Consider the following 142,096-nt stretch of genomic DNA (forward strand, 5'->3'; position numbering starts at 1 on the left):
AGATAGGACTGAACTGTCAACCTCCCAGTTATAATCCAACCAAGAAGAAAATGATGATGTTGACATAACATAGTGTTATCGGTGACATAAGGATGAGATGTATGGAGTATGATTTGAGTGTAGTCCTGTATTGTTCCCTGTCAGAGCAGAGCTATAGGAGCCTATTGGAGAATGCGCACCTTTGTCCTTCAGTAGTCTGGTGGAGTGGGTGAGCAGCATCCATAATGGAGATCTCTGATATACAGTATATATATGATGAATGAGTTTGTGCTGTCTAATTAGAACAAGCTTAGTGCAAGCAGTTAAAGATGGCATCCATAGACACCCTCAGAACAGCCACAAAAATTCTTGTTTATTGCCGTGCAGACTGCATAATTTTTGTTACACAAGACTCTCATCTGAAGTGGATTCTTGTGGCTGTACTGCAAGACTGAGCAGTGACAAGAAATCACACTCATGCACCCTCTTTCGTCACACTGGTTCAACGATATGGCAAAACCAATGTGCCAATGCAACCTGATGTAACGCACAGAAAAAAAATGCATTATTAAAGGAAAATGGTGCCTCTCCTGCTCAATCAACATAACAAAATCAAAGATGAAATTCAGTAAAACAATTAATATCAGTGTGTTGTTTGTGACAGAAGGAAAATGACTAAAATGTTAGATTTGATGATGTTCGCAAAACCATTAACACACCAGTAGCAGTGGCAGACGTGTTAATATGTTGCTATGATGACCTTATTATACTTTGCCACAACAGTAGTATTTAGAACCACAGTCTCCTACCAAGCACTATAATTATGGACTTTTACTGACAGGTGCAAATATTAAACAACCATCTCTCTATTAAAGTATGAAGAAAGATTATCCACAAACGGTACAAAAGGGTTTTACGTTAGAGCGGCCATTTTATGCTATTTTTTGATCTATGCTATAACATTGTTTCCTAATCACAAACATACCTGGAGTTTCAAACAGAAAAAAACTCCACCTTGTGATGTCATGTGGTGACAGGTAAGTGCTTTACTGTGTTTGTAAACTCCATACACCTACACTGGAATAATTTGAATGATTTCAGTCCTGGAATTGCCTATTTCTACTGAACATAAGGTAAAAGGAGCTGTTAACGTGAATACTACCACTTCATGTCATTATAAGGTAGAAGAGAGCATTTTGAGCATTGGAGGTGTAGGTGTATTAATGTTATTCAAAACATACGTGAATCAAACAAAACACACCCCTGGATATGTTTTTGATGAGGTATCAACATTATAGCAAGTCTTAAATCTCACAAGAATCAATTATGTGTAATATAGGACCTTTATATTTGTGAGTTAAATTATAAAGGCCTTATGAGACCTAATGAAATGAATGTCCAAAGTTGGATGTCCAAAGGGGACAGACAAATCTGAGCAGTACGTTTGAGCTTATTGCACAATAGTGTTGATCTAGGCGTTGGTGAGTGATTCATCTGGCTTATAGGGCAACACTGTCAACAGAGGCCAGCCCAGTGTCCCACAGGGAGAGTCTCCAGACCAGAGCACAGCCGCACTGCTATTATCTGAGCGTGTAGAAAGTTAGGCAAACAGAACATTACACTAAGCAGCGTGGACAATGATGATAAATCTGAATGAGACAGCCTGCAAGAGGCTTATGGTTGGCCAATCAGTCTGATACAGGCAATTCTTAGATGTCACTTTATTTACTCATGAGAGTTGGCTGTATTTAATGTTCATTACAAGTAGTTCTGAAAAAACACTTACAAGCATTATCTGGGTTAGTATTTCTTCTTTTGGGACATTGAATCATATATTTTTCAGTAAAACTCTGTTAATGTAATATTTCAGGGGATATTTCTGCATTTGACCCACACCTCAAATGCATATTTTAATAATGATGACAATACAATGTAACCAATCAAACTGCTGACAAACGTACCAGCAGCATCATTAATTAAAAGCTCTCACGTTCTATGACACAGCAGCCCCTCTACTATAACATAGCTATAAAATATGCTACACATCCTCGTGCAAAGTTGGTCTTGGATTGAAATAAACATGGTGAGACTCAAAGTCAGCAGTCAGGCCCTGTCAGGTGGAAGCAGAGCAGAACCGTGCTAATAACATCTGACATGTGACACAGTCTATTGTTAGTGCAGTTGTCATCTACAGCTCTGGATCACATCAAAATGAAGAGCCTTGTTCCTGAAGATGTTTGCCTCTGTGCATGTGCACGGTGCATGTGCAGATCTTGTGCCAAACTGAGCCGTCAGCCAAGTCAAGCACTTTATTGCGCATCAGCTCCTGTTGTAAACTGCTCAAGTGAGTTAACCTGGATTGTAACAAACAGCCTTAAGAGGGTTTTTACAGCTGTGTTATGACATCTTAGTGCTTCACTGTCTGCAGGTGGCACTTAACCTTACATTCAACTCCTGCTATGGCAACTGAATCTGTCTTTCTCACCTCTTTCTGCATATAAAGCATGAGTCACCCTACCGCTGGTATCCCAGTTCAACATTAGAGAAAGGTATCCATTGCAGTGTGTCATCAGTTCTTGTGCTTTTGTTGTTGCTTTTCTTTTGTCCAGCATGCACAGAGAGAGCAGTAATTCTTGTAATAATGTCTCAGTTGGAAATCACAGCAGCAGTTGACAGTATTTAAACAGATTATGGGCTTTTCCTTCATGGGTGTAGGTTGATTTAATTGCTATGCACTCTATCATCACCTCTTGTGACAAGAGCGAGGCTGTCATTTGGGAGCTTACATTGTTCGGCTGACTAAAAATAGACTTGTTAAAGTAAGCTTTGCATTTAGTGAGGCAACATAGCAATACTTTCACTTCATAAAATAAAAGTTGATCCAAACTTCTGCTGTTACTTCAGAGTGGAATCATTTGTGGCATATTAGTGAACTCCTTTCTCTTTCTGTCACTCTCCCATGGCACTTGGATGGGTTTATGTAATCTTAGTACATGGCCCTGAGCTCTTGCACCTCCCTCTCTCGGGCCCCGGGGGCAGTAGATGTCAGATGCTGCTGTCATGTCTCATTTACACCTATTGCCTTACAGCTGGAATGGATAAAAGCTGTTTGTGATACTAATGTTTCTCTGTTGAGTTTCACTGGGGGTTATCAAACAAAGACATTCTATTACTTGGCCTTTGTGTGCATCACTGTAATAACAAAACTATTTTCGTCAAACATTAGTTTCATTTTGAAACCGCTCATAACAGCTTTTCCCAGTTGTATTTGAATGTTGGGTCAAATGCACAGGACAAATTTCCCTTCACCTTAATTCCCTGGTATAATAATTATTATTTATTTGTTTTCTTTTTTACATTTGGCTGTGTCTATTGCACTGAAAAACTTGGAAAATCATCCTTGAGCTTGCATTTCCACAAATCTTACTCTTATTTGGCTCTTATCTAATCTTCTAATCTTCCACAGTATCTTTGGCTCTAATCTTCCACAGTATGGTATAAAAGGTGCCTGTCTCCATGCATAATGTTCAGAAGTATGGTTTTAACTTTCTATTTTGTAGGAGTGACATGCCACCTCTATACTATATCTTTCCATGCAAGTTGGAACTGAGGCTGAATAGTCTACACTTGAAAGATGAGGGCAAATGACGTGATAATCCACAAAAGTTTTCAATCATTCAATGAAAATCAAGTCTTTTATTTCCTTAGACTGAGTCTTGAAGGGACTATATTACATTATGTTCTAATCTGTTTGTTTTGTTTCATTCACACATGTTTAACATACAAACCCTGCATATTTATACTGAGTTCTTCTCTCTTGCTAGAATCATTGGATTATTTCATCACTGGAGTTGCAAATTTTGACTCTAAAGGTAAAAGGAGCTGTTAACTTGAAAACTAACACTACATGACATCACAAGGTGGAATAGAGCATTTAGAATTTTGGGGATGCAGACATTCTAATAATCCAGGATTACCCAACCATGTATGAATGAAACAAAACACAATTCAACTATGTTTTGAATAAGTAACAACAATATATAGAACTGTCTTAAAGCTCACAAGAATCCATTTTGTGTAATATAGGATCTTTACATTTTTAAGTCTTTTTTTTTTTTTTTTTGAAGGAACAATGAACTTCGTAATCATGTTTCTATCAAATAGGCCCGTGGTCAAACACTGCAGGATCCCAGAGCTTTTATATTCTCTCCTGCCTTGTGAGCTGCGGGTCAGACATGGGACGGCTACAGATGGAAACTTTTGCTTGTTAGTGGCGCCATCTTGTGTTAGAAACATGTTATTGATCACAGACTACACTTCGGCATTTCTTTTCCAGCGTGCAAGATAGTTTATAGATCGTTTTTTCGGCATGGCTGCAAAGAAGTAAGTCTAATCACGTAATTTCTAATATTCGTTTTAGTATGTGTATTTTTTTATTTATTTTCTTTTTCTACTTGCTGCTTTTTACGCTTGCAGCAGGTTGTCCACCATGTGTTTGTTAGCAGGAATATGACGACTTAATGTCCTCATATATTTGATGTGCTGTAGTTTTAAAATTGAAATATGGCATTTTGGACGAGCAGTAATGGACGTTGGATTTGGGTTTTTATTCTCTAGAGCCAAACCACAGACTATGAGCCAAGCTAACAGGTTGCCGTCCATCTTTGTTAAAAGGCACGTTGCCACCTGTTGGTCGAGGAAAGTAATTTCACCCTTCTCCAAATGTCTAATTGTGATATTAACAAACAGTGAGGGGTGTTTGCCACCGGAAAGCTTAATGAATTATTAATGATAATGTCCTGATAACTGTGCTCCGATCTCACATAGAAAAACTGGGACATCTGAAAGCGGTAGATGTCTCCAGTCAGCCTCAAGACAAGAGCCAAGGAGTCGGACAGATCTACAGACAAGCCTGTGAGTCTGTCATAAAATACTCCCACTGTTTCTCTCAGGCCTCGCTCTGTCCTGGCACACTGGCTCTTGTACACATACTTCTCCTGGGGATGACTTGCTCAATTGTTTAGTGCATTTTGTACATCTGTGCAAGTGGGGATGAGGCAGTAAGGTCATTCAGCCAGTTGCAAATGGCTTTCTATTCTTTTTATAGGCATCCTGTGACAAGTGCTGCAGTTATTCCCCCCAGAAGAGCAAGCCAGGAAGATGTGAGAGCAGAATGTGGAAGGTATAGCACACTTGAGGTAAATGATCAGATATGGTTTATTAGCAGTGAGTGCTACTTACAGATGTGGCTCTTAAAGTTGCAGTCAGAATGCACAGCATCAAAGACTGAGCTTGTTAATGTGAAATTTGTTGGATATCATCCCAGGCTAATTTTAGAATAGATCATAAATATTTAAATGAGATGTTAACAAACCGTCCAAAATGAAAATCCAAAATGTGTAATTTTCTGTGTCAGTGCATTATATTCCAACGTTAGTGATGTGACTATGCGTTTGCTGATTTACGAGCATAGTTTGAGTTGTTTGAGGTAGAACAAAAGATAATACGATTAATAAAAACAAATCCTGTTCGCATCCTGTTTATTACCATGAGGATTATAAATTCACTTCCATCCATGCTGTAGACTTGGCTCTGGATCTCACTGAAGACAAGGTTGGTGTGCCTTTCCCTCCTGGTTCCTGCTCCATCCATCTGTGCTCCTTACTCACTGACTTTGTCTCTCCTCTGACTGCGTCCCAGCCATATTGTGGTTTGAAGTGTTTCTGCTTCTAATGAGCCAATTGTTCTTGTACGTTGCTCCCCCGGGGGAGTGCTGTGTAGCTAACAACATTCTGCTCACAAACAGTTTAAAACATATTCACCACACCGGGGAGGCACTGAGGCCAACAAGACAATAATACCTCGGAGCATGTACAAAATGAAAAATGTGTTAATGGCAGGCACATACCAAGGTGACATGGCATTATTTTCCCGTCAATTAGACCTTGCTTATTCAAAAGTAATCAGTGTCTCCCTGCAGAGTAAATGTGCTCCATCTCCCAGCCCTGACGCTGATTGTGTTAGTGATATATGTTTGCTATTTCAACGTGGGCATCCTGTTTGAGATATACAACGGCAATAAAAGTACGATTAGAAAGGAGCTTTGGTCTTTTTTCAGGTGCATGTTTTAATATCTCCACCACATGCTTGTCTCCATGGAGATGACATTACTTAAATGTTCCAGAGTATATACATTCATTTTATATATACTCTCTCCCCAGATCTGACCTGTAATTTAGTATTGTGGCATTGCATGTTTGTTTAGATGCTGTAGAGGCTGTATTAGAGGCTGTATTTAGTGCCATACTATGGAACATTAAAGCACGTTCCACATACAGCAATGGACAAATTGTTCACGCTAAGCCTGAATCATTCTTAATAAACTGTTTGCTCATTAAGTTTTTGTTCATGCTTTATTAAGGCTAAGTAAGGTGTAGATATTATAAAGTGGTATTTTTTTTCCTTGTGCAGAAGATAACAGTGTCTAGTTTCTGTGAGTTGGCTGAGAATATGGAGGTGTTAGGCACTTTGTATGCATAAGTGTGCCCATGTCCGTGCACAAGGGCTATTGATACAGCTGGCATTCACAGGCTTGATTAATTGCCATGGCATTTGGCTGTTCCCGGTAAATGCCACATCCCATGCTGTGTGCCTGGTTAATGGATGTCTGCCCATAAAACCCCAGCGTCGCCCTTCTTACTCCCTCAATCCTTCTCTCTTCTAATCTCCTATCTCTTCATAACATTGACTGTGCTTTGTCAGCAGGAAAGAACAGACATATGGCTGGAGTTGCGTTCAGCTCAGGTGTCCATGCACATGACAGTTTCTCCCAACCTGGTCTTCGCACACAAAGGGAGGGAGACAGTTTTTCTGACAGCTGCAGAGCAGAGGTAACTTGAGGTTAGGACCTTTCTGTCTTCTTTCATGTGTGTCTGTGTGTTGAGCGCCGCCTCGAGAGTGCCTATCCCCCAAGACCCAATTTTGCTTGTCTTTATATCTGCAGAAAGGAGGAAAAAGATTCAGAGATTCTGCTTTCATCCTCAAGTGAATTAGTTTGCTCTGTCTTAATGAGGTTTGGCCTGTCAGTGGAAACAGTTCTGAGTGCATGTTAAACAGACAGAAATTGGAAGCGAGTATTAGCTCCTTTAAAAAAAATAACTCTCCAATGGTGTCATGTAATTACCCGCAATATTTTTTTTTTTCATGTAACTTTAGAATCTTAAAAGCAGACTGCACAGTGCAGAAATCATCACGTTTTGTTCATCTTCTTTGAAAAAAACAAATTCTTGAAATATAATTAGCTGCATAAAACACCTCTCTTGTTTGGCTGGTGCATTCATGCTAATGGAACCGGGATCGTACAAGTGTGATTTGACAGAGCCTCATTTTGTATGGGGTGATGCCAAGATTACCCAGCCGTATCCAAGCAGAGGCAAACAGGAAGTGATGAGCCTGGTAATTTATTGTGTTGGTATTTCTGCTGTTTGACTTCAGACAGCTCATTAAGGGCCAAGGTGTCACGCATTTGGACAGACACATGGCCTCTGCGCGGTCAGCATCAGCTCTTTTCTGCTTTTCGCTACTCTGGACTCAATCCTGACTTTTTTAATATGAGGTGCCAAATATGATTACACAATTCATCATTTTGGCCGTCACAGGGAAGGTGGAGATCATATTTCATCGTCCCACTTGCCTTTAGTCTGCTTACAGGGCTGTTTTAGAAGAGCTGAGCAGCCACCGGCCGGTTGGAGGAGAGCTAATGTGGCTGGCAGTGTTGTGACAGTCTGTTATGCAGGTGTCATTCTCTTGTTCTTGGCTTTGTGCATTCTTGGCACAGACTGGACCGTATGGTGGACTGAAACTTAATTAAGTTTTGCATTTGTTGAGTTATAATCAAATGTAAGGATGGGACACTGCTGCTTGTATATTCCATCACAATAGTATTAATATTTATGATGCTCATCGGTCTTTGGATATTTTCTAGTCACACTGTCCCAGTTTGTCTCTTTACTCAGGGTTTGTGGGCTTATCAGATCTGTCTTTCTTTGATTTTGTCCAATCCTGGCTAAACAGGAGAAAACACTAAAAATGCCCACTTTGGTGGTGTGATGACCTCTATGATCACAAAAATAGTAAAATAGAATACACATCATGCACATCTTATTGTGGTTAAGACAGTGAAATAATTAGAGGCATGGAAACACATTCTATCAACAAGTAACAAATTATGTTTTGCATCCAACATGGGAAGATTAACTGGATTGGTTATACACTAAGGATATGAAGAAAATTTCTTCATATCTCTTAAAAAAAATTTCTTCATATCCTCAGTGTATCACCAATCCAGTTAATCTTCAGCTCAGTAAAACATTTGAATCTATACTGGAACAATAAAAGATAGTTACCCTCTCTGCAGACATCTGCTCCGTGTGAGTCTGAGGGTCTTTTCTGAATTTGTAAAAAGCGCAAGCTGTAACACTGGCTGACCTTTGGTTTTCAGTAAGTTTTCATACCATTTCACACAATTCAAAGTAAGTTCACTCACAGCATGGAGAAGCACAGAGTGCCCCCTGCAGCACTGACCTTTGACTGTGATGTCAGCTTCTACACCGACTCCTCAGGGGCTCGGCCCACACCCCACAGCCGCTGATTTCCTGCCAGTGTCTCTTTGTTTGCACACACAAACTGCTTTACTGAAAGAAGCAGAGTCCACTCTACTACAAACAAGTCATTAATTATTAAGACCTGAACATGACAGCATGCTAATCTACATCACTTTAAAGCCTCTTGATTTATAATTCAGGCGACGCTCTCCCCTCTAAATGCAGGAATCGGAAATCTGCTCTTGAGAGTACTTGAAACTTTACTCCACTGCGGTACATCTCTGAATAGCGGGTTGGCATACTGCCTCCTATGATAATAATGGTAATATAAAAGTAAGCAGAACAATTGTGCTAATTGTATTGTAATGTAATGTATTCAAAGTATCCCTCTGTGAAACTGGGCGATTAAAAGTGATTACAAATGTATTTTGGCTTAGAACTCTGGGGTGCCTTGTTAGACAAACCCACAAGTGCTTCTTGCTTAGTATGTGTGGCAGACATTTCTCTGAGTGCTGTATATTAGGAATGCAAATAGCATGGCGTCAAAGGGGCTGAGTTAATTAGCTGGAGATGTAATGCAGCCCATAGAGGCTTCATGGACCGCACCAGGGACTGCTCTTTGATCTGTGGATCCCACGGTCGACTCCCAAACTTCTGCACACTCACAGATGGTGTACCTCTTGCATTTTCGTGCATCAGACAATCTTTTCAAAAGGCCTTTCATAAGCCTATAATTTATGTACAAACTTTTGGTAGATTGGAGAAGTGCATATATTTTGACTATTTATAAATATGAAAAACATTAGACTAGTGCTTTAAAAACAGGGAAGCATGTGGAGGTAAACAAAGTATAAAGGCCTGCTCCCTGAATCTAACTTTTCTTAAAACCTGCAAATCTGATATGTTTCTCCAGTGCTGATGTGGTTGAAGATGTATCCCTGTCAGACCTAAGTGCACCTCCCCCTGCTGGCTGATGATCAAACAACATGAGCTCTTTAGTGATACTGGCAGGGTGTCCCACTTCTAATTACTGCACACTAATACAGCATGTTCTAACATTGACAACACACTGTTCTGGCAGTCTATGTTGTGTTTGCTACCAACAAAACACTGAACATGTGCTATAAATAATATGTCACTACTATTAATATAACCACCATTATTGCCGGTGCAGAAATTTTCATCTTGCAGTTTTTGTTCACACTGCACAAGGGTCCCTATTTGAGACTTTGCTGACATCTACCTTATCTCTGGACAGAAAAAGTAGTCTATTTTAAGCGCAACGAATGATTATAGAACTGCAAAGTTTCGTCAGCCAGTCATTAGCCATGTCTCTAAAATATACTGACATTGTAACTGGTACAATGTAATGTGACCAGAAATGTGGCATTATACATTTTTGCAGTACTTTTTATACTTTTTAGTTTTTATCTCTCTAGAAGGTCATTATGAGATAGCAATGTAATATCAAAAGTTTTGTAAGAAGAATAATTGAGCCGCTAGTTGAAATTTTCACATTAAATTCTTTTCAGCGCACAAGAAACCAAATTAGTTTTTTCTCTACGTCTTTTATAATTCATTGCACACCAGAAAAGACATGTGCCACTCATAAATGAATGAGCACTAGGCTGTCTCTATTTATAAAAGATTTTTTATTTTTTTTAAGTAGACAAGGCTTATTTTTTAGCTTCACTCTGTCATTAAAGATTCTGCAAAATCTTTTTTAGCTTTCTTTTATAAAATTGTTCCCTCATCAAAACATGCCTCAAGAGGTTTTAGATGTCATCCATGCATGTTTGAGTCATTTTGCAATCTCTCCTGGGCCCCATTTGAAACATCCTTATGGTTAGCAGTGATTCTGTGAGTGCCCACAAGCCTACGTCACCCATGCTCCCACACGGAAATTTTCCATAAATATACAAAAGTAGGATATAAGACCCGAGACAAATCTGTACTCAACAACTTGATAAACCTGATGCGATGTGCAGTAGTTTCATTAGTGAAATGCATACTGGTTGTGTTGTGATAGCACTCTGAAGGGGGAGTAACCTAAGTGTGGAGGAAACCAAAAACGAAACTTATACCAAATATTTCAACTAATATAGCATTTTTAAAACAATAAAATTTAACTTGGTGACATATTTATTAAACTTGGTATACATAAGAATTGATGAAACATATAGTCTTCACTAGCAGTAAACCTGAACATCCAAAAAGAAAGACACCGTGCTCCCAGAAAATGTAGTGGTACAGAATTGGCTTCGAAGTGTGATTGTCTTGAATTGATATTTATAATGGTCTATGTATCATAGCGCTTTGAGGGATGTGTGCATCTGAAAACTGCTGCTGAGAGGTGAAACAGTCCCTCGCTGTTCTATCTCTTCTATTTTCAGGAAAAGTATTCTGTAGTGATGGACTTTTATCCTTGGCCTGTCAATCTTTTGTCCTCAAGTCCTCACTTTGCCAGCGCCTAGCCCTTTCTTTTCCTCCTCCTTTCTCTCACTCGCCTCTTCACTTTTTCTGTTTCTCCTCATAATGTAGCCTTGGTGATGTTGAGCTGTCTAATGCCTACTCACATTCAGCTGGGAATCTCAGAAGGCCGAGGGCAGAGAGTAGGCTGAGGAGAAGTCAGCCTTGAACTGACTGGTCCAAACCTGCAGAATAATAGGGAGAATGCTGTGTTAGATCGAGCTGGGGAGCAGGGGAAGACAGTGAGGGGGTCTAGCTCATTTGCACCGAGTCCTCCCCTCCTCATGCAGCCAGCTGACAGGGGATATTTTTATCAGCCTGGCACACACAGCGCTGAAAAGGAACAAATTCATTTGTAACTGCGCATTCCCAGCCAAGGACAAGATCTCAGCAGGATAGAACATTACTGTCTTTGTGCTTGATCAGAAAAGAAATCACTCTTTTTTATTTATGTGCCTGTCTGGGCTCCCTGATGCAAAGGTGGTGCTCACGGCCCTGCCCATTTTGTGTCCAATGAAGCGGAAAAAAGAAAACAAGATTCCCCAAGGTCTGGGCTTCTGCAGCTTGGCTGTTTGTCTCTGCAGCCTTGTAGTCATTTGTTTGCATCTTGGCATGCCTCTTTGTCCTTGTATTGCCACATATTTAGTTGCACCAGTGTGGGAATAGCTCTCCCTGTAGATCCCCAGCTCAGGAAACTTTTGATGAAGGGTACTCGTGTTGATCTGCACTGTGGCCAATTAGACGTCAGGGCGATGAGACAGCTTAAAAGTACATGAGAGTGAGCAAGTCAGAAAGAGAGAGGGAGAGAGAGGGAGAGAGAGGGATGGAGCATGAATAAAGCATGTGTTAAAGTGGTGTCACTGGGCTGCTGTGTTGGCATGTCGACAGCACACAGGAAAACAGGGCCATCTCTGGGGCATTGTCTGTAATCCGAAGTGTTACAGCAGCTAGTGGCTTCTTTAAGTAAGCAGTCCCTCTGTCTCTCAGATCATCTGATATGCGAACTGTAGGAGAAAAAACTAGCTGCATACTTTGTCTTAAAATGATTATGAAGAGCATCAGTACAGGCTAATCTATCTTTACAAAGGACTCGTGGTTCCACTGATTGACAATGCTTCTTTTCCACTAAGCTTAAAGCTGAATGCTCCTGACATTAACACAGGGCTATAATTTACTTTACCGTCAATAGTCATGCACATTCACCATAATGCATCTGCAAGGGACAAGCATGACCAGAAGAAATGTGCTTTGATTTTCCGAAAACACCATGATGACACAAATACCGTATAAGGCCCACAGACAGATGATCTATTACAGGCACTGTAATTGAAATCCCTGTGAGGGGGCAAACAATTAATCTCTTTTTCTACACCTCTTATAATTCCATGAAGAAATGGCGTGAAATGCAGATAAAAGATAAGAGCATTATTGATTAGATGGGGTGGGAGGAGAGCCAGAGAGGTGCAGAGGTTCTCCATCACTAATCTCTCAGCCTATGACTGCATCTAAATAACCTGCAGAGTGGGATAAACAGGCACATCCATCACAGGGCAGCAGCCAAGGACAATGATGGATAGCTCCGCCCCGCACCGCCCTGTTCCGAACCTCTCCCTCCTGGTCAGGAATGGGAAGTGACACCAGCACTCTGGAAGAGAGCCTGGCACGCAGTCAGCAGCACCATGTCTCCTTTAGTCCTGTCTGATAGATGCATTTAGGCCAGACTTTGGCTCTGACTCAAACCACATCAGTTAGGACTTGCAACACACCTTGTACACCATGGCCTAATGCAGTTATGGAGGTGTGCAAGAACAGGTGGTGTAAACAAACCTGCTATGCACCTGCCTTTTAGGCAACATGTAAAATCAGGTAACTATACTGTACTATAATGTGTTTCAACTTTACACTGGCTACATTCATATGATCAGTAAAATCAGATAACTGGAGAATTATTGAAATGTGTTTACACCACATTGGAAATTATTTGAGAAGCTGTCCAGTAACTTTGGTAAGTTATAGTCTTGCATAGTTAAAAGCATCAGAATAATGTGAAATGCACCTTATTGTCACATGTGATTTAACATGTAGTAGTAAAACCCAAACCCATGATCATTTGTTGTCAGTCAGATGTCAGTTGTCAGTTGTCAGTGCATTCATAAAAGCTCACATTTTTTAAGACATAGGAAATTTAAACATGACTAAATATCTTACTGTTCACATCATTGAAAGGGCTATATTTTAATCTTATGCCACCAGATGCTGTTAAAAGTAAACCTAAATGTAGTTCATACTTTAATCTTAGTCTACAGTGAATCCAATTCCTTTTCTTCTTGCCATCCTCTTGTGGTGTTGCAGTATTGTTATCAAAAAAGAATTAAATGGTTTCTCTGATTCACAGCCAGAATGCATCTTTGTGACTTTAAAGATTCGTCCTCTATATTGGCCCCCTTGTCTCTTTGAATTTGAAGGATAATCCGTCTCAGTATATCTTGTTTGTTTTGTCAAAGAGGAAATTGGTTTTGGGGATAGCGGAGTGTGCATGCGCATGTGGGCGAACTCATTCATATGCCTTTTGTGTAGAAATTGATTTGCGGGAGCGTTTCTTTTCTATCCACTTGCCCATGCCGAGCGAGCCAAATCCCAAGTATTGCCGCACCCTGTGAGAGCAAGCAGAGCGCACGCCAGCCATGCCGAGAGGTGCCAGCCTGGTACATCTGGTATGTGCCAACTCTTACCAATCCTCCACAGTCCCATAGCTTTAAGGTAGACCAATGGTTTTCTCCTTTTGCCCCCTCCCCTTTTCTGCCTTTATAAAACTCTGAATATGGGCTCCAACAGATGGTCTGAGCTGCCACACACCCCAGATTCATGAATGAACAAGTGCTAAGAAAAGGTTTGCGGACAAGTAACTATTAGACATTCAAAAAAAGTAAGTAGTCTTAAAAACTACACTTGGAAAACCACAGCGGGAAATGACAAATAAAAAACATTTTAGATAAGAGATAAATGAGAAAGAATGCAAAGAGGGTAAAATTGAATTGTAGATGGAGTGAGCTTTCTCCTCCCCCAGTCCGTCCCTCTTTTATTTATCTCATGCGAAACCACGCCTCCCCCCTTTCACTTGTCACTGCATCTATAACTGTGAGCTGTCTGCACTAGGAGCGTGGGGGGCCAGACCAGCTCCTCACTCTGCCTGCACAGGGAGAGCGCACAGCAGAACGGACCGGAGCAGAGCAAATGGTACCGGACTGACCCAGAACAGGTGTGTACACGTCTTTGTATGTGTGCTGGCTCACTCCGGACTCACTGACTCAGGACAGGATGTGTTCTTCTCTCGTGCCACAGCTTGTTTCGGCCACAGGACTTGCTTTCAGAGCGCTGTATGGAGAATGCTCAGTGCTGGAGCGGAGCTTTGCCCTAGTTTACACTTGAATGCTCCGATCCGTTCTGTTCGCCTCTGAGATTTATGCATGGAGTCGCTAACAGCTCTGCTCATCAGCATAAGAGATAGAGGAGAGTCATTTCCTTCAGCGGATGCACCGGTCTCTTTTTGTATCTGGCTTTAAATAGAAGACTGGACAGGGGCTGCTGTTGAAACTGCTGTGTAGTTTTTGCTGTCTGCACTTAAATTAAATGTCAGTCCATTGGGGTTTCTTTGTACATTCACTTATCTTATTGAAAAAGAGTGCAGTCGTGTCTGGTCTATGTGAAAAATGAGCTATGAGCTAAACCAGTCCCATTTCCACAGTTTGAGTTTGTTAAATCCTGTTTGTGATTAGTGTCTGTCCCTGTCCATACAGCATTAAACTATGGAACAGTTTTTGTCTAGCTTCAGCTTTGATTTTAATCCTGACTGATGCTGAGCATTGTGTGGAGTTTCAACCATTTTTGAGACCACTTTTAAAAAGAGAATCTTTCTTTTATAAACTGTTTAACACTGGCAAAAGTGTGTAACTGAACATCGAGCAGTTATCATTTCAACAGTTGTTGTCACCCAACTCCTCCAGAAGTTTTAGGTGAGCTACACTGTTACCTCTATGGAGGGCCCTGGTGAATGTACTCACTATCACTGTTTTGTCAATATCTTCATGGGTCAGAAGACAGTGTCATCATCAAATGGTGGCAGTTAAGAGCAGTGCAGCGGGGGGTTTACTGACCTAAAGACTGAAATATTTATTACAGAGGCAGCTCAACACCAAACGCTGTTTGTAGTGATATGGATTGGATGAACAGATGCACGGATGGAGGGATGAACGACAGAAGTAGAGAAGCTTTAGAGATCTGTTCTTTAAGCATTCATTATTTATCAGTACGCTCTCTGCCATAGAAGCTCTAACCCCACATCAACTGGCCTCTTTTCTCACTGATGTGCCAGTAAAGAAGAGACTCTCCTGCTCACCTGTCAGCCACTCCCAAGACCCAAACCCTGCAGCCACATGGTACACCCACACCAACTACTTTATATTACATTGGTTATAATTTACCCTGCAACAGAACAATTTTACAGTCCACTTGCACTGCAGACTGCATAAATACATTACAGGTAATGAAAGACCATTTCTATTTTCCCTGATTCCTTTTCTTTTATTGGCTGTTCTATTCCTATTGCCACAGACAAATTAGTGCCACACACCACATCTCACACAGTCAGAGGCAGTGATGACCTTGGGACCTGTTGATGTTGTTCGCAGCATCCGTGTGGAGAATACATAAGAGGCCGTGTGGGGCGTCAGGGAAACGGGCGCTGCATGGTCTTTGTGACAATGGTTGGAAAATGTGCAGGAGGGCAGGCGGCGCACTTGAAGGGAGGCACCAGCATGAATATGTATTGTATGCTAATGTTTTGATGAAAGCAGAGGACATGTTTCCTCATCGTGCTCTCAGGAGGAAGTGCTATCGACAAAGCCATTGTCTACACAGCCACATCCCTGGCCGTGGGGACAGTGGTGACAGGTGGCAGATATTGCTGACAGAAGCCAAGGTGACTCTGCTTCATGCTCTCTGTGGACCTCGGGCTGCTACTTTTACCACCGTCTTGACCTTTTGTGGTCGGAGACAGGGAGGTGTGGCCCTAGTGTACACTCAATTATCAGTTTATTGCAGCTGTCTGACTGTCTGGGTTACAGCTCTCACAATGAAATGCCCAGCAGATGTTATAATAATTCTAGCAGGTAATTTAATATGATGCCAGTTGAAATTGGATGATGATTTGATGGCTCAGCTTATCTGAGCTGTAGGATAGAACAATAGAGCAAAAATGAAAATAGAACATTTTAATGACATCTAAAAATAGTGTTATAACATTTTGTGAGTTTGAGAACATCTCATCCATTAAAATCTACCCTCGAGAAGTCTCTTGCTATAAAATGGAGTACACTTTTACAGAGCATGTTGTCATTAATCAGTACTAGTTCATAGTTCACAACGCTTGGATTGATGTAAATGTAATTTCAGATAAGAGACATGAACGAAAAATTATTCTTATGGCTGAAGTAATTTTGCTGAAATGGTCTGTGATAAACAGCAGCAGTAGCCACATATTTTCAGCTTCTTGAGTGTGAGTGCGTGTTAAAAGGCCATCAGTGTTTAAACATGGAGGCGGCTCTTAGACCGTCAGTGTGCTGCAGGGCTGATATGAGGAGTAGCACTGCTGAGAGCATGAGTGTGGGTGTTGTATCTGAAAGTACCATATCCAGCCGCGTGCCCATGTGATTTTTCAGCTCCGGACAGCCTCTGCACTGCTGTGTGAGTGCAATCAGATTTCAATCTTGCTTCTATATGGCCAAGCTGCTGCGGTAGAGGTGCCCCACGGGGAAATGTAATTATACCCTGCTGGCCACAGTCTACGGGCTTCACTGGCCATATCTGTCTGTGGAGAGGCTGCGGCTAGAGTGCCCTTCCCACTCGCACTCACCAAAGCCCCGCTATGAAATGCTGTATTAAGTCCATGCGGCAGTCTCCCGCTAATCAGCTTTTAGATCCAGCACAATTGGTGGCCTTTCGCTACAGTTTTGTTACACTTTCTGAATTATTTATGACAGAATTAAAGGCACTGTACCTGATTTATGCTATCTTAAAAGCATGAAAAACAGAACTAGTTCATTTTAAACAGTTTGCAGTGGTCCAAAATTATTTATCACTTCCCTTATACATTCTGAGCATCTCAATTAATCACTGCTATGAGTTTTTAAGTTCTTCTGACAACTCTCAGAGACCAAAGCTAACAACAACTAGTATGCTAACATGCACATCCTGCTTATTGGACAATGAAACGCTTTCTAATTAAATTCAGACAACATGCAGCTGGCTTATTTTGAATCTGCACTGGGACTCGAAATGTTTGCTCAGATACATGGAAAAAAAATTGGGTACTTTAACTGCAGTGACCAAAAACAGTGAGCTGGACATTTTGGACCAGAGCCAAAATTTGACTGGTACCATAAATTTGATCTTTCCTTTATATATTCTTCTCACTACATGTGTTTTCATCACTACCTGTTGTTTATTTCTAAATACTTCTCTACCTCTCTCCTTCACAACATTCATCTTACAACATTCATGCTCATGCTCATGTGGTGTCCATTAGGGTGAGCAAAACAAACAAACACCAGCTTGCTTGCTTGAATTTAGGCAAACAATCGATGCAAGCACTCAGATAACAGCACAGTGAGTAGCCCATTGATGTTACAGTTAAATGAATACAGGATGACGTGCTGACTGAGATGACCTGGCATGACAGGAAACAGCATACCAGCTCAAGTGTATGAATTATAACTTCCATTTAGTCGTAAATAGTAAAGCTATTGAATTCGTACCAGGTTACATGACTGTGTTGAATAACTACTAAAGGTTTGACTACAGGGGTTTGAAATAAATAGGCATAAGTGAATATAATGAAAATGGAAAAATTCTTTATTTTCAATGCATTTAGTATTAAATATCTGAATTATGTAATTTTGGATATGTATTGTATTCTATTTGATGTCTTCGAAGGGCGTGATTTGTTTTGTTTTGTTGTTTGTTTCAATTTTGTTTCATTATTGACTACGTAATTTAGAATTTCCCTCAGGATCAATAAAGTATTTCTCACTATATAATTGGTACATGCAGGAACTAGTAGAATACAATAAAAAATATAGGGAATTTGCTATATGGTGATTTAGTATTATGAATAAAAATGGGTCTGGTTAGAGTAGACTGGAGCATTATGTAATTCTGTCAAAATTCTGAGTGAAAGGTCTCTGCTGAAATCCCATGCCACTCAACTTGGTTCTGCTTATTCACACCATTATTCTTGTTCCATTTTAATTTTCCCGATCAGACACACTTGGACTCAAACTTAATCTTCCATTTTGTTTTGTTCGTCTTTCTCTCTCTCTTTCTCTGCATATGTGTTTAACTTGGTCACAACTTCAGCCCCTCTCTCCCCTTAAACCCACCCCTCCCGCATGCCTCTCCCTCGGGCTGTAGTTGCCATTGTGTTGCCTAATAAGGTTTATGGAATTACAGATCTCTGAAATTGGATTTTCTCACTCCGCCAATGCACTGGGATTATGGCTTTAAGGCTGGCTGCATCAGGGCACCATTGACCTGTGACTGAACTGCATTTTTGTGCTTGGACCTGAAGGTGGTCAGATGAAGAGATTGCTGAGGGGAAGCGCGGATGGAGAGGCGGGCAGCTCAACCATGTAACTGTCTCATCACCTGGCAACCCGCTGTCTTCCTGAGTCTGCATTTCAATCGGTCTCATTCCAACCACTCACAGTCATCTCACTGACTGGTTTAACTTTATTTGATCTGATTCTAATTGAGCCCGTCTTTGATCTCGCCACCTGACATGGCTGACACACAATCTTACCGTCCAAAGTAGCTCAGTTGGCTCTAATCCTTAAAACCTGGCCTCCAGCTAACTGTGAATTGATTCGCAGTGATGTTGAGGGATTGAAGTGTCTTTCATTCTATCTAACATGTGCAACATCTAGGCAAAGTGTTATTTCTCCAACATCAGCCATCAAGATAATTACTACTGTCAGCACTAGTTTTCAAACTCATTTTCAGAAAGACTTTATACTAGATATCAATTTTGATGCCACAATGATAATTAAAATGCCTTGTCTTTATAATAAAATAGCATTTTCAACACAAAATAATTGCCTTAAATATTACCTTACACTAGTTCTGCTATAGAAAAAAAAAATATATATATATATATATATGTGTGTGTGTGTGTGTGTGCGTGCGTGTGAATATATATGTGTCTATGTCTAATTCATTTATGTGAATTAGACATAGACTTAGACAAACTTTATTGATCCACAAGGGAAATTATTTGGACACAGTAGCTCATCACAATAAATATAATAACAAAGAGTAAAAAATATAAACGGTCAGTAGAAGTTCAGTAGCAAAAATAGCAAGAGCCTGGTGTCAATTAATGCATAATTATATAAATGGATATGTATAAGTAACAATAAAATATAGAAATATAGTAATACAAATGTATCTCAGCTATATACCATATAAGAGGCTGTAAGGAAAGATAAAATAGTTATTGTCTTGACATACAGGATTATCTATTGCATAAGAGTGAGTTGTTGTACATTGCAGTATGGTATCAATGTAAGAGTATGGTATGAATACATTTCAGTTTCGATACCAAATCTAGTTTCAGCACTAGTAGTAGCATTTTTGACAGCCATAGTCAGCCCTCCAAATGCATATGTGAAAGATTAACTTGTTGGGCTATGCCTTGATTCCAGCCATCAAGAGAGACTACACTTTGAAAAGTATGCAATAAGGCAGGATTCATTTGGATAGCTCAGTCCGTAGTGGTACGTTAGTGAACTCTTAATTGGGGCACAGACTGGGCTGGGGGTGAAGGATCAATAGGGGGAGTTCCAGCTCACTGAAATCAATCAGCCTCCTGCAGCAGCACAGTGCACAGGGCTCTGCTGGTTCACCCTCTCGGTCAAACGTGATCAGGGTGAGTATAGGGTCTGAACACCTCATTGCAGTCACATGGCCCGAACTCACTTCACTGCCTTTATTTATGAACACGGACATCTCATCTGGACTCCTCTTGCACGCTTGAAAACACAGCAATTTCTGTGTGGCTCCACTAGGAAACAGTGATTATGGTAACTAATAAAACATGATTCATTAACAGAGACAGTGTATTGGCTCGGTTGGTTAAATGAGCCTTTTCACCTCCTCTGCCTCGCCCTTGTTGCCATTTTGCCTGGGTAATAGCCATTTTTGCGGCCTGTCAGGTTTTGATGTATCCTCCTCGTATCCACATCAAGGACAGGGCCAGGTGTGTTGTTTTCCCTCAGTTGTCACGCTCATCACAGCGACTTGTCATCCCAAAGCCAGTTTCCATCTCAACCCCTTCTCTTTTACTATGTTATATTAAATCTGTCACTCTTTTATTTTAGCTAGATAAAGCCAAAATAAATCACTTTTGCCATCTGCAGCCTGCGGCTTCTGCTGAACTGCTATATGGATGTCACTGTGACCAAACAAAGTCCTGTCTAAATAAATGATATTACAGGCATTTTGTGTTGTCGCGGCACAGCTGAGCGGCTTCCTACGCTTGTCTCTGTCCTTCATCTGTCGACACAGTTGTTTTAAACTGTTTAGAAGTCTGCCTTCCAGTGGGATACTCTGTTAGCGCTCGCAGACTGACCGGCCGATGGGCAGATGGACAGGCGCAGATGCAGGTCCAGCTCTCACCTCTCCTTGATGCCTGGGAGTGGTTGGAAGGGCTCGCTATAAGGCTCACAGCAGCTGGGGTTAGGGGCGTGCATCAGATGGCAGATTTATAGGGAGTCTGCTGCATATTCTTAGCTTATCAGAGACCAGTGGAAAAAGGCTGTGTAGAAATTATAGCCTTTTGAATGAACTAAATCATTAAATGGCAAACATGGAAGTAACAGTAACCATGGCGATTATTATTTTTATTACCACTGAGGTCATGTAGCAAACTTCCATACTGATTTTTGTAATATTTGCTTGTGTGTGAGCCCTATTGTTACTGTGTCCTTTGTGTTTGTGGGAAGAAAAAAAATACTGGTATTGAATGGAAGTGAGATTTAACAGAAATTAAATGAGTAATTTAAATCTATCAGCAACTCCAAAAACCTAGTTCTATTAGCAACAGATCAAAGAATATGCTGCTAGGTCTTAGCTTAGCTAAAGATAGATGATTTTTTGCTTGTACTAATGTTGTTCTCTCATCAACATTATGCATGAAGAAGTTTTAGATGTCATCCATGTTTCAATAATTTAGCAATCTCTTAAATGCTCTCGTTCAAATGCTCCTTACTGTTAGCCGCAAGATTCTGTCTGATATTCACATACAAACCTACAAAATCCATGCTCTCACACAACTTGTGTTAAGAGTTAAGAGGTTATAGAAGTAAAATACCTTTATAGGGTATGATAGGTAAAATACCTCTTTAATATCGAGTCATTTTAGCAAATATTTTTATTTTAGTAGCCAATATTTTGAAACTCCACATGGAAACAAATTCTTGGACTAAGTAATAAGTCTGGATACAACATGTCAAACTGAGCTGAAAGAATATGTTTGAAATAGAATAATATAATTTGAATAATCATACTGAAGACTGCTTTTGACTAAACATAACAAAATATATTCCCTCGCCTTCTCTAAATAGGGCAGAAAATTACATTGCAAACAAAAACACATTACCACTGTCTCTAAAATATCCTGAAGGCTGGAAGGTAATTGTTCAAAATTAGAGCACTTTGTACTCGTTTTTCAAGCTGATGTCAGAATGCCCTGGATTTATTGCATCCCTCTTTTTACCCAATTAGTCAAATACATTTACAGTTTGAGCTGACAGTCTGTGCTCTTATCTGTGGTTTTATGCAGCACTGTAGAAGGACAATTGTTTTTTTATTTTTTCTGACAGACCTGAAGATTTGGCCAAACTCACACTGAATATTAAAAGGTGCTAGAAGCCCGTCATGTTCTGTTTGTGTTGTGTTAGATGATATTACAAGTGTTCCAAGCACATGCCCATTATGGACTCTGATTGCAGAATCTGGCAGTGGGAGGTTGCTTTCTGTAGGAGAGAATGCAACACACAGCTTGTATACTGACCAAGGTAAGACTATTCACTTCAGATGCTAGTCACATATCTTGCAGTATATTAAAGCTTAAATGTTCACCCATGTAGTTTTTTGTTTCATTTTGTTTGTTTATAGAGTAATTTATGGGCTGTAGTTGTATGTCTAATCACAATGCCAGGCAGTGTGTATGGTGAATCTATTTTAGCCCAAGCTGGGTATCATTACCATGTTCTTTGCAGAAATAAGCAGGCTGTGATTATTGTTCCCGTTACCATGGATTCGACACAGCTCAGAGGAAACAAACAGCACAGTGGGCTACTATTAACGTCAACTCTTTATTTACCGTAAGAGATGAGTTTGTCACCTTCCGAGGCGATGCAGAAAATCAAAACACCTCACTTCAGCTGCCAGTTCATAATTAATATTCAGTCTAAAAGAGAGTTTTTTTATTGTCTTCACTGAGCTGGAATTTGTGATCAAAGCCTGGCGTTGGTGTTGCTCCTGTTTGGTGGCCACTGCAGATGCCCCATCAGCAGTCAGAGCTATGTATGCTAATTAAGAATAAAGAGAGGAGAGTGAAATGAATGCAGTGTGGGGCTGGGGGTGATGTGAGTCTGAGGCGAAGACTGTAGAAGCATGTTACAAAGACAGTGTTATTAAATGAGGAACCTTACACAGCTCCCAGTTTCCTTAAACAAACCGCTACTGTAAACAAGGAGTTTGACAGTTTCAAAACTGTGACTTATTTTAACAGAAACCTTTTGAAGAGTTGGCCGCACACATTGTTTGTCAGTTGGGTTTGGCTGTGATTGCCAGGATGCTGCAAAGATCAGAGCCATTTGTGTGAACAGTTGGGTAGCAGCAGATAAACAGCACTACAGCACATGTGGGCTTGTAATATGCACAGCTGTGTGCTGCTCATGTGTTATCACCTACAAACACACCATTATGTACAACTGTAATCAGCTCCCTCTTTTGATTAACAAGCATTCTGTCACTCACAGTGCCTGATATAATGGGACTAGTTTATGATGAGTGTAAAAAAACTGCTTAGTACAGACCTTTTTCTGACAGATGGTGTGAGCAAGTCGAACTTTGATTTTCCATCTTGTCTGTGTGACATAAGCAGGGGCAGGCAGGTGAGTGATGTGCCTTTGGTAAGCGATTCTGTTTGAGGCCTCATCTCCACTTCAAAACGCAGTGAGGACAGTGCTCACCTCTCTCTTTCCTCTTCTCTCCACGCTGCCTTCAGGGCCGTTGGGTGCACACAATAACACCACACTGGTTTTAGAGCATCTCTTTTAAGGTACAGTTCATCATTTCAGTCCTTTACTCTCTCGCCACTGTCCCTTCTGTGCAGCACACACTCGACAGGAACTCACACTTGTCATATTCTTCTCATTTTCTTTCTGCCAGTTGTGTGAGGTTCTTTTGATGTCTTTGACTAAGCCACAAAGGGGTATATTTTCCTTCAACAGTGTGGTGGATGAGCCTGTTGTTGGCAGTATTTTCCACTGGACCCTCCCTGGGCTATGTGATGCACATTCTGCGCTTGTGGGAGCATTTTCCTGACCCTTATTTTCCACATCAGCAAGATGGAAACTGCCAGATTGCCTTGCTGCCCGACTTGCTCTCAGCCCACTGATTAAAAGTCAAATATTAAAGTACTCTGTTGTGAGCTTGGGCTAATTGATTCTTTCCAGCGGGTGCACACAGAATGGGCTGACAGCAGGCAATACTCGGCTTTGTCAACATCGGGCAGGCTGCCTCTTGCCCAGGACAGCACCCCAAAAAGCCCCTGGTGGCTGTGCCAACCATACACAGCAGCATCTATGTCGTAATGATAACACTTCATTCTCACTGTGTGTCATCAGTCATAGCCAGACTCGGATGTCTGCTCTAATATTTGCAAAAACCCACAAAATGTGGTCTATTTCTTATTGAAGAAAAAATATGTCCTCTTGCATAACCACTCAGAAAACCAAAGCTATCCAGGGCGATGGTGCTGAAAAGAGACTTCAGATGAATACCACAAATGGCCCTCGTCTGCAATGACCGGCTCTCCTGCCGTTAACATAATTGCTGTAATAGCTTTTAATCACAGGCACATTTAACTAGAAGCTTACCCAACACGGGATGACAGTGAGGACATCATCATGACCACACAATGGGAAAATGAGGACAGCTGCCGGAGATCCATGTCAAAACACCTCATTGTTTGCTGACAGTCAACCGAAAAGAAGAAAAATAACACCGATTTCTTCGTGCCTAGAGACACATAGCGGATGCTCGTTTTCTAATACGCCCTTGAATCGGTTTAGCTCTTATTTATTTATAACGCTTTTTCAGTTGACACACATAAAAGGCTTTGATATTTATTAATGTGCCGACATTCATCCATTTCTCTTTTCTCATGAATCTGATTGACCTTTTCACACAGACCATTCCCATGTAAAAGGTTACTGAATCCCTCATCCTTAAAAAGCCATGCCTCCGCCCTGTCCCATCACAAGTTTTACAGCCCATCTGCATTGACAGGAAGGTGAGGTCAGAGAGCTGTCCACTGTCCCACTAATTGCTCTACAGTGAAATAGTTACGAGTCAGTGCTTTGACACAGCACTAATGACAACATAAGGGTGATGAACTTGAGCTGGCTAATTCATGCTTTATTCAAAACAAGGGCAGAAAGCAGGTGTGAGCACTGTGTGAGCAGCGTGTTGGCGGGTGTGTTCGTGTGACATTTCGGAACAAGCAAATCTGGATAACAAGATCATTTAAGCCTCGGGAGGAAAATTTAAGTACAGAACTAAAAGCAACAGCAGATGCAATATAGAAAAACCAACACCAAATATTGTAGCCTGAAGGTTTAAACATTCTCAAGGAAATAATGAGATTTTACTTGCGCTTCCATTGTACTGAATAACACACATCTGTATACATTATAATTGCCAGATACTTAAAGCTGATACTGTGATACTGCTGGTGAAATATGCTGTAGGCTCCTTATATATATATGTGTGTGTGTGTGTGTGTGTGTATATATGTGTGTGTCTGTCTGTCTGTGTGTGTGTGTGTGTGTGTGTGTGTGTGCGTGTGTGTGTATATATATATATATATATATATATATATATCAGTGCAATGTGTTTATATTTAGTCATATTTATTACTGCAGTTTTGCTCTATCAAAGTTTCGTTGTGTTTTGTACAATGACAGTCAAATCCAATCTGATCTAATATTTTGACCCATATATCGAGGTATCTTGAATCATGAGAAAATATTATCACATACCTATATTGTGCCAGTACACTCAAAAGACTCTAAAACATTTTTAAGCATGCATACACAGGTTTTACTTTAGGTTTGGCTCCCAGTCCCACTTTTCTAATTTGCTGTAAATAACAGGTGGATTGTTGGTGGATGAAGGTCCATAATCTCTTGTGCTGCTGTATTTGGTCGTCATATTTCCACATATTACTGTGACCAATGGGCTCCAGCCTCCTGACAGCCAGGAGACTAAAGGCCAGTGAAAGTAATCACAATGTCCTCACCCCTGAGCACTGAGCGGAGGTTTCAATTTGGGCTCCATCTTGTTACTCGGTTGCTGTAAATCCCGGGAGGTGTGGCGTAGATCGGGGGTCTGGGGCTGGGGCTGAGGGAGGAGGAGGTCAGGAGCAACAACAAGCCAAAAGGAGTGAAGTGGACAGCTGGCCGCCTCACTGACAGGAGCCTAATGGAGGTCTAATAGGACAGAGGAGAGTCCCAGGGATGACTGCACTGACCTTGACAGGGTCATAGTTTATATGGAGTGCTTAGATGAAGATGCTACACGTGTCTATGCAGACAATCATTCTCTGTCGTTATACTAGTGTTACTTTTTAAACATTCTTGCTCTACTAAAAGAAAACAATAAAAAAAATTAAATGTAAAAATGAAAATGCTAAATTTTGTATATATTCAGTTGTAGTATTTTTTCAACTCAAATCCCAGATGATAAAATACTTTTTGTATGAAGACAAATTATAGTATTCATTTAATTTCATCAACATTTTTTGTGAAATTAGTATTTGATATTATGAAAGCACCTCAGCTTTGACTGCAGCATAGAGTAGATGTTTATGTTAGCAATAAATACAGATTAGGCACAATAAATTATTTAAGAGTAGCTTCAATAACAGCTTGATTACAATATTTATATTGTTTGACAAACAGTAGTATTTTGCAAATTTGGACTAGATGTTATGTAGAATTCATTAGGGTTTGCAAAATCAGTCAAACAACATGAAGTAAGATTATAATTATAGAGCAACTTGTGGCTATTGTGGTGTTAAACTCGATGGAGAATATTATTTATTTGGTCAAACTGTGAATGTTTGCCATGTTTTTTGAGCTAGTTAGTATTTTTGGAAAAATTTACTTCATAGTGATGCACAAAAAATTAAATACTGAGAAGTTTGACAGAATATATAATCTATTGGGAAACAAATGTGAAATTTGTGTAGGTTCATCATATCTATTGTTGGCCTGTGGGTGGATGAGTCATGAGGTTTCTGAGTAGGTGTGGGCTAAAGAATTGGTTTCCTCACTGTTGTGTGTTACTCTAATAACATTTGATGCCCTTATTTCAGTAAATAAAACTCCTATCTTGTGCATGTTAAGACACATTGCTTTTCAGTTCACAGAATACCATCTGTGTACAACCAGTGTGACATTTGCAGAAATTGTGAGTTCCTTTCATAACTTATTGACGTTACACAAATAGAAGAGACACAGAGACCGAACCCCCTGTTCAGCAGCAGGTTATATCTGTAAGAGAGCTGTGTGAAATATAGCATGTGTGTTTATCTACTGTAGATGCAAGGCTATTGTCTCTGTGCTCAGAATTGATAGATCAGGAGGTCAGGCCTGCAGGGACGGCCAATAAGCATCATGCACTGTAAAGAGAGAGCCGCGACCGCCTGATCAATCTGAGCTCTCATTAAAAGGCTGCCAAGCCCTTTGCAACCCGATACAATATCAATATTGTAGCAGCACACAGGGAGATCCAGAGCTGTTAGGCAAGCCGCTGCCAGCTTAACTGTCATTACTGAGCGGGCAACATGCCAGAGACCCCCTTCACTCGCCACTTAGGCTCCCCCCATGGTACCAAACACAGGTCAGGATGGACAGATGGGCTTTCTGGGCAGCTGTCCTGTAGACGCACTGGAGTGAGGGAGATAGGCAGCAGGCGGGACCCGAGGAGATGTGCTGACAGTGTGGAGGATGTGGGTCTGTTTGTGGTTTCACTAAAGACCTGTTTGTTTGCAGCGTGTGGCTCCAGCATCTTCTGTTCTCCATTCTACCCAACCTGGTTGAATAATTGTACCGAAAAACCACATGATTAGACCATTTCATAATTTTTTTTGCATTTGTCATCCAGTGTTTGCTGTACCTCTTTCTTAGATCAGTGTTTAGTCTATCCGTAAATTCAGATAGGATGGGATTTGATTACCTGTGGGCTGGGTCAGGGGCTACAAGTGTAAATTGCCATAGTATGAGATTTTTTGTTGCAGGTATACCATCATGCATATACAAAACGTAATCTGAATGATGCTGTTGCAACAGTGCCCTCTGTGGAAGCCATAGCCTCATCACTTTCATTTAAAAAATGTGACTTTCAGTGGTCTACATCCAAAGAATGTGCCCTTTTGATATGCAGCCTGATATTCCTGCTGAGAATCCAAAAGTTACCAAAGCCCCTGTGTCGTCATTTTTGATTTGTGAGACAGGTTGAATAAAAGGCCCCATGTTCAGAGCTCTGAGCAGGATGATGGGGCAGAGATCAGTGTGTGCCTCCCCTAACCCCCAGTAATCTGCCAACAAAAGGACCTGAAGAAAGCCATCAAGCCAATGTGGGGGGTTAGGACAGCCATTTGAAGCATTTGAAGAGGAGAAAAGTGGTCATCGTCTCTTCAATCCTCAAGGGTATCCTTAACACCAGATGAGAAGGCCACACACCCCCTCCACACCATTCGAGCGTCTCTCTGCACACCCTTTAAATAGTCAAAGGCTGTTGTTTATTTGTTGGGCTCAGAATCTTTGCTGTAGTGAGTGATCACAGCGAACAGTAACTTACAGGGCTCTATTGATTTATCTGTACACTGTGTAATTTATAAAGCTGCCGTGGCAGTTGTTTACTGAAAGTTGAAACCAATATTGTCTGTAATCATCATTAAGCCAGGGCTATTAGGGGCAGTCCCTTCTGCAAGGGCTAATTTGAAGGGAGAGAAAAGGCATGTAATTAAAACGCAACCAATCACAGCTTAAGGGCTATATGTAATAATTAACTTAAACAGATTCTGAAATAACCTTAAAGTATTGCTTTGAGAGCAGTAGCTTTAGCACTATAACAATACCCGGAAAACTGAGGGGAACACAGAGGATATATATATGTAGACAAGATAAACTGAGTTTTATACAGAAAGTATGGAAAATGGAGACACTGGAGAAGACCAATCTACCATGCCCTCTCTTTTAGGCACAGATTATTTAGGGTCAATATGTTGCTTTTGACTTCACCTGCTGGTCGGGTTAGTAGAAATTATCTTGTATATATCTTCTAATTGGGACTGTTACAAAGTTTACTAAAATAATGTCCGACTTATATGCTCCAATGTCAGAACCCACATGATGGTACCCAGGTCTCGGAGAGGTAGTTAGGTCAAGCAGACAATGGGCCCCGGCTGATTCGTCTGTAATCCATTTAACTTTGGATGGGAGACACTGTAGGGGGGCTTTGCCTCTGGTCAATAAGTGCCAATAAGAAACAGCCATCACTCAGCAGGCTGCCCTGTCCACCAGCTCGCTCACTTGTTTTAGCTGTCAACCCCTGTCCCAAAGGAGCTGGCGTTTGGGTCACTCTTTGTGACGCTCTGCTAATGGCTTTCCCATACATGGCTCAATAGAACAGGAAAGGCACAGACACCCATGGACTGCCAAGCAGCCACATTTTCCTCTGACATCTGAATAAACCCATCTGAAGTGAGAACAGCCACGTATTTACAAAACACCATTGACAGCAGCTCATTCTCTGGGTCCTAAAGCCCCAGAGTTAGGACAGAGGGGGTCGGACCCGAGGGGGCGACAATGGGCTCTCTGTTTTGTTGTCTCTCACACCTCCATGTTCTCTGTGGCTTCTCTTGGAGCATACAGCAGAGATGCAGAGGAGGGGTAAATGCTGTGACCCTTTGGTGGACCCTGCCAGGAGCTCTCTAAAACCTGCAGACCACCACGCTTGCCACACATACCTCATTGTTGCTCCTGGAAACAGCAAGCAGAGAGTGGAAGTGTGAATAAAAGTGAAATGTGTTTCCAGACTGCAGCAGTAAATTCAGTCATCAATCAGCCTTGTTGCAGTTTTTAAACCACTTATTTGTGCTGTGGCTCCCATCCAAAGTCATTATGAGGAGCATCCTCACTGATAGTTTGTAAAACCTGAACCAGACAAAACAGCAGACAGTTGCTGTGCGATATCCCCGAGCTCTGCTGAAGCTAAACAATTGAAGAACAGCACAGTGCTGTTCAATCCTACACAATCAGAGATAATTAGCTAACTATTAGGGACTCTTGTTTGGGCTTTCTGTGCCTGGGGTGGAGTGTTGGAAGTGATAAACTGTCTGTCTGCTGTACACATTTCTAGTCAAAATCAAGACCCTGGGAGTGTGTCAGCGTGCTTTGTTCCTCCAGTGTGAACATGCCTTTTGTTTTGTTTATAATCATCCCACCAATCCTCCAGCCTCCCCATCTCTCATGTTGACACCAGCTATAGCATAATGGCTGCTCAGGGTGATAGAGTAGCAGGCACACAGATGACGCTGGTAAAGCTAGCTTCAATTTCCTATATTGCTTTGTGATTCTGGATGCATTCTACCATTGGCAAATAGTTTAAATTTTATTAGGAAGCTGTTTGGATAGTTTTAGAGATGACCATGTCATGTCTCTTTTCTCTAAAGCAAAATAATAAAATCACCTACTTGCTTGCTTTTCATAATAGTTCAAATATACATCATTATTTGTTAATAGACATTTATTTGTTCATTAAATTCAGTGATGGTTGAAAGTTAAAGTCTGAACCTGCCACTTGAGTGCCCTTTCAGTCCAGGTCCAACCAATACAATTACTAGCACAGTATTTGCATTAAATCAAAGACAAAACCTTTTGTTATCATTTTTACTATCGAAAACATAACTAGCTTGTTGTTTCTAAATGTCTCTATTGTCACCCTTTTATTTAATATCAGCCACTATCTTACCCATATCGTCCTTTTTTATTTCCTGATTTTAAAAAAAAATAATGTATTCAACACACAGGCTCTAAAATAGCTTGGTATCAGTGCAGTGCTTTTCACCATTGATGGCTTTCACAAATAGATCCTTGCTTTCTACAAATGCTATATATTGTTGGCATATGAATTTTGTATTGCTAACATCTTGTCCCCTCTGCCTAAAATGTGTTGAATGAGTTGCGATTAGCCTCTGTGTTTCTAGCCTGAAAACATCAGCGTCTCACCCCTTCTCTCGGGGCAGCAGACTCACTGCAGGATTAATGATGTGATAAGTACTAAAATGACTCTCTTTCATATTTCAGTGTCTCGGCAGCACATTCCACAAGGTAAAGGTTACTAAAGAATATTGTGCAAACAGTGCAAAGGTGCCATTATAGCGGACACACCATTGTTAACTGAAACAACAATGCTACATCTCCTAAGCCTCTTGATCGTGGGAGGAATCTCATTTTCTCATTTTTTAAAGTCCAACCGCTAGCCCTTTGTGTGTGTGTATTCAAACAGAAAATCGCTGTGAACGTTCTGACTGTCATCTGGAGATCTCTGCAGTGCGTCGGGCTTATCACAACCTGAGGGAAATCTAAATTAAATCTTTCTTGTGAATGGGATCAGCTTCAGCATTATCTCATGTCATTCCCAACTATTAAAGTTAGTTATTAGCAAGTAAAAGCACATTTGTCATCTGAATGTATGGGCAGATGCCATCTGAAACCACAAGACTGTTTAAAAGCCACTGAACTTTCAAGGTTATATCCTGGTTTTGTAGCAGCCATTTATAGCTCATGAAATTATTACAATTATAGTGTTATTAAGCTTCATTAGTGATTCCACTTTTTTTTTTTTTATTACTACGTACAATTTGGTGTATTAGAGCATTAGGCAAAACTTATAAATCTAATGAATTCACACTAGTAACAGTACATAAGGTATATATGTGCCATTTCAATCTGAAAATCACAAGGATACATTTCCTTAGGTAGTCAGTCATTGTCCTGTTACAAAAAGATTCTGGTTCTGAAGAAGAGATTTTAAACACTGGGTGATAGATGGAAACACTACAGCTCCTTATTAACATGTAAAAAGCATTCCATACAGTATTGAACCGCAGTGACCGAAGCGTGCGTACACACAACCACTCAAAACTGTAGTATGCACTCACTGCTGTTGGGCAAAGTTAGTCTGACATAAATGCATGCCGTTGCACAATTAGCATTTGAATAGCGACTTTTGTTAGTAAATTCAAGGGTCCTTGGAGGTTGTGCACAGCCTGTTCTATGTGAGGCAGGCTAGTGTGAACAAAGTCACACATTAGCACGGACCTGCCAGCCTCAATTATGAGCGACCAGATTGACTTGGTAGTGTTGCAGTGAGCCACAGAGCCATTGGTAGAATATTTATGCAATCCCCAACACTTTCTCTGTATAAGGCAGAAAGGAAATGTGTGCTGAGGAAATAACAAGAGGAGATAGCTGTTTGAGTATTCTGTTTTATTCTTTTTTGCTTTATATGGGTGCCTTGGTCTGAGCCTGGCTTGTGTTTGGGAAAAATCCATCTGCATTGGGGGCTTTGTACTCTGCAGATCCTGCCTGGAGGTTCTCACATCCAACTGTCTGCATTCGTGATGGAGGAGCTTGTGGGCTGTCGCTTCCATATTTCATATGCATTAGCAGACATCGCTGATTAAATTGCAAGTGTACGCCATGACTCGGCCTTCTTCAATATGTAATAAATGTCTGTTTTTGACTTGCTTTTCCCATATTCTGCGCATGTACTTCTCAGGGGGCTGCAGATTGGATGAATCAGACTGTGGTAAAGCCCGTGGTGTTTTATTTATAGGGGAAAAGTACATTAGCGAAGTAGCAAAGTCTCTGGAAGATTTATCAAGCACTCTTCTCACTCCTATCTCCTAAGTGTTGAAGGACACTTGTATGTTGCTGACCAGTGTAACATATCTTTCATCTCTTCGGATCATACAGTGACATCGCCCGGTCTGTTGTCACACCATTTATAATTCAGCCTTATCAATAAAACATGACAGGCATTAAGTTTTTATCAGGTGATGCATGGCTGCTGTCTCTTAGAACCTCTTTACAAGCCAGTGACAGAGGGGCAGCAAAACTTCTCTCCACAGCCTGACTTCCAGATATCATTCAGGATTAGGATCACCTCAGATGATCCTGGCTGTTCAAACATGCTTCTGAACCCAATTCCGTATGATCTCATATACTTTCGGCCCTGTCCCTGGCGCTTCCTTACCAGCCCCAAGCCTTTAATGAGTTTTGCTGAGAGTTATATTTACTCATGTTGTCTTGTGCTTCTGTCTAAATGGCAAAAAATCCACTTTCGTTCTATCTTATTTGGCTGAATCAGCATTGTCGTTGGCGGTTCACTTAGTGGAAAAAGCTGAGATGGAGAAAACTAGCCCTCTACACTGAAACTACACAACTTGCATAAGAACAGAGAGGGAGGGTATTCCTAAAGTTGAGAAAAGTTTTAATGGTGATTATGATTTAAATGGTTACAAGCATTAAGATTTTAAAGAAGGCTGAAATTGATTTAACTAATGCAAGAATCACATATGTGTTTGTTGTGGTCTAATACGAGGTTAGTAGGCTTTTATAATAAGACTCCATCTTGTCACTTAGAGGAAGTTATACAGCATAAATTGTAGTTATATAAGATAAATAACAGCATTTTTAGTGATTTAAATTGTGATTTATTTAGTTAAGTTATTTATTTATCAGTGCATGTTAATCATTTTGTTTTAATATGAACTTTTATTTCTTTGATTATGATGAACTTTCTGTATACAAATAGTTTGATTGCCCTCATCCATTAGTAGAGCCTTTTATAACGTTTCTGTTGCATCAAATCACATTAAGACAAACCTCATTTGCAAACTAGACTGCAGCACCAAAGACTTTTACATAAATCACCACTAAACAGCTAAATAAATTGAACTATCACCACTAAGTATAAGGTGAATGCATCTTTGTGGTGGTAAAGGTGTTTGCCGTCACAATAACATCTAATCATGTATATGTTTGTGCAAAAGAGAGGGCGCTGTCAGCTTTTACATGTATAACTTAAAAGAACACTGCTGACATGCACGACTGTTTAGACGTGAGGGGGTGTTGACATTATAAACAAACTACTGCTTACTTGATGCTATGAGAAGATGCGAGATGAGATGCTGAGAATGAGGTCTACCAGTCATTGTCATCTGATAAAAGCACACAAGACTTATGATTGTCAAAAAAGAGAAAAATTCTATGCTATACAAAAACTAGATACTCATTTGAATAGACATCCATGCTGAACGAAACAAAACAGAAAATAAAGTCGACGCCTTCCTAGATCTAGAATAGTCTTCATATCTGTACTAAGAGGACCACATGATAATATAAACTGATGTTATTTTGTGTTGACTATTACATTCTATTGTATAAAAACAAGTATATTTTATAATTGTGATATCAAAATAGGGATCTAGCATTTCTTTAGTGTAATAATCAAGTTAAAATTGTGGCAGGAGTAGACTGTGTTGCTTTAAAGACTTGAATTGTACCCAGTAATTCCATCTAGCAAAATGGACTCGAATAATACTCAGCACTCTAAGTTTTCAGCATGGAGAATAGTCTGACTGAAACCCCTCTTTTTCTAACTGCCTCATCTCGGTGTTTTTTCTCTATATTGAAAGTCTAATTGCTTGTGTGTGTTTGGACGCTGCGGTTTCCTGTGCCTTTTAGCTCTGCCTTTTTATGTAGCATCTGCCACCCAGAGAGATAAACAATACAGGGGGATGAAAGCAGAAGGGAAGTGTGAAGAAAGAAATGTATGTGTCAGTTAGAGCAGATAAAAGCCCCAAAATCCAATTAGTCCTCAATATCTGTGGAGAGAAGGCGGCCCCACGGGAGTAATGTCAGAAAATATCTACGGCCGTGGCATGTCAATAAGCCTTTATTTACATACAAAGCTATTGATAGATGTGTGCGGAAGATTGAGCTCAAGGTTTTCTTGTAAATCTGATCTATAAATAACTACTGCATTATTTGTTGCGGACAGGCTTTGACCACATCAGCATTCTGAGCAAATAAACAAGTATCAAATACAAAACCGCAAGCCTACATTTAAAGGTGCTGGACCTTATTTTACTGTCTTAAAATGTGAAAACCAGAACTAGTTCATTTTAAATGGTTTGTAGTAGGCCTATTCCAAATGTATTCCTCACTTACCGAGCATTCTGATTATTCACCACAACTAGCATGCTAATATACACTTCCTGATTATCTGACTATAGAATGCTTTCTAATTAGATACAGACAGCTCACAGAAGACTTAAGAGGGGCTTATACAATATATCTGTACAAGGGCAAAAAGACATATTTTTTAGATATATGGGAAAATATTGGATACAACCTTTAATTGCGTATTCACAGAACATTCTGAAAGGCAATGCACGCAGCGGGTTAAGTAAATGTCTCGCTTCTAGCACTTTTGTCCTTTGCAGCTTGTGTCTGGTTTTAATCCCCCGGCAGGAACGAAAGCGAGACAGAGAAAAAGGAGCTAGGACAATTCGAAACAACCGCAGCATCGAGGGTCAGGGATCATGTGCTCCTCCGGGGGAAGATAGTCACAAGCCCACAGAGCATGAGAGCAGAGCTAACACAGCTGCTATAGTGTTCACCATCACTGCAGTTTGTGTATGTTTACAGAGGCAGAGGCAGATGGACATGCGTAGGTGTGTATGCAATAGGCAAAGACCTTAATGAGAGCATGTTTAAGTAAAGTTTATTTAGATCACTAACACTTCTTAGTTTTTTTTTCAGCCAACAGCATTCACATGTTTTTACAGTTGGTTCTTCTCAAGCCTTTTCTGGCAGCTCTTCTTTATATTAAATATTCATCTTTAGTTTCAAGTGCCTTTTGAATTTGAATATATTTTCATGCTTAATGGTAAACAGTACAGTCGGAACTTAGACATTGCAAAATATTATCATAAATATGTTCTTCTTGCTTATAAATATGCATGTATGAGTTTTGATGCTTTATTTTCTGTCCAGATAGTGCTGATACATAATAAATTATATAGAAACCTTTTTATTTTGATTATGAAATGGTGATCATTCTTGGCAAATTGCAATGAATGATTTCATAATTGGAATTCAAAGTCTGAAGAGTTTTGGGGTTTATTTATTTTAAAACACATCTGTTATGAAAAATCGATGTTTCAGAGCTTTTAATGGTGTTATAGTTGTTTCCACTCACCATTTACTCACCTAAAGTTGCATTTGGAGTGATTTGTGCATGTTTGAGGAAGCTTTCACTCAGTTCATTTTCACTTATTTTTAAGACAGTATTTTGCCACCACTAGCATACACCCACTACTCTGTACTACTATGTTCTTCAGTTTTACTTTCTCAATCTGTGATCTGCGGAGCATTCGGCAGCATCACGTAGTCATTTTGATACAAAAGAAAATCCACTGCCCGCTACCGTGATCTGAAGCTATCCATCTGAGGTGCTGACAGCGTCACAGCTCTTTGTTGTGATGACATTTATAGCGATGTCAGCGTTTATTAGAGACCACCGTTTTCTAACAGTCACAGAAGACTTGTTTGTTTTATTAAGTCTTAGATGAAGTTTTTGATGAATATTGCAATTTAAAATGTCCAAACAGCATGATCCACAGGTGTCACAGTTTATAACTATATAGCAGACACAAGCCGCATGAAATTCTTTAATGTATTTGGTTTGGTTAACAATAACTACAAATCCTATTATAAATTCACAGATTGTAATATCTATTCAATTAGTTGAATATGTAAAAACTTTGAGCTAATTAGTTCCATATGAAACAGAATTACCCGCTTAATTAAACCATACACATAAACAAATGGCTTGTTTATATTTGATGTGAGCACATTTGAGGTTTACTACAAATTCTGTGCAGCTGGTATCATTGTTTGTATCCATCACAAACTAAATGCCTTATATAATTAGGCCGAAATCCACTCTCCTAAAATGCTTCTGTCACTGCATCTGAAAAGGGACTGTAGTATAAATGAATGTAGAGGTAGTTTATTTTAAACAACATTCCAAGCATTCTAATTAGTGCTGTCATGTGATTAAAAAAATTGAGAGATTATTAATTATTAATTAATCTAATTCATCTCTTTTTAATCTCACCAAAAAATTGCTAAGAAAAGCCTTCAATTTGAGGTATTTTCATTTAAATTCATTATTACATTATTGTGGCAGATCAAAAGACTGATATAGAACAAAAAAAAGTGACTTTATAAAGTCATTTATTGTATAACAAACTTTAACAGATGCAGTCACTTACATTCCACAGTATCATCATTATTATTACTATTACTAATCTGCAGTGTTGGGAAGGTTACTTTTAAAATGTATTCCCCTACAGATTACAGATTACATATCCCAAAATGTAGTTTGTAACTTAATCCATTTAATTACTTAAAGTGAGTAACGTAATTTGAATACTTTGGATGACTTGATATTGTTATGCTTTTTAAAACTACATGAATGTAGCAACCGCATCCTGCAAATGTTGTTCTTGTTTGTTCTCTTCAAATTGTCTGTTGAGCCCAAGTCTCCATGAATAAGAAACTGTTTGCTGTAAAGTAGCAAAGACGAGGAAATCTGAACATAATAACTTTTGTCGACTTAAAGACAATAAAAAGTCCAGTCTTTCCTTAACCATATTAAAAAATATTATTGATAGAGAAATGCTTTATATATGAGATCACTGGTTTTAGTCCTGGTGTTAGTTCTGGTTTAGTCCTGCTTTAGTCCTGGTTTAGACCTGGTTTAGACCTGGTTTTAGTTCTGGTTTAGTCCTGGTTTAGACCTGGTTTTAGTTCTGGTTTTAGTTCTGGTTTAGACCTGGTTTAGACCTGGTTTTAGTTCTGGTTTTAGTTCTGGTTTAGTCCTGGTTTAGTCCTGGCTTAGTCCTGGGTTAGTCCTGGTTTTAGTTCTGGTTTTAGTTCTGGTTTAGTCCTGGTTTAGTCCTGGCTTAGTCCTGGGTTAGTCCTGGTTTTAGTTCTGGTTTCAGTTCTGGTTTTAGTTCTGGTTTAGTCCTGGTTTAGTCCTGGTTTAGACCTGGTTTTAGTTCTGGTTTTAGTTCTGGTTTAGTCCTGGTTTAGACCTGGTTTAGTCCTGGTTTAGTCCTGGACTGGGTTAGTTCCGGTTTTAGTCTTGGTGTTAGTTCTGGTTTAGAGGCGCACAGGAGGAAGCGCGGTTTACGCAGCGTACGCGAGAAAACGTATGCGGCGCACGGGAGGACAGCGATGTCCGCGCAGTAACTACGGAAGGAAACGTGGTCCACGCGTTCTCAGGTTAATGACAATGATGAAGGTGTGTGTTTGTGTTTGTGTGTGTTTGTGTGTGTTTGTGTTTGTGTGTGTGTGTGTGTGTGTGTTTGTGTGTGTGTTTGTGTGTGTTTGTGTTTGTGTGTGTTTGTGTGTGTTTGTGTTTGTGTGTGTTTGTGTGTGTGTGTGTGTGTGTGTGTGTGTTTGTGTGTGTTTGTGTGTGTGTGTGTGTGTGTGTGTGTGTGTATAGGACAGTAGTGCAGACATCATGAGCCTATGCAGGTTGTTTTCACCAGTGACATTTAAGTTGTAGGCGCCATTATATTAGTTATTTTCTTTTATATTTCACGTCGGGAGAATAATTTCCAAGACACGAATGTGTTTTTACCTGTGCACTGCTGACTCTGTTCTACTGGCTCTTCGACCTCGTCCATTGTGCGACTGATGCCGCCAACGTTAACATGACGTTTACATCTCTCTTACTGCGCACGTTTTGTGTGGGTTTCTGGCAATGAGTGGAATTACCGAAATAAAAAAATTTATAAATGTGTTTTTTGTGTGTGTGTTGTTGTCCCAACAACACATAAAAACAGATTTTATAATAAAGCAACTCGCATACAGAAACAGTAAAGTTAGAGATTAAAAATGAGATTAACGAAAACATAACGCACTAAATATGACTGTAATTAATTAATCGCAATTAACATGATAATTCGACACCCCTAATCCTAATTATTCACCATGATGATCTTATAAGCACTTTTCACAAGTCCCAGAGACCAGTGGTGGTAAAGCTAACATGTTAATGCATTTCAGATTTTTTGAACAATAGAACTATTTATAATTAGATACAGACAGTACACAGTGGACTTATTTTGACATTAAGACCTGTGTACAATAATAATCTGTACTGGGGCAATACACATTTTGCTTAAAGGTGCACTGTCCGCAACCTGCTTGGAGATGTTATTGTTTTGTCTGGAATGTCCTGGTATGGCATTAAACATATCCAGCTTGCATTTGCTCAATAATATTGACCTAAAAACTTGCATTCTTACTGTGAGCGGGCCTGTGTTGTAAACAAAATTTTAAATCTAATGCCATACTGTGGAACATTCCAGACAATGTCTTAATGGAGAGAACCAGGTGATGGACCTCCACTAGAGAAGACACACAGTGCACCTTTAAATATAAAAAATTGGGTCCAGGGCCTTTAATAATTACTCATATACACCGAGTCACGTTTCCCTTTTTCCTGGTGTGGATTTGTATTGCACGGTAATTGTCTAAATGAGAAATGTCAGCAGAGGGGATAGTCTCGTGAACCGCGAGGCCACACTGTCAGCTTCCTAATAAAGACATCATCCCCCTCCTCTGCTCTGGCTATCTCTGCGGGCACACTTCTGCTCCTGCTTGTAAACTGTTGATGATTCTGCTCGCCGGGGTGTGTTAGCTCTTTGATTATGTGTCATGATTAAAATAACCCAGAATACTAGTTTTCCTAAGCCATTGGCCTGTGTTGAAGAATGTATTCTGTTGCTTTTATGGTAGATTTATTAATTTGATGTTTACAAATATGGCACAAAACATGTTTCATCATTGTAGTGAGAAAGGAGAAGACACCTAGGTTATTAGTTTCAGCTTTCATTTCTGTTGCTGTTTGCTTTTTGATTTCAGTACAAAGTTTGAGTTTCCACCACTTGTTTACAGCCAAGGTCTTAATTATGTTGGAGTGTTTCTAGGGAAGCAATGCTGTATATAACCAGTGTAGTGAGAGGTCGTAATGAGGAAATGGCTAAAAATTGCATGTATAGATGAAAAAAGCAATTTGTTGAGGTGTTGAGCTTGTTAGTTCATTAGTTTGTTAGGCTCACATAGAAGTCAGTCTTGTTATTCACATCTCCATCTTGCACTCTATTAAGCAGTGACATGGTTGGTTCGTGCTGCCTGAACTTACAGGTAGTTGCAGACCTGGTTTTCTTGTCTTTTGGCATGAGGGAGCTGTCCGATGACCCTGATTTTTTTTATTCTCCACTTTGTCCTTCACCTCGACCCCCACCTCTCCAGCCCATCTCTCTCTAAGCCTCTCAGGGGGGTGAGGCTTGAGCTGGCCCCCGGCCCAGGCCCATTAGCCCCAACCTGGCAGCATGTGCTCATCACCAGAGATCATTACACAGAGCCAATGACACCACTCTAATGCATCATTAATGATTGATTAACGAGCTGAGCTCAGCCCAAACGGGTGCATTTGTATGGAAGAGCAACCTGTAATGGGAGTGCAAGACATCTGGTATTTTTTGCAAAGCTGTTTTATGTGTGTTTGCTGTGAAAGCGTGGACTTACTTATTCTCTTCTTCTGTGGCTTCTCTCTCAGGTTAAGTGTGAGCTGCTGAGCTTGGAGCAGAGGAGGTGACTGCTGGACAGACATGGCAGTGCGGGGGCTTTTGGCCCCTCTCCTCCTCATTGGGAGCCTTGTTTTGGTGGGAGTTGTGCCTGCAGCTGAAGGCTCTGGATACCTGTCAGGATATCGCCTCAGGTCGCGGTTACAGAGAGACCGCCATTTCCGCAATATCCGACCCAATATCATCCTCATCCTCACAGATGACCAGGATATAGAACTAGGTAAGGCCTTGGACTGTCTAAATTATTTTAACCATTCTTTATGTCAATAATGCTGGATAAAGTGGATCATTGTTTGTATTGGTAAAATATAGAATTAAAAAACTATTTTTTGCAGGTTTTTATATAAAAAAACAACAATAATCCCACTACCTTTTCAGATAATCTGGGCATTTCAACCATTTCATTTTAACATTTGCAAGGGAAAATTGGCCTAATGCTACCTCCTGGCACTAGAACAACTGGCCCTCTCCAAGTCATGTGCGAACCTGCCAGCTCCTCCATTGCTGGCATAAAATGAGGGCAGTCTCTGGCTCCTATTGTGTGGGTGCCAAACCTTGGCCATCTCCCTACCCGCTTAAGTCCTTTAGCGGTGTGTTGGACTGAAGTGGCCCTATAATGGCTTCTGTGACAACCTTTGTCCTGCTGTGATTGCCAGAGAGAAGACTCCTTTTGAAAAGCAAGATTTTATGGTCAAGCATCTGTTTTCCCAAACAATCACCATTGGTGTGAAAAAGTTTTCTATACAGAGGAGTCCATAGTTACATTAACATGTGCTCAAGAGCTGTTGTACTTTCAACTTTGAGCAATATATTCATAAATGTTATTGTAGGCGTATGCTTGCCTGCATTTGAAATGTTTTGGTTAATTCTCTATCCTTGTGCCTTAGGCATTCAAACCTTTTCTCTATTTTGTTAGGCTCAATGCAGGCCATGAACAAGACACGCCACGTTATGGAGAAGGGTGGCACCCACTTCACAAATGCCTTTTCCACCACCCCCATGTGCTGCCCGTCCCGCTCCTCCATCCTCACGGGGAAGTACGTGCACAACCACCACACATACACCAACAATGAGAACTGCTCATCTCCATCCTGGCAGGCCCACCATGAGCCACATACATTTGCTGTGCACCTCAACAACTCTGGCTACAGGACAGGTGAGAGAAAACACTGACTAACTCGGGCTATGTTAGAACTTGCAAATCCTAACATATTTCCTTCTTTTAATCCATAGCTTTTTTTGGGAAGTATCTCAATGAATATAATGGCTCATATATACCCCCGGGATGGAAGGAATGGGTAGCACTGGTGAAAAACTCACGCTTCTACAACTACACCCTCTGCCGCAATGGAGTGAGAGAGAAACACAGCAGTGACTATGCAAGGGTGTGTGCAGAAAAAAAGTTTACAAAATTTACTAGATCTGTATGGGCAAGTTCTTATAATGTTCTGTAATTAAATAGTCATTACATTAACATTAAAATAGAATGAATATGAATATAATTGACTGCAATGGCTTCTATTTACTACTCAGCTGATGAAGTTTTGATATTCTGCCATATTGGTACAATTTTATGATTGCAACAATGTCATAGAAGTTAGTAGTTAACAAAGTTAGCAATGCTTTTATTGTAAGTATTATATTGTAATTATGGTGTTGTATGTCCTACAGTTCCTCCTCATGTCATAACTTGGGTGAATGTGAAATGCTGTTTTATGAATATATAGATTTATAAAAGCAAATTTGAAACTTAAATGATATTATCTACCTCTCTAGTATAAGTCTTGTAAAATCTATGGTGGTTAGCTGATTGTTATTTTGACAGTGCTAATAAAGTGATACTCCACTGTGATGATTTGACACCTGCTCCTTGATACCCTTCTCCAGACTGAGATCTTGATTGACAGGTCTGTGTTGTGTACAGGACTACCTGACAGACGTCATTACCAATGACAGCATCAACTACTTCCGCATGTCCAAGAGGATGTACCCTCACCGTCCCGTCATGATGGTACTGAGCCACGTGGCCCCACATGGACCAGAAGACTCAGCCCCACAGTACAGCACTGCCTTCCCCAATGCATCGCAACACATGTAAGTACATCACATACCACCTACCAACACATGTAATTGCAGTGTACATATGCTATAATATTACGGTAATACATAATTTATAGTTAAACTGTTCGTTATAAGGGGTAAATATGAGGTTTACATTACAGTATGTTATACATATGTCTAGGTACTAGGGATGGGCATTCGATGAAATTTTCTTAATCGATCGTCGGAAGAAATAACGATCGATTATCGATTAATCATTAACGTTTTTATATTAAAATGATCATCATTATTATTACTATCTGCACTACTAATCTACATAAATAAATTCAACTTTACGACATATAAACCGTAACCACTCTAGAGCCACATCAATCCGTTTGACATTATGATGTGTTTAATTCAGTTTTGTTCAACTCTCACAGAAAAGAAACTTAAAACTGCATCGCTAATATGCATAAACTCAGCGAAGATAAAACTACAGCTCTTGTGCGCTGTCCATTTCTGTCAGATTAAAAGACATGATTCAGTGGAATAGTTTAGTGTGACCATATTTGTTTGTCAAAACCAGGACACCGTACGGGGGGTGGGACGTGGGGACTCGTCATCAACATTGCGCGACTCTCACCTGGTAAAGCTTTTTCCCACTGGACACCGAAACATATGTGCTGCTTTGTACACTGTGCACATGGACTCACACTTGTCCCGAACGCAACGGAAAGCGTGGAATTTCTTGTACAACTCATCGTTAAATACGCATTTGTGCTTCGGTACGCTGCAGACTGACCGAATGTTCTTGTCTCGCTCCTTCTGAGTGCAGAGAGCTACATGTACGGACCCCTGTTTGGTCACGCTACGCACAACAACCTACATTCGGTTTGTCAATTAAAATTAACGTAATCGATGAAATTCTTAATGATCAATTATCGATTAATCGATTAATCATGCCCATCCCTACTAGGTACACACAAGTATAACATCATAGTCTAGGTTTATAAACACTAGGTAAACTACTATGTATACTACCACTGCACACATGCATGTCTTTGCTTTGACCCAGAATGACACAAATTCCATAATCTGAGCTCGATCTTATCTCTGGTGCCTGCAGTGAGCCTCTGGCAGCTGAGTCCTTCCTCTCTCAGCCAATATTTCCCTCTAGTTTATTTGGCTCTTGTGTTGTCACATTAGTGTAACTGGGATAATGACCTGCTAATTTGTACTATTTTGTCAAAGATGATCAAACAGCGGCATGACTGATGTATATTTAATTCATAGGCAGTGATTTATGGCTGTGTGCATTCACACACTGTTCCACTCTTTGTCCAACTCTCCATGCTCCTGATTGGCTGTCAACTGCTGCTGCCTAATGGCAGACCTGCTATTGGCCTCCAGAGACAGATCCCAGGCCAGTAATGAGACTGCAATTTTGCCATGTTCTTCCAGCTTCCCACTCCCTCCTTCTGCTTCATATAATCCCTCAGCATCATTAACCTGTGCCACACAAGCTTTATACTCTGAATATTCTGAACACCCTGCTTCAACGTCTTTGTACAAACTTTTAATTGCTCTTTCTCCATAAATTTGCTCTCCCCTGGGTAGTGTTTTGTGGGAGCTCCTTGGCTGGCTATTTCGCTGCTCTTATCAACTGTATGTGAGAGAGGCTGTAAAACTTGGTCTGGACTGGTGATAAACTTCTGTCGCTGCTTGGCACCTTGAGGACATATCTCCACACGACATTAGAGTTGCCAGAATGGGTTCGGCTTTGAGCCATTAGCAATCCTTAAAAGTCAAATCGATAGACTTTAAACGTTAAATACATTCCCTCTCCACATCCCATTAGATATTGTGTCCTGTTTATTCTTAAATAATTAAACTTCCATATAGCTGGAAGTTAAATATTGATCAGTGTTCTCACTGTGGACAGACCCATTGATTGCAATGTTTTGCATTTCCCACATTTTCTGTAAGACCTGTTTAGTCTTGCAGAAGAGTGTAGAAAGAGGTGGGACAAGATTAAAAATAGTTTACACAAGCAAAGAACAATGGAATTAAATCTAAGTTGAACATTATTCATTTCTGTAACTGGAAACTGAGAGAACATTTGTGATATTTATTTAAGTATGAATGATAATTTTGACCAAGCACTCTTTTTAAATCTTAGAAATTTAATGATTGCTATTATCTATACTTAGATTATTGGGTAAATGCTGTATTTTAACTTTTTAGAACACCCAGCTACAACTACGCACCAAACCCAGACAAGCACTGGATCTTGCGGTACACGGGGCCCATGAAGCCGGTGCACATGCAGTTCACTAACATGCTGCAGCGCAGGAGGATGCAGACATTGCTGTCGGTGGATGACAGTGTAGAGAAGGTAGGCCGACCGCCGACAAATAGAGCACTCTCAAGTCCTGTGAGATCTGTGCCTGTTCTGACTGGGACTGTCTAATGTATTCAGTGACACACTTGGTAAATTGTTCAATCCTTTTTCGTTAGGCTGTCACTGGAGAGATGAGACTTGAGCAAACATAAAATAACCTTATATACTCTTGCAATGCTAATGTGTCCCTTCTTCCCATAGGTGTATAACATGCTTGTGGAGACTGGAGAACTGGACAATACTTACATTATATACACCTCAGATCATGGCTATCATATTGGCCAGTTTGGACTAGTTAAGGGCAAATCTATGCCTTATGAGTTTGATATCCGAGTACCTTTCTATGTACGAGGCCCAAATGTGGAGCAAGGTGCTATGTAAGTTAATAAAATGCAACATTTTACGTTTTTATTTTTTCAAATTGACTTTTTAATCCTCTTTTACTGCAGTAACCCTCACATAGTGCTGAACATTGACCTAGCCCCAACTCTGCTCGACATGGCCGGTGTTGATATTCCTTCAGAAATGGACGGAAAATCAATTCTTAAGTTGCTAGACACAGACAAGCCTGTCAATAGGTAAAGCAAACATTGAATTTTTTGCAAATCCTTTTAAATGTCCTTCCAATAAAAGCCTACATTAGCAAGCACTGTTGTCGTTTTGTATCGTTTCACTATTTCCAGGTTCCAGGTAAACAAGAAGCCTAAAACCTGGCGAGATTCTTTCCTTGTGGAGAGAGGGTACATTTATTGATTGACCTTCAGAAAGACACATTCACATTCAAGGCACTGTCTTGTGGTCAGTGCCTCAAATGTCTTGACACCAAAATTGAGCAAATGTTCTTGTAATCCCAGGAAGCCTCCACACAAACGAGCTGATGGAAAGGAGATGGCGCAGGAGGAGAACTTTTTGCCCAAATATCAGCGAGTAAAGGACTTGTGCCAGAAGGCAGAGTACCAGACGCCTTGCCAGCAACCGGGACAGGTATCACTCTCTGTTTTCACTTGGTACACGAGTAGCTCTCAAGTTATGTGTCAGTCAAAGTGAAGCAATAATCAAAATTTTAGCAGTGTGGTTCAATAATAAAAAACAATATCTGACACAATGCAGCCAGTCCCTTCTACATTCTGCCGAATCCAGAAGAAACTGGAATCAGACAATAGAGGGAGACAATAGACTCCATCCTAATTTGAGACGATCCAACCACAGCTGTCAATTTGTAGCTCATTTGTAGTGTCTTTCAAATCCAGAAGACATCTCCTCCAAAATTCTTGTAATATTCAGAACAAAATATATAACTTCTTTTACCTGAGATAATTAATAGTTTGGTGCTTTTATTGACTCTGTGCTGTTTCTCAGTCCTTTATGTTATTTTTATGTAAGCAGATATGTTTGTTTTTGATGCAAACGGACCATGCATCTCTCTTATTATTGGTTAATCTGCCTGCCAATCATGCCCTCTGATATCTAGGAGACAGGATACAGCTCCAGATCCTTTCGTCTCTGTAAAATTTTATCAAAGTGTTCTGGGCGGTCAGGTAACCATTAGGCCAAGATGAAGACAGAAAACTTGTTCTAGGGATCTACTTTTAATTAGCTGCTGGAAAAACATCATAGTGTGAAGCCATAACATCCTCTCTTACTTGCACAAGCAGAGAAGTGGTGGCGATTAATATTTCAAGGGTACAACATGAAGTGTAGTTCACGCAGAGGCACAATTTAGTCTCTGGCTGATAGTTTATTTAGACTAATATGCTGTCACAGAGCTAGAGAGGGCTCAATTTGACTTCAAAGTCTATTATTTAGGCCTTCAGGATGAGGGTTAGTGGCGTGTGGCCTAATGTGTGAGAAAAAGATGAAATATGAACCATCTTAGTAAAATATTTAGACCCTATCCTGTGAACATAGTTTGCATGCCAGCCTTTCCTGTTGAGATGGGCAGATCCATACCAGTATATTGATCCTGAATATCAACTAGTATAGAAAAGTACCTACTCTCATGCAAGAATAACTCAAAATATAACTTTTTATATCAAATTTTAATATTCTTCAAGTACATGTGTCATTGTCATTTCTTCTTTATTTTTGTGTGTCCATTTTCAGAAGTGGCAGTGTGTGGAGGACCCAACTGGTAAGCTGAGGCTGTATAAGTGTAAAGGCATGGCCAGTCTCTATGCCCCACGTATGCAGGCTCTGATGGCCAGCGGTGGCTCTAAGCTGTCTCCAACGTCCAACTTTGCCAACTGTAATTGTGCTGACTTACCGTTGAAAACATCCATCCTAAAGAGAAAGAGACTTCTCACCAAGAAGAGTAAGTTCATCCTGTCACTCACTTGCTTCAGTAGTTAATAACAGATTTCATTTTGTTCAGAATGACACTTGTACTTCACTTTAAAATGTCCTTGCAGTAGCCCACAAAGCGGTACCAAAACAGGCCATTAATCTGAAGCCTGAAAATTTGCTCATAAATTCAGTCTATGAGAGTGGTGTATCTCTGCTGCCATCAAGTGGTCAAATAAAATATAGCTCAGGTGTTTTGAAACTGTAATGTAATAGTTGTTGTTGTATACAGTAACATAAGTTGTATTTTACTAAAATGTGCATCTGTTATAATCATGTAGAGATGAAGTCCACTAAAACAGTGATGAGGAAGCGCTGGGCTCGCTCAGTGTCCTTTGAGCTGGATGGAGATCTGTATGCTGTGGATTTAGAGGAGGGCTATCGGCCACTGGGCACCAAGAACAGCAGCTGGGTCAAAGATAAGAAGAACAGACTCCAGTACGAGGAGGACAATGATGAATTCAGTGGAATGGAAGTCACAGCCAAGCCTACTACCAGCAACAAACTAACGCCCCCTACTGCTCTAAAGGTCACCTACAGGTGTGTGCTGGCCCTGTGCTCATGAAACCTGTACCACAGGTCCATTCTCTTATACTGTTGATGTGTAAACTCTGAACACTATTAATCCTGCAGGTGTTCTATCCTGATGAATGACACAGTCAAGTGTGATGGGGGTCTCTACAAATCCCTCCAAGCCTGGAAGGACCATAAACTACACATTGAACATGAGGTAGTCTTTTCAGTTTCCTTTTGTGTGGATTCAGAAAGAGATCTTGACTTGATTTTAAATGTGTAATCTTCAGTCAACAAGACAGAAGTAGTACCCACTTTGCCCTGCTGTAGTTATGTAACTTTATTATTTACTTACACTGAAAGCCGAGTAGTTAACTTTTAGTGTCATTATAAATATGCATTTTAAGTATGTGCTATGTTAAGCATACTTTAATTAAGGGATGTATAATATATTCTATTACTTATTCACACTTTTGATTAGATTGAAACTTTACAAAGTAAAATTAAGAATCTGCGTGAGGTCAAAGGTCATTTGAAAAAGGTGCGACCAGAGGAATGTCAGTGTAACACTCCAAGGTAAGCCACAAACACATGCTTATATATATCATGTGAAATTCTACTGATCATTTTATTTTTTTCTTTTACAGTTATCTTTTTAAAAGTAAAGAAATTTTCAAACTAAACACAGAACATATTGACTCTCTGGGGTAAATTTTCTATATATTAATACAGAAATAAAAAAAATAATAAAATGCTTTTTCCTGTGATTAAATGTGTTATTGGGTTTATGCAGAATTCCATCATCAAAGCAGAAAGGACAGTGGCTGGCCAAGGAGCAAAAGCGCAGAAAGAAACTTCGTAAATTTCTCAAGCGCCTCCAGAATAATGACACCTGCAGCATGCCAGGACTTACATGTTTCACTCATGACAATCACCATTGGCAGACTGCCCCCTTTTGGACAAGTAAGTAAACCACACTTAGAACAAGTTAATTAAAGAATAATTCCACTGCACTAAAACCGAATACTGGAGCATGATGTGTTTGTTTTTTTATCTCTTGTTTCCACATTTCCTGTTCTCTCTTAGTGGGCCCATTCTGTGCATGCACCAGCGCCAATAACAACACCTACTGGTGCCTGAGGACCATCAATGATACACACAACTTCCTCTTCTGTGAATTTGCCACTGGTTTCCTAGAGTATTTTGACATCAACACTGACCCTTACCAGGTATTTACTTTGTCAGCTTTTGAAATTGTTTCAACATACAAAAAGTATTTGTTCTAAAATCCATTGTTTTTTGCGTCTTTTGTTTATGTATCCTGTCTTTTTTATTTTTGTAGCTGATAAACGGTGTCAGCAGTCTAGACCGCAACACTTTAAATTCATTGCATCAACAGCTCATGGAGTTGAGGGGTTGTAAGGGACATAAGCAATGCAATCCAGAAAAAGGTACAGCTGAAATAAAATAAAATGGTTAAAAGGCACAATGCTGATTGTTTTCAAAATACACAATGCCGTATTTACTTCCTTCATTTCAGGAGGCAAAGAGCGAAACTACTTCAGTGAATACAGGTATACTTTCCTTTTAACTTGACAGATTACTTTATGATCTCCACAGAAGGAATTCATCCTGCCATGAATTTTAAAAGTGTCAGCCTTCTGAGTGTCTTAAGTTATGTTCATTTCAAATCACCTCGATGGCAAAGGGAATAAGGGTCATGTACATTGTGTTACATTTGTGATCAAAGCTCTTTGGCATGCAGAAGCGGAAGTCACTGGAGCCTAAAATTCAAGTCTGCTGCCCCCTTTTTAACACATTGCTTCTTTTTGTAACAAAGGCTAATTGCTTGTCTCTGTTGTGTGTGTCTGGGTTGGGTGTGTGTCTGTGTGTTTTGTGTGTGTATATATCTGTGTGTGTCTCCATGCACATGCGTCTCCCCTGCGTGTGTATTCGCTGTGCATGCCTCAGGCCAGTTCATCGTCGAAAGAGGCCAAAAGTGAAGAAGCCTTCCTCCAAATCGCTGTGAGTGGGTCATAACCCATCTGTCCCTTTATAGTCCGCCAAGCTTAAATTCCATGTTTATTTATTTATCTTTATCAAACCTTTTTTCTGTAGTACTGTAGTTCTCTTCTTTTGTGCCTTATAAGTAAGTACCTGCATTGCAAATTTTAATTTTCCATTTGACATTGTCACGTCTTAAAAACAGTCTTGCAATGCAGATGTTAATTTACGTCTGTCCTGTTATTGTCCTATTATTCTTAACAGCCTTATTAGGCACATGCCACATCTGGAGTCATGGTTTCCAGTAAATGTATTTAACACTTTGTACTTTTTGTTGTGCAGAGGGCAGATTTGGGAAGGATGGGTCGGTTAACTACTCCTCGTAAATTCAACCACCTACCACGATGACCTCCTGCTCTTCAGGGAGAAGAACATGAGTACAAGAGAATCCCAAGGACCTTGACCGTAGATGATGACCATCATGACCATGATGGTCCATGAACTTTTTCACCTCTCTGGGTTTTATCTGTAGATTTTTAAAACCCTATTCTAAGAGAAAGGTGATCATAGAGCTGAAAGAACAAGAAGACCCACCATTTGACAAAAGTGTATTGGGACACATTAAACGTATTTTAATGTTTTGTTCTGTCAGCTGTCAGAACCTTTGCTGCCATAAGTGTAATTGGGTTGGGACTGTCTGGTGTGCACAATGCATTCAGTTTCACTGTACTACTTGTAGATACATGATTCTATATCTGCTTTACATAGCTTTCTTCTTCATCAAGAGAAACTGTATAAAATGATATTCAACCCTGCTGCTACAAAACATCATAGACAACACAGTGTATCAGTGACTCATACTATGTAGACAGACACTGCATATGACCAACTGTGACTGATGTTTTGCCATAGACTTTTGTAATATAATTCTAACACAGATGAATGTCCTGTTTAAACATCTCCTAAGCTGTGTGGTGTAGATGGCCTTTATCCATCTTCATAGTGAGTTCCATATGATCATGCTTAAACTAGAAATCAATTTAGCACAATGGTAGATATCCCGAACATTGCATCAGTGAATGCTACTAACCTTTTTTCTATTGTTTGTCACTGTAGACACTCCTATAGGTTGCTCAGCTTGCTATACATGGTGCTACCAGGTGAAACACTGAAGAAAATCTCGATGTACAGTTCAGGATGTATTTGAATGTATGTTGTGCAATGAATATTGATGTTTACAATACTTTTGTAATAGCCTACTGAAATGGCTGACCTCATTGTGTTATGAGTTGAGAAAATTATGGACAAATGTAGCTTGAGAGATTCCATTGCTTGCAACTCATATGTTGTTGTTTTTTTTCATTATTTACACATGAAAAGCACTTAAGGGTTCACTGTGAAGAGATGTATGTATATATAACTGAGATTAGGTTACTGTGTTCCAGTGGAACAGCACAACAATGTAAAACATAGACTATTGCTGTGAATTTTAGCTCTACGCCTTTGTTAGTGTTTGATTTTTTAGCTAATATTTCCATAGATAAATGTGAATAAACATCTTGACCACCTTTTCTGGAACGTCTGAAAATTACTTTGTATTCCAGCAGGTGTCGCTATCACCTAGTTAAAAATTAATTAATCTCTACAAGTGGTATAATAAAAACAACAGAGCAGGAATAGAGTTTACTTTTTTAATCTAGCCTATATTATATAACATTTTGTTGCGTTGTCCATTGTTAGTTAGTTATGTCTTTTTAAATTAATGAATTAAAATTACTTAGTCTGCCCATGAATTATCTAATCTAGTCTAGTCGAATCAGTTAAAAAATGATGTGAAACTGTCCACTGTAGTGAGTCAGAATCTGTTTTGGTTTTGCCTGCTTCACACAGTCGGGGCCCGGGGGCTGGAGGAGGTGCAGACGGTGACCCCGGGTATGACTCAGTGCGGAGGCGGAGACTCCATTGGATCCACCGCCGTTGGATTTTGTCCTCACAACGCTGTCTGCACGGACATCTCTGACAAGTTTCCTATTCAAGACTACAGAAATCTATTTTCTTCTTGTTTACGACTTGTTTAAAATGTGAAGAAATGGCCGGTACAAGGTAAGAAACGTTCAGACGATTTAAACTATCCAAAACTAACCGAGTAGTTTGTTAGTTGGAGTGTCGGGCTCAATCCAGCAAGTTGCTCTCCGCCTGGATACTGAAAGCACCCGGTTTACGTGCGCCACACTGTCCGACTCCAAAGCCTGGGATTTCAAAAACTGGTTGTCTTACGCAGTGTTTTTTAAAATAACACTCAAAAGTGATAAAGTTTTCGTGGCCGCTTAAAAGATTAATCCGAACTGTTAACTCAATATTGCTGGCACGTGTATTAAGCTACTCATGTTAGTCAAGGTATGTTGTCCCCTGAACTTTGAACATATTTTACGTTTCTTTACTTTAATTGACTTATTTCCCTTGTCATAAAATTGTCCACATTGTTATTTTAATTACCAATCAAACTTTGCTAAGTTAATGTGCTTGATCAAACATACTCTTTACTGTGGTAAAGTAAAGTAGCTAGCTACAGGAAGACATGTGTTACTCTTATTTGAATCTGGTGAAAAGTGGCTGGATAATCGCTCTGGTGGTTTCATCTTTTACGTCGTCTTTGCTTAGAATCCATCCAGTCTGCATTAAAACTTTATTTTGTTGTTAAGTCAAACAGATGTTCATACAATTTAGACCGACACAGATAGAGTAGGCTGGTCATAGTAGCTTCCAGTTGTTTTATATGGGACATTGCTTTGCTCATATCTGGCCTCTTTATCTTTTTATTGTTAAATGCTGTGGTATGTACTTATAAAGATGAAAGAAATTATCGAGAAACCATTATATTTGCAAAGTGTGACAAGTTATTCTTACTTGGTTCTACTTGAACAGTACTAAGTTTCAACAAAACTTTAATTAATGTACCACTTCTTTGAATTTGTGTTCCCATAGGTCCCAACTTGTTCTGTTGTGTCCCATATTGACTTTTTATGATGTATTATATAATCCACGTGTTAATATTAAACTTACAACTTACAACTTTCGCCCATTTGGAGTAATACAGATAAAGCAATGTCCAAAAGGTTTAGACTGTTTATTCACTGTTTATTTATCTTGTCATGTCTTTACCTGTGAGAGTTGTGTGTCTCTCTTGCACTCATCTCTCATCTGGTTCATTTTTGTGGCTCACCGCACTGACAGTGAGTGTATTTGAGACAAACATCCTTAACCACATTAGCCACCTTACACTTCATGGTTTTATTATAACTTCATTTGGTGTAGGGATCAAAGCCCGTGCCTTCTACTGGTAGGTTGAACTTAAGCCAAATCCTCCCACTCAGTTCCAATGTAAAATGAAAGCTCATTCACAGGGTAAAATGGATACTGTTTATCCACTTTAAGACACAGGTAACTTCTTTTCCTTACATAATTTGCCAATTCTGGTAATGATAATGGTAAGGCATTTGAATTTGATCAAATAATGTCATGTAACATTATTACAAAACATTCCAAAATACATCATTATATATTCATTTCTTTTTTCAGTTCTACATCCCAAAAAGATTAATCCTTTCCTATACTCTCATGACCCCCGGTACTGTTCCCTTTATAATCCATTTCCCCCTCCCTAATAGGGCCACCCAGACCAGACCTACTGTTAACCTCTTACAATCCCTTCCCCACCTAATCCTGGAGGGCTGTGCGTCTGCACCTTCACTTCCTCCTGGTAGCTGTTTACCTGCTAAACACCTAGATTAGATTTAGAATCATTTTGGTGAATTGTTTTGATAAGTACTTTTGTAAAACTTGTGACTGTAGTGAAGAAAGTTGTGGTGGTCTTAGGACAGTTCTTTCCTGTGTGGCTCCTCCTTGGCCTGGCTCTGACCCCCTCATCTAACCCTGTTACTCTGCACTGGGATTAGGCTCACCCTAGTTTGTCATGTCAGCAGGGACCCGGGGGATGGTGCCCTGTCAGCCCATTCAGTCATTAAACCCAAAATTCTTCAACTCACATCAGTTAGTGAAGACAGTTTAGAGCAGTGATAATGTCTTAATTATTTTATTAAAGATAAGGCCAATTGTGTTGGAATCAGAGTTGACATATTTTCACTCATGTTTACAGGTAACCGAGGAGGAGGTGAGAGGTGTAATTTGCTCATTTAATATATTAAACCCTTGCTTATTGCAGGTCATATGATTAAGCAGTTGGGGCATGCTTTACAGCTTGCTAGTTAGAGCGTTAGAGCTTTTCATACTGAAGTCTTGGAGCATATTAATGATCATGCTATAATAATATCAAATATATATCAATAATATCTATAATTGAAGATTACATGATAGGATAACTAAATAGATTGATTCATATGTGTTATTTGGACAAGTGACCCCATTGTTCACTCGCTGACAGCTGGTGCAGACCTACCCTGTGTGCTCACGCTGATCATGCAGCACATGTTCCCCCTCGTCTCTGACCTGAAGAGTCCCCCCATGTTGTACAAGTAAGGAAAAAAGGGGTGGATTTGGGAGAAAGAACAGGGACTCGTGTTCTATTTAAGGCAGTTTATTAGTCTGGCCAACGAGTGACAGATAATGACTGTTCACCAGAGCAGAGTAAAGAAGAGAGGCCGGAAGTTCCCAGCATTCTGTGGGAGAAGACCAGGCCACCAGAGGAGACAATGCCCCCTTTACAAGAATCACAGAGTGCCACTTTCCTCTGTGGATAATTTGTAGGAGGATTATACTGCAAGAAGCTTTGAAGTTGTTTTCAATACAGGCATGATGTTCTTCTTGAAGCACCATTGAGGTAGGCACTAAGCTGCATTCAGGCTGAACAGTTTGGCAGTTTGCAGACTTCACTGTGGCCATGTCAAATTACCCTTTGGGAAGCAGCATGGGAAATGGTGGCTGTGCTTATGGTGCCTCCACAAGCTTGTGAGATCCGCTTTAATCCAGTGTCAGAGAGAGGGGAACTGTCTCTAGTTGTGGATTAGAGCAGCTGTTGAAGCAGGTCACCCCAGACCTCATGTACATGTCCAAAAGCCTTCTCTACAAGTCCTCTGATTGGTTAAGAGAGTGCTCATTCAATGAAGTCTGCCTGTTGATCTAACAATAGTTTGTATTGTCGTATGGAATCACATAAATAAAGAGAAGGCTGCATTTCACTGGCATTGTAATGCATATGGCATTCCTTGAGTTAGGTAACCAATTCTAACTTTCTGAGAAAGACTTCACACAGCTCAAATAGATTCCTCTCATATCCTAATTTAAATGTGGTGATTTTTGCTTATATTTTGCTGCATGTTTGGCTGTAGAATCTAAAGCGTGGGACAATCACACACAGCTGTTTTTTGTCACACTTAGGAGAACATGTAATTGTTTGATTGTTGCACTTGGAATTGTTTGTTGGAATGTGGGGCAGACACGAAGACCACAATTTAATTTAAGGACTGTGCTAACACTACATCTCGCTCTGTAGGATACAATAGTCAGTGAGCTAAGAGCTAAAAGAACATCCATTCTACAGATGGGCATCACCACACCCAGTATCGACAGCTTGTTAGTGTTTTATCCCTCCTTTCTGGAACTGAATACGGTGACTCTGCAGTTCAGAAGTGCACCTTGTAGGTCTGCCTTATTCTTCTTTCCACGGGCCGCTCTCTTCTATGTGTCTGTGTCCCTGCTGTCGGTCCCTTCTCTGATGACTCTTTGGCACCCCAGCTTTTCCTCGCTGTCTCTGGGTGAACTCGCATGTGTCAAACTCTCTCATACCTGACGACTCTTGTCATGAAAGATGACTCCCGAACTGGTGTGCCCATGTCGGAATATGATGAGTGAGGAATGCACAACTGCAGCTAAGAGACAACTTTAATATTAGTTATGGTTATATGGACATTTTAAATGTACTTTTACAATGTCTTTGGATAACATTAATCTTGATGCTAAACTGAACAACTTTGCATATTGTTGCTTTGAGAGGCACATGCATTACATGGAGAGCCAGACATCATTTGCATTGATGTAAATAATATAATATAAACTTCTCATTGTCATAAAATATAAGTAATATACTCTGAGGGTACGCAAGCAATTACAAGGGGATACTTGGAATGATTTGGGCTTTTATAAGAAGGTAAGCTTGAGTAGAATTTATAAAAATGTTATTTGTAGTACATTCTATATCCTTATAATATGGCATTAAGTTTGATATAAAAGAAAACCATAGTTATTTGTGCTGTGTTTAAAAGTGAAAAAAAAAAAGCTCAGGAGGTACTTGGGAACCAGTGCTCTACATTCACACAAACTTTATAGTTAAATTGAGTGTTGACACACACGGGGACCAATTGTGCGTTGGACTGACCCCTGACCCTTGTGACGAGACAGAAACGGGAGGTGTTAAACAAAAGAGCCAAAAGAATGTGCACAGGACAGGTGCAGGGCTTTTTCTGTCATCTCAACATGTGCATAGGATTGTTCACGAACCTGTTGGAGTGTGCAGGACGATGTAGACCACCATCCAATGAAAACAACAGTATCCTGGCAGAGCGTCACTCCAGAGTGCCGGGGTTCATTTTGAGGTCTTTATTATGTACGTGTATGTGAAAGGTGTTAGACTTTAGAGTTGTGATAATGTTTATTATTTTAACAATTATATAGCATAACCTGTCACAAGATTGGCTTATTTATTTGGCTGTGAATAGTTGTCGGGTTAGTTTCCATTTCTCATGCTACATCAGCTGTCCTTTTCATTTCATTAAGCAGATTGCTTGCTTTAATGTCATGATCCCCCTTAGTCACAGCTACTAGCTCTTCACTGCTGTGGCGTTTAACCATATTTAGATAAAACAGGGTTTCCTAGCTAGCAAGGGGTATGGACGTCATTAACGTATAATCAAACAACAGTTTGCCTTGGCCTATTGCAAGATGCAGGCTGCAGCTTGTATGCTCTTGTTACGATTGATTTCTCTGTTGGTCTATTTGAATAGTTTTGAACCTGTTGGAGCCATCAGTTTTCAGTGCTGTATGACTGCTAGAAAATGGCTGCTCTGTATATCCAGCGGTTAGGGCGGCTCAGGGCTGGCACTTGTTGCCCTGCCTGTGAACAGTGCACTAAGGTTTCACAGATGAATGGCAGGCTCTGTGAGAATGTACACCACAAGGGACAGTTGCGGGCAGCAGCTCAGAATAGGCTGTTGTTGAAGAAGGTTAGAGGTTACCATACAAGAGAAGGCAGTGGAAAAGGGCACCACAGCTGGTTCTCAGAGTTTGGCTTCACTCTCACCTGGGTTTGAGTTGTGATGGTGGTGCTTTTTAACTTTTTGTTGAAGAAAAACTATATTGCCGATCAATCTCCAGCACCACCACCGCCACCCATTTCTCTTTACTTACTTTATTCAATTTAATTTTGTTAGTCTGTGATACACGTAGGATTTAGCAGTGTCGTAGTAATTTTGGTACATTATCCTGTTTGGCACTTTGTTGCTCTTGCGATTGACTCCATATTCACCCCTATAACTAGCTTCAGCCAAATGAAGCTCATCGAGGCCGGCAAGTGCAATAGGAGTCATCACACTCCCCTTGTCCACTCCTTTATACAGTCTTTCAAGGTGATAACATTCTTTTCTTTTTCTAAAATCCACATCCAAAATCTCTTGTCTCAGTTTGTGGCAGTCTACTTTTTACAATAAAAACACAGATACAATTTCACAGCTGCACTAGTATTACACCATTTAGTGGTAATGGCAGATAAAAGAAATGCCCCAACACCAACCAAGCATGCGTCTTTATTACAGCCATTACTACTATCTCACTCTAGTGCTATGGTTTACGTACAGATCTACTCTACACAGATCACAATCTTGTTTTCTCTGTCAGTTTAACTTTGTAATGAAATCCTCTGCCTCCCTGGTGTCTGTTTGCGATCCCCAAGGCACACAGTGATACAAGTCCGTATGTTTCCACTGAATCCATTGTCCAGACCTGTGTTTACCGTTGCCGGGAAAAGTGCCATTTACAATTTGGCTTTGGGTTGAAACAATGGAGCAGATTCCATGAGCTATATTCTGTTGTTTCCATCGCTCAGGGAAACTGTTCTCACTTGACAGTTATTTTTGGGGCCAACTGTAAAATGTTCTTGAGTGGCGAAGCATTTATTCTTATCAGGTACATTTAGAAGTCACACAACTGCACTTTGTATTGTATAGGACTTTCTTGGGGCCTCATGCTGACATTTTTTTCTTGATAATTTGTCAAGCTTTATTTCCAGTCACACTATATTAACACTGACCCAATCGAATTCTTAACCCCAAAAGGGAACAAAGCACTTCTCTGTCACAACAGTAGAGTCAAATTCAACTTTGTTTCTTGAGCTTTGCCATCTATGAAACAAGTCTGTACTTGCACAGAGTGAGTAAATAAGTTCATTTTATATCAATACAAAATTTGAAACTTTGCCAAGGTGCTGCACTCAACATTCCAAACCATTTATGAACATTTGCGAGGCAGACTTGACTGAGGTGTCTATAGCACCACTATTGTCCACTAAAGAGTTTTGTCTTAAATTCATATCTTGGACTATTTTTACATTTTCAGCATTGTATAGTATAGTTGCAATATAGGCTGTATTGTCTCTAAAGTGTACTTTCCAACAGGATATACAAGTGTATTATTTTTCTACTTTTCACACAATTTAAATTTATATATGTTTTATTCATGTTGAATGTATTTATCTCATTAAATTCAGCTGAACTCTCAGTTTTGGAATAAAAATTATTGATGAAAAATAAGTTGCTATTCAGTATAGTATCTAGCCCAATATTTGTTTTTATTTATGGACAGAAATGTTAGTTATTCGACCAAAATATTTTATTATTCGTCTTTCATGTTTCAGTACAGCAAAAAAGTGATGTTCCACGAATGCCCAGTGCTCACCAGTCTTCTTCCTGCCTATCTGGTTGTGTCAACACAGCTCAGCAGGCCAGCTCTCAGCTCTAAAAGTTGTTTATTTGCCTAGAGGGACGAGTTCTTACGCAATCAGAGCACCCCATCCACCCAAACCCACCAGCCATGGCCTTTGCAGCTGACCCTCAAAACCCGCCTTCCTGTCGGGTTGTTCAGTATTGCCAGTCGCGCTCAGTTAAAATGTTAAGTGGGTTTCCTTGGTGTCATCACTATGGAGGAATTTGGTTGAAAAACACAATGCCTTCTTTTGAGACTAAAGGTTGTAGCTCACAGAAAACTGCGCATTACTGCTATATACTGATCATATAGCTTGCAATAGCTTAACGATAAGGAATGCAAGCAACACTGATCCATTTCTAAATGCGGGAATGCCTCCTCTCTGAAAGCTAAAAGGATAAAGGCGCTGGTATGTGCAGGGTGGTACTGACTGTTTGGCCTCAGCCTACAATGCGGCTTTCTTTGCAAAAGCTTCCCGCCCTTCAAGTGTTGCAAATCTAATCACTCCGGGAGACATCTTCTGACATGGCCCTGCGTCTTATCAATATATTTACATGGAGGCTCAGGGTTTAACTTAGAATTTGCTTGATGGATAATTCACAGCTGGGGTAACTCTAAATATCATTTCAGCTTTGACAAAGTAGCACAGAGATCTTCTGTATTCTTGCTGTTATTTGTGTTCTTGTATTAATCGATGTGTCTTGGACTTTGCCGTAGTAAGCTGTTACATTTTAATTTTTTAACATTTTAATATTAGCACAGAAGCATATTTGCATACTGTTGCTGCATTGTAATACCAAAACATTATAAGACTTGTAAAGACTGAGGAAGCTGTTCTAACTCTTATCTTTCTCTTGGTGTGGGATAAAGTGTAGTCAAGTGAACCGGGTGTGAGGGATCAGAGCAGATGGCCTCCCAGCATACAACACTCTGACACATGGTTAGTTCTTGTGTGAACATCTCCTATGGCTTTTATTGTCCAAAAATGATACAGTGGAAAGGTGCTTGATTAAATTGGCTTTAATCTTTGTCTGCTCACTGTGTTTAGATATTATGTGTTTCGGCAATAGACATAGTTGGTGGCTCTTTTTGTTTTTTATTACCGGTGCATTTAAGTGTGTGATCTTTTAGCACCAGTATTTTACCTGTTACCTATTTGTTTAAACAGGCAGCAGCTGTTATTTACCGTAATCCTCTGAACTCTTGTTTATAGTGTGACACTGTAACCTGGGCACCAGACTGGCACCAAAGTTAGGTCTATTTTAGAAGCGGCCACTGCTTGAGTTAACACTTATACAAATGGGGTTTCACACCCTTTTATTGTCCTACAGGTTGGCCATAGCTGACTCCTAGCACATGAATACTAAATAAGTGTAAAATAGAAAATATATTTAATTAAATCTGATATTTTGTCTTAATGTTGAATCTACACATCAGTCAACTAGCTCAACAAATATGATTTATTTGTCATCTAAAAGAACCCATCACCTGACAAATAATTCTGATAAATGTCCAAACTAGACTGATAAGCCTATACATAATAATATTTTAGTATTCAGTCTTCCAAGCATTTAAATTCTGTTTGGATCTTCTCTATTCACATGGCCAAGACATGTGATTATTTTTCTTTTTATGTCTTCGAACCTTTCATCATAGCCCCTGTTACTCTGGCCCACTGGTGGACTCCCTCTTGTTGCTGTGGGTAGAGTGCTGAGTTGGCTGTTGCCACTCTGTAGTTAGGGCTCAATACTGTTTGCACTGGCTGCTCTGACAACACCGTATGCTTCTGTCCGTGCTCTGCTGACTCCAGGCCTGTTGTCCCACTGTGATGGTCCACCTGTCCTCATATTCTGGGACACTTACCCACCAGCATTTCATATTTAACAGAGATGATATCACTGCTAACAGAGCCTTTCTACAGATGGCAGCTCATAGGGGACACAAATATTGACACTGTAGCCATATGGGAAAGGGCAGAGATTTAAACTTCTTTATTTATCAAACTGTGTGAGTTGCTAACTGCATGTCGCCTTGCATTAGGATGTTATTGAAACCCGCTGTGTTTAGATTATAATGTAAACATGTTAAAATTAACAATATGCATTTCTGTTAAGATAAAGGATTATTATAGCATTATTACCAATGGGACTGTGTTTACTTAAGGCACCCATAAAAGCTATTGTTATTTTTTTGCTCTTTGTTCCTGCTATCAAATGATGTATTTATTTATACACATTTCTTGTATTTATTATGAATAGATCATAAGTTGTGGATAACATGTTCATAAATACTGGGTAAATGGACTTGCATTCTTTAGCTAGATTATTTGTGCCATTATTAATTCGCTGTTTGTATATCCATTCTTCAGCTCTGATTGGGTGGAGATCTTGGAGCCACGCTCTCGTGAGAGGATGTATGTGAACCTCATCACTGGTGAGTGTGGCTGGGAACCTCCTTCTGGAGTACCTGTCCGCCAGGCCGATGGGAACCAGTGGTGGGAGCTGTTTGACCCCAACAGTGGACGCTTTTACTATTACAACTCCACTGGTCGTCGTACTGTTTGGCACCGGCCTCAGGGGGCAGACATTGTGCCCCTGTCGCAGCTCCAGGCCATGAAGCGCAGCACAGAGGCCAAGAGAGCGGGAGGAGTTCTCCAGGGAGCCCCACATGGGACCACAGGCAGCATCAGCAGCATGGGCAGTCAGGACCGGAGCAATCCTCTATCAGAGGAGGAGATAGACACCCTAGCTAAAAGTCAAGACGCCCCCGAGGAGGCCACCCATCCTGAGCTTGACCCTTCAGTGGACAGCAGGTCACAAGGGGATGGCAGCAGTGTGGAGCTCAACACAGAGAGCAGCAAAGACACACAGAGGTAAGGTCTCCCTGCATGGGTTTTGTGTCAAATAAATACTATAAATGGACAGATATTACACTTGACTACATCTGACGTGTTCTCAACTCACTGTATCACAGAACCGCTTTTTGACACAATGGAGCTACACGAGTAGCAGGAGGAAAGGCCAATGGGGAAAATTAGCTACTGTTATCTGTTTGTTTTAATAACTTTCAAATGTTTTTGCTGAGATTTCTTTGAATGAGTTTGAATTGTGCCTGTTTAGAACAATCGCAGTGTGCTCCTGCATTTCAAATGTCTGTCTTATCTGTACATTTCCTTTTGTATGTTACGTTATTGCCATCTTTGAGCCATGCTCAAGCACTTATGTAAATGGATACCAAATGAGGAGAAAAAGCTGATCTGAAATGGAGAACACAACATTTGCCCTGTAGCTGCTGCTTCTGGTGCAAAACGACCTCCAACAGTAAGTCATTCAGTGATCCCATCATGTGTTTGGCGTTGCGGTCTGCTCCAAACTACAGTCTCTTCCCTCCAACTCAGATTCCAGACGTGCCACTGCTGTTTCCCCTGGCACATGTCCACTGAAGCTTAAAGTCCTTCTGTGTACTCACCGCGGCCTCCTCCGATTCAACGCTTATTTCATTTTCCTAAAACAAATTCAGGCTCCAGGCCATCCCAGAATGCAACGCCTCTCTCAGCAAAGAGCTTTAATGCCTGTTCATAAGAGCCATGTGAGAGAGAGTTTTGTCTGTTGTTAATAACAAGCAGAACTGCTACATTCCAGGGGGCTATAAACATGTAGAAGTTCTGGTGATGTGAGGAGCCTTTGCTGTGGTGACTTTGCTTCTCCAGTTTCTTTAAGCTGAACCTGGGACTCTTTGACCGTTAGGCTTGTCCTCTGACCTTTCAATCTTGTGGGACACACAAAGTCTTAAGGGGAACTAATTGGTCAGACATGGCTGTTGAATGACCGTACATGTGGCTGGTACTGTTACCTCTGCTATGTGCTGTGGATGTTCAGCTCCCTACTGAGACTCACCTCACCCCAGTGACTCAACCTTTCCCAGAACCCTTTCTCTGCGTTGAAAACAATAGCCAGCTGTATTCTTCAGCCATAGGGGCTTGATATCCCACTTAGCCATATGGTTCCTCACATGCTCACCAGTTTCCACCATCTCTTAGAGGTAATTAAAAACCAGCACAGAATACACACATTGACGATGGAATGTGACTGCTCAAAATGAGTGAAAACAAAGTGCTGTGCTGGACATAACCCCGTCGAGATAATTACTATATTGCCTTGTCATTCCATAAATGTAAGCTGGGAAACGTATTGTATCAGTAATATAAACAAATTTTGCTCTTATCGTTTTTTATATTTTCTGTAGCATATATTACACTTCAAAATCTGACAGCCTTGGGCAGACTTGTCTTCACTGCACTTCACTTCACTGGCACTATATTTATCATCAGAAGTGTTGATGTGGAAGTTGGGGTTGGGAGAGTAATGGTTGATTGAGGTTTACTAATTGCCTATAAAGTACTTATTCTGTCCACACATTTCATTGTCACTTTACTTGTTTCAACTTCCCCTATAATTTTTCCAGTAAGCATTTTTACTTGTGTTGACTTGCAAACAGAGATGAGAAGTCACTAACTTCTGACCTTTTTCAAAACAAACAATGCTGTTTTTCATTACATGGAGCTCTGAGTTCATCAAACAGGCTTTCCTTTTGTTCCCAGCTATAAATAACTGTGCTCATGCAGATAGAAGAGTTTCCACACAACACACCCTCTGTATCGTTCTGACCGAGAAAGTTAAGAGCTGCCTTTGACCCCTGAATTCATCATATGTGCTCATGCTTGTTGGGAATGAAAGCATGAGATCACACTTGTGCCAAAATCAGTTACTCATTGGCAGAGGCTTATCACATGTCCTGTGAGTTTTCAGGGACTTTGAGGAGCTCATCAGGGAAGTACCCAACTTACCTAGCATGTCATTCTTGTGTGGAGTGAATTTGATGACGGAAACACATGTTGTTTAAAGCTAGAGATGCAACAATACGATACTGAAAGATTACTAAACATTACTGAAGATTTGGTAGATTGGATATTGGTTCCACAGATTTCCCATTTTAGTGTATACATTGGTGTAATAAGACAATTTGCTGACCAATGTTAGCCCAAAGCATCTCATAATTAAAAAAATGTCAGAGCTGTAATTACTTTAAATGATGAATAACAGTTATAAAGCACATTTGGCTAATATTTTATGATCCTTTGTTTATTTTTTTAAGGAAATAAATTCTGTTTTCAGTCTCTGCCTTAGTATTGGTCAATATCAGATATCTGCAGATACTTAAAGCCGAAGTATTGGCATCGTATCAGAAGAGGAAAAGATTGTTTGGTGTGTCCTTTCTTAAAGCATGCATAAAATGAAAGACTGGAGTGTGGCAGCCTAATAGTGCAGCTGTCTAACTTTAATACTAGATAATACTCTGGTGGTTTGTCTTGGAGGTCTTTTAAAGTGTAGGAATTGACTCTCAAAGAAAAGATTTGGTTTTCTTAGTACTGACAGATCCAAACGTCTATATGTGGACAATTCAAAGTCTAAATTAGGGCTAAACCAGGTTAGAACAACCATCACTACAGTAGCTGGAACCAGGGACTTACCCAAAGGAGAACAAAAAGTTGGATAAAATTAACTCCAAATGACAAACCGTAAACCTCCAGAGGTTCTCACAAACTACCAGAATAATTCTATATGCCACTGTTTCAAAACCACCCGCTTAGAATACAGTCAGCTATACGGCTGCATTACAAAGCCGAGGGGTTCTGTTCTGCCTGCAATGTTTTGAGATCAGTTCCTGGCTCTGATAATTTTCTGAATGCCTTATCCCACTCTTCACCCCCAATCCCAGGCTGCTTATCTTGTCATTAAATCCTAGAGGACAATATCCAGTGTTGGGAAGGTGACTTTTAAAATGTATTCCCCTACAGATTACAGATTACATATCCCAAAATGTAGTTTGTAACAGAATCCATTAAATTACTTAAAGTGAGTAACGTAATCTGAATACTTTGGATTACTTCAGTTGCTGTAGAGAAACAAAGATGAGGAAATCTTCACATAAGAAGTTTTGTCTGCTAAAAGAAAATAAAAAGCCCAGACTTTACTTAACCGAATTATAGGTATTATTGATAGAAGACGAGGAGACATGGTCCATGCAGCATGGTTTAGTCCTGTTAAACCTGGTTTAGACCTGGTTTTAGTCCTAGTTTAGACCTGGTTTAGACCTGGTTTTAGTCCTTTTTAGACATGGTTTAGACCTGATTTGGACCTGGGTTTGGACCTCAGTTTAGACTTGGCTTTAGACCTGGTTTTAGAACTGGTTTATTGTCCGCCAGTGAGTGGAATTACCGAAAAAAAACAAAAAGGGATTATTATTTCAACAAAGTAACTGTAATCCAATTACCACTCACTGAAACAGTAACTGTAACCGAATACAGTTACTCATAATTTGTACTCTGATTACGTAACTCCGGTACATGTAATCTGTTACTCCCCAACACTGACAATATCCAAATTCAAATGAAAAGTGACATGTAATTTCTGTATTGTATATTTTACTTTGCCCAGCACAGATGACTGCTACCTTATCCCTTCTCCAATCGGCCTGGGGCAATCAGGAGTGGTTCACGTGAGGGTCACTGAGCTCTTTTGTCTTCTCAGTGCACCACTAAAAGGAACAAAGGCCTCGATTAAACCTTGTTGTGCCTCCAGGGGCAACTAAGAGCTTTCTCTACTGCAGGAAGTTTAGGGGTGTTGTTGAATTGGCCAGGACAGCAAATGATACCGAAAGACTTGTGTGTGCCTTCTCATTGAGACCTGTAATCATGTGGTGCAGCCAGGCTGACATTAGACACTTAAACCTCATCTTTCCTGATTACTGGCCTGTGTAAACTTTGCCCTTTACGCAGCATTGTTGGTTGGTATATCAAATTTTCTTGAGTAAAAGTACAAAGATCGGAACAAAAAATACTGAAGTAATATTAAAGTACCAGTTTTAAAATGTACTTAAAGAATAAAAAATAAAAGTATTTTGTGCATACTTTGAGGTCTTATAAGGCTTCAAGTGTAGTGCTTTTGATACAGATTTGTGCAGAATTTTGTTCAGCAGAAACAATTAATAGTTTTAGTTGTTTTTATTTGTATATTTTTGTTCAAATGTTAAAAATAACCCCTCTGCCTTTTCAACAGGTCTTAAACTATCATGAAAAATACTTTTACATTTCAGTCCTTGAAAAAAGTAGTGTAATAGAAAGTACAGATACCCTTCCTCAAATGTAGTAAATGTAGTAAAATAAAAAGTATCAACTGTAAAATGTTAAGTACAGTACCTCTACTACTTTTACTTCATTACATTACACCGCTTTTTGCACAATTACCTCTTCACATTAAAAACGAGACATTAAGAACAATGATTCACTTAAATAGATAAACAAATGCTCCATTCTTTCAGGGATATATATTTAGGGATTTTCACAACTTAAATTTAAGCAATTATGAAAGCTAAAAGAGCTCAAACACCTTTTCTTTGAGTAGCTTTACATGTATGAGTCAAGTCTTACAGTGTCATTAAAACGTTGGCATTTTACTGACACTACTACATTGTCTGCTCTAAACACCTTTTATGTTGTTACTCTGAAGATATCTGGCCCACCAATTAGATGGCCATGGAAAGAGTGGTTTTATCTCCTCAGACCCAGCGTGGTAAGCTCATTTTTAACTGCTTTCATATGGACTTTTACGGTGCTTTATAATAGATTTTCCCCTTCTCTTCCCCTTGAACTTGTGATCTAGTTATGTGCCTTAGTGCTTTGGTCTGTCTGTTTTTTTTTCTTTCTGGGTCTTATAAGGCAGAGCTCTGGGTCCTCTCCAGATCTAGATTACAGAGTCCCACTTTTATGTGCGTCTTTTGTTTGGATATCGTTTGGACACTGGCTGTCTTGCTTTGGTGCCGTGGGACTTTGGAGTTTGTCCAGTGTTCATGAAAACCAGTGTCACCACATGAACAGGCCTAGAGCGTTTTGTTGGCTCACTCAGCTGACTCACCCAGCAAACAGGTGTCTTGTATCCACACAGGCTTACCACCATCCACTTAAGAGTACAGTACAGTGTTCCAACATTAACCATGTTTATTTTACTAATTGAAGGTTATTCTTAGAAAATATACCAGATGTTAAGCCTATTATTTTATAAAACAATCTAGAATACAATCCCTTCCATTATTGTTGTAGAAGAATAAATGCCAAAACATTATATTTCAATTTCTATAAATAGATTAAACCTATATACTTGCTTTTCTTTATGCAATTGCAGCACTATTAGCCTTCTTGTAACCATTCACAAATCTGAAATGCGTAGGTTCTAAATACATGGTACAAAATTGCTGTTATCCTTGTTAGTTGGGCGGGTATTCAAGCATATTGTAAATAAGTATATTGGTATAATACAGACAAATGCACAACTATTATAGCACTAAAATGGCACATTGATTCTTGAAAAAAGAGAAATGGGATAGGCATTGGAATCTCACAAATTCAATGTTATGGTTCACTTTGTTCTCTCCATTTTGTTCCCTTATTGCAGTCATTTCAATAGGCATTATGTGAAACATGCTGTAATAAGATCAGAGTTCCTCTTTTGAATTCCTGCTGCTGATCTCTGTGGAATCCAGCAGGGTTTGGCCTGGTCCTGTCACTTGAACTGCAACTCTAGTAGCTGCTCCCGAGGCCCAGCCCAGCGCGCTCCAGGGATAGAGTGCAGGAGCCACTCAGACACGCACAGAGGAGACATGCTGGCTCGGACTGCTTCAGCTGTCCCAGGGCAGCTGGTCCTCAAGGTGTCTCTGAGGCTGCCAACTATTTCCTCAATTTTATGCTTCAGCAACGATTTTATACTCCACTCACAACAGCTGTTTCAAGGAACTGTGGTGTTTCAGTATCAGTAGTGTATCTGTTCAACATTTTGGGTTAGGGCATCATCTCATGTGTAGGCCCTGTAATTACTATACCGACTTATTCAATATATGATACATTATCTTTTGGGGTCAGTGTTTATTTATTGTGGATACTTTTGATTAACTTTTTGTTATTTTTCTGTACTATATAATGATTTGAGCTCAAGATGCTTGAATAAATCATTTGTATGACTCATGAAGTTTTTCATATATGCATTTTAGCTTACATTCATTCAACAATGATGTACATATAACAGTTTTTTGGGGGAAATCTTGCTTTGAAGTTATGTCAGTGGCATAATAGCATTTTTTTAGCAATATATCATACTTCAAACATTTTTATCATGACAGGCCTACTCTCTGTTATGAATTTAAAACACAGTAACCTTCAAGTTTTGTTACAGGCATTTTGTTTTTTGTTTATTCATTTGGTGATAAATAGATTGTCTTCATTGAATTGTCTTTGTCGTCCTCATTTCCTTCCGTTAGAAGAAACACACGGCAAGCCCCAATGGTCTTTGGTGGGGAGGTGTTTTCAGAGCAGAAGACCTCATATCCTTTTCCTGTCCAGCCGTGTTAATAATAAGCACTGTTTTTGTAAGGCTGTCATTCCCAGTGGGTTTATTTAAGAACATCTATAACCATATCTACCAAAGTGACTGAGCTGATGGCTTTTCCTATGCACTTATTTCAGGCAGGGAAGAAAGTAGAGACAGAGCATCTGCTGACAGGAGCTTCCCTACAGTATATTTAGCGGCTGATTGAGACAACCTGACCACACTGGCGGTCAGATCTTACCTATAGAACTGTGTGTTCAGTGTGGGACATGAGAGCTGCTAGACTAATTGAAATATGCTGACCTTAAGTCAATTTGCTACCCCAGAAGGCAATCTGATTAACTTTGCAGTTTCTAAAGAGGCCTCTAACTTTATTTTCTGGTTTCTCCATCGTCTGAAGTGCTCACATGCTAGCCCTAGGCTCTGAAAGACTGAGTTTGTCAGTACATTAGCGCACATTCCAGAAACTAAAACATTTTTTGAATTGTGCTTTGGTTATATGTCTTAAATGGAAATTATTACCTGACGTGGTTTGTGACCGAAGATAGTTTCATGTTTTGTGATGTATATTCCTTCTAGAACAGAAGATTATTCTATCCCCACCTTATGCTAACATCAGTAAACACCTGTTGAGTAGGCTGCTGCTAACACACCTTTTGTAAACAACTTTCTCATTGATATTATAGCGCATGCGTCTGGTGAGTGTTGCGTAAGAATGTGTTTGCATGACCGACTCTGAAGGTTGTATATGGCCTTTACGCTCATCTGTCCACCCCCTGCTGCTGCCGTTTGAAGAAGGCGTCGCCGTGACGATGGCACAGCCATGCATTGTGTGAGGCTCCTCCACTGCTCAGACTGAGGCCCCTGAATGACTGGAATGCTGGGCTCCACGCTCTTTCTCTCGCTGCACTCTCCCACGACTAATCCCCACCCGGGCTCATTTACACTCACACCCCCCCTCTTCTCAACCTCGGCTGTATAACTGCCCCTTCTCACACTTCCTGTAGAACTGTGGCATCTTCTGGTCAAAACTGTCAAAACACATACTACAGTATGTTCTATATATACAAATGTGCCAATTTCTTTAACTGTATTACTTCCATTCTGGACTTTTGGCAAATCTATGACCTTTTTAATATGACATGAAAGAGCTAAAATATTGAGCAGATCGGTCCATCCTGTGTGAATCTTGCAATAGGCATTTCCTGTTTGTCTATTGTATGGAGAAGTCTTGTCCTAGACCTTTAGTAGGATCACCCTAGACAGGAAATGGTACTCACTTTTGTTTTCCAAGGGTTAGTGACCATATTGGTCACACCATGAAAAAACAGATCCATATCATAGAATGTTATAACAAGATCATGTGTACCAGCCGTTAATTTACTTGACAAACATCAAGAGGAACATAATTATTGTGCTTTGACTTGTGCGGTCCAGCTATGTTGTCCCATGGCTGAAGAAACGCCTTCACATTTCCTGCATCATCATAACGGACCAGTGTTAAACTGTTAGCAGGGGCCTGTGGTGGTGGGCACATCGCTTCCAAATCTGTCCCATCCTGTTGAAGTGACAAAGCATACACCACAAACAGTGGTTTCTCACATCTACAGCTGTCAGCCACACAGCCTTGTTTAACCACACCAGCTTGTAACAACTAAATAGCAGTGCATCCCAAACTTATCAGAGGCCCCTGTCTTCACACGCGGCTGTCTGTCTCTTTATTTGTTGTAGTAAAGCGTCTGATTGGGAGGTGTTGGTGCTGTGCCAAGGCCTCGCAAAGTGGTTTGTGAAAATCAGGAGGGGCTTTAGAAGACACATGAAGGCTGTAGTAGTTGTGGTTAGTATAGTAGTAGTAGTTAATATTAGAGCCCGACCGATATATCGGGTGGCCGATATTATCGGCCAATATGGGCACCTGGAGACATATCAGCTATCGGCCGATATGCTTGCTGATATGGGCCGATATTTCACGTTGGCATGTTATACCTCATTATAAAGCTTAGACTCTCTACATTATGTTCATTTAATCCAATTTACAGACAGATAAATGTCCTAATATGTGGCTCCGCATCAGTATTTATCTACGGTGTAATTTGTCTGTGTCTGTGTCCGTACTGTCCCTGAACACACCACCAGAGTGACGTCACTTCACTCGCGTGTGTTTGTTTACACCCGCAGCCGTGTGCAACACTGAGATTATTTTCTTTTTCGGACAATCGGTTTGAGTCTGGATTAAAAGGACATTTATTAGTGCAGACTTGTGATGTGAGGAGGAGCCTGTGTGAGCGGTGAGTGTTGGAATACATCGACTTTGAAGCTAGTTTAGGTTTTGTTAGTGATTAGCTGCTGTAGCTCCCGCACATAAACAGGCTGTTTTCTATTGGTCTATTGTAAAGTGACTATATTGGCTGTATATTTGTTACTGGACCAGTATTGATATGTAAATGAGCTGTGAATGATCCACATTTATGCATATAATTAATTACCGCGGTGCGCACATTTTTACGACTAAAGGCTAATAGGGATTGCTAGGAGTGATGGGTCGGTCGCGATCGAAGCGGCTCTTAGTGCCGACTCTTTGAAGCGAACAACGGGAGCGTGTTTCTTATTGGGAGCCGTGTTTTCTCTTTTTCTCACTTTTTCTCTTCATGCCGCTTGTAGACCCGTAGTTTGACAGCAGCAGCGGCTGAAAACGAAACTTTCAGAAATCTGCGTGTGCATAGGATAAAAAAGTGCATATTTGGCTGCAGTTCAGCATAAAATGAATAAACCAGGACTAATCTTGGGCTTGAGAGAGATAGAAACCGAGTCCCGACACTCAGTCCTGGTTCAGTTCTGGTTTAGTCCTGCTTGCAACAAAACCATCTCAAGAGTCACTTGGGAGCCGAAAGAGCCAGTTGCTTTAGTGAGCCGAGCCGGTTCTCCAAAAAAAAAAAAAAAAACTGGAATACCCATCACTAGCAGTGACAGTAACAGTAGCTAGAATGTGATGCAAAAATGCCATTAGGCCAATCTACTGTATGTAAATATGATGTAAAGAGTCAAAATAACAATAAATGTTGCCTAAATAAACCCAATTTAGAATCCACTAGAGCCAAACCTAAGTTTTTTAATCAATTCAAGATTTACAGTGAATTTTTACATCACTAAATATATCGGCGATTATATGGGCTATCAGCAGCTCCAACTCCCATTATATCGGTTTCATATCGGTCACAACAAAATCCATATCGGTCGGGCTCTAGTTAATAAAAGAATTGTAGTTGTGCCAATTACACATTTAGTATTGAAATCCATTCCATATACAAGCTTATCTAGTAGATATAGTGCTGTGCTTTAAAACCAGGAAACCAACCTTGACTGTAAAGTTTTAAGTTTAAAGTTGTCCATTGGCCAGAGGTAAAAACCAGGTCCAAACAGAAGCTCAATTTAAACCAGCAGCATTTTAAGGAAGTCAGCCGTTAGCTCGTAGACCCCAGGGGAATTGTTGTGGACCATTGTTCTTGAGACGTGTGGAGAGGAGGGGCTCGTCTGTTTTCTCTCCCTCCCCCTCCCTCTCTACCTCCCACCACTGTGCGTTCTTTTCCTGCCTACCGTTACTGCCTTCAACTCTCCACTGACTAGTTGTTCCTGGATAATAAGGGAAGCCTTTGAGCAGTAGCCGCACTGATGTGTGTTTACATTTGGATTTAACAAGAACAGAAGGTGATCAATTGCGATCCAATTTGTCACACTACTGAATGTTAGGAGTGCATGGAAGGTAAGCCTGCTTTGGCCCTATTACCTGCCTGAAACTTTTATTCAGGAAGTTTCGTTGTGGAGCTACTTGATTGAATATATACCTTACAGTAGTTCACAACAAGGTTTGAATACTTCTTGCTGATTTGAGTATTGCTTGTCATAGCGAGGAACAAAATTACAGAAATAACCATGTGGCATTTGAATACATTCCAAGAAAAAAGTTGACCCACATAGTACTGTGGCCGGATCACATGGACTGTCCTAATCTGGCCAGTTTCCAACTGTTTTTGAGCCAACGAGTGAATGTGCTCTCTCACGTGACACATTTGTTCATCCGAAGTGGCACGTTTTTGTTCTGATTATTTGTGCGGATTATGAGGTGGCAGCCAAGTCCAGGGCTGCAGAGCAGGCAGTGTGACCAGATTGATTGCAGATTGTTTTGTGTCGCTAGGATTAGCATTGGACTGTAAGGTTTGAAATTCGTGTCACTAAAGTAGGATGAATTAACCTTTTGAACCTTAGCAAATAATCTTCAATGGCTAAAGTTTTAAATACTGCACCGCTGTCATATACACTGACCGCTTTGTAATTGTCACTTTTGGATAGAGGTCACTCAGAATGACTCACTTAGACTACAGGGTCACACATTTTATCATTGTCAAGTCTTATTTTGCTAGTATTTTTAGGCCCTTGTTTTGCCCACATACTTAGTGTCTGTGGCAGAGCTATAATGACTGCCAGACTGAAAATGGAGCTTGAGGTCAGTTAAACCATTTCAAAAGAATTTGTTACTCAGATCACAAGTCACTTTAATTCTTCAAATTGATACAATTTTAATATTTTCCTCTTCAAATTTTTCACACTTGGTTAGTTGTAGAATACAATAGAAAAAATGAAATTCCATACTCGAAGCAAGAAATGTTTGATTTTTGTAAGTTAAACATGCTCAAGGCCAACATATTTTTTTCATGGATAACGACATTTGGCAACATAAAAGGTCACCCAGGCGTGTCAATAAATAGATCCTGGTCATTCTGTGCACTGGGACAAGGACAGCAGTTTTAATGGCCTGTGGCCGTGTCTGTTAGCAGTGCATGTACATGCTGATTCTGTTTGCCTATTGGTTTAATGGGCTTCACAACAGAACTGTTTTTTCTTAATACATTGTGGACTAATTTTTTCTGTTGTTCATTTTTCAGAGATGGATCTCAGAGATGGCAGCCTGTACCTGGCTCTAAGGCAGCCATGCTGGTGAAAGTGAACAGCATGAGCCGAGGTCAGGCCATGCAGCAGCAGTTCCTGCAGCTCAGCGGTCCTGGCAGACCCAACACCTTCACCATGCACCCCTCCAGCAGTAAGCAGGGGGGACACTCGGCGCAGGGCTATAAAACGGCTCCCTCCGGCAAAGTGGGTATAGATGCACGCCATGCCCATCACCTGAGAAAGGCCAGCAATGGAAGTTTCTGTTTGGCGGCAGATGGCGGTCATCCTAGTCCCAGGCTGCACCGGTCTCAGACCAGCACCCCTAGGCCTGTTTCACCTCAGTACGGTTACACCACCCCAATCTATGATGAACCAGTGACTGAATGTCCCATTTATGACGAACCTCCCATGGACATGGAGATAGAGGGGGCTCATCTGTACAATGGACAGCAATTGTCCCGTCTGACACCTACTCATAGCCTACAAAAACCCAGGTTCCTCCAACATCCAACTCCCGGGTCCAGACACCGAAGGAACCCCTCCTCCTCAGACTATAGCCCAGCCGGACTGGAGTGCATCAAACACATGGTCAATATAGACCCAAAGCAAGGCCCTGTAACCAGCTCTCCTGTACCCACCCGTACTCCTTCCCCTACCTGTAGACATGACCCTGTGTTGCCCCAGCCCCATCCCCAGGCTAGAGGACAGGTGCGAGAACGAGAGGCCGGGCAGGCCCCTAATACACTGGACAAAAAACAGAACTGGAAAGTTCTGGAGGCTACAGTGCAGCGTGCCATGGAGGCTCGCCATAGTCGCCAGAGTAGCCAGGCCTCTCAGGACTTCCCTCCATCAACACCTCAGCCCATAGCCAACTACCAGGACTCAGGCTACTCAACTGGACCTTCTCCCAGTCTGAGGAGGAAAAGTCGCAGGAGAGTTGGACCTGGGGCAGGTGCTGGAGGCAGACCCGGGTCAGTGGGCAGCACTGGTGAACTATGTACACATGAGAAGCTGATGGCAGAGATGAGGGAGGTTGTCAGTCGCTCCAACACCATGAGAGAGGTGCGGGCTGGACTGGACAACCAGGACATGGTGGACAGAGGAGTGATGCCACGCACACGCTCCCCTGCTAACTCTCTCCGGTGGTTCGGAGGGGGAACAGGGGGGTCAGGAAGGTCCTCATCACGAGAGGATCTCTCTTCAGCAGGCCGATCTCTGGGCAGAGCAAACCCTGCTCTGAGCCCTTTGGAGATGTCCGGGAGACAGAAGAGAACCTATGAGAAAGTGGACACACTGGAGATGAGTGTGACCAGCCAGGCCAGTCTATCTTCCCCTGAGACCCCAGGACCACCTTCTCAGGTGAACCTAACATACCAGAGAAAATTGTACTCTACAAGACACAACTGATAAAGGCAGATCTACTTGTTGTACACATAGCACACTTGATTAATTCATATTTATTAAATTACTTTCTGGTAAGGGTGTTGGTACTCAATAACCTTGTTGCCCAAACAAGGTGGAGAGAAGTTTAAAAAAAAAAGAGAATGCATGCAAGATTTTCTCCTTAACATGTTTTTAGTTTAATGTGGTCTAGTTTGCTAAGGGCTCAATTTAGAATATAATTAATAAATTGCGAAAGCAGAACATGTTTATTTTGTGAAACTCTCCATCGATTTATTATAAAATGTAACATGAATAGCACCAGTATTAATACAGTCGACACTATCACACGTTTCTAGTTCCCTTTTGTAATTTATCTGACCTATGCTAGTACTGTGAAATATTATTACCAACTCATACAGCATCTTCCACACTTAGTGGGGGTAACCTTTTTTCTTTTTTTACTACCATTTTGATAGTTTAGTAAAAAAGGGAAATGGGATATCTCTAGCTATTGCATAGTTACAATAGCCTGGCTCTAAATTGAGCCTTGTTTTTAACAGACATTATGGATTTACAAGTTGTAAATTTAATACGCGTGTAATAATGTAAATAAGCGTATGTTGCCATTTTGCCAACCCTGACACCTTTCAAATCTTTTAATCTCCTTTTGTAGCAGAACACCCTTGCTGCAGTTTTTTATGGTAAACATTCTCCTAAGTATTGTTGCTTGAAACCAGATAGGAGGTCCTCTGCAAAAATAAAAACAAAAATTGTCATATGTTATTTACAGTTCTAGCATTATCTATCATCCTCGTACCAATATCCATCTGTGCCACGCTGTAGGTGCTGTACTCTCTTGTGCCAGAGAAGCTCTTGGGCATCTGGGGTCTATGCCAAAGCTTTGAGTCTCAGGACATGATTTCCGTAGGTCAGGAAGGAGGACCGCTGTGTCCCATATGGCTCAGGATTGGCAGATTGATGTAGCGGCAGGATTGCACAAGATTATTGGTTCTGCTGTAGCCATCACGTGTTGGTCAACAACAGTAGAGTCTGGAGTGGGCCCCCTAAGTCTGCAGGAATGTTCCTCAGACCCCCAGTTACATCAGAGAAGCACATTAGGAGTAGTTGTGCATACTTGGACATTCTACTGTATAGAACAAATCTCATTTCACCATAAAAAATTCCATATTTAGACATGATTCCCCTGTCTAAAGGGCTTGAAATGTCTGCTTGTAAAAACAGGGTCTGTTTGATTGTAAATAGTACAGAGCCAAACACTGGCTCTCCATTTGATTGAGAAACCATATTGTGTCCAGCATGTCTGGCACTCATCTGCTCTGTATTACATCAGGGCCTCATTGAACAGACATGTCAATGCTTTTTATGTTCCCTCAGTAAATTAAGAGTGTAGAATCTGGCTCAGGTTTATGTTATTCCTGGCTATTTGTCTGGCTTATCACAGTTACTGTATTTCTGGTTTTGTAGGCGCTGAGGTGCTCTTTACAGCCATAAAGTCCGCTGCAGGGAGCACAATGAAATCTTGTCTGGAGCAAGGGATCCATAGATTTGCATAGCAGGCAGGGTAGTGTTGAGGTCATTCTAGGGTCTAGTAAATGTTATCATATTTTGTATCTAGTGTTAATTGCATCATTAGCATTCAGAAGACTAAACAATCAAAGTGATTTCATGTGGAATTCTATAATGGGTATTTGGGCAAATATATGTTAGTTGGAGCTGAGCTCAACACACACAGTAGACTTGACGCAGTCTTGTGCCACTACTATACATTTACCTTATCAAAGTGATGATCCGCTTTGTTTGTATTTTCCAGTCTAATATCATCATGTTTTCTTTATGTAGGCGGGAACTCTAGAGCTCCCAACTTCACTGGACAGTCACAAGAAAGGCATGGTAGATGGACGCACTGCTTCCTTAGGCCCTCACCGCACAGAGGGGAGAGAGGGAGCGGACTCTGATGGAAGTAGAGGAGTTGGGATGTCCTACCAGCTCGCCTACGCCACCTTGCGACAACCTCCACCTCCAGAGATGGGCATGGAGGACTGGGCCAGCAAGCACCTCAATATGCACACCCAAGGCCTGTTTCGGAGACGTGTGTCCATCGCCAACATGCTCTCCTGGAACAGAGGCTCCATCAAGAAGCCTATGCTTGTCACCAGTAACCGCACTGTTCGTAAAGAAGCTTGTGAAATGTTCAAACTGGTCCAGGCCTTCATGGGTGACAGGCCATCGCGCCTGGATCGAAGACACTGTGCTCTGCTGATTGTCACAAAGTGCTGGGACCTGCCTGGGCTCAGGGATGAGCTCTATGTGCAGCTGGTGAGGCAGACCACAGGGAATGCAAGCCCCAGGAGTCTAGCAGCAGGTTGGGAACTGATGGCGGTCAGCTTGGCCTTCTTTGCTCCGTCCCCCAAGTTCCGCTGTTACCTGGAGGGCTACATCCAGAGACACACGGAGCCCGCTAGCGACAAGAAATGTGAGTCTCACATTGAGCAACACGGTGGGTCACCTTTTATATCTCTTCAAACTAAGGCCAAGAGTGTTTACTAAAAATCAAGTGTGACACACCATACACTAAGAGAAGTGGCTAGGCTATACTGTGTTGGAAAATATTTATACTAATACTAATAACCATTTTATGGGTAAATGTCCTGAATACTTAACTGATTTGGATTTGGATTTTGAAGGCAGCTCATGACTATTTAACAAAAGAGCTTGTGGAACTTTGCCACAGTTACTCAGTGGATTAAATTTTTATTTCAAGTATCAACATTTAAAGAACAAGGATAAGAATATGTCCGAGCACGGTTTGTTGTTTTTTTTTAACAAATTGACTTCTTTTGCTTTGCATGAATAAGAACCATAATTTTAAATTAGAAGGCTAACCCTTTTGCACGCACAGGTTAATATGCTTCTCTTCATCCTTTCAGAAGTATAACTTTGTCCTTTTGTTTTATAGTGACTCAGTTCATCCTGGATCAACAGGATCTGAAGCTGAAGAAGAACTCAAAGTCCAGAAAGAAGAGGAAACAGAGCACAGATGATGAGGAAGAAGGTAAATCTTTTGGCAAACTTGCCTTAAATATAATTAATTCAGCAAAATGTACATGTACAAGGTTATCTGTTAGACAGAGCAGGAAGTTTGTAGACCTAGGTGCCCCAAAGATGGTTTTCTACTCTTACCGTACAAACCATTACAGCTCAAATGTATTGCTCCCTGTTGACTGTGCTCCCAAAGTAAGATGGAAAAGTCTGAGGCACGCAGTTTGTACTTGGACATTCAATGAATAGCTTTCACAGAAGTGTGGACTGAAAAACAAGTAGGATGAGAATCTCAGAGGCCCATGGACACAAAGGTCCAGTCTGTCTGTGACTCACATCAGTGGTCTTTCTTCTTACTCATGCCAAAGAACCATAAGCGGAGTCATCAGCACGTGCCTGCATTAGGAAAACCCACATGGCCTCTTTGGTTATGAGTTCACCAGAGAGAAAGCCAGGCAACTCACTACAGATGGCACACATTGTACTAGAGTGACTCAGATCTAAGGCAAAACATTCCAGACTGACTAAGAGGTCAAAAAATGGGAAAGTGTTCACTGAGGACTACTAGACTACTTTGCACAAACTTCTCACAGATTCATAAAAGTTTTAATTATTAGTGCATGTGATTACTAGGGACATCCTTGAGTCATAATGGCATTCAAAAACAAGGTGTCAGATGATCATAGTTCTTTTCCATAAACATCCACTCAAACTGAAGAAAACCATCTTTGAATCTGTTTATGGGTTGCTGTCAACTTAAGTTCTTGCCACCTGTCCTGTTTTGGTAGACTGCTAATGGGGAAATTCTCTCTAACTACATATTTTCACTGGGAGCCACAGGGGAAGTCTGTTCAACATTAAGGGTGTGTCTCGAAATTAGAAGTGATTGCAGTCAGGGTGAGATTTGGAGCAGTTTTATAGATATCAGCATCTTATAGAAATATGGTTCTTGCAGAGCTTTGTCACAATTTAGGCCCTGCTTTTAAAAATATTAATATAGAAAAATGAAACCGGTTACCCCACTTTTAACAGTTTTAATGTTCATGTGATTTCATGTTTTCCCTTGTAAGAAATATTGCCAAATAAAGTGACTATTTTTCCTTACTAATCAGAAGCTTAAAATACATGAGCAGCTGGAACTTGCATAATAGAGATGTCAGATACAGGTGATAAGTACAGGTAGTAGCAGACAACTCATTTCTCCAGAAGCCTCTTAAGTCTATACATGCTGATGAATCACTAAAGGGGAGGATGTGTAGGCTCTATCCTGTCTCAAGCTTTTGTTCAGAGGCATAAATCTTCCTCTAGGCTTGACAGTTTAGCCCTGTCCGGTGTAATCCCCCATATGCTAGAACAACACTGTCAACATGATTCTCCTATTACAGCCCACTGCCTCTAATGCGCCATTCAACATGTCTGGGGAAAAAACAAACTACTTGTCATATTTATGTGGAAGAATGTGAATCATTTATTGTTTTGGCTGTCCTCTAATGCCTCCTGCTTAAAAGCTTTACTCAAGTGTTTTTGCAGAGTTGTCAAACAATATGTGTAATTCTCAGTAGTGGTTAATGTTAGGCGTCACTTGAAATAACAAATCAATAATTTGTAATTGTATTTTTATCTTTGTGTTAGAAAGATTTTGTATTTTGTTTGTAGGTCTGCCTATTAGCACTTATGCCAAGTTTTGTCACCGGAAACTTCAGAAGGTGGCCATCACGGGTGGGAAGAAGGTAGGCTCTTTTCCTTATCAAGGGTTTTCATTTTAAATTATAGGTCGGTAACTTGTAATGATACTATGAGTCATGAAGTCTTCAGCATCGAGAAAAAGACGTCATTACAGATGTAGGTATACTGTCAGTAGCTATTCCAGGTGTTCTTAAAGACATGTTATTAGTCTCATAGTCACGGTTATAAAACACATTTAATCTCACTGTGTTTCCCTTTCAGGGTCTTCGGAAGCCTACTTTAGAGGAGATTGACCACAGCAGACGGGCCATAGTCACCCCCTCATTGTTTGGCAGCTCCCTTGAAGAAGTTATGGAGAGGCAGAGTGAACTGTTCCCAGATAGGAAACTGCCATGGGTGCAAGTACAACTCTCCCAGTATGTGCTGGGGCTGGGCGGGGCTCAAACAGAGGGCATCTTCAGGTAAGATGCCCGTCCCTCCACCCAAATAATAATTATTCTTTTACATTTACACAGTTTACATTTAACATTTAAGCAAATTCAACATACAAGGACGTTCAATACAGTAATACAACTGAAGATTAAAACCCCTCAAAAAACTATGATAGTCTGTGTCTATGACAAACTTGGGCGCTCATACCCAAGACAAGCCTGGACATGTTCACAATGAGAGCATAGTACTGTTGCTTACTTATTGCTTGCATATTGAACCTAAATACATGTGTGGTGTAGTGAATCCATGTTTTTCTAGTTTTCCTCCCGTGTGCACAGATCAGAGGATACCAGAACACGTCTGCTATTTACTTGGGACTATAAGATATACTGTATATATTTTAGTCTTTTTAGAACTATTTTTAACTTTGGTACTTTCCAAATAGTGTACATTGTTGTTTTTGGTTTCACATTCTATCATGCAAATACAAAGGCTTGTACATTTAGCAATGAGGTAACATTCAAATATTCAACTGGGTGTGTTATTGCCTCACCTCAAGAGATAAACACGGGAGCATAGGTCCCTCTAGTGGTTGCTGTGAGTAACTAACTTGATCTGTGTCATCAACAGAGTGCCAGGAGACATTGATGAGGTGAATGCACTGAAGCTTCAGGTAGATCAGTGGAGGATTCCAGAGAATCTTTCTGACCCTAATGTACCTGGTGAGAATAGAGTACATTTTATGTATTTTACTTTATTGTTTTTGTCTGTTCCGTAATATTAGATTTTTTCTTTCTCTGGCCTAGCCTCATTAATGAAGCTGTGGTATCGTGAGCTGGAGGAGCCACTCGTCCCAATGGACTTTTACAAGCAGTGCATCAGTAACTGTGATGACCCAGTAGCTGCCATTGCTGTGGTCCAGTCTTTGCCTGAACTCAACAGGCTTGTCCTCTGTTACTTTATCCACTTCCTTCAGGTAACCTTTATTTTGCCTTGGTAATTGCAACTTAATTGTAAAGAATTATATTTTTATATTATAATTATATAATTATAATTATATTATAAAGTCACATATTAACAACAGATTAATTAACAAATTGTCTGCCTATAAACTCATTTAATCAATGCAAAGTACCGGTATTTTTAAAATGATAACGTTAGATGTTATTAGTTATTTATATGTAAATAGTTTGTTTTTTTCTCTCCAATAACTATTTAAAGAAGGGTATTTACTACATATGGATACAACATATCCATATTGAAACTGTGCTGGATTTTAAAGAGTTTACAGAGTTTCCTGTTATTTTTACCCCACGTCTATTTATTTATTTTTTTGGTCTAATTGAATGTTTTTATATTGCATTGTGCTCGCTCCTCAATGAGTAAAATGTAGAGACCACTACACTTGCATTGATTCTTTTTTGTTCTGTGTAGGTTTTTGCACAGCCAACAAATGTCGCGGTCACTAAAATGGATGTTAACAACTTGGCCATGGTTATGGCCCCCAACTGTCTGCGATGTCAGTCAGACGACCCTCGGATCATCTTTGAGAATACACGCAAAGAGATGGCTTTCCTGAGAATGCTCATTGTTCATCTGGACACTAGCTTCATTGAAGGAGTGGTGTAGACAAAAAAAAACAAAAAAAAAACAACAACTAAATCTGCTGTTGCTGTACCTGCATCTGATATCCATAATGATACATTTGAATCTGTGATGACACTTAACGTAAGCACTGTCCTTCAGAACACACTGGAAATTATTTTTCATAAACAACTACATTTTGAACTGGATAACATTGTCTTTGGGGTATATAAAAAAACATGAATTGTACTAGAAGTGTTTGTTTTTTTTCCAATCGCTCCAGGTAAAAAAAAAAAAAAACATTTTCTGTCACTTCCAATCGACTGGTTGGGGCATCAGTTAAACAGTCTTACAGTATTTACTTCTGAACTTTGCACAGGACAATAAGACAATGTGTAACAGCAGTGCTGATTATTAAGTGTGTTATGTGTGCAAGTTATTAATTTTCTTATTAATATGTTTAGAGATTGAAATATGACAAGAACAAGAGTCAGAATAATGGTGTCTTAATAATTGCTTGCCTGTGATGTTTTCAGTTGCCCTGTTGATAGCCTGGCCTTTATACTTTATTTACCATGTAGACCAAGAAAATGGTTATGATGACCGAGCCTACATTTCAAAGTGCCAAATTGAAGATGTACAGATGTTGAAGATAATACCTTATTAGCTTAAGCAAGTCTTGGAGAGTCTTAACAATTCTCATAGTTTCCAAATTAAATGTTGCATCCTTCTGCTGTTTGATGCAAGTGTCCAGAACCCGAGTTTGCCCTTCCATACAGATCAAATTTGTGGATCACAAACAGAGCACTATAGTAAGAATATAACCCCTCACATGTCTTGTAACTCAGGCTTTGGGTATGTAAATATGTTGAGCTTGTAAATAGTATTACCTCTATTTTAATGTTAAAGAGTGGTTTTCCTTAAGAAGCAATAATTAAACTTTTTCTTTGTTGTCTGCTGTAAACTTCTAACTTTCAGCCTAAGACTGATTCAGACCACTTGTCATGTGTGCAAATATGTGTGCGTAACTTGTTAAAATATTGGATGACTGGTCACAAATAAAGATTTGTTTAATTGTATCTTTGGTTGTATTTTGACCTATGAATTATTCTGTTATGCTTGTTAAAGAGTATTTGAGTACTTCTCCTTATTTACATTTTAATACACTTCTCGACTACACTAATGCAGAGAGTGAATGATGTATGTAGTCATCGGCATCGTTCTGCCTTTGTTATTCTACTTTAGTGTACCTGTATTTTTCATATTACAAATTGTGTAATGAGCGTTCTACCAGGACTTCAAAGTGAATGGCGACATCTATTGGAGACGTCGTGATACTACTGCAGGTTTGTGATATTCAAAAATAGCCTACACAAGAGACCCCTTTTTGTAGTATGCTGTAAACCATCTTGCATGTTCATTTTGTAAATTAAGTGTTAGTTAATAATACATTAAAAAAAAGATCATTGCATTTATATAGCGCGTTTCACGGCGCCCAAAGTGCTTTACAGTTTATTATTCATTCATCCACATTCAGGTGGCAAACTACCATTGTAGCCACAGCTGCGCTGGGGCAGACTGATGGAAGCAAGGCTGCCAATCTGAGCAACCACCACCGATACTCACGCACACTCTACTTTCTTACTAGGTAATGTACGGTAAGTGTCTTGCCTGAAGACACAACGACAGTTTTTGCCACTGGCGCCCCACTGTGGCACCTGGTATTCCCAGTGGTCTCTCATCCAAGAACTAACCAGGTCAAGCCTTGCTTTGCTTGAGATCTGAGGAGATCAGACTATGAAAAGGCGGTATGGCCACAAAAAAGTTCACATAAAATATTTAAAGAAGCAGCTATTTGTTTCTAAGGCTTTATGTTTTAAAATGCATCGTTTTGGTTTCTCTATAGTCTACATACTCTAATAATGTATTATTATGCTAGAATCTATATAATTATTATTGCCGCTTGACTTTTTTAATGTCTAATGTTGCATTGGCTAGAAGTGCGCACATGCGCAGAGTGAGTCTCTCAGCCCGCGCCGGTGTGTGGAGCAGTGGGGAGAAATTCAACTGCGTGATCTGGAGCAGACGCAGGCAGAAGAAGCGGCATCTGGGCTTTTAAAGGGAATTACCTTGCATATATTGGATTTAACCCGACACAGAGCACCTGGAGACAAGGTAAGAATGGGGAGCAGTCTTCCACCTCGCTATTAACACTGAATTGTAACAACATCGCGAATTAGGGCCGTTTGATGCCGCATGTAGGCATTATGAGTTGAAAACAAACGTGACGAAGTAGTTCAGGCTTGGCTCTGATCGTATGTTGACGTATTTTGTGTAAATGCGATTATTTGTGAGAGCTCGCCCTTTGGTTCGGTCTAGAATTTGTGAAATATCTAAAATGTCGGACTTGGAAGTTGTTCTCTTTATTTCCACGCCGCACGTTCTCTGCGTTCTCAGTAGGAAAAGTCTGAGGAACTAGGCCCTCCGCGAGGCCGCGAACTGAGCCTTGAGAGTGACATCTGTGTGAGCCAATAACCTGCGGGCAGCCCGCCCACAAGAACACTTCTACACCAATCATCAATGTGTATACGGCATACGTCAGAGCAGTTTATGTCGCGCTACGCCTACGAGTTACAAAACACCGGACAATGTGTGAGGTTGTGGAAATAACAGACCATACTACGGATATATGCACAATGTCGATAATACACTAACGCAACTTAATAACAATATTGCGGAAAAGACGGGAACAGAAATTAGTTATTTTAAGAAAATTTCGAGCAACTCCGAAAAATTGTCTGCTACAATAATAAATATCACATTTTCACACTCACTTTACAGTAAAGCAACACGTCCGTGATCACATTTACTGCAACCTTATTGTTAAAAAAAATCTGCACCAAAGTATTTCCGTTGCCTGGAATCCTGAAAAATGTCCTTGACGGATAAATCATTTTTGATAAAAATTTTCGCCCGTTGGTGTTTTTCTTATCTTTAACTTCTGTTCTGCTTAATTGATATCAAAAAAGTGGAATTTAGTGGTGCAGTTACCATTGTGTCCCATTGTGTCTGCATGTGAATAAACTGGCCCAAGAACACGTGGGCCGAGTAGCGGCATATCCGGGTTAGTCAAGATCCTGTTAAATACGTAAATTATGTATTTTCTTAAGGACAAAGAATGTTCTCAGTGCAAGACGATGCTTTTACGGCATCCTTAATATGCGTCTTAGACATAATGTTAACGGAATAAGATCGCGGTTGCACGGGTGGCGTAATTTGTCCCCAAGCTGCGTGAGCTCTGAAAGTCGGACAAAGGAGGCGCTGTTATTCAGATTACCTACTGCTCATCAATGTCCAGCTTGTCTAGTGTTTTTTATACAGTACACGAAGGGAGAAGAATGATTAATGATACTGTTAATACGAGCAAAAGCTACTGTTTACCTTTCCATTATTGGCCAACTTAAAACTATTACTGCTCTATAGGCTGCTATGCTTCTTTATTTCATATGGGTTGCACATTCCATCACCATCTGAGGCATGGCTCACCCATTATGTTCTAAATGGGAATTTCAGAAAATGGTCAGATGTGGGGAAAAAATGGGGAAATATAAATAGAGTTGACAAAATTCCTTAGTCCTTTTGCTTGAACATGTTCTTTTTTATTGGTAGTTTTCTAACATTTAGTCAATGGACAGTGACTACATTAATTAAATCTTTGATTCAGTTTTTGTCATTTAAACTGACGTATATTTGCAAGTCTAAGCTCTGGTTATGACTGGATGATTTTTCCCCCCCCCTAATAACTGAACAAAATTTAAAACTAGCACTGTCATTTCTTACTATGTATGTTTTAACTTTAATCTTTTTATTGTCTAACCCCAGAGCACACTTAAGACAAGGCTGCAGTGAACAGTCATGTTGACCACCATATGTGTCTTTGTATGTGTGTGTGTGAACAGGAAGCAGTAATCATACTGATGTGGCCAGTATGAATAAGACACCCCCTAACAGAAGAGGCATAACTTTTGAGGTGGGGGCTCAACTAGAGGCTAGAGACAGCCTCAAAAACTGGTGAGTCATGGCCTCTTTCGCTTGTCTTCATCATTTTCATTTTTGTCTTCTTTGCATAACACTTCTTGATCCTGTAGTTACCCTGTATTGAGTTGTTTGCGTTTTTCACGTTTGTTCCCCTTTTATAGGTATGCTGCAAACATAGAAAAGATTGATTATGAAGATGAAAAAGTGCTTATCCATTATCGCCAGTGGAGCCATCGTTATGATGAGTGGTTTGACTGGACTAGCCCTTATTTGCGTCCGGTAGAGAGGGTCCAGCTAAGGCGTCAGGGCCTGAATGACGACATTTCTATGCCTGTAAGTAATTCCTTTCCTCCTGTACTGGAATTGGATATAGATGAAACTTGGATGAAAAGAACTGGCACTGTTCAATGAATCAGATTAATCAATTAATCACAATTTCTACACTCAAGGTTTCTAAAAATGTCAAATTCAAGGTTCTATAAGCATGCACATGTTTCTTTGACTGCATGATGGCTTTTACTGTTCATCAGTGTTCCATAATAATGGCAAGGGAGACTATAGCCTCTATTGACACAGTTTTCTTGGGACCACCATGGTGTGGGCTTGTTAAGGGAGCATTTCCATTACAATTGGCCCAGGCCACTTTGGGCATGACACAGGTCTAGGAAGACACACACAATGACATGACATAGGCCATGCAGTGCGAGATGATGGGATTTTATGGTCCCAAACATGTGACATCCTGATACATGTTACTGATGATTGTTTATCCATCCGTTAACACTGTTTTGCCATGCATGCACCACTACTGGCGTGCTGCTGGTCCTCCAATGACTGTATGGAGGCATGCCTAGTCTCAGGTATTAACTGTGCCAGATCCCCTTGGGACCCCTAAAACGGGGCGACACGGATCACTTTACGCAGTGGAAACATTAAGTGTACCTATTTAGCCCCTGTGGAAATATGGCTTATAGTGAATCACAGGTTTTGTCTTAGAACCCACAGTATGATCTCTGCTGTGATACTGTCACATAGATAGATCTGATTTTATAGGTTTTACATCATCCATTTACTGATAAATTAAATCAAATAAACTTACAAATTGTGACTTTAAGGACATGTTTAAGCAAACACCACATGTTGTTTCCAGGGATTTCATGTGAATGACAAGGTTCTTGCTAGCTGGTCCGATTGCCGTTTCTATCCTGCCAAGGTTACATCTGTCAACAAAGATGGTGAGACGCTTCACTCTAATGTGTTTTTTGTTCAAAAACTGAATTATAAAGTAATACGCTTTGCAATTATGATAAATTCTATTTTTGTCTATTTGAAAGGTTCTTACACAGTGAAATTTTATGACGGAGTTGTCCAGACAGTAAAGGGAATACACGTGAAACCTTTTATTAAAGAAGTAAGTCATATCTATACATCATAAATGATGGCACATAATGAAGAATGTAACACCATTTACAGACCCTTCAAAATACTATATAATACTGATATCATGTAAATATATCTGAGTGGTTATCATTTGCCAAACCCCGCTTGATGATTCTCCATTAGAGAATTTAGAATTGTTTACACATTTTTAAAGGGTCTGTTGTTTCATAATATTTATCTTTCTGTGACAACAGAGAGGGGTTGGGAGGCCTAGGTCTGCAGACAGGATGGCAAGGAGGGGCCCAAACCGCCGGGATAGGAGGCCTCTCCAAAATGGAGGGCCAAAAATGAAGCAAGCCAGACGTAGCACTTCAGATCAGGAGGAGGACAGCAGTGAGGATGAAGAGCACAGAGGGGAGATGAAAACAAATGGAGAAATGGAGTCTTCACCCTGCCATGGACAAAATGAAGTATCTGACCATAACAAGCACAGAGACACAGGACTGACTAATGGAGTTAAGATGGAAAGCGACATATGTCACTTCACTGGAGAAATCAGAAATGATGAGGGACACACTGAACAAAGAATAAAGCCATACTCTGACTTTTCAAAGCCATATACAGACTCTAATCAGATGTCCACAATGACAGAGCAGGGCTCTATTACTATGACGACCACACAAACCAATGGAGATGTGGAAAAGAATCCTGCAAGCCAATCAGAGTCCAGTCAGCACCCTGTAGATGTACCACCTCCTCAACCTGTTAAACGTAAGTGTGCCAACTGATATTTTAGTAAAGTGAACCAAGTATATATTAAACTAACACATGGATGTGCATTTTAGCAGTCAGAAAGCAGGGTTTCCACAATCCCAACAGATTCAGCAGAGAGCCATGTAAGTTCAATTTATTTAATAAGGCAAGAAATAAAAAATAGCCCAATAGATTCCTACTTTGATTCTTTTGTTGTCTTTTTTAGTGTATCGAGTTATAAAAAACCAACCTCCTCCTGTCCTGTCGATCAACCTTGACCACAATCCTTTTAAGTGCAGTACTCCTGGCTGCACAAAGTCATTCCGAAAGGCCAAGCTTCTGCACTATCACATGAAATATTATCATGGTGAAGAGCAGCTTCCAGAGTTGGAGCGTGGGTCAGTCAGAAGTGTCCACACCAGAGCTGCTGAGAAACAGACATCTGTCTTCGATGGCCCCAAAAGAAGGCGCACCATCTCTGCCACAATGCGTGAGTTCGAACACTTCTGGATTGAGCAGAAAAAAGATGTTAACATAAAACACATAATTTAGGGTGCAAATGGTAGCAGGTAGCAGCATTAATAATTAATATACTTGCTGCATGGCTTCCCTTGAGTCTTTACTGTTAGATGCATTTATGTTGAAGACCAATGTCATGTTAATTTCTTGTTTAAAAGATAGGACTACATTTCATGTACAAAATTAGTTATTTAGAAATGGGCAATGGGCTTGTCAAAATTTGTACAACATTGTAAAGTTGTATTCTTCACTTTTTTCCAGAGTCTGTTGGAATGGTGACTGGTCCCAAGTCAGGAGGCAGACGTACATCTGCGCCACCTTCAGTCAACACCCAAGTCCACCAGAGGGCACTGCTAAGGGAAAAGAGCAAGGAAAATCAACTGGACAGAAATGGATTCCAGCTTGACAAAGATGTTGACAAATCTAGCTTTGATATGGGTCAGTACTGTTACTATACCACATTATTTTTATTACAATATCCTTATCATTTGTATGCCCTTTTACAGGCCCAGTTAAAGATAAATTTAGGGACAAACCCAAACAGAAAGATTTTCTTAGAATTAAGCTGAAAAAGAGGAAGAAGAAAAAGAAGGCCATGTCTGGTAAGAAGGCCCTCTTTAGTTTGTCTCTGCTGCTCTCTGTTGCCTGCATGTGCATTGACTGTGACACTGTGGCCTTGGCTGTGATCACAAAGGGCTCCATTCACTCCTTGGTGTTGGTGATTTTGTGTGGGGGACATATCATACCTTTTTGATGATTCCTGCCTGTTCATTAGGCAAATCAAGATGTTTACTCACTACCATTCATCTAACCCTTATTTTGTTTCAATACCCCCTACAATGTATTTTTAAAAGCGCTGATAAGATAAAACACATTACTTGGCAGAACTGGTGCCAGTTTGTTTGTATTTGCACATAAAACAGTTTACTTCTACTTAACTGTTTTTACCCATTTACAGCACTAACTGTATAAATCTATATATTTGAATCCCATAGTGTATTTGATATTTTGCTATTGTTAATTTTTGCAGTTTCTGCCAGTATCTTCTTTACTGAACATTTTATAAAATTGACATTTTGTTCTGCGTCTGCTTACTTCCCTTCCCTTTTTATTACCAGACTACACGGGTAGTGAGGAGAATATTGACTTATTGGGTCGTCAGGCCAAATTGAATTTGCTGCTCAAAAGCCCCCACACACACATTCACAGCCCTGAGGCCTGGTCCCGCAGGTCTGGAATGAACTTCTCAAAGCATATACGGGAGGATGGTGGGTATCTGAGGGTGCTCTCATTTGTCATTGCCATGTCTCATTTTCTCTTTTTACCTTCATGTTTCTGTTTCTACTGGATTCAATCCATCTTGATCCTAGTCTAGTTTCATAAAGTACACATTTATTTTCAATGGTGTAGATGAATTGAATCCTTTGCTTTTCTTTGCTTACATAATCAGCACTTTAGCTTTAAATTGTAAAGTTACAGAATTAATTAGTTTTGGTGATATAAGCATCTTGGATAAACCTTTTGACTGTTTCCTGTTTATAGATGAGGATAGTTTTAGTGACTGGTCAACTGACAGTTGTGGGTGGACTGATGATGACTTTGGAGATTTGGATGTCACAACCCCACCTCTGAGCATTGACTCGGGAGCTGTGGATACAAGTGACCAAGAGATTGTACGCTGCATCTGTGAGGTGGAGGAAGAGAATGACTTCATGATCCAGGTGGGTGACTGACTTCCTTTTGATTTGAGTTGTCAGCCAGCAGTGTCCAAGTAATTCTCTTCTCTTGTGTTAGTGTGAAGAGTGTCTGTGCTGGCAGCATGGCACCTGTATGGGTTTACTAGAAGACAATGTCCCAGACAGATATACGTGCTATATTTGCAGGGATCCTCCAGGTGAGACTACTTCCTCCCCACAAATGCTGGTCAATTAGCTAGACTTTACATATAAATTACTAAATTGCTTGACACGTGTAACCGTATCAATATATTATGGAAGATTTACTTTGATTTCTTTTGGTAGGTCAGAGACAAAGCCAGCGTTACTGGTATGAACGTGAGTGGTTGAGCAATGGTCACATGTTTGGTCTTTCATTCCTGGAAGAGAACTACTCTCATCAGAATGCTAAAAAGATAACTAGCACTCATCAACTGCTGGGAGATGTGCATCATGTGGTGGAGATCCTTAATGGACTGCAACTCAAAATGAGTGTGTTACAGTCAGTACCACTGCCTTTTTATTGTAGCACATTAAAGAAGAAATGCTTGAACTCTTAATTTAGCTAATGTTATTGTTCTTGATTGTGAAGGAACAACAGTCACCCTGATCTGCAGCTGTGGCGCCAGCCCTGGAAACAGGCAGAGAGGGCTCGTTTTCACATAGACTCTGATTCATGCCGAGGCAGTGATCTGGCTCCCTCTCCAGCGACTCCAGATGAGGACCTGAGCCGAGGAGAGATTCTCATGTCCAATGCTTTGGAGAAGCTGAGTCGTGCTGCCACAGCCCACACCTCATCTTCATCCTGTTCCTCCTCCCCATTCCCCTCTTTTCAGGACTCTTACATTACCAGTGACCATTGCTACCAAAAACCAAGAGCCTACTACCCCGCTGTGGAGCAGAGACTTGTAGTGGAAACCAGACAAGCTTCTGAAGTAGAAAACAATCTGAGGAGTACCGAAGTGCTTCTGGAGTCAGAGCAGCGTTACGGCAGTCTTCTGCCTCACTCAGACAAACCCAAGTCACCGACCACTTGCAACAAGGTGATAAGAATTTCAAAATGTGTAAACATATATATCATGATTCATGTGTAATGGCTCAGGTGTACATGCTGTCCTTCAGTTGATAACATAATTTATCAAATCCCTGTCCTGCAGCTCTGAAAGAGTTAACAGGGTTACTCAAATCTGTACGACCATTTGAACCAATTCCCAGGGCTTCTACCCTGTATCTTGACACACTCATTTTTTTTTTTTTTTACTTTTGTACTCTCTTGATCCAGAGTTTTTAAAGTGACTTATTGAGTCGGGAAAACCCACAATATTGCTTAAAGTCCATCCACATGGCCCTTTACCATATTTTCCTGAAACCTTTCAGACATGGACCCCCATAATAACCATGTAACTGACCTGGAACCCCTACTTCAAAATGATATTAACATCTTAAACTCACATGTCTGCTCTGGATATTTCAAGCCATGGCAAAAACATGCCATTTAAATGCCAAACTGAGAAGGGGAAAAATTGAATTGCATGAAATATATTTCTCCTTAGCCCCTATACAAAAATACAATTTAATTATTTTAGAATTTTAGGTTTAGATGGTTCCGCATTATTCCGCTTTGAACTCCTAAAAGGGGTCCAAGCCATTCCGTCCCGTACTGGCCCTACGGAAAAGAGGCTATTATTGAAGCTCTTGCAACTCAATGCCAAGCATTACTCAGGCCAAGATTAGTCATCTCACTCTGAGACATACACTTTGAGACATGCTTTTAAGTTGTTCAATAGTTCGATTTAGTTTTAAATTGTCATGAAAGTATTGCCCTAAATATTATCCTCAACATCGAGAAGTAAATGTGGGGTATTTTTATTTTTATAATGTATTGGAATAATATGCATATTACACATTTTCCAGTTTCGCAAGACTGCATATTTCTTGTTTTGCAATTCTGTGTGATTTTGTGAGGGCATCACCAGGGCTGTTATCATAGTGACAATTAAAACGGGAACAGTACAGGGTCTGATGTTACATTAGTCATGTGAGAAAAGCACCACCTGTCGCACTGTAAGAATACTCCAACATAAAATAATGTCAGTCTTAAATTATTACCTTTTTTTGTCAGTTGCATATAATGTGCAATTAACCTATTTGCCACCTACTTGTTAGGTATTTGTGTAAGTGTTTATAAAGAGATGTGTCTGTTTGGTATGATTATGTGTAGGTTGGTGACCTCTGGTCTCAAGAAGAGTTAAAAGAAGAGAAAAAGTGTGCAGTGGATAACAGCCATCACCATCAACAGTGGCAACTCAACCTGCTTGATCATATTGATGCTGTCCAAGATCAGGTTTCTTATAGGATGGACTTCATTGAAAGGGAACTTGATGGTAAGATCTAATTTTTTCCATAGAATTTGTTTAAGTGCTAATGGTCTGATGTTGTGCATTATTTTTGCATTTTTATCTTCTGTAATATTTAAACTTTAAACATTATGTGCAATCATTTTAAGCACTCAAGAATTAATATTACTTGTTGCATAGTCCTAGGGCACATATAACATCCTAATAATTTTACAAAGCCAGACATTTTCTTACCAGTATTTTTTGTTTCTGAATAAAATTGTGTCTTTGGCCTTCTCAGTGCTGGAGAGCTGGCTGGACTACACTGGTGAACTAGAGCCCCCAGAGCCACTTGCCCGTCTGCCCCAACTCAAACATCGCATTAAACGGCTGTTGACTCAGTTAGGCAAGATGCAGCAGATATCCCTGTACAGCTCCACATGAGGGCGCTAGCAGGCAACTCAGCAGGCACATTGCAGCCGCATCTCCTCTGCTCTATAGATTCAGCAAGGACCACATGCTTGAGTGAAAGACTGAATTCATCAGCAATTTCTGATTTTTCAAAGGTTCTGCATGATGGAATCTGATGTTACTAGAGCTGGTTTCAAATAAATGTATATGAAAACAGGAAATTGATCTTAAATCAGGACAAAATTGCCTCTATATTTGCTTGGATAAAAATTGTACCAGTAGATCAGACATCTGTTGTTGCTTTGTAACTACAAACCTTAATGCCTTTGACTGAGCTACTGCTTTAAGATTGTCCTGTCTCTTGGTGCGGAGTGCTTTATATGCTTTATATTCTGAAGACAACTAAGTGAAGTCTTATGCCTCACAGTAATTTCATGTGTGTGTGGTTTTTTGTTTGTTTTTTTTTTTTTTGTTTTTTAAACAATGTTCTGTAATTGTGTTTGAACCACCTATCATGTAAATTCGTGTTGTAAATGTAGGCACTAGCTTAATTTTGTTTACCTGTTTTTTGTCCATGTTGATGTATCTGTAGCACTTGGAGTATAACTCGTCTTTTATCACCTTCTCATCTATTGCGTTTTCAGGAGGTACAGTGGTACATTCTTTTTTTCATACAAATAAGTTTTTCTTAATTGCTCCTCATCCACATACATTTCCAAATACCATATTTATGGGTTTCAAGCTATGGCAACGATCCTCTCTTCCTGCATACCAATTAAAACCATTCAACTCTAAATGTATCGTTTGCATGGGGAAAGGTCCTCACAAAATCCTTTAAATCAGTAAAGAATCTTTAGCCTGAAACTTATGATTTGTCTTCTACTGTACTGCAGCTGCCTGGGAAGTTGGGAAATGTCGGGGACAATGCAAGACAAATTCGCTGGTACATAAATAAACTATTACCAAGCCAGTTCTTTCGATTTTGTAATAATATTTAAATAATTTATATATGTGTGCTAATTTATATAGATTTATATAAATATTTAACTAATCTCAATTGCAGGTACACAACATTTAACACCCTCGGATCAGTGTAGACAGAGGATGGCTTGTTTCTTAAGTTCAGTCGAGGACTTCTGCAGGGTAAACTATTTAAAATCTGATACCTTTAATATCATACGTTTAATGTCCATGTTGCGTATGGTGATCAGAGTTTCAAAATAAAAACTGGGATATCCCCGTTTTTTGGTGGTTGCTAATAATAAAACTGTGAAACGAGTGCGTAATTAAGGAAAATTATGCCTTCGGCCTATTCATGACGAACGTGAGACAGTATAGTCATATTTTCTGTGTTTTGGTCATTTTTAAGCTTTTTTTTTTTTTTTTTTTTTTTTGTATTTCGTATTTTGCCTAAACAAATAACTGTTTGTGCCTCTCTTTACTATTTGCAGGTATAAAATTGGTTAAAAATAGGGACTCCTGGGACATTTCTTGAGTAAAACAGGGACAAATCAATGCTTTTGCATAAATCTGCTGGGACAAGGGACACAGGGCTCAGAACTGGAACTATCCCGGGTAAATAGGGACGTCTGGTCACCCAAATGTCGCGCGGTCGTGTGATGGTTGTGCGCGTTTTAGAGGTTTTAGAGCACTGTTTTTTGTTCAGAGTGAGATGTGCTGGTTGTAGTGCTCCTTCCGCCTGTAGCGTCTCCTCTTATTGGCTCCTCCGCGCTCCCTGCGCCGCAGCGTGTAGTTCCGCCCCGGAGTGAACGCATCGGAAAATACACTAGTGGAAGACGGGAGAGGAAGAGGTGGTCAGCGGCGGCGGACAGTAAACTTCAATCCACATTTTGACGTTAACTGGCTTCAGCAATCCGAAGATAAATTGACTGGAAAACACGAGAACACATTTTGTATTGGGAAGGTACGTATGATGGTTAAGTATCGCATCTGTCTCTGTTCTTTTATCGTTTAGTTACAGATGTGCACCATACCACAGGAGATTTCTCTGGTCGTTGGATTCAACCTGTTTGGGTTGTTAACAATTTAGTTGTCTCGAGTCTTTTTAAACATTTAAACAAGAACCCGTGCCTTTATCAAATACTTGGCTTTAACGCTGAAATGTCCAGAGATTCGCCACGGCTGTGCTACGCCAATGGAGTCGGTTAACGGGCTAAAGGAGCAGATAAAGGGCACCGATTGGTTCGTTGTTTGATTTTTATTCGCACCTCAATAAGCTTTCGTGAACTGTTTGTCAAAATATTTATAATTTCTGTCTGATTGACCACATGGCGTTACGTTAGCGTCGTAACTGAACACTAACTTCAGTGTGTGTTGCCATGACTGTTTCCACTACGAGGCCCGTCACGACGCTTTTATACAGCGGCTACCACCAGGCTTACTAATGAAGCACTTACTTCATTAATACTATTTCAAAACAACTATTATGAACCAAACTTCGTGTACAATGTGATCTTAATCCCGAATTACCACTAAACGAAATCATGTAACGTTACCTTTTTAGTTTATGTTGTTTAATAAATCAACAACTCGTGTAATATCTGATAAACTGAACTGAAGTCTAGCCTACATTTTAACCTACATATTGTAGCAATTTAGGTATTAAGCGCGTGACAGTTGTGTTGTTTGTCATGTCACAGTTGTGCAATTTCAGGTAGTTATCTACAACAACTACACTACATGATAGAAGGCACAATGTCACCTGGACATGGGAAGGTCACACTGTAGTTTCTTTTGCCCTTAAAGGTTTTCAGCAGGACTGTGCATTATCTGCCTCCTCTAAATCAAAGTAGTACTAACTATGGAAGTGGTTCTAGCTCCTAGCAAATAATTGGAAAAGTTTTTTTTTTTTTGAGTGTGTGTGTGTTTGTGTTCCTTAAGTCTAAACCTGCCTACAAGCTAATATGTATAGTCTCACACTTCTTTATCTCTTGAGGCCTGAAGGAAGTTTACACTTCAAACAACAGCCTGCCATTTGTTGACACCTCACTCCTCAGCATTGTTCGTTGTACTGTTATCAGTATGTTTGTATTTTGCTTCAAGTAACTTATTTGTTTTAGGGATTACTGCTTTAAGAATAAATAAACCTAATTTCAGGAATTTAGATTTATTGTTGTGTTGCTATCTGGTTATTGTGTTCTATAGTTGATGAATACACTGTTAAATCCTTATCTTATAGGTGCACTACTGTTCAGGTAGGGAGATGGTGTGATCTGTTATTTTGTTTGGATTATTCTGCAGTATTGCATTAAACCTGTCTTTCTGGCAGTTATTCTGTTGCATGTGTTTTTGTTTGAAAAATATGCATCCTGCCTGTTAGCAAAATTTCTCCACAATTTTTCTTGCCTTTAACTTGTGTGTGTGTGTTTAACTTGTGACACTGTTTGTCCTAGATATACAAGATAGAAAATGCAACACTGTGGAACATGCCAGGAGTAACATCTCACTATTAACCCTCCTTGTGAACAGTTATAGGGTTTAACATTGTTGAGTTAAGTTCACTCACTGGTACTTTCTGTAATATTAAGTTAAAAATGAATAGAATTAATTGTATGTTTAGTATAGTCTCAATTTTAGTATGCATTGTTAAATAAAGGGACCAGACTGTGTGATGTTCCTTGATGAGGATTTCTAGCTGTAATTGTGGATGTAGGTCTGCATACAAGGCTTAAATCTGGATTGAGAAGTAATTAAGTAACTGTGCTTACACTGTCTGTGCAATCTGGTTTCTCTCACCTCAGCAGTAAAACATTGAGACTGCTCTTTTGGGAAGAACATGACTGCCCTTTGAAGTTGGTGATGATAATGTTTTATAATGTATTTTTTTGAAAGGACCACAACTTAATTTGTGACTTAAGTTTTAGTCCCACTATTATGGTGTAGAAGTGTGATGCTTTTATGTGTGTAAAAGCAGAAGGCACACCACTGTTGTGTTTGTAACTGAAGTGCGTGTGTAATTCAATCTGTTCCTAGCTTAGAGTTACAGCTCAGGTGCTCCAAAGAAGCTCCTGACTTTAACAGATGGCTTCTACATGCATTTTTGTCCATTCTTACGTTTTAAATAACCTTGATGGTCTCTTATAGTAACTGATTAACTGAAGGGAAACATGTGAATGTGATACCACCAGCAATGCCTTATCAACATTGAGGATTTACACAAAATACCCACAGTCGCATCCATAGACCTTTGTCTTCTCTGCATCACCAGAGATCAGTAGGAGGTGAGACATGAGACCCCATGCTGCCAGAACATCTAGAAAGTGCCCCTTTAAGGGCACTGAGTGCCATTTCTTAGTATGTTAGTGACAGACCACTGAAACATTTCAGATTACTGATAAAGCAAAAAGTGCCTGTTTTGCAGCTGTTCTTGAATAAGGCATCCATTACAAAAGAACAGTTTATTAACTATATGTTGACTTTATGCTGTGTTATGCTCATGACCTTTTTACTAGAGATCCGTGATCCTCTTCTCACCTATTCATCTTTTTGACCAACATGTAGACAGGGTCAAGGGTGATCTGAATGGCTCATTGAAGACAAAAATCTGAGTAATATATGCGTGCAAACATGAGAGTGACAGCCGGATACATAGATAACTATCAGGTGATGACAGGTTTGAGTGAGGAAACTACTTCTGCAGTACTGATTTATCCTGTTCAAGCAAGTCATTATCATCCTAATCCTTCACAGTGGGCAGGGTCTGGCTGTTGCTGAGCCAATGTTTTGGTCAAGTTCTTTACAAGGTTCTACCCTTTTTTTAAATTTAGGTCATTCACACATGACTATTTGTGTCAGAATTCCCAGTACCTAAACAATTTACTTTTTTGTGAGTATACCTTTTTACAATATACACAAAATATTATGTCAATCAAACAGAAATGTGCCTTTTAAATATATCAGTTGATGTTTATCAGGAAAAAATACTATAACATTAACCACAAAAATGCAGACATCTCACTTTGTGGTTGAGGAAGGCTACTATAACAGCAGCTCTGAGTATGTGAGACACTGACCATTGCCTGTGGTTTGAGGCAGATGTCTACCTGCTAATATTCACACCTATTTTAGACTATTTAATTCTGTTGAATAAATAATCATGCAACAAGATTGTGTCATTTAGAAACACAGCTGGTCCAGCTCCAGTATATGTCCTACATTGATGTAAGCATATGGGATAATATGAAGGCACTATATGAGATGCATGGGGGAAGGGCCCCTGTACTAAAGACAAAAGAATGCTGATGTTCACAAACAGAGCCTGTGTTGTAGAAGACCTTGTTAGTGTGATTCAACACTTGCTCTGACATGCATCGTAACCATATTTCTAGTTTGTCATCATCCATATAAATTGTTGATTTTCGTTTTTCACTTGACCAGACCTCAGTAATTAAGGAAACAGCATGCAGTTTACTAAATAGTTCCATCCATACACACAAATTAGACTATAAATCTCAGAATTATCTGTGACATGCAGATTTTTAATTATGATTTGATAGGTTATGGTATGTCTTTTTTTTTTTTACATCAAATATGCTAAATTAGAGTTAATTATGCCACATTAGATATGCTGAAGCTCACACAATATGTTCAGGATTTCTGTGATGTTAAAACACCATTTTCTTGTCAGATTTTATTCAGCCACAAGTGCACAAAAGTCAGTCTTTGTAAAAGTTTTCTTTTACATAGGTGAGTTTAATGCTGATGACTCCAATGGATGTGCTGTTATAAATCAATAAAACTCTAATGCTTCTCTTAAACCACATAGGACAGTCAGCAGATAAAGTGCCCCTCATGGGGTAATGTAATTCTCTAAAAGACCCTGGAAAGTAATGGGAGGTGCCTGAGTGGCTCTGTGCATCAGGGGACTGTGCCATGTTGTTGGTGTACAGACACAGAACGTACCTTTGCTTTCCGTGTTCACAGTGGAGGGAGTGTTTTCCATAGATTATTTTGTTAAGACTAGGATGACACAGGCAATCTTTATTCAAATCATGTATCATGCCATATATGTCACTTAAAGTCACTATTTAATAAACAGTGTGTGCGTACGTGTGTGTGTGTGTGTGTATGTATGTATATACATACATATATACATACACATACATACATATACATATATACATACATATATACATACATATATACATACATATATACATACATATATACATATACATATATACACATACATATACATACATATACATACACATACATATACATACACACACATACACACACACATATATATATATAATATTATATATAAAATGTATTTCTCACCTTCCACAGTGGTTGGTCTCTCTCGCCCTCATTCCCAGTACTGCACTTTTCTGGAGATGTCCGTTGTTTTTCCTGGTATCTGTTGTAGCCACTTTTCCAGTTTGGGGGTTACAGCCCCGAGTGCTCCGATCACCACAGGCACCACTGATGCCTTTACTTTCCAGGCTTTCTCCAGCTCCTCCTTGAGCCCCTGGTATTTCTCTAGTTTCTTGTGTTCCTTTTTTCTGATATTACCATCTCTTGGTATTGTGATGTCCACCACCACGGCTCTGCTCTGTTTCTTATCCACCACCACTATGTCTGGTTGGTTCGCCATCACTATTCTGTCCGTCTGTATCTGGAAGTCCCACAGGATCTTGACTCGGTCGTTCTCCACAACTTTTGGAGGTGTTTCCCACCTTGATCCTGGGGTCTCCAGCTCGTACTCTGTGCAGATGTTTCTGTACACTATGCCCGCCACTTGGTTATGTCGCTCCATGTTTGCTTTTCCTGCCAGCATCTTACACCCTGCAGTTATGTGCTGGACTGTCTCAGGAGCCTCTTTGCACAGTCTACACCGTGGGTCTTGTCTGGTGTTTTAGATCTGGGCCTCTATTGCTCGAGTGCCCAGGGCCTGCTCCTGAGCAGCCAGGATCAGTGCCTCTGTGTGTCCTTCAGACCAGCCCTCTCAAGCCATTGGTAGGATTTCTTGATATCAGCCACTTCAGTTCTGTTCCGGTGGTACGCCCCCATTTAGGGGCTTGTCCTGCCATGATGGTCCCTCCAGCACCTCTTCCTCTTCTTTTTATATATATATATATATATATATATATTTTTTTTTTTTTCCTTTTCCCTCATTTCATTGAAGTTTGGCTGTTAGATGTTTCCTGCATGCAAAACAAGCAAACAATGTTTTTCACATCAAAACATGCATTGTACATTGATAGAAAGGAAACTGCTGTGTGCTAGCTTTGTTTAGCTAAGCATGCCCATGTTGGTCCTGTTTGGCAGGATTTTCATTAACTTTTTAAAATGTGTTTATTATAACGTGGGATAATGTGTTTTTTTTTACTTTTTTTTTTTTTTTTGACCATTTCAAAGTTTTCAGGAACAAATGGCTGTGCTAATTGTCTTATCTATAGATCTATTAGAAATTGCTAATGTCATATAAGTATAATAAAGTTTTTTTTATGATTAACTGCCCGCCCACTTTAGTCTGTAGAGTAACAGAATTCATGATCATGGGGCAAAATCTGGTGTGCTTGCATCTCGTTCTAACAGGGAACTTTGTGAAAGGACTCTACCTAGAATTTGTAAGAATAACACAGGTTACAGATGTAATGATGTCATGAGTAATGTCAGAGCCACATTTAAATTTTTTCTTCTCAGTAGTTTTGTTTCTGTGAAAGAATAACATGCAGTCCTATTGGCCAAGATGGAGGGATTGGAGAGATAGTTCTGTTGTACAATCCAGATCTATTGGCCGTATCAGGAGAACATTATGAGGTGTGCAGACAGAGTGTGGGGCAGCCTCAGGAGAGCCAGATGTCGGTTAATTAAGTCCAATTGAAACGTTCCCCGAGTGTGTGTGTGTGTGTGTGTGTCTGTGTGTCTGTGTGTCTGTGTGTCTGTGTGTGTGTGCGTGTGCGTGTGCGTGTGCGTGTGCGTGTGCGTGTGCCATAGACTGCGCTGAGTTTTACACTGGTGACACTATCAGCAGGATATGTCCGGTGCTATGGGTCCAAGATGTCCTCTCATGGCTCATCCAATGCCAGGTTGAATAGTATCCCCTTATTTCCACTTTGTTTTCTAACCTGACAAGAGGCAGAAATACAAATGGATTTTTCCCCATATAATTCTCTTACCAAACATACCGGGTTAGAGAAGTAATCTGGGTCTGAGCTTTGTCACAGCCCATTAGCTCTACTCCTGTGTGGATTGGCGTTCTTGCAGATTGTGCCCCGTAAACAAAAGTCTTGGCCTGCTTACAAAAAGTTGCAAAAAAAGGAGGTGTAATAGTTGTTTTTATACTTACTGTGAAGACCTTGTGAGGGAAATACAATTTTACATAATCAAAGGGCAGTCACACTGTATTTAAGTAAGTAATACAAGTAAGTAAAGTTAGTAGTATATCTATTAAAATAAATGATAGTCCTTTTCCAGTGGGTAACATGAATTTAGAACATAATTTAGAATACTGTACATGTTTCATCTTATGCAGTTGATATTACATCATGGAGTTTATTAGAAACAAGCAGACATTTGTTCCGCTTTTGTGAAATAATAAGACCACTACCTCAGCGAGGTTAATATGAGGTTATGTGGTAACATCCCTTTGTACAAGGAGCTGCCAGAGAGGTCAAACTTGCATCCTGGGTGCGGTGTGAATGATAACAGGCTGGTGTGAGGTTGCTGTTGCCATGGTGATGGTGATTAAAAACATATTAATTGAACCACGGGAAGTCACTGCCGCTCGTAGCTGTGTTTGTGTATCAGGGTCAAGATGAGATGGACAGTGACGGGTAATAGTGAGAACAGAAATATGGGAGAAACTTCTCATTCATCAGTCAGTACTGCTGCTGACAGTCGTTCACACAAAACCTACTAGATGCATTGTGCTCATTCTAGGATGTGAGCGTAACAATATTTTACTTTTTTACAGTGAGGATACAGCTATATACAATTCCTTTTGAATTTTATTTTAAAATGAATACCGAAGCACAAATCATGTTCAGCTAGTATATTATTATTATTATTATTATTATTATTAAATAGGTGTAATAGGTGAATGATTATACCTCATTACTATACAAAGGTACAAAGGGTACTGAGATCTCTGTGACAGATGTTATTTTGGCATAATCTTTTTGTGATTCAGTGCCTCTGCCTCAGTTATGACTATGAGAAAGTGTATATTCCTTAACCATTTAAAAAAAAATAAGGTTAATCTGTAAATGTGGGAAGTTTCTCTGTCAAAATCGGAAAAATTCTGAGCTTTGTTATACAGAAAATGTACACAAACAATTCAGCGAAACTGAAGTTTGGACTTGGTTATACAGTCATTGAAGTCTGAGTAAAAGATGTTTTTGGCGCTATAGTTTTCATTTGTAACACTCATTTATTCCCCTAATTTTCAGACCGCTACACATCCTGTGGGGTTGGCCCAGCTTTAAATAAACATTGGCAACCAGGTTTGGTCTCCATGGCAACACGAGTGCATGCTGAAGAGTCAGCAGTGAAGGATGAGACGAAAAGGTGTTGATGTTATTATTAATTCTAGGCATCTATTAATAGAGGCAACTATGGCACCACCCATAGCCTAAAAACAACCTGGTTTGTTTTTTTGCCGAGAACATTTTAAAATTTTAAAATTAACTCTTAGTTTAAGTTTGGTGTCATGGCAGTTTTTCCTGCGTCGTGTTTGGCACTAGCCTGGAAAATGTAGGTCACAGACTTTGTGCTTCATAAATGAGCATTCAGTTCTTAATGAAGACACATTATGCTTTACTCAGGTATTCTTATTTACTTGATTTTATAATTGAAATGTGAAATTTATGTGAAATTTCTAAAACCAACATGTATGACAATGAGGTTGATTAGCTTGAATAACCTGAAGTACAAAAAAGTGAGCAGAAATGGGTAAAAAAAACACTCACAAAGACAACACAGGATTACTCAAACATGCATGAATCAATCAAAACATAACAGCTAATAGCTAATGTTGTAGCTAATGTTGAGCAACACCATTATAAATAAAACCACATAAAAGTCCTTTTGTGTTTTAGCTAACCCTTTTGATGCAAAGGGTTGTGAAATTTGTAATCATGATAACATAATATTTTTATTTTTAGAGTTTTTTTTCATAAGGTCAAGTGCATTCCTTTAGGGACTCTTTTTGGTTGTTTATGTTTTTGACTGTAAGAGACAAGAGTAACACACACACAGCAGATTGAGTGTGTGCTGCTGTACACAGATGTGTGCCTGCCTGGAGCATTAACTGGGGATCAGGGTCACTGAGGTTGAGAAATCCGGTCAGGGTCATGGGGAGCTTAAAGTTACTGACAGGCTGTCTCCTAACACCTCTGTTACCAGGTAGACTGCTGTGGTCAGTCCAGGAAGTGTTGGATTGGTCTGGCCAATGTAATCAATCTGCTAAAGCACGTCCAACATTTGTTTCTCCATTTCCTTGTTCACTTGTCTAAATATTTCTCAAATCCACTCTTGAGCTGGATTTGTCAGCAGGGATTTTGCTGGGCATGCTTTCAATTCTGAGCTGACGGCTGAGAGCTTTCAACACTCAATTTTCTTTTTCCTTTTTGATTGTTTTATGTAATTTGAGCAGTGTACTCAGTTGTACCCATCTGAATCCCAGACAATTATAATGGGAGTGCAATCTGTTGCCCCAGCAGAATGACCTCTGACCTGCTTTCTGTGTCTGCGGTCTTTTTTCTTCTTTGTCTTGTCATCATAAATGCATCTACTGGAAATTCAGACATGCTGCATAGTTGTCCCCGTCAACCATGGTAGATAGGCTGTGGAGGTCAAAGTGTCCAAGGTTATTCATGGGCTGGCTCTGGCCCAGGGTGTAGCCACTCCCGCTTGTGTTTAGCACTTTCCCTTCACTGTGTGTCTGTGTGCTGTGTCCTTGTTAGCCTCAGTTCAGATGTTGGCATTGTCCTGGCTGAGGTGTTGTTATATGCAACCTGAGTCCTTGTCAACCTGGCCCAGTCAGGTAATACAATAGTACTTCCTGTTCTCACCTCCCGCACAGGCCTTCTGGGTCGTATTTCAGGGAGAAGGGGAGGAGACTTGGACTGTGATGATAGGCACGGACAAACTGCTTCAGGGGGAACACAAATGAAGACTTTTGTGCATTTGTTAAAACATTGCCTTCTCAACATTTCTCTTTCTGCATGCATACAGAGGGCACTTGTTTCTGAAGAAACCTCCTCCTCATTAATATCATAAGCAACTATAAGTTAAGCAGTTTTACTGTACTGCTTTATTACTTCTTATGCTACAATTGCTGTAATGTGTTGAAGCATTTTTTTGTTTTAATGTGTCTGTTTGAATTTTTTTTATTTATTAGGGCAAGTAATAACTACAAGCCACTCCCATGATAGTAGAAGCATTTGGTTGGAGTTTCTATTTTGGATAATTGGATATTTGCATGATGTTTTAGATTAAATCATACCATTGAAAGCTGCATTTGTATGTTTTTGTGATCAACCGGTATGAGAGGGTTTTGTTTTTAAATTTTTTTCCTGACCTTTTTATTATTTTTGGCATCACTTTTTCACTGCTGCTGTTCTTATAATTGCTACAATATTGCAATTTCCCATTGTGGGACAAATGAAGGTACTTTTATCTGTGTGCTGCTATACTATTACGATACAAACTAGATTCAGGCTTGAATCACCCAGCACACTCTGCCTATGTTTAATGGACTGGGGTATTAAGGAGTTTTGTGAACCTATTACAGGATTCCCTTAAAAGTATTTTCAGAGACTGCGTGAGTCTATACAAAGGACTGAGCACATGAGGGATCTCCATGAGATGACTGAATTTTCTTTTTTTTTTCAGAACTTTTTTCAGAATTTTCTTTTTTAGAACTTTTTTAGAACCGTTGGCCAATATGCCCACCCAGTATTTTTGGGGTAATATGTATGGCCATTTTTTTCTCCAAATGATGCGATTTAAATTTACTACACTCACCCACAAGAGTCTTAAGGGTCTGTAGTACTAAAGCCAAACAATATTTTGGCAGCAAGTGGTCCAAAACAGCCAGGAACACAGCTCTCAGCTGAATGTTCAAAGATGGTCTGTGGACATACAGTAAACAGTGTATTGGAGATGTGGGGGATATGTTTTTGTGCTCCATCACAGTCTCAGTATAAACCTGTGAGAAATGCAGCATGATGTTTGGGCCATTGAACTATTATTACAATAACTGGGACACTAAAATTATATAATGTGACATCACTTCACACAAAGTGGTTTTCGGTTTTCTCAGTTTTGATGAGATCTCTACATCTGTGTTTTGTGTTATAATGAATGCTCTCTGCTTTTTGACAGTGGGCAACATCGAGCACACAGAAATATGGATGAGCTTCAGGATGTCCAGCTGACTGAGATCAAGCCCCTGCTGACCAATAAGGTAAACTGCAACAGGCGACTGCCGTACATGGATGGTGAATATTCCAGTAGGACAGGACAAGTGCAAAAGCATGCTACACACAGGCTCACTGAATCATCCATGTTATGTTTCCAGGCAAATACATAGAGTAATATACAGTACAGAACAAGACAGTCCTACTGATTCATCACAGTGAATAATTGATAATGTAGAGGTTGAAAGGCACTGGTGCATGATGATTGAAAGAAAGACTATTGAATTGTGTTAAGGAATACATGGTGAAAATGAGGAGAACTATGTATTTACCGTAATTCAAAAAAAAAAACTATGGTGATATAATGAAGTTGGATCAAAAGGCAAGGAAGCTCCTCTTTGTTTCCAAATGACATGGAAACGCAGCAGAGAGAAAAATCTCCCAGACAGATCAAAGATCTCCCACTCCGTCATCTCAGTAGCTGATTAGGAAATGGGCTGCAAGTGTTTTGTCCTCCCTCAGGCATCTTTCACAGACCGGGGGGGTACATTACATCACATACACCATCACACAAAAAGAATGAAAATCAACTCTATTGTTCTCAAGCCTTGTGTCGAGTGAAAATGTGACAGACAGACTGTACAAGGGAACAGAGGTGAAAGAACACGATGAAGGACGGCACTTCTAACTCCCTCTAGTGGCGTCCTCACTGGAAGGTCAAAACAGAATGAGTGTATGTAAAAACAAATTTAGATTGTGTTGTGATTGTAAGTTAATCTAGCGATGCACCAGACCTGTAAAAACAAACTGCCCTGGCTGCGGCAGCATTGTAACCATGACAACTGTAATGATCAGACCAGCCATTACATCAGCCTTTAGTAGAGGTTACCAGCAGGAAATTAGAGCATGCCTTACTGTAAGACATGAACAATCAACACTAAAAGTAGTTTATTTTCCATTTTTAAATATATGCATTGTGCCATTTTTATTTATTCTTTGATCACAGGCATTTTATAATACATTCATAACGAGTCTAACTGGGTAATACTAGCACGTGATTCTGCTCTGCGTTCATGATTTTTGAGGCCATTCCCTGAAATATCTGCAGCATACTTTAAATGTTTAACTGGGGTCTCTGAGCAAATCTGACACTGTGTCATCCTGTAGAAGCAGACTGTATTCCGTCAACATCAACACTAACATGGGCTCTAATTGCTGTGGTTAATGGCAGCGCCTAGTTTACTCCTGTCTATTCTGTCTTGACTAGCTTATCACCAAAACGTAATATATAAATGTTCTGTTTAGAAGTACAAATGCCTTGGGATCTATGCTTAGGATCAAATGTTAGTTGAATTATTTCAGCCATAAAAGATTAGTTGGCCAAATGTTCCTTGTGTTAGGTAGGTTAGGAACCTATAGCCAAGAAGAAAATGATTTACTAATTTGTGTATTTTGTTTGTTTCTTTCAGAATGGACGCAACTTCCAGGATTTTGACTGCCAGGTAATTATTTTGACTGTCCACGTTCATGTTAAATAGAAGAATCCCAGCATACCTACTTAGTGCTAAATTGCTGTTCATAGTTGTTTGATGTATACCACACATACATGTTAAAAATGACAGCCCTCAAACCTTTCTGTTTTTGGTATTTAAATCCAATTGAAATAATTTGGGGATGCATAATTGGTTCACTCTGGTCATGTTGTAAGGCTGAATTGTCTAAAGAGTAAGAGAACTATCAGTATCTAGTGAGATGAACAGGATTTGAGAGACTGGACATCGATTTAGTGTGGGGCGTGTGTCTGAAACACTACAAAAATCAGTACAGAAACCTGCTTTATAGTTTTTTTAGCTCAGCGTTTCTGTGTACCTCCCTCCCCAGAGAATACCTAAAATAACTCTGCTGATATTTGGCAGAATGTTTAACCCTCCCATTCCTTTTGAAGAATTAATTTTTTATTCTGTTGAAATCTAATAAATAACACTCAATTTTCATACTAATCATTGCTGTTTGAAGAAGCAGCTATATTGTATAATAAAATATTTTTCCAATGTTTTGGTAGCCTTTTTAGTTTGCCCTAGAGCTTTTTCCTGCAGTTTTCCTGAGTGTCGTGGGTACAAAGGGTTAACACTTTCATCCCTGTTTCACTTTCTGCAGTCTCTCAGAGCATCCCACCAGAGCTAAATATAGCCTCTGCAGGCAGCAGGAGGGAGCAAGCATGCTGCCCTCACAGCATACACTGGCTGCAGCATGTGTCCCTCTGCATTGTCCGACACCCTTTCAGGCAGCACAACACTTTTTTAAAGATGCTTATATTTTAAGCATGTATGTTTCAGTTTTTTTTTCAGGTTGTGTTTCAAGTCACACTCGGTCTGCACTAAAATACAAAATGATTAATCTTTTTTACACTACTGCCCTCCTTTGGTATAACCACATAACCAGATGAACAGTATGATTTTACAAAACAAATGTGCTAGAAACATTGAATCAAGCTAAAACACAATTTGAAGGTACATTTATAGGTTCTCAGTCGACTCTAGTCTGATGAAATACTTAAATGTTGTGTCTGACCCCTTTCTGCCAGTTCATAACCCAGTGGGTCATGTACATAGATGACATACTTTCAATAGCAGTGTTAAGCTTTGGCAGCAGATTGTCCATTAATATGTCGATGTGGGGGAGGTGATCTGTGCCTCTGTTGTGACATTCCCACAGCTGGAGGACAAATCCAGCCCTCTCTTCCTCATACCTTTGCTCGTTTAGCGCCCTCTGCTGGTTCATTCAGGGAGTTGGTTGTAGAATTGTAATGTGCAACTGCAGTTTCCATACTGAACAAACAAAATGGGTCAAACTACAGAGGGTGTGCCACTGCAGCATTTTTGGTCATAGAATGACATTAATTCATATTTTCAGAGCCAAGTATTCATATAACTGGGTCATCTGCTGCAGGTCATCCAGTACTGGGTCTTACTGGTCCTTCCAAGATAAAAGGTTGTGGGCTGCTGTGGATATTTTGCATAAACATAACTTGACAAGTTAATGTAACTGGAGCTTGTTTATAACGTGGTAAAAATACCTATCCTACCCTTCAAAACAAGAAGCTTTGTGTGGATTTAATACAGGCTCTTGAAATCCATCTTCCCTTGTGGTGGCATTTTCATTCAATGTTCTTTACCGGTTTGCATGATAATGACTTTTTGTGTGGGGCCTGCATGGATTTTAGAAAACTGACCACAGATAATGCTGTTGAGAACAGGTGGCTCTTGTTTTCCCACTGTTTCAGTATGGTCAGTAGAGGGCAGTAGGGCACTGTAAGCGTGCCTCTTTGTACGTGCCAATTTGGTAACCTTATTTAAGGGAGAGTGAGTGGGATTTAGTTTCATAAACATGACCTGTCTGTGTACCTAGATATGAGGTAAACATGTGTAAATGCAATATATTTTTTCTATTAATTTGTAATATTCTCAAGTGCCTCAGACTAAAAATGTATTGATGCCTTTTATAATGTTTGTACTTGCTTCTTTTAGGATTTTTAAGTGACAGTTATACACTCTGCCTTCTCAGTCATTATTCAGTGATAAATACTGTTATATATAGTACACACAGAGGTAGTGTACTGCAGCCTCTGTATCTTCTAGAGGTTCTGAGCATCCACAAGAGACATGACCTGTCCGGTACAGTTGCAGCTGATGTCCTCAACATTTCCTGGGGGTGGGAAGCAAACTGAAGTCAATACTGTGTCTGAACACAGACTGTATATATTTTTAGTCTGTGTGTCTGAAGCACTGTTACTCAAGTTAGATGATCTGAGATTTATTTTAACACAGTCTGACCAGAAAGAATTGACTTTATTGAAACTACAACAGGTGAACTGCTTTGTACTGTCAAACAAGTCCCTCTCTCATAACAAGCTAGCTGCTATTAGACAATAGCTTTTTAGTTACTCACCGTTTTTTGAAAATCAAACTTTTAAATAGTATTAGGTTAAGGTTAAGGCTCAGCAACCCAGGCTCTGTGATTGTAGTTTCGGTTTTATGCGAGTGCAGGTCTTTTTTGTGCTTTACCTTTTTTGTATAATTTTGTTATATTCACATTTTTATACTTTGGTTGCTTTGGTTACACTGCTATTCCCTGCTTAAGTGAGTGTAGTTCTGAAAGGACAGGGCTTATCGTCTGATCCTTTCATGTAAGTCCCCCACCAGTGGCTAAGGATCAGTGGCTTTATTCCCACATTTTTGTGTAGTTGTAGAAGGCTTAAGTGTGTGACCACCAGAACAAAGGGTCCTGCTGACTCTTGATGAGTCATTATAGTGCACACCTCCATGCACCACTACTTTTTTTAGGTAAAAGAACTCTAAAATGCTCTCTGAGCTCATCACCAATCACGAAAAACATGCAGCATGTCTGTGTTCTGCCCATTCCAAGCATCATCTGCTGTGTACGGTATTACGAATTAGCCCTCAAAATTGGGCTCATACTTCAGTTGATGTAACATGTCACCATCTGTTGGCGGCTAAGCAGACAACACACAACGACTGACCAATCGGGCTTCTTGTGTGTAAGTCCCGCCTTCTCAGAGCAGTTCTATGCATGCTATTGGCTACTGTGGCAGTCATAGGCTTTCTTCTTGCATTGGGCTGATGACAAAGCATACTAGGAGTGGTAGATCAATAAACTACAAGGCTCAGATGACCTACAGACAGAGGTCAAACTAGACTTTGACTTTAAAATGATTGAGAAAACAACAATAAAGCAACCAAGTGCATGTCTTACAAGAGTCAAAACATGTGCCACAAGCTAGCATCAAAAGGTCATAGATGATCTGTACTCCAGTTTACTATGACACACTGTATTGTGATCTTCACAATCCATCCTCCTTCAGTTCGGGTGACACTATAGTAAATACAAGCCGCCATTTTGCTGATGCAGTGCTAAGGGCGTGCTGTCAAAGTCGGCTCGTGATGTGAGCTCGACTGCGCTTTCCTGAATATCCTTGCTGCACCCCATTACCCTTCCCCCTGCTTTTCCCTCTTCCTCAGCCCCACCCCCTCCTACTACCCACCTGACCCTCTGCAATCCAATTAGAGGCGGCGGTGGCTGATGTACGGACGCGCTGAGACTACCAAAGCACAAACTGCAGTCTCACTCTCCTTCAACCACCACCCCCTCCTACTCTCCTCCTTCGTCTTGTCTCTCTCTCGTCTCCGTCTCTTCAGCTTCCCATTCAGATTATCCATCCTCTTCTGTCTTTACCCTGCCCTCCCACCCCTATCCCCACCTTCCTCCTCCTCCTCCTTTTGGAAGCCTTCAGAGCTGCCCAGCACACCCTTCTTGCACATAGCATAACAGTCATTTGCCGCTGCGTGGGAAAAACATGTCAGCTGTTTTGGATTTGGACCAGCTCGCATGCTCCGGGAATGGAGTGGTGAGTGACATCCTCGTCGTGCACAGAGACACCTGGCTACTTCTCATTAGAGGGACAGTTGTGCTGTGTTTTTAAGGAACAATTAAAGAACAACTGGCCAGGCAAGTAAGGTCTTCTAGGCTTTGTCAGTCAACACTTTTAGCACAGACTTGGAAGTATTTTCTCCACAGAAGATTTTATTTTTGTGTAGTATTCCTAGAAAAGGATATCTTAAACCTGCATGTTAATTGTGCAGGTTGGAGTTGCACTGGATAGTTTTACTAGTGTTGCATAGAGCATTGTACTTTATCATTTTTGGATAGCTGCTTGTTTGGAACCATGGCATAGTGTACTGGCCATATGTATTTGTAGCCCTTTAGACGCACTGCGAGGTCACTCACTCACGTCCACAAAATCTAACATGAAAACACAAAAGCAGAGTAATAGTTTTCTTTTTTCCTTTTCTTTCCCTGTCAAATCCACACCTTGATTTTCATTTCAGCTCATTGCTAGTTTCATGTGTTCTGTGTGGAGAGTGGTCGCCCCTTTAATGTCCCATGTGAGCTGCTGAATAAGTGGCAATTGACGTGCTGTTGGTGCCCTCTGGTCAGGCTCTGGGAGGTGATTGATGCAGCTCCTGGTGGGGCGCGGACAACAAGGGGGGAGATGGTGGGACAGAGAGCAACGTGACACTTAACTCCTCATTCTCTTCAGCTCAATCTGGGACAAAAAACAAGTACACACTTTCTGCTCAAACAGTATTGTGTCTCATTGCCATCTGCAGTGTGCATCCAGTGTTGGGATGCTGTAAAAATCTGCAGTACGGCTGTCTCCTGCCCCACCCGCCTCGCCTGTTCCTGTAAAGACCATATTTGTACTTGTGTGTGTAACTAGACACACGTGGAAGAGGCTGAATGATGAAGAGAATGCATGGATCAATACAGAGCCAAATCACGACAGGAGCCACACCAGAGCAGATGCCCCCCTCCTTGTTTGTGCTTGGTCACAGCAGGCAGAGGAGCAGAGGATAATGAATTATTGCTACCTACCCTTCCTCTTTTAAGACACACCCTTGTGTTAGTCATGTCCCATGCTATGCTTTCATGCTCCAGTTACTGACAGCCACTTTCAGACTCTTTTTTTTTTTTTTTTTTTTGGTCATTTTTAAATTAGACCTTCTTTTTTGTCAAGTTCAGTTTCCTATTTTTTACTGCAGTGTTCACTCATCATATCTGAAATGTTTTGGGGTTTTTTTGCTTGTTCATAGTCAAATGTCCTTGATTCAGTCCTTGTTCAAAAATGACAAATCTCCAACTGGTGCCCCTGAGCCTTTCTTCTCCCTCTTAAACTGGTTGTTCTGCCCCCCACCATCTGTGGGCTGTAGTGTATTTTCATTCTCTGTAAAAGACCTCTGAGTGGCTGGAGGCCTGCACACAGCATGAATGAATGAATGTTGGATTTGTAGTAACAGCATTGTGGCTTTGTGTAATGTTTCACTGCACAGTATTTGGTGCAGCTTAAGGCTTATTGATTGATAAACTTAGAACTATTTTCTCTCCGCAATGTCTGCAGTCGTTGCTGTTGAGATGAGGACTTTATATTCCTTGTTGCTACACCCACTGCAAATTTCTGATACAATAACTGCAGGTTTGTCCTTGGGAGTTAACATTTGAACACTGCTAAAGTAACACTAATGAACTCCATCCATTAGGTGCTCGAACTTTGCTTTTCACTATTATCTGGGCTCACATTGATGGACCAACCGCCTGCCTCATGTAGACTACTAATCATACTGTATTAAGTCATGCTGACCTTGTGATGAACCAGACTCAAGAAACAGTTTTTGTTCTGACATTAATTGATTTTGAGTAGATTTTGAAATCCCTTTTTAGTGGGTCCTTTCAGTCTTTTGTTTGGCCAAGGACATGAAGGGTGTGTGGACACTGGATCAGGAGTTGGTGATTACATGATTTGCACCATAATATGCAAATATTGTTTATTTGCTGTGTAATTTATGTGGAGTTGTTAACCCTAAAGGTCTGTTCATACAATGTATGTTGTGTTTTTGCCTGCTTAGCAGTTGTGAACATATGTGAGAACAGAGTACTGACTCCTGACTAAGATGAATAAATATAATCTCACAACTCACTGTAGTTTGTGATTCAATTATGGAAAACTATTTTGATTATTGGAGTTTGTGTGCATATAGTATACGCGTAGAGATGATTTCTTTTTAAACTAAGGATTTTGTAAGGACTTGAAAGCATCACAATTTCTGTCTATTTGTTATAGCAATGGGCTATTGTTTGTGCCTACAGGAGCATGACATTGAGACACCCCATGGTGTGCTCCATGTTACCATGAGAGGGGTGCCAAAAGGCAACAGACCTGTCATCCTCACCTATCATGACATCGGCCTCAACCGTAAGTCTGTCATTTTATTTGAGCTTTAAGTCTCCACACTCCATATGACTTATTTTCCATATGACTTATTTTCTAGACAAGTCATGCTTCAACACCTTGTTTAACTATGAAGACATGCAGGAGATCACACAGCACTTTGCTGTAGTTCATGTAGATGCACCCGGACAACAGGAGGGCGCTCCCCCCTTCCCCAGTGGGTACGTGCTTTTTTGTGACTTGATATAGACAGAGGACCAGCACACACTTTTATTACAATCAGTTCTGTGTGCTAGAATTGATTTAGTATGCAATGTTTATTTAGATTTTTCTGCAGAATCCTGCAGCAAAGTAAATGAAACAAAGCTACTTGACTTTATTACACCGATTGGCTACATTACAAGTGAGCAGACTGTATGTATGTGCAATAATTTTGGAAATGTCTGTGTTCAGATACCGTTACCCCACCATGGATGAGCTCGCTGAAATGTTGCCCTCAGTGTTGACTCAGCTCAAGTAAGTGTCTCTCTCTACCTGTTTCTCAGTGATGGCTAACCGATCATTATGTGCATAAATAAGGTATTGATTTGCAGAGCTGGACTAACTTCCTGTGTCTGTCTACAGGGTCAACAGCGTGATTGGTATTGGTGTAGGAGCAGGAGCCTATGTTCTCACTCGCTTTGCTGTGAGTATGAAGCTAGTATTTGTTCACATCACTATTTCAACTATTTCATTAGAGTAACCACATGCCTTAATGATAATAAAGTACATTAATTATAAAAAAGAAAGAAACCGGTAGCTGATAGACACAGTTTTTCATTTATGTCCATACTTATCACCGAAAATAAGCATGCACACTGGCCAGTGGAGCAGAAAATACAAGAAGTGACAAGGAGGAACGAAGGAGTGCCAACATATGAATAATGAAAAAGAGAAGACTGTGGACTGAACTGTAAATGGTTTCTATCCAGGGCTTTCAATAGCTCTCCTTACATTATGTAAAGAAAACATATTTCTTAAAACGGCCAGATTCATAATGTTAGTTTATACCTCCATAGATTTAAGTCCTTCATTGGTGTATGGCATTTGAATCTACTTGAAAGCACAATCTTTGTATGGAGAATGAATGTCCCATCTGTCTTCAGGCATTTTTTTTACCACTCCCTTTAATTTAGTCTGTGATTCATGTTTTTGTTTAAGAAAATGCACTGCTGGCTCATTTCTGCATTTTGTGCTACAAGAAAATTTATATTAGCTGGCTAATGTAATTGTAGGACACCTTTAGCTTAAGCTACTACAGTATTCATTCATATCAATAGCCATAGACCTTCCTCTTTACTTTATTTACTACCTGTCAACAGGCCACTGAGTCTCAAGAGGCCAATATGTGTATATAAAGAGGTTTAATAATAACAACATTGTCGACATTTTATGGTAGCTAGCACTGATGCCATGTTGACTTCAGCTGCTCACTCACCTGTGTCTTTACTCTCAGCTGAACAACCCCAGCCTGGTGGAGGGGCTGGTGCTCATCAACGTAGACCCCTGCGCTGAGGGATGGATCGACTGGGCCGCCTCAAAGGTCAGCTCAACCCCAGCTGGAAACTGTACAGACAACATAAATAATTGAGATTGAGTTTATGTTTTTGCTTATCATATTTTAATAGAATATATTCTGTTAAGTCCTCTACAAACACGATTACATTATAGTGCCTCTCATTAACAAAGGATTTTGTTGTTTGATTGTTTTACTTGTGTTTGTTTGTGCGCAGCTTTCTGGGTGGACCAGTAATTTGGTGGATATCGTCATGGCTCACCATTTCAGCACTGTAGGTCTATCTGTCGTTCTTATTGTGTGCTTTTCCTCATTATTCTTTGGCTTGACCTATCTTCAATAATAGACTGAAGCTGTAAAACACAGACTTGTCTTGATTTCCCTTGGCACATGTACCTCATCTCACACTGTCACATTTTGATTATACACTTTAACACTTGTAGACTTGTAACATTTGTATTGTAGATGTTACTTTGTAAATTAAAGCTGCTGTAATGAGTTCAGGTACTTATTTTGTTCACTAGGACGAGCTAACGGATAACCAAGAGCTGATCCAGACCTACCGTCTACACATTGCCCAAGACATTAACCAGGACAACTTGGCCCTCTTCTGTGGATCTTACCAATAGTAAGACATACAGTGGTCATTCTTCCATGTATTTGCATTTGATTTTGGCACTATTTGGTGCTGAACCTTCCCTGTCTGTTTGTAGTCGGCGTGATCTGGGAATCGAGAGGCCCATTGTTGGACTGAATGAGGACACAGTCAACACTCTCATGTATGTACAGTGGCTGGAACAACAATATTGATTTATCCACATTGTCCATACAGCATATAGAGGAAACAAACTCAGGCTTATGGGATGATTCAGGCCCATGGGATCATTCAGGCCCCTGTAGAAGTATTGACTTTTATAATCATCTGTTGTTTCATATCAATTTAGATGCCCTGCATTACTAGTGGTTGGTGACACATCTCCTGCTGTGGAGGCTGTGGTGAGTTCCAAATTCTTCAAGTCTCAAACTGTGAACCAACTTACCCTTTCTGAATCCAAATGTGTCTTCTGTGTTTCAGGTGGAATGTAATTCTAGATTAAATCCCACCAAGACCACACTCCTAAAGGTAAAACTTACAGGATATGGTTGAAATGTCTTGTTGAAGTGCTAATTACTACTTCTTCTGCCTCTTTTTAGATGGCTGATTGCGGAGGTCTGCCCCAGGTTGTGCAGGTGGGTACCTCTTGAGACACTAAACCATGTTTATTTTGCATTTAGCGAAGCACTAATTCAATTTATGGTTACAGCCAGGAAAACTTGCAGAAGCTTTCAAGTATTTTGTCCAGGGCATGGGCTACAGTAAGTAAATATTATTGTCTTGTTTTGTGGTGATACTAAATGAAATGGTTCCAACTAACACCTTTTTGGGCTGACGTCTTTGTGGTCAAGGTCCGTGTTCAACGTTGAATTTCCTGTTTACATGAGCGCAGTGTGTTTTGTAATGGGGACTGTAGCCTGTGTTATGTATTCAAGCAGCTACAGACAGCCCTGCTTCAGACTGAGGACACATGAAAAGGCTTTTTTATCAGGCCACGCAGAGGGGCAGACTATGAGGCTGGTGGTAACGTCATATCCTCTGTGCTCTTTACAGTGTTTGGCTCCCACAGCCCTCAATAGGTGAGGCCTGTGTGCTGCTGTCATGACTGAAATGACAGATATTTATACTGAAGTTCACATCAGTTTGATTCAGTTCTGTGTGGGCTTGGAAATGCCCTTTTTCTTTCTGATATGTTCCTGTTTAAAAATGCAAAAATGTGCATCGTTAAACAGGTCGTCAGGTTTTTACAGTCATCTGGAAAGACCTAATCCAAAATGAAAACCATGTTTTTGTTTGCTCTGAGTGCAGATGACGTTTGTTTTTCCTAAAGCTTATTCTGTTGCTCTGTTCCAAAGCCATCGCTGTTGGAGGCACCTTTGGGTGTAGTCAGAATACCCCCGTTGATCAAATGCCACTGCAGGATTAGAGCCGATTAAAAAGTGTTTTCACACTGTGCACTCGTGTGACACACCACGGCATGTTTCTCAAAGCAGCTTTTCCCATATTAACACATAGCTACAATGTGAAAATCACAGTCAAAAGTTCAAAAGTCTGCAAACATGGCCTGCTTTCCATTCTGTCCACCTTCTTCAACCATTGAAATTCAATGAGTCCTTTGTGATCACAAATTAAAGCTACATCAGAGCGGCGCTTTCAACGTGATCCCTTTTCTTCTTCTCTTTCCTGCTTTATTATTGACCTCCAGTCCCCTATGTTCTTCTCAGTCACCTGAGCAACGAATCAGGTACCAGCTTGTTGAGCAGTCCATAGAGTTAAAAGCCACCTGCCTCTTACGCTGATAGATGAATGTCAATGTACACATGATCTTACATTTTTAGAGGGTTTCTGTTTCTTCTTTGCATGTTGTTTTTATTGACATATTTTTGCATGCTGTGGAGTGTTACCAGAACAGTTGTTTGACGTTCTGTTATTTGTTTTTCTCATTTTATTGGTTTTGTTTCTCTGTTCATTTGACTATCTTCTGTTTGTGATATGTGTTTGCATGGTCTGCACTGTTTATGCCATGCTTTTCTCCAGGTTTTTGTGTTCCCATTCTGCACTGGGACACTGAGCGGTGTGCTCTGAATATTAATGCCCCCTCTCTCTTTCCTCTTTTCAGTGCCGTCAGCGGGAATGACTCGCCTGTCTCGCTCACGCACCACCTCTTCTTCCAGCATCACTTCTATGGAGAGCAGTCGCAGTCGTAACAACCTCAACAGCTTGCTGGAGGGCTCTGGGGGCATTGACAGCCCACCTGGACCCCAGACCATGGAAGTATCCTGCTAAAATCACGGCCACTACTTTATCCTGTACAAATAACTTATGTGCCCCTCATTTCCTCTCATTCAGCAGTCGAATGCCACAAGACTCCATAATAAATACAGTATAATGTAGAGAAGGATGCTATTAAATAAAATGTATAACAGAGGCAAAATATTATATTATAAAGTTATATTATATCTACTGTAATAACATTCCATTCGGTGATCTGTATTTTACATTTAAGCTCACTACAATATGATCCGCTTACTACTTCATTTTAGCTAGTTTTGCATCTTTGTTTTAACTTGCTGTTTTGTTCCGGGATTCTACATTTTACCCAGTTCATTCATTTTTTTACTAAAAACTTGAGAGACAGTCTGTAGGCTTTAAAGAGACTTGATGTAAGTGTTAGCATGCTGCTACATGTATACTGTATTGACTGTAACTGCAGTGATATTGAAAGTAGACCGCCACTATGTGACACAGATGGCTAATGCAGTTGTAAGAGCACTCTTAAGTTCAGCAGCTATTACGTGTGTTGACCCTGTCGCTCAGTGTTCTTTTAATATGAAGTTTTTGTATTTAGGATAACTCCTTTATTTCTTGTTTTTATTAATTTTTGTGTTCTCTGATTCTTTTGGTTCAGTGCTCATGTTGGTTTGAATACAGAAGGTACCCTTGGACTGTATGCTAGTTCAACTCATGTATATTACTACTGAATAAAATGTAACAACATTATCGTTGTCTTTGAGCTTTTTAAAAATAGTGCATGAACTTAAGAACATAGTCATTGCAGAGAAAAGGCACGATTCTGAACAAAGAGAGTGAAAAACAGGTTGACTGTGGTGGTAATTTTCCAACCACAGTTCTCGATCTGTAGATCTTTTGTCAAAGTTGAATCTATATTTAGCATTCATAAACAAACCACACCAGCAGAAAAGCATAAGAGCTCAGTTACACCAAAGGATAGTACTCTATTACATTCACAAGTAAATTTCCTTACCTTGCTTTTGTACTCTGGGTATTTGAAGGAATTAGATTCAGTTTTGGCCACTGCTTTGTGCTTCTACTTACATAATATTATTAGTTCATTTACTATTCGTAACTGTCACACATTGTCACAAATTTAAATCATGAATAATTTCTGTGCTGTTGTGGCACTGAATATTTTTTACAATGGCAGAATTAAGAAGCCACTTTGTAATCCACAAATGTGATTGTGTGTGTGAAAAGAATCTGTTTTAGTGTAAATTTAATGTGACATTCCTTTACCAAATTTGGTAAATTTGACTATAAACTGTGTTATAATAATAGTACTATAATAATACTACCTTTTGTTTCAAAGATGAACATAAAAACAAATGATTATATATTTACAACAAAAAAAACTCAATGTGAAGGCATGTGGATAGAAATTTATAGCTTTTTTTGGTTGATAAATTGCATAAGATTTGAATATGTGAAACTTTTAAGCAAAAAAAAAACAAAAAACAGAGACTTCTGGAAATACTGGAGTAATGACACGACTGCTTTCATCTTTTACATGTCAGTAATATATCTGCACAGCACAAAAAACAGATGACAACACTGGAAGAGATCATAATATGTTAGATTAATGTCAAGGCCCAACGCGTCACAGGAAGCCAGTGGTGGAGCAGTTATAAAAGCCAGGAAGCCGCATCTTCAGTCAACTTCTACAAACAGCTGCACAAACAGAACAGGCTTGAGTGGAACAGTAGAGGAACCTAAGCTCACACTATCAAGGCCTCAAAGGACGCAAACTGTGTGTGGCACTCCAAACATAGGATTTGGGATTTGGGCAAAACTCACTGGACTGAATATACAAATAAAAACTTTATTAAAGGTAAGTTTATATTTAATATTTTGACTTCGAATGCAAAAGTTATTTATTGTTGTTGACTTTCTTATATGCTATTAAGTAAATGCAAGTATTATATTAACAAACAATACATATTTAATTTCAGTTTTACAGAAAATACATAAATAAAAAGGCAGTCACCTGATGTGGTCAAACTGATGAGGATGGAAAATGTTCTGGTTTAGCAACTTCCTGTTTGATCAAAATTTAGTTGCCAAGTTACATATGAGCTCAATAAAATACACTTATTATATGACATAACAGAGATTATTTAGTGTGATCTATTTTGACATAAGGCCACTCTTCTAAATCAGCCTTTCAAGCTCACAGTAGTTTTCTTTCATTTGCAGCAGCCAAGAAAAGATGGGCACATGTCCCACCAGATGCCGCTCACATATGACTGTTTTAGAAAACCGTTCCGTACCTGAATCTTCTGGTAAAATGTTTTAATTTAATCTTTTTTGTTACTCTATATTTTTACATTCTGATTATATCCATGTATTGTGGCTCTACAGCTGTTCAGGAGAGCATCATCGTGGCCCTTCATAACTACCCTTCCATTGGCCAGACAGAACTCACCATGCATATTGGGGATAGACTTACTGTCACATCAGAGTATGTATTCCCCATAATTCCTTACTCATTAATTCCACTTTATAAAAACAACAAGAAATTCATTCACAAATAACTCTTAACTACTGCCCAGTTTGCCATAAAAATGCATACGTATTCTAGGAATTACCTCTATTTTCCATTAAAATGTTTCTGACTTTACCCATTGATAAAATCTAGTGTCATCCTTGCCTGTTACTAATTTGTCCCATTTTGTTTTTCCTAGTGATGGTGATTTTATGATGGTAAAATCACTGACTACAGAGCGTGAGAGCTATATACCCACTAACTGCACGGCTGAAGTAACGCACAGGTGAGTCATCGGTTGTTTAGAGTACGCAGTCATTAGTTTTAAGTAATAAGTCCCACATAGGAAACATGTAAGAAGCCTTTTCTCTCCACTGACATTAAGTATGTTTCATTACTCCTCCAGTGGTAACTTTTAAACACTGGATTTCCCTTACTTGACATCAGCAGAACATTTGTTTTCCATGTAGGGATGACTTGATATGTATTCAACTTACTGACTTGTGACTTTGCTTATGTTGTTTGTTTTTTTGTTTTTTTGTAGGTGGTTATACACAGGAATCAGTAGGTTGAAAGCAGTGGAACTTCTTATGCTCCCACAAAACATAAATGGATCATTTCTAATTCGTGAATCAGAGACAAATAAAGGTATGTTTTACTGTTAGAATTACATATCAAACTGATTCAAGAAGATTGGGGTAGTATAACATATTCAAAGCAAAACTACTGACACTTGAAAATGTAACTGTATTGAGAAAAGCATTTTAAAGTTTCACATTATGCTTATATGTAATCAAGCAACAGGATGTCATCAAACACAAGACCTCTTCAAAACTTAATTTTAATTCACTATTCACTATTAATATTCAACTCTACCTTGCTAAGGTGTAACTAACTTTTTTGGTGGAGGGTCTGGCACCTCCTTGCTGCAATAGCTTTGTTCTTCAGTATGACATCAAATAAATCTTACTTTTATCAAATTGCAGATGTTTTATTGTTCAAAATAGCTTGAAAAACATGCATTCTTATTGTGAATGGGGTTGCCACTCCGCAGATCTGATCTGTGACTTGGCCTGGTAAAGCCACTTGCTTGTCTCTATGAAGATTTATGAGTTTAGTGTCATACTGTGAAGCATACCAAACAAAGCAATGATATCTCTATGAAGACTTCTTTTTTTTTTTTACTTTCTGTTTTTGAATGTTCATTCAAATGCAGTAAAAATGCTAAGGAAATAATAATATGTCACCTGTAGAAGTCACTTGGTATTTCTGGATAAACTTATAAGGATTTTGTATCCTTTCTGCAGACTGTTACTCACTGTCTGTGCTGAGGAAAGGGCCTCATTCATTCATGAACAGTGTGAAGCATTACCGTATATGTCACCTCCCAAACGGATGGGTGTTCATCTCTCCAGGACTCACCTTCCCCAGCCTGCAGCACCTCATCAACCACTACACAGGTGAGGACACATCAGAAATGTCTTAGCCATAACATCACAATACAGATTATGATTATAGTGTATGCCTATGAACACAACAATGTATCAAAAAACAAAGTCCAATGTTGGATGTTGCTTTTTGCAGAGAATGCAGATGGACTGTGCTGCCAGCTGACAAAGCCCTGCTATATTGGTGGTTTGGACAACATCAGACCTACACCAGTGGTCATCAGAAGACCTACTCTGAACTGGAAGGATATAAGCAGGTGAGGCTGAAGCATGCTGTTTTAGAGATTTTGTGCCAAACCAAAAAGTCAGAGGGGCTGGCATGTCAGACATTTTAGAATAAATTCTTAAACTATGGCTCTTACACCTGCATCTGCTAATCTGAGAATAAACATTATATAACATTTCCCCAAGTTTTTTGTTTTTGATTTAAAATGTAATATTATGAGGTTGTGGTTTTACTTTTGGTTTCAGATCAAGCCTTTTTCTCTAGTTATATGTTATTGACAAATCTAATTTGCATTATATTTTCACTTGTTGTGGTAAGTCTATGTTGTTAAGTGTTTATGTTCACTTCAAACATATTTCTTTAAAAGGACAATATGTTAACTATTAATAGTCCTTACAGTGTGGATTGTTTGTGCCTTTTTATAGAGTAGCTTAACTAATCTTGATGTTTCTGTTTTTTTGTTTTTTTTTGTTTTTTTTTTTGGTTTTTTTCAGGTCTGTAATTTTTAGGCAGAAAAGAACAGAGTCAGATAATTCCCTGGTGAGTGAAGGCCTGCGTGAAGCCATCAACTCTTACCTGCAGATGACAGAAGGCAGTGACTTCAGCTGGGACACTTGAGAGAGGACCATAAAAGCAGTCAGAGAGACAACCCTGCCCTGTCTGCCCTAAAGGACACAGTGCAACAAATACCTGCAACACTACACTGTTCAAAGTTGAGTCTGCAAGTCTCAGCATCAGTACAATCTTTGTGAATTAGAAAGGAATGTATCAGAAAATGTGTGAAATGTTGTTAAAGTTAATCTTATTGTAATTTTTATTTATTTGATGTCGTGTTCTGTGTTTATAACCTTGCCTATGTATTAAACTGGATTTTTTAAATGTCTTGTCTAGTTGAATTTTATATGAAACCAGTGTTACTGTATGTACCAAACAACTAGGTGTAATTATGGATGCAATAGGAATGGCATCCAGATATAGCTAAAATTTAAAGGCTCCCTTATAGAGAGAACATGAAATAATATGATCAATAGTTGCAACCTATAATGTAGAATAAGGACCAACTGATGAGTAGGCCTACTGTAGTTCTTTTCAAAATGTAGCCTAGCTATCTAATAGGCCTACTACCCAAATTCAATATCCAACCTTTTGACATACTGAAATAGTCACCTAGTCCTCCTGGGTTATTTTATTTAATCTGACCTAGCCACACAAAAGCTGTTTAATTTAAACTGTTCACTATATGTAACTTTTCTTGAGGGAGGCCACCACTTAGTCTACTTGTTTCCATGGAAGTGTTACTGCCTGAACTGTATGGCATGAGGTCTATATCAGCTTACATAGTCAATTAGGCCACAGGGTTTTTCTTAGAATTTCTTAAAAAACATGCATTCATACTGTAAAATCGCTTGGTGGCATCCCTTGCTTGTCACTGGAGATAGAAAAGTTACATGTGATGTGATGGTACTGTGTACCCACGTTCTGTGGGTGTAACTTTAAAACAGTGAAGCCATCATTGACAGAGCTTCGGTTGCGCAGCAGATGGCGCATTTGGCCCTTATTTTGTAGCGCCTGTGCTGTTCCTGTGAACAGTCCAGTTCAGGAAGAAGAAATAATGGCGACGCTTCAGGGGTCCGAGTCCCCTTTTAGTGGAGCAAAAAGAAGACGTTGTCAGGGCAATATTGTCACAAAGTTCACGATCAGTAAAGTTACTGGCCGCGGATTCAGCCGAGGGACGCAGGTGAGCTCATATTTCAACATAAAGGCAGTCGAAAGTTGGTCGACATAAACCAGGGACTTGCGCCTGGAATGTAGCCTGATCATGAAGACGCTGTACGGAGACTCATTTCGCACCTCAGTGTTTACAAGCTAACGCTAAGAATACTCTCTCTTTATTGTATATATACTGTAAACATATATTGCTATGAGTTCAATGAACACAGATTTGCTAACTGACACGTCAAATTGTCTGCAATCCACCATAAGCTCCGTTTCAAGGGGCTCTTTTGTTGTTAGCACTGTTAGCTTAGCGTAGGCCAAGTTAGCACAGCCATAAAATTTCTGCTAAAGCAATGTACCAGAGCAAACTTGCGACCAGATCAGCTGCGTTGACACATTTATTTAAAAGATGTGGAGTATACTCAGGTACTTCTACTCCTTCGTGTTGTCCAAATGGTAGTGTATGGTAGTTTGATTTGGTAAGCCAGAATAGCTCAGAACATTACGTAACGACATCCTAACCACAATAATATGGTTTCCTTACATGGATACGCCATAACAGCTGTCATCACCTCTGTGTTTTGGTGCTTTCTATTTACTAACGCTATTTCGTTATTTTATTCATTGTATGTGGTATAGATATTTACAAAAAGTGTTTTCAGTTATTCCTTTGACAGGCTTAACTTTACCCCCCTGGACGCTGAAGGTGGCGCAAAACAATGCAAATATGTTTTAAGTTCATTTACAAAGGACCTACAACATACAGTTTAAACGCATCTAAGGGGATGTCCCTTTTAACTGTTTTATGGTCGCTCAAGAGTATTTGGATTGAGGCTCCTTTTTCACTCAAACGCCAACTTCAAATGATTCACACTATACAGTATTTAGGATATTTTGGGTACTGCATTAGCACAGAACAAATCAAAACCAGTATGTACACTGCATTGTCAGTAGTGAGAATAGACAGACTGGACTGTAGCAACATTCAGTAGCAGGCCAACAGTGTCCTCTATATGTTGTGATGTGCTGCAGCTCCCAGGAGGTCTGCTCCAGGAAAGGGATAAACGTGCAAAGTGGCATGGCATCCCCACCCTCCTTCAGAAGCTGTATGAAAGCAGCCATCCCAACAGTGACTTCTCCCAGGCTCACAGTCTCCTTAAGGTAAGTCTGTCTCTGTGCTCTCTCTGCACTAGACTAGACTACTGTATTGGATAAATCTTGTAAAAATATGATGTTTACAGGTATTATCATCACAACTGTCCATGGAGGCCATGTCTTTTGTCACTGAGGATAGAAAGACTGCTCAGGAATCCACCTTCCCCAACACTTACACCTTTGATCTCTTTGGTGGAGTTGATGTAAGTTTGTTTTTGACCTGATATTTCCAATAACACCATTGAAATGCTTACTGATCATGTCCATCTTTCCAGCTGCTGGTGGAAATCTTAATGAGGCCCACGCTAACTATGCAGAAGAAAAAACCCAAAAGTATGACTTATTACCACTGAATAACTGTTTTTGCCAATGTAATATAAGTCATTTTGTTGTTGTTTGTTATCTTTGCTGCTATAGTGAATGATGATTTGGTCAAGGACTGCCTCAGCGTCCTCTACAACTGCTGCATATGTGTAAGTATCTGGTTACATTTTACTCCTTGACCCACTAATCAAAATCAATGTATCAAATGTACATGGGTGCTCTTTGCCACTTGCATTACTTTTATCTTTCCATTTACAGACGGAGGGGGTTACAAGGAGCCTGGCAGCAAGGGATGACTTTGTTCTGTTTTTGTTCACCTTAATGACAAATAAAAAGACCTTCCTTCAGACTGCTACTTTAATTGAAGATATCCTAGGAGTGAAAAAGGTCAGTTAATTTTATTTTTCTGAAATTAATTTTTTAACTCTAGTTGCTTAAAACCTGACATTGACTCTCCTGGCATACAGTTAGTAATTGAAATGGATATGGATATCAAAGTAACTATTATGTCAAATCTTCCCACAACAATTCTAATGTATCTTTACCTTTTCAGACCAATTTCAAGGAGTAGTTTTATGAATTGATCTGTAATCAACAAGTAGAAGATATGATTTATCCATGCATGCATATTTTGAATGATTTGGTTATTTTTGAAGGAGATGATCCAGTTGGAGGGCATTCCTAACTTGTCAGGCCTGGTCCAAAGTTTTGACCAACAGCAGCTGGCAAACTTCTGTCGCATCTTATCTGTCACCATCTCTGAACCGGACGTGGGAAACGATGACAAACACACACTTCTGGCTAAAAATGCTCAGCAGAAACGCAATGCCAGTCCTTCACGAGCTGAGGTTAACCAAGGTAAGCTGAGACAAATCACATAAATGCCTATGCAATTTCTATGCCTAAACCCATGTAAGATATGCTCATTGGGATTTTCAGTAACAATAAATGGTTATTGGATTTTTTTTATTATTATAAAAATGCATGCCCTATTATTAATGGGTATACATTTTTGAACCCGCTCTATTCACCCATCAGAATTAACTAAACTCGGAACTTGCTTTGGGGTTATGGTGAAACATTAAACGCATACTAATGTAAACCATCACCAACTCTCTAGTCACTAATACTCTTCTTACTGTTGTTGCTTTTGTTATATAATGGTTGTATATACATGAGGATTTTTCCCTCCTTTTTTCCCCCTTCATAGTCACCTTGCTTAATATTCCTGGCTTCATTGAGCGCCTTTGTAAGCTGGCCACCCGGAAGGTATCTGAGGCCACTGGGGCAAACTTTCTTCAAGAGCTGGAGGACTGGTACACGTGGCTGGACAACGCCCTGGTGCTGGATGCCCTTATGCAGATGGCCACTGAGGAGGCCGAGCAAAGCAGCACCGGTAACATTGGCTGCATATAGTGGGCTCTCTTGTGTCATAGAAACTGTGCTCACCAATAGTTTTGTTATCCCCTAAAGAATCTTCGGATGAGAGTTCCTTGGCAACCAGCCCACTCAGACATCGCCTGCCACAGTCAATGAAGATTGTCCATGAGATTATGTACAAAGTAGAAGTGCTCTATGTTCTGTGTGTCCTCCTTATGGGCCGTCAGAGAAATCAGGTACTGTACAGAGTCCTTATGAGATTGGTGTTAGTTTCACTTTTAACTTGTCTATTTGGTACAGGTTCACAAGATGTTGGCAGAATTTCGGCTCATTCCAGGTCTCAATAATCTTTTTGACAAGCTGATATGGAGGAAGTACACTTCTTCAAATCATGTGGTGCATGGCCAGAATGAAAACTGCGACTGTAGCCCAGTATGAAGATTTTCTCCTTGAGTTTAGTTTTTAACATTGAACATTTTTACTTAATAATAAAACCAATTATTCTCTTTTTGCAGGAAATCTCTTTTAAGATCCAGTTTTTACGTCTCCTTCAAAGCTTTAGTGATCACCACGAGTGAGTGGAGCATCTAAAGCTTGTCTCTAACATTGAAATATTTGCTTTTTCAAATGATGATGTTTATGTTTCAGAAACAAGTATCTCCTGCTGAACAGCCAGGAGCTGAATGAACTGAGTGCCATATCCATGAAGGCCAACATCCCCGAGGTGGAGGCACTGGTGAACACTGACAGAAGCTTGGTCTGTGATGGGAAGAAGGGTCTTCTCACACGCCTGCTTACTGTTATGAAAAGAGAGCCCCCGGATTCATCCTTTAGGTTGGTGTTATCTGAATGATTGCACACACAAAAGAGGAATTTCTATAAATGTTGCTCTTTATTATTCCATAGATTCTGGCAGGCTAGGGCAGTAGAAAGTTTCCTCAGAGGTGCTACATCTTATGCAGATCAAATGTTCCTATTGAAACGAGGACTTTTAGAGGTAAGTCAAAGTCTATAAGAAATGTACTTTTATTATGATGTACTGTGTAAACTGTAAGGTCCATAAGTAGTGCAGTTCCACGCCATAGATCAAACAGATTTAGAGCGCTGCAGTTAATAGGCGACCTCATAACTCCTGAAACTCTCCTCAAATTAGGACCTGAATTCCCTCTAAAGATCAGAGTCAAATTAGCTTTAAGCTAATATCAGTTAATATCTGTTACTTGATTAAAATCTGGCTAACATAAAATAACACAAGTAGGTCACTGTTCAAATAATGATGTGTATAATGATGTACTTAACTGTACAAAGTTATATTAATTTGACGTGGTTTTGTTTCCACAGCACATACTATACTGTATCATAGACAGTGGCTGTACTTCACGGGATGTCCTACAAAGCTATTTTGATCTGCTTGGAGAGCTCATGAAGTTCAACATTGATGCATTCAAAAGATTTAATAAATATGTGAACACTCCAGAAAAGGTAAAGTTGGCAGACATGCATTTTCAAATAACACTCAACACACATGACAAGGATTTTTTTTTTTTCCTCCCACAAAATTTAGATTTTTAAAGAAATATATATTTAGGCACTGTATGTATGTACATGTGTAGTAAATTCTGTAGACTTGATGTGTTTGTGGGTGTTGTGTAGTTTCAGACCTTCCTGACACAGATAAACAGTTCCCTGGTGGACTCAAACATGTTAGTACGCTGCATTGTGCTTTCATTGGACCGCTTTGAAAGCCAGACTGAGGATGTCAAAGGTAAATACAGCATTGTCACTGTACAGGTTTCTTGTATCTAAAAGGTACACATTTCTGTTTACTTGTGGTTTTTATTTAACATTTGCTTTCTTTGCAGTAGTGGAAGTTTTGTCTGAATGCTGCCTGCTGTCCTACATGGCCAGAGTAGAGAACAGACTGTCCTTCCTTTTCCGACTTGTCAACATCATCAACGTACAGACACTCACACAGGTCTCTAATTTCTAATTAGTCTTTATTTTGTACACATCATTGATGTACACTGACATCTCTGGGTTTCTCTGTTGTGCAATATACCCTTTTTTAGGAGAATGTGAGCTGTTTAAACACCAGTTTGGTAATACTGATGCTGGCCCGAAGGAAAGCAAAGCTGCCCTTCTACCTCAACGCTCTGCGAGAGAAGGAGTATGCTGAAAAGTACCCGGGCTGTTTGCTCAACAATTTCCACAACTTGCTCCGATTCTGGCAGCGCCACTACCTCAACAAAGACAAAGACAGCACCTGCCTGGAGAATGTGAGTCCTTATTTATTTTTCAGTGTGCTAAAGTAATCAGAGAATATTGACAGTGAGAGATGAGCCAAACATTCAGTATCTGTTTCCTATTGCATATTTAGTCATATTGATCTATGTATTACTTAAGGTAACCAGTTTCATTTTTGCCCTTTAGAGCTCCTGTATACCGTTCAGTTACTGGAAAGAGACTGTGTCAGTACTGTTGGGCTCCGATAGAACTTCTCTCTGTGCCATTACCAGCTATATTGATGAGCCCTTTGTGGATTTGGACAAAGACCTTCTAGAGGATTGACCTGTGGGAGTTTGTCTAAGGAAGCAGTCACAGGGAGCATGGAAACCTGGAGCAAATAGACTCCCCTGAGCCAAGCATCCAGGTGCTCTGTGTCTGTTGTCTTTGAATGACTGTCTCACTAGAGGGCGCCGTCACACTTGCAGTGAAATTCTCACTCAAGGCCTCTTCAAAGGATGGGGAACTTGTGCCCACCTTAAAAAACGCTTTAATAGATACATCCGGAAACCTCTGGAAAGGAATTGTGGTGGCTGTGTGCTTTTGGGGAAAATAAATGGAGCCTTTTATAAGGTAGTCTTAAAATTTTATTGGAAAAAAATATATAATTTCACAGACTTGATAATTTCTCCAGTAATGCTCAGTCATGGGCCTAGTTTAATTTATGCCACATAATAGCTGGCCTGCGGAAAAGGCTACAAGGCTGGCGTTGCAGGGGTCTTAAGTCCATGATGTTGATCTGATCTCTGTAGGATAATATATTACGCAGAGAAGTGATTGTGTCTGATCAGCTCACAGGTCGAACATTCAAATCACTCAGCTCCTCACATCCAGATAACCACTCCGTTCAGTGTCGGAAGCTCACCCAGGGACTCTTTACTTTCAGGTTACATTTGTTGACTCCTTTTTATCTTAAAACAAAGGCTTTTAGCTCTGGTAAAAGTAGAATAAATCATTGCACAGATTTTGTTGGTTTTTTAATTGTTTATTACTTTCTAACAAGTTTGTTGATTAAAATATCTTTATTTTGTAACAGAATGTGTTCAAGTTGTAAAAGATATTCTTTGGGAAGAAAATAAACTATGCAGGCTCAAGTGTGCATACATCACACATTGTTTGACTCTGTACAATTTGAGGCATATTTACAATACAAGTGACGAGTTTGGACACTATCAAAATAAAATACAAGAATGACAATCTGTCTTTGCATGTATTACACTTTGTACACAACTGTCTCCTTGTGTTACAAAGCGCACCCAAACCCACAGTTCAATCAAAAAGCTACCTCATGTGTATCTCTTCTCTGTATTGTCCCAGCATGTCAAATATCATAATACATCCACCTACGTATTCTCCTGAATGTACACAAGGCATTAGTTTAGCTAATGCTCTCAGCCTTTCTGCTTTTGTGCTGTTTTGTTGCCGTTTATTCTGTTGTCTTATGTCACAGGATGGTGGATAGACTTAAGTGCTTTTATTATCTTTTCCAACTGGATGTCTGAAGCAGTAGTACTAAACGTAATTGACACAGGGTACTTACTACAAGTTTTTGCTTCATGATCTGCTCGCTATTCTGTCAGTTTTCAGACAAGCGGTTTTGAATAATAAAATGGGCTGCAGTTACACATGACGATGGGGAGCTTTTGTTTAGCCTGAACTGTAAAAATCTGCTGCAGATGTATAAAAATTTTAACAAAGGCAAACCCCAGTTAAGAACTTTGCTGGGCATATTTTGACTTTTACACATGTAAAATATACTGCCACACTATAGCGATATATATATAATTACCTTGTAGAATTGCTTGGAGTGATTGATTTAACATTTTATTTGTAGCTAACAGCTCTTGGTTAATAAAATAATAAAACAATAAAACCTCAGTGTTTTTCTTTGTTTAAATAAAGATGATGAAATGGCAAGGCGAGTTCAAAAGTCTTTATTGGCACAAATCCACAGAGTCACACTCAGCTGTCTAGGCTGGCATCCTCTGGTATGCTCAGCCGCTGTTGTCCGCAGCATCACTCGGCATGCTGAAAAACATGGCCAGTAGATGTTTATTAGCAACAACATACACAGTTACTAGATGATGTCATCTTCAACACTGCTAAGTTTAGCTGGTCACTTTTAATAAGTTTGACCGAACAAGCTTTTGTCATATGATGTGTCTAACTTCAAATGACTTGTGCTCTGACCTTGCTGCCTTGGTCACGGGTGCGCACACGGAGCTTGTTGACCTGGGATTCAGCCATTTCAGCTCTCTCCTCAGCATCATCCAACTCATGCTGCAGTTTTCTGTACTTGGATAGATTGGTGTTGGCCTGCTCCTCCTGAACATAACATTTTAGTAATTTAGTCATTAGTCATTTCATTTATTTGGTTTGGTTTTGTTGAAAAGAAATTATTTGGACTCACCGCTTCTTCTGCCTGCCTTTTGTAGCTCTTGAGTTTAGCCTGGAGCTTGTCAATGAGGTCTTGAAGACGGATCATATTCTTTTTGTCCTCCTCTGCCTGCATTAACAAACTTGATTATAATGTACTGTATGCGTTATTTTACATGTGCATGCATAGTCCACTTTGATTGTTTTACCTGGTAGGAGAGCTCTTTGATTCTCCTTTCATACTTGCGTACTCCTTTTTGATACTCCTGGCTTTTCTTTTGCTCAGCTTCCAGTTCATTTTCAAGTTCTTTAACCTAAAATCAGAACCATATACCATGCCAGTTGGAGAATGGTAAATTGATATTTAATAATGAATTATAATGACATTGTGTGCTGCTCACCCTGGCCTCCAGCTTTTGCAGTTGCTTTTTGCCCCCTTTAAGAGCAATCTGTTCAGCCTCATCCAAACGCATCTGCAGGTCTTTGATGGTCTGCTCCATGTTTTTCTTCATCCTCTCCAGATGAGCGCTGGTGTCCTGCTCTTTCTTCAGCTCCTCAGCCATCATGGCCGCCTTAGTTCATACAGTGCAAATTTTAACTGCTATGAGATCTTAAACAAGTATTTGCTAATAATTGTAGTGGACATAGCTCTTACGTCAGTGATGGCCTTTTTGGCCTTCTCTTCTGCATTACGGCACTCTTGCACTGCTTCATCCACCTCTCCAGACAGCATGGATAGATCGCTTTCAAGTTTCTTTTTGTGATTGATTAATCCAGTGTTCTATACCAAAAAGTTAACATTGTCAAACTATTTAGTTGTAAAGTATTCATTATTAGTTTGTCAAAATGCATTTTGCAAATGTAATATGTCTGACAATATAATGATAACGTGTCCCTCCACCACATGCTGTGTAGTTTACTGACCTGAGAATGCAGCAGGTTGACCCGCTCAGTGGACTCCAGCAGTTCGTGCTCGGCCAGTTTTCGCGCGCGATCGTTCTGTTCCAGTAGCGAGCGCAGCTCCTCCACCTCCGCTGCTAACAGGGTGTTCCTGCGCTCCGTTACCGCCATCTGCTCCCTCAGCTCCTCATTCTTATGAACTGTATCATCCAGCTCCAGCTGAACATCCTGGGAATCATCAAGTTTCAATATGTTGTGTTAATCATGCTTTTTTCTATTCTATTTCTATACTATTATGCCTTAGGATTGTTTCATATAGTGTTTCATATACTTGTGGAATTAGATATTTATTGTCTTTTGAGAGATGTGTCTGACGAGCAGATGGCTCTATGGGGGTATTTACCTTAATTTGGACCTGTAGGTTCCGAAGTTGCTTCTGGGACTCTGAGGCCTGTCTGTTGGCATGGTTCAGCTGCACTTCCATCTCATTCAAATCACCCTCCATCTTCTTCCTCAAGCGCACTGCTTCGTTGCGAGACTTGGCTTCAGCATCAAGTGTAGCCTGCATGGACTCCAGAGTTCTCTGGTGATTACGCCTGTACAGGGGGCAGTAGTGAGTCAGACAATCATCTCCTGTGAAACAAAGGTAGCTTTGTGATGCTCACCTCAGGTTGTCTAGCTCCTCATCTTTTTCAGCCAGTTTTCTGTCCAGATCTGCTTTGATCTGGTTCAGCTCCAGCTGGATGCGCAGAGTTTTACTCTCTTCATGTTCCAGAGTGCCCTAAACAAATAAGAACATTCTAAGAGTCATGTGGCTACAAGGGGAAAGCATGTGAAACACAAATGACTGAAGTGGGCTACATCACACAGACTAATATAATCCATACTTCAGCCTCTTCCAGAGCAGCTTGAATCTCACTCTTCTCCAAGTCCAAGCCCTTCTTGATTTTCTCCAGCTCATGAATGGTTTTAGATCCCTGACTGATTTGATCAGTCAAGTCGGTGATCTCCTCTGTTGAACAGAAGACAGTTATTACAGCTTAAATCCAGGGATACTGACATTTCCCCTACAGTGTGCCTTCTTGTGAGGTTGTACCTTGGAGGTTCTTGTTCTCTCGCTTGAGGGATTCCAGATGTTCCAGTGTCTCCTCATAGGAGTTCTTGAGTTTAAAGAGTTCGGTGCTCAGGCTGCGAGACTCTTTCTGAGATGTCTCTAACTCAGTCTGACATTCCTCGTACTTTTGCCTCCACTCAGCCAGCACCTGCACAGAATAACATCAGTCACAGAGACTTTGTGCTTGTAGGAATAACTGGTGCTAATTTCTAATCTGCACTACCTTGTCAAAGTTGCGTTGCTTCTTGTCCAAGGCAGTAGCTGCAGCATTGGCTCTCTCCAGGTCAATGACCAAGTCCTCAATCTCAGTTTGGAGCCGGTGCTTAGTCTTCTCCAGCGAGGAGCATTTGGCATTTGATGCCTCCACAGTCTCCTCCATTTCCTGGAGACGCACCACCAGCTTCTTCCTAAAGAGGTGTCGGAGCAGAACATTATTATAACACAGGAAAACAGAGCAGAGCCAAATAAAAATGTAAGAAACATGTGTGGGTCTTTGTAACCCCTGACTCACTTGGCCTCCTCAAGCTCCTCAGTTCTCTGGATAGCATCAGTCTCGTACTTGGTCCTCCACTGTGCCACCTCCACATTTGCTTTGGATAGAGCTCTCTGTAGCTCCGCCTTGGTCTCCTGCTCCTCATCATACTGCTCCCTCAGGAGGTCACAGTCATGGCGAGATGACTGCAGTGCGTGAGCCAGAGCACTCTTGGCCTGAACACAACACAAGGGTCATTAGCTGGAATAAAGACTGCTTTCAATCAAATGTCTTATTCTGTCTGAGGCTGACCTTGTTTTCCTCTTCCAACTGTTTCTTGAGCTCCTCCACATTTTGACCCAAAGAGTTCTTAGTGCGCTGGAGTTGAGACACCAGAGCCTCCCGCTCTTCAAGCTTCCTGGCAAGCTCGGCTAAATGGACAAGTGTCATTAGAATCTATCTTAGGCAAATCATTCAAAACTTTTAACATCCTATTACTCTGCATTTTGAAGGAAATTAAGTTTAATACAAATATTTATGCCTGGCCGAGACATAAGAGACTGCGCTTATTGATGTAGTTGGATTCTTACCACTCTCAGCCTGAGCTCGGGCCTTCTGAGTGTTGGTCTCACTGAGTTGCCTCTGGAGCTCCTCCACTTTAACTTTCGCTTCGTTCATCTGGTCTTCATAAGAGCGGCACATTTTCTCAGAAGTGGCCTGTACATTACACATTGGTATTGTGTGTTAGCCCCTTTATAAACATATTCAATTTTGTATTTTTTTTATATGAATTTTGAACATTGATTTACCAGCACTTATACTTAGTGTATGAAATTGTACTCACCTTGGCTTTGGACAGTTGTTCGACTGTAGAAGCCAGGTCATCTACCTCCATTTTGGCCTCACTCCTCTCCTTCTCTAGCTTCTGCTTGACTCTCTGAAGGCTGTCGATCTGCTCACTCAGCTCAGCCACACTGTCTGCATGCTTCTTCCTCAGTGCCGCCGCGGTGGCCTCATGGTGCAGCATGGCTTCCTCCAGATCCCGCCGTAGTTTCAGGAAGTCTGCTTCTCTCTTCTTGTTGATCTCCACCTGCGCTGAAGTGGCCCCTCCAGCCTCCTCCAGGCGCTCACTCAGTTCCTCCAGCTCTCGGGCCACATCGCCACGCTGCTTCTCCACTTTGGCCCTGCATGCCCGGTCTGCCTCCAGCTCCTCCTCCAGCTCCTCACTGCGAGCCTTCAAGGACCAAACTACTGTTATCACAGAGATATCAGCACTGCCAAGCATTTAGTTATATAGTTATATACCTGTAGCTCTTTTATCTTTTTTTGCAGCTGGTTGACCAGAGCTTGCTCATCTTCAATTCTCCCACTCATCTCATTAATCTCAAAGTCTTTCCTGAAGACATAAGAAGAACCAAACAATGTTAAAAGGTATTTGATACGCAATATATACAGCAGTTTGTTAAAATGACAGACAAAATTAAAGGCAAAAAAGGTTCAGTTACTTTTTCAGCTTCTCATCAAGTTGCTGCTTGTCATTCTCTAGGTCCATAAGAGACTCCATGGACAGCTTCAGATCACCCTCCAGTTTGCGGCGAACACGTTCTAGGTCTAAACGGATTTTCTTCTCCTGTTCCAGAGAGCTCTCCAGCTAGTTTGGAGGAAGATGAGCATAGATGTCAACAGCCAATTCATCTCCAAAGGTTTGTATAAAGTGACAGTTAAACTCACATCATCAACTTGCTGCTCCAGCTTGGTCTTGGCCTTGGTCAGGGAGTTGACTTTGTCTTCCTCTGCCTGCAGATCATCCAGGGTCTGCTGATGGGCCTCCTGAAGAGCTTTCTTTTCCTTGGTCAGCTTCAGAATCGTTTCATCCAGAGCTGCCATTTCTTCAATAAGGTTCTTCACCTACAAAGGGTTAAACACTACATCAGCAATGAAGTTCTATTTTACACAAAATAAAGTTAAACATTTTAGCATTTACATGACCCAAGCATATGAAATATTACTAATAATATGCACCAAAGAATAAAGGAAAGTTAATAACAACAATATTATGACCACATGCAAAACATGGATATTTATTCTCTGTTCTGACCTTGTTCTCGGTGGCATGTTTCTCCTTCTCCACTTTGGCCAAGGTGATCTCCAGATCATCGATGTCCTTTTTGAGCTCAGCACACTCGTCCTCGAGCTTGCGTTTCTTGGCGAGTACGTTGGCGTTCATCTCCTCCTCGTCCTCCAGCCTCTCCATCAGCTCCTTCACTTTGGCCTCCAGCTGAATCTTGGACTTAATGAGCAGGTCACATCGGTCCTCAGCATCAGCCAGGTTGTCTTGCTCCTGTAGCACACAGAACAGCCGTCACTACAGGGTGTGGATGCAGTCGATCAAACACTTACTTTATTATTTTTGTCTTCTCATGCTATTTAGTGCTAGTCTATGCAACTATTATTCATTTGGTTTAGTTAAATTATTCATGTGAGTGGATTTTATCTTTCCTGGTAGTTTGATGGCATAAATTGTAATTGTAAGGCTTCCACAGTGCTATAGAGGAGTCATACCGCTTGAAGTTGCAGGGACAGGTCGTTCTTCTCTTGGATCAGGCTGACCTGCCGCTCTTCCAGCTCCGTTCTCTTCTGCTCCGACTTCTCCAGAGCCTCCTTCAGTTTGTTCAGCTCGTCCTTCAGAGAGGCCAGCTCCTTCTCTGTGGCTGCGCTCTTCAACAAAGGCTTAATTTTGAAGAAGAGTTTCATCCATGGCCAGTGTTTGACCGCGTTAAAAGCTCGAATGTTCCACTGGATAATCATCAGGGCCTCTCTGAGAAGAGGGCAAAGCAAAACAGTGTGGTAAGTTGATAGTTAAGCCAATGAGGTTATTATTTAGTACTTATTGAGACTCAGATTGTATCTTACATCTTATATAGGTTACAAAATTAGTGTAAACACAAGTTTAGAAGAAAAAGAAAGATTTGAGTAGCTAAGTTTTTTGGCTTTGGATTCAGTATGTGAGTAAATATTTTGATCATAGAAATATGAACAGTAAAGTTACAATCATGAGACCAATTGATCTGTATTTAAGCATTTGTTTTTACTTTTCAAATTAACTTTTTGTCCTGCTATCTTTGTCCAATCTTTTTTGTGTTTAAGGTTTCGAGTAACTGGCTGAGGTTGCAAAGGTCAGATGAATTTATCCTGGACTTTCCCACTTATAAATTCATCCGCTTGTCCTTGCCCGTTTGATTTTTTGGCACACCTTTGCTTGTGGTGCATCTAATCATACACCCAATGTTATTTCATGTGCTCCCAAACTAGATGCACACATTGATTTAGTCTCTGTCACCCTAAATATGGAAACTCAAGGACTTTGTGTACTGTTTGTAGAGTGAATTTGAGGGGTAACCTTTGCAAGTGAGAGAGGGTGGAGAGCCGGCTGCATTTTTGACATGACTCCACGCTGTGTGCCTCTCTAAGGTGAGCATGTGCATTTATTTAGAAACCAAAGCCTCCTGTCCAGCCATGGCCTTTAATCCTCTGTCACCCGCCACATATCCCGCCAATGTACCCGCTTAGAAGTGGAGGCGCCGTGGACAAAAGGGCCCAGGCCATGGGGAGTCCGGGGTGGGTGCATGTATTTTTAGGGTGGGCCCAAGCAGCAGCTGCCACTTGACACATGTCACCACCTGGCTCTGAGGACACCATCAGCATTGTCTCATTTAAACCGTGCTCGGGAGAATGGACTAAACCCACTGTGTATCTTATTAACAGTGAGGCCACACACGCCCACGGACCATAGAAGGACACACACACGCTACGCACACGCTGATAACACTGCCCTGCCCATTCCTGGCATAGCTGAAGCAGGGAGTGAACATTGGAGTAAAGGGTGGGACACACAATGGACTGGTGGTCCAAAAAAAATACACACCATTATCTAATGGGATAATCATTTTGGAATAATTTGACAGAACCTTCAAATTACTTTACATATCTATACATAGAGCTACTATCCATGGATTTCTCCTGAGTGATGAAAATCACTGTAGCCATAGCAATTAACAATTCAATACAAAATATTATATTTTTTCAATCGAAAAAGTCCTCAAAAAGTTGCACAGAAACCCATGAACAGTAGTTAATCAAAGTTTAATAAAAGTGAAATATTTACATCTAATATTATTGTGGACATCTGGAAATTTTACAAAGTCATGTAAAAATCTGTGCTAGACTTACTTCCTCTCCATCATCTTATGCAGCTCCAGTCTCATAATCTTTCCTCGGGCCATGGCCTGCAACATCGTCAGGCATTTGGCCAAACGCTGGTCTCTCAGTTCTTCTAGGTGACCCAGCAGCCCGGCTTTAAAGAAGACCTGTGACACAGCAGAATAGACCCATGAGGCTACACACTCTGTGTGTAGCCTCATGGGTCTAATAAAGTGTGTTTCTTTACTGGTCTTACCTTTGTGTGTCCAAACCTGTACTGGTTATGATCGATGTCTAAGGAAGCCAGCAGTTTCTCAGCAGCTTTTCTGCTGTCCATAAACTTGTCGTCTGGGATGGCTTGAGGGTTTAAGATTCGATAACTGAGTGAAAAATGTGATCAAACCTATAATTAGTGATGATCCTATAATTAGTGATTCAAACTTTGTGATAGCATGTACTGTTGTCATTTCTAGATGTAAATGTAAATGTATAATATTATGTGGTATATTATGTTGGTATTTGACCTGAATATCTATATCGTGGGACGCAACAATAGTCAGTATAATATCCAAATTATACATTAGCCCACCTCAATACAATATGCCTTTACGTACTGTTTTACATTGCATTACATTGTATTACATTGCATTACATTGCATTACATTGCATTTGTTGGATGTGGCCCCGTGTGTTTTCCTCTTTGAATGCCTTACCGCTGTTTGAACTCAGCATAGAGTATGCGATTAGGAAAGCCCTTCCTGCAGATTCTGATGCCCTCCAGGACACCATTACAGCGCAGTTGGTGGAGCACCAGGAAGGGGTCCATGATCCCTAAAAAGGAAAATGAACTTTATTCACATAGAATCTGTCATCAAAGATACTACACAGAATGTGGTGAGTTATTACCGGGAGTCTTGGTCTCATTTGGGATGATACAGCGGACAAAGTGAGGCTGAGTGCTTCTCAAGTTAGTCATCAGCTTGTTAAGGTTTTCCTGAAGATATGAAGAGAAAAGCAATTGGAAAAATGCCCAAATCAGGTAAAAAAAATAAATAAATAAAATTCAATATACAAAATATTTTGGATTTACATGTTTTAATATATTATGGTATGAACATACAAAAATAAATGAGTTCATCAATTTTCACAATTATTTTTGAAAGTCTTCTTTTGTGCTTTTTTCACATGCATTATTCTACGTCAGCTCTTGGTGTAAAGTGAAGGGAGACAGCACAGACTTAAAGTGATGTTCATGTGATCATTGCCCTAAACATCACTGCAAGTCTTAACGGCCTCCATCCCACAAATCCAGAGAAGAGAAAAGCCTTCTCCTCCACCTGCTCCAAAACAGAGCACGAGTCGACTCTCACAGCAGTATCTCACCTTATGAAGCTGGGACACAGTCTGGAACGAAGCTGCTTTTTTTCTCTTCTCCTTGCCCCCAGACTTGGCTTCACCTGTTGCTGTTACAACAGTTTTATCAGTAATATAAGTTATTATAATATTATTCAGTACAAATAAGTTTAAATCTGCTACCTGTGTCTGAGATAACATAGTTCTCATACAGTGAGGCCAGCAGCTTGTTGGCTGATTTCTGAAAACATGCTACAACTGTCTCATTTAGGGGGTCTTTATTTTTATCAAGCCAGCCAATAATGTTATATGGTACCTGCAAAGCCAACAAACAATTACTTTAAAGTAAACTTCAAAATCATGTTTTTGAGTGAATGGAAAGCTGTTTCCTCACCACGCCAGCATAATGCACCAGTTCAAAATGGGCCTCAAATTTCCGCTTCTTGTCCGGTCGAGGCTTTTGGAAATTGGGTGACTTTCCAATGTGATTGTCATACAGCTTGGCTTTAAAGCTGCTGTCCGTGGCCTTTGGAAACATGCACTCCTCTTCAAGGATGGACATAATTCCCAGAGGCTAAAAGTAAAAAGGAGCCTGTTATAATCCTAAAGATCTATGCTGACAGTAATTTAATATTTAGTCATAGCTTACCTTTTCAATAAGATCAATACAAGCCTGAAGATCAAGACCAAAGTCAATGAAGGTCCATTCAATTCCCTCCCTCTTGTATTCTTCCTGCTCCAGGATAAACATGTGGTGATTGAAAAACTGTTGCAGTTTTTCATTTGTGAAATTGATGCACAGCTGTTCAAAGCTGTTGAGCTGCAGAAAAAACAAAAAAACAGAAGTGATAAAGCAATAAATAACACGTGATACTATATATTTACGCCACTTACTTCAAAAATCTCAAAGCCAGCTATGTCCAGGACTCCTATGAAGAACTGACGAGGCAGCGAGGTGTACAGAGTGCGGTTAATGCGTCCCACCAGCCACTTGAACATGCGGTCATACGTGGCTTTGGCCAGAGCGCCGACTGCGTAAGTAACCTACACAACAGGCGACAGATGTCATTCTCATGTATGGATCCTGTTGCTTAGCTACCAAATCATGGTACATAAAACACGACCAAATATAGCGTCTTATTTTACACTGTGTGCTTCTTATTATACAGTAGTAATGGTCATTTTTATATTTAACCAATTTTTTCAATCTCAGTTTCAATTAGGTGAAAATAACTTATTTGCTATGCCTAAGCCTATAGCCTAAGACACTCACTGTTTGTTTGGGCCCATTAGACTCTATGGAGCAAACACTCTAATTGCTCAATATTCAAATAATTACAATTTCAAAGCTAAACCACCCACCTCTAATTACACTTATGGTAGCCCAACAGCATTGAATCTGTACATCTCCTCCCATGCTTTTTATAATAAAGAATGATGTTAGCTGTCTTGGACTGCTTTCTTACCTGTTCTACATTCTGTCCCTTTACAACATACTCATTGCCCACCTTCACTCGAGGGTGCAGCAAACCTTTAATGAGATCAGCTGAACTGACTCCCATCAGGTAGGAGGCCTTGTCTGCACCTGTTCAGAAAACACAAATTAAGACATGTTTTGCATAACTTTTACAGTTAAAAATTACTTTGCTATATGGACTGAAACACTACATATATGAGACCAGTGATAATGTTTTCAAATGTTGTGTACTTTCAGTGCCGTCAGCCTCTGCCTGTTCTTCGCGCTGTTTTTGCTTAAACTTCATGTTGCCAAAATGCATGATGGCACCAACTATTTTATAGCAGCCATACTTCTCATCAGGCAGGAAGCCTAAGATATCCATGGCATGCTAAAAAAAATAAAAATGAAAATGGGCTTGATTTTAAAATACACAATCAATTGTCTTATATTGTTTCTAATGGAGAAGGGCTCCTACATCAGTAGCCAAGAGCTCCTGTCCATCATCCAAGTTCTCCACAGTGGTCACTCCTTGGGAGCAGAAGTGGTAGTCATAGGGATTGGACGACACCAGCAGCATATCTGCAAATAACACAGAGTTAGTATTAGTCAAGACAGTGGGCATATGCTGCTGTGCTGGGCAGTGTACTGACCTAAGAGCTCAGGTTTCTTCTGAGACATGATCTGGTAGTAGATGTGGTAGCTACGCTCCCCAGGCTGCTGAAATATCACTCTGGATTTTTCCAGAAGATCTGAATCAGGGGAACAGAGAACTCATTAAGACATCAACTATTTAATACTGCATAAAAAGGCCCCTTTGACAAACTTACATATATCGATGTCAGCTGAGGCCAGTTTGCCAGTAGGTCCAAAGTGGATTCTGATAAACTTGCCCTATAGGATAGCCAAAAATAAAATTTGTATTCACAATAAATGGCAAAAGAAATAGTTGTGCATAAATGAGAACAAAATCTCTGCTTACAAAGCGCGATGAGTTGTCATTCCTCAGCGTTTTGGCATTTCCAAATGCCTCCATAGCAGGATTTGCTTCAATTATCTGGTCTTCCAGAGTCCCCTAATATGGACAGGCATCATGTCAGTTTATGGAACAGATTCAGATATTGTTTTTGTTTTTTTCAGACTTACCCCTGTTTTAGTGGCAGGACCTTGCTGCAAAGCCAAAAAACGCACATCATAAATAGTTACATAAAAACTATAAATGAACCAAATGATGTTATGATTGTTAAAGTTGAAGTAAAAAGTAAAATGGCGCAAAAATAGGCAGGAAAATGGATGAAAAAATGAATATCACGCCATATCACAACTTCAAGTCAAAAAATCATGAGTGAAACAAAAAAATCACACGTTAATTGATTTTCCAAAATTAAAAAATGGCATGAAAAGGAGAACTGTAAAAATAAAATAGAAGGGGAAAATGTGGCTGTAAGGGGCCACACAACACGAGAGGAAGACTCAAACATGAAAGTTTTCATTCACTATAGGGACAGAGACGGGAGTGTATGGACAAGGTTTTAAGGGAACATGGTTTCTGAGATAAAAAATGAAAACAAAAATCAAATCAGAAAAAGCTAAAGCTTGAAAAAGGGAATGGGAAACAAAAAGAAGTGGATGCCATTACGGCCTTACTCCTTTCTTAGCAGTTGTTTCCCCAAGAGCTGCCACAATGGCAAAATACTGAATGACACGTTTCGTGTTGACAGTTTTGCCAGCACCGGATTCTCCGCTGAAGTGGTGTGGATATGACATACAAAAGGCAAAACCCGTCACAAAATAGAAAAAATATATAAAAAATATATACATGACTCAAAACAAAAAATGTTTGGTGCTTTCTGTGTGGTTGGTTTACATAGATAAATAGGCCTATAATATTTTTAAAGGACATTCTCAGGACTTACGTGATAAGCATGGATTGGTTCTCTCGATCTGTCAAACAAAAAATTTGTTAGATAGCTATACATATATATGTGCATATAATAGCCTAATTATTGTAACTAATATTTTCTATTGGATTTGAGTAGGGCCTATTCTGTTGCAGCAAGGTTAGTGTAACTGGCCTGTTATAATAGGCATAGGCCTGCCAAGGTGGACTAAAGTTTGAGACAAATTATGTAAAACTAATAAAATGTCAGTCTTAATCATTGCAGGGTTAATTGCTGGATGGTCATATTTTGGGTGAACTTACTGCGCAGCATGTCATTGTAAGCATTGTCTGCGATGGAGTAGATGTGTGGCGGCGCTTCTGAACGCCGCTTCCCTTTGTAGGCGAGAACCACCGGGGCAGTGTACACCGGGAGCCACTTGTACGGATTTACGGTGACACAGAACAGACCCGAATACGTCTGCACACAGCACACACACAGTGACTGTCACAGAATT

The 142,096-nt window shown here is 40.1% G+C and overlaps 7 protein-coding genes across 11 annotated transcripts in view; 6 read left to right on the forward strand and 1 right to left on the reverse strand.

Moving 5' to 3' along the window:
• Positions 1–14,259: 14,259 nt before the first annotated feature.
• On the forward strand, positions 14,260–51,072 carry sulf2a (sulfatase 2a). Its single transcript, XM_020935863.2, has 21 exons — positions 14,260–14,310; positions 40,176–40,423; positions 41,120–41,359; positions 41,437–41,588; positions 42,128–42,297; positions 44,491–44,641; positions 44,849–45,024; positions 45,097–45,225; positions 45,331–45,387; positions 45,502–45,631; positions 46,751–46,958; positions 47,269–47,527; positions 47,621–47,717; positions 47,982–48,076; positions 48,148–48,207; positions 48,294–48,463; positions 48,587–48,729; positions 48,843–48,951; positions 49,041–49,074; positions 49,472–49,525; positions 49,847–51,072. The coding sequence occupies exons 2-21, from the start codon at positions 40,228–40,230 to the stop codon at positions 49,875–49,877; spliced, it is 2,661 nt and encodes an 886-aa protein (XP_020791522.1). The 5' UTR covers positions 14,260–14,310; positions 40,176–40,227; the 3' UTR covers positions 49,878–51,072.
• A 307-nt stretch (positions 51,073–51,379) lies between these two features.
• On the forward strand, positions 51,380–82,097 carry arhgap46a (Rho GTPase activating protein 46a). 3 transcript variants are annotated; one of them, XM_020935860.2, is made up of 10 exons: positions 51,380–51,607; positions 60,861–61,364; positions 72,870–74,232; positions 76,117–76,774; positions 77,234–77,329; positions 78,973–79,046; positions 79,264–79,463; positions 80,065–80,156; positions 80,241–80,410; positions 80,869–82,097. In XM_020935860.2, the coding sequence occupies exons 1-10, from the start codon at positions 51,594–51,596 to the stop codon at positions 81,061–81,063; spliced, it is 3,366 nt and encodes a 1,121-aa protein (XP_020791519.1). In that variant the 5' UTR covers positions 51,380–51,593; the 3' UTR covers positions 81,064–82,097. The 3 variants fall into 3 exon arrangements, with proteins under 3 accessions (XP_020791519.1, XP_020791520.1, XP_055016543.1); XM_020935861.2 differs by having other exon boundaries at positions 76,117–76,750; XM_055160568.1 differs by lacking the exons at positions 51,380–51,607; positions 60,861–61,364 and adding an exon at positions 71,508–71,689.
• A 948-nt stretch (positions 82,098–83,045) lies between these two features.
• Positions 83,046–93,140, forward strand: phf20a (PHD finger protein 20, a). 2 transcript variants are annotated; one of them, XM_020935881.2, is made up of 17 exons: positions 83,046–83,193; positions 84,978–85,089; positions 85,218–85,389; positions 86,207–86,291; positions 86,391–86,467; positions 86,691–87,207; positions 87,282–87,332; positions 87,416–87,679; positions 87,970–88,146; positions 88,215–88,310; positions 88,827–88,976; positions 89,251–89,429; positions 89,503–89,602; positions 89,730–89,925; positions 90,016–90,466; positions 91,645–91,807; positions 92,061–93,140. In XM_020935881.2, the coding sequence occupies exons 2-17, from the start codon at positions 85,007–85,009 to the stop codon at positions 92,201–92,203; spliced, it is 2,904 nt and encodes a 967-aa protein (XP_020791540.2). In that variant the 5' UTR covers positions 83,046–83,193; positions 84,978–85,006; the 3' UTR covers positions 92,204–93,140. The 2 variants fall into 2 exon arrangements, with proteins under 2 accessions (XP_020791540.2, XP_020791541.2); XM_020935882.2 differs by lacking the exon at positions 88,827–88,976.
• A 770-nt stretch (positions 93,141–93,910) lies between these two features.
• ndrg3a (ndrg family member 3a) lies at positions 93,911–117,516 on the forward strand. The gene is made up of 16 exons (XM_020935924.2): positions 93,911–94,094; positions 104,528–104,609; positions 106,032–106,064; positions 112,285–112,390; positions 112,467–112,587; positions 112,820–112,882; positions 112,991–113,051; positions 113,862–113,948; positions 114,139–114,195; positions 114,446–114,549; positions 114,635–114,700; positions 114,866–114,917; positions 114,997–115,044; positions 115,116–115,151; positions 115,226–115,277; positions 116,636–117,516. Exons 2-16 carry the CDS (start codon positions 104,553–104,555, stop codon positions 116,800–116,802), a joined length of 1,110 nt encoding a protein of 369 aa, XP_020791583.1. The 5' UTR covers positions 93,911–94,094; positions 104,528–104,552; the 3' UTR covers positions 116,803–117,516.
• A 792-nt stretch (positions 117,517–118,308) lies between these two features.
• sla2a (Src like adaptor 2a) lies at positions 118,309–121,841 on the forward strand. 2 transcript variants are annotated; one of them, XM_055160447.1, is made up of 8 exons: positions 118,309–118,642; positions 119,011–119,093; positions 119,173–119,272; positions 119,496–119,582; positions 119,841–119,944; positions 120,604–120,756; positions 120,881–121,001; positions 121,465–121,841. In XM_055160447.1, the coding sequence occupies exons 2-8, from the start codon at positions 119,021–119,023 to the stop codon at positions 121,586–121,588; spliced, it is 762 nt and encodes a 253-aa protein (XP_055016422.1). In that variant the 5' UTR covers positions 118,309–118,642; positions 119,011–119,020; the 3' UTR covers positions 121,589–121,841. The 2 variants fall into 2 exon arrangements, with proteins under 2 accessions (XP_055016422.1, XP_020791554.1); XM_020935895.2 differs by having other exon boundaries at positions 118,318–118,642; positions 119,008–119,093.
• Positions 121,842–122,539: 698 nt separating this feature from the next.
• On the forward strand, positions 122,540–129,025 carry trpc4apa (transient receptor potential cation channel, subfamily C, member 4 associated protein a). The gene is made up of 18 exons (XM_055160759.1): positions 122,540–122,708; positions 123,719–123,847; positions 123,928–124,044; positions 124,117–124,174; positions 124,259–124,314; positions 124,424–124,552; positions 124,822–125,023; positions 125,376–125,561; positions 125,639–125,781; positions 125,846–125,977; positions 126,061–126,119; positions 126,194–126,379; positions 126,452–126,542; positions 126,887–127,027; positions 127,199–127,310; positions 127,408–127,520; positions 127,615–127,821; positions 127,976–129,025. Exons 1-18 carry the CDS (start codon positions 122,583–122,585, stop codon positions 128,111–128,113), a joined length of 2,325 nt encoding a protein of 774 aa, XP_055016734.1. The 5' UTR covers positions 122,540–122,582; the 3' UTR covers positions 128,114–129,025.
• Positions 129,026–129,746: 721 nt separating this feature from the next.
• Positions 129,747–142,096, reverse strand: part of myh7ba (myosin, heavy chain 7B, cardiac muscle, beta a) — a 13,358-nt gene continuing 1,008 nt past the window's right edge. Inside the window, exons 4-42 of the mRNA XM_055160758.1 lie at positions 141,903–142,059; positions 141,616–141,643; positions 141,347–141,443; positions 140,682–140,774; positions 140,530–140,593; positions 140,353–140,451; positions 140,178–140,281; positions 139,952–140,090; positions 139,710–139,828; positions 139,138–139,287; positions 138,893–139,063; positions 138,638–138,817; positions 138,427–138,559; positions 138,274–138,347; positions 137,797–137,884; positions 137,604–137,721; positions 137,147–137,270; positions 136,921–137,057; positions 135,253–135,508; positions 134,789–135,031; positions 134,422–134,598; positions 134,196–134,341; positions 133,996–134,086; positions 133,535–133,924; positions 133,281–133,407; positions 133,003–133,121; positions 132,730–132,926; positions 132,442–132,625; positions 132,201–132,366; positions 131,992–132,116; positions 131,770–131,885; positions 131,508–131,700; positions 131,129–131,332; positions 130,860–130,985; positions 130,606–130,776; positions 130,414–130,518; positions 130,239–130,334; positions 130,019–130,153; positions 129,747–129,856 (exon numbers count right to left, since the gene is read on the reverse strand). Coding sequence (XP_055016733.1) covers positions 129,845–129,856; positions 130,019–130,153; positions 130,239–130,334; positions 130,414–130,518; positions 130,606–130,776; positions 130,860–130,985; positions 131,129–131,332; positions 131,508–131,700; positions 131,770–131,885; positions 131,992–132,116; positions 132,201–132,366; positions 132,442–132,625; positions 132,730–132,926; positions 133,003–133,121; positions 133,281–133,407; positions 133,535–133,924; positions 133,996–134,086; positions 134,196–134,341; positions 134,422–134,598; positions 134,789–135,031; positions 135,253–135,508; positions 136,921–137,057; positions 137,147–137,270; positions 137,604–137,721; positions 137,797–137,884; positions 138,274–138,347; positions 138,427–138,559; positions 138,638–138,817; positions 138,893–139,063; positions 139,138–139,287; positions 139,710–139,828; positions 139,952–140,090; positions 140,178–140,281; positions 140,353–140,451; positions 140,530–140,593; positions 140,682–140,774; positions 141,347–141,443; positions 141,616–141,643; positions 141,903–142,059 — 5,454 coding nt within the window. The 3' untranslated portion in view covers positions 129,747–129,844. The remainder of the gene's footprint in view (positions 129,857–130,018; positions 130,154–130,238; positions 130,335–130,413; positions 130,519–130,605; positions 130,777–130,859; positions 130,986–131,128; positions 131,333–131,507; positions 131,701–131,769; positions 131,886–131,991; positions 132,117–132,200; positions 132,367–132,441; positions 132,626–132,729; positions 132,927–133,002; positions 133,122–133,280; positions 133,408–133,534; positions 133,925–133,995; positions 134,087–134,195; positions 134,342–134,421; positions 134,599–134,788; positions 135,032–135,252; positions 135,509–136,920; positions 137,058–137,146; positions 137,271–137,603; positions 137,722–137,796; positions 137,885–138,273; positions 138,348–138,426; positions 138,560–138,637; positions 138,818–138,892; positions 139,064–139,137; positions 139,288–139,709; positions 139,829–139,951; positions 140,091–140,177; positions 140,282–140,352; positions 140,452–140,529; positions 140,594–140,681; positions 140,775–141,346; positions 141,444–141,615; positions 141,644–141,902; positions 142,060–142,096) is intronic.

The sequence above is a fragment of the Boleophthalmus pectinirostris genome, unplaced genomic scaffold, assembly GCF_026225935.1.
Source record: "Boleophthalmus pectinirostris isolate CB_2022bp ecotype Guang Dong unplaced genomic scaffold, ASM2622593v1 HiC_scaffold_3, whole genome shotgun sequence".
NCBI classification, from domain to species: Eukaryota; Metazoa; Chordata; class Actinopteri; order Gobiiformes; family Gobiidae; genus Boleophthalmus; species Boleophthalmus pectinirostris.

What these genes read in the sequence shown, in the direction of transcription:
- sulf2a (XM_020935863.2), top strand. Translation starts at nt 40,228, where the DNA reads ATGGCAGTGCGGGGGCTTTTGGCCCCTCTCCTCCTCATTGGGAGCCTT. An exon ending in CTTGCCAGCAACCGGGACAG is followed by an intron (nt 45,632 to 46,750) that starts GTATCACTCTCT and finishes GTCCATTTTCAG; the next exon opens with AAGTGGCAGTGTGTGGAGGA. An exon ending in AACTACACATTGAACATGAG is followed by an intron (nt 47,718 to 47,981) that starts GTAGTCTTTTCA and finishes ACTTTTGATTAG; the next exon opens with ATTGAAACTTTACAAAGTAA.
- arhgap46a (XM_020935860.2), top strand. An exon ending in GTCTCACATTGAGCAACACG is followed by an intron (nt 76,775 to 77,233) that starts GTGGGTCACCTT and finishes TTTGTTTTATAG; the next exon opens with TGACTCAGTTCATCCTGGAT. An exon ending in TTCTGACCCTAATGTACCTG is followed by an intron (nt 80,157 to 80,240) that starts GTGAGAATAGAG and finishes TCTCTGGCCTAG; the next exon opens with CCTCATTAATGAAGCTGTGG.
- phf20a (XM_020935881.2), top strand. Translation starts at nt 85,007, where the DNA reads ATGAATAAGACACCCCCTAACAGAAGAGGCATAACTTTTGAGGTGGGG. An exon ending in TGAAACCTTTTATTAAAGAA is followed by an intron (nt 86,468 to 86,690) that starts GTAAGTCATATC and finishes CTGTGACAACAG; the next exon opens with AGAGGGGTTGGGAGGCCTAG. An exon ending in AGAATGACTTCATGATCCAG is followed by an intron (nt 89,430 to 89,502) that starts GTGGGTGACTGA and finishes CTCTTGTGTTAG; the next exon opens with TGTGAAGAGTGTCTGTGCTG.
- ndrg3a (XM_020935924.2), top strand. Translation starts at nt 104,553, where the DNA reads ATGGATGAGCTTCAGGATGTCCAGCTGACTGAGATCAAGCCCCTGCTG. An exon ending in TCGACTGGGCCGCCTCAAAG is followed by an intron (nt 113,949 to 114,138) that starts GTCAGCTCAACC and finishes GTTTGTGCGCAG; the next exon opens with CTTTCTGGGTGGACCAGTAA. An exon ending in CCAAGACCACACTCCTAAAG is followed by an intron (nt 115,045 to 115,115) that starts GTAAAACTTACA and finishes GCCTCTTTTTAG; the next exon opens with ATGGCTGATTGCGGAGGTCT.
- sla2a (XM_055160447.1), top strand. Translation starts at nt 119,021, where the DNA reads ATGGGCACATGTCCCACCAGATGCCGCTCACATATGACTGTTTTAGAA. An exon ending in TTCCGTACCTGAATCTTCTG is followed by an intron (nt 119,094 to 119,172) that starts GTAAAATGTTTT and finishes GTGGCTCTACAG; the next exon opens with CTGTTCAGGAGAGCATCATC. An exon ending in TGAATCAGAGACAAATAAAG is followed by an intron (nt 119,945 to 120,603) that starts GTATGTTTTACT and finishes TCCTTTCTGCAG; the next exon opens with ACTGTTACTCACTGTCTGTG.
- trpc4apa (XM_055160759.1), top strand. Translation starts at nt 122,583, where the DNA reads ATGGCGACGCTTCAGGGGTCCGAGTCCCCTTTTAGTGGAGCAAAAAGA. An exon ending in TCTACAACTGCTGCATATGT is followed by an intron (nt 124,315 to 124,423) that starts GTAAGTATCTGG and finishes TTCCATTTACAG; the next exon opens with ACGGAGGGGGTTACAAGGAG. An exon ending in ATGTGAACACTCCAGAAAAG is followed by an intron (nt 127,028 to 127,198) that starts GTAAAGTTGGCA and finishes GGTGTTGTGTAG; the next exon opens with TTTCAGACCTTCCTGACACA.